Genomic DNA, 144,179 nt, shown 5'->3' on the forward strand with positions numbered 1-144,179 from the left:
GCGGCGATCTCAGGGAAGCCCGGGTCCGGGGACGGAGGAGGCCGGAGGGTGGTGAAAAAGCCGGGTCGGGTCGAGCTCGACCCGCCGGGTCTGAGGGGAAAACAGAGAGAGAGAATCGGGGCTGGGGGTCATTTTGCAAAAAAAAATAATTTTTCGTCCTTAATGAAAAATCAGATATTTTTCCTATTTATAGAAAATTCCCAATTTTCAAATATTCATAACTTAATCATACGAACTCCAAATAATGCGTTCCACATGTCCACGAACTCGTATCGACGAGCTCTACAACTTTCATGAAGGAAGTTTTCCCAATTTTTGAACGTATAAAAAGTCAACTTTGTTGACCCCCTAAAAAACGTTCGTTTTCGAAAATAAAATCGTTCGAACTAATTCCACACTTCTCCAAGCTTCGTACTCGCTCCTACTATCGTGAAATCATTTCTAAAAATCAACGGAATTTAATTTGGATTTTCCGGGGTATTACAGTCTACCCTCCTTAAAGAAATTTCGTCCCGAAATTTGAGCGTAAGTCAATTCCTCTCGATTAAGGTTGACCTAACCATCGAATATCCATCTTTCCCAAAGCTGTAGTAATCTACAAAGCCTCAACCCTTGTATAAAAATACATTCCTATGGCCACTAAATCCTTTCATCACAAACGTAAACGCACACAACAACTGCTCAACAACACTCCACATCACATACACAAGATCGTCACATGGATCATCTCATAGATCCTCACATAGATCTTCACATAGATCATCACATAGATCATCACTCTGTACTGGCATACAAGCACAGTAAACACTCCCACAAAGTGTTTCGCTACTCAATTAGCATCACGGTAAATCTCCATAGTAAAACTTAAGCATGCACCACTCTTCACAACCATAGAGATGCATCACTCAAAACAAATCATCCCCAAAAGCACGCCAATAAATTATGTCATCCAATGATGATGACTTGGGCTTGCTCAATCCTTGGGCTAAGCACTAGGGCTGGCCAATTGGGCCTGAAGAAATCGGACCATCCACATTTCGAACCGGCCCAAACCACTTTGGGTTTAACATTTGGGCCTACTATTCGGGCCGAACAATTGGGCTTACCATTTGGGCCTACCATTTGGGCCTACCATTCGGGCTTACTATTTGGGCTTACTATTTGGGCCTACCAATCGGCCCACCAACTTCCAGCTCGGCTACGGTATGAAATTGTACATACCGTATATACGTATGCATACCGTACAGATCGTATATACGTATGCATACCGTACAACTGTATATTCGTATGCATACCGTACAGACCGTATATACGTATGCATACTGTACAACTGTATATAAGTATACATACCGTACAGACCGTATATACGTATGTATACCGTACATACCGTATATACGTCCGTATATCAAGCATATACGAGATCCAAAAATATTTGTAAGAGGTAAGGTTCGAACTCCCGACCTCAAACACGAAGGTTTTGCTCCCAACCACTGAAGCAAGAGCTGCCTTCATTAATATATGCTCACGTGTTATATTTATTATGTCATAAGCGACATAAATAAAATAACGGGGGAGGCAAGGTTCGAAACCTTAACCTGCTGCACAAGGGCTTTGCCCACCAACCACTGGAGCACAAGCTGTGCTTAATATAATGTGTACAAATGTTTTACTTATTATGTCATAAGCGAACATAATAAAAATAAACGAGAGGCAAGGTTCGAACCTCTGACCTCTTGTACATGAGCCTTGCTCTTCAACCACTAGAGCACCAGCTGCTCTCGTTACTATCCATGCAACTTCTTTTATTTATTCTATCATAAGCGATAGAATAACAACAAACTGTCGGTACACTCCACGTGCCACGACACGTCTCTTCCGTGATTTACGGAAAGCAAATCACTTTCGGCTAAAGCTGTCTGCCACAGCATCTCGAGGTTCGGCCTGTCCCCTTACACGCTCTCCACGCGCCAACAACTTTTCCGGGTTTTCGGATGACTTTAATCCAACGCGTGGATTCAAATTCTGAGATCGTTCATCCAACGGTGGAGATCTGCTCACCTTGTTCTATAAATAGGTGCATTCTGGGGAAAAACTGTTCACTCCAAAAGAAAAGAAATTTTCTTCCGAGCTCAAGCCTTTCTCTCTCAACTCTTCAGCCTTTCTCTTCTCAAATCCTTTCTTCATCAATTTCAATCCTTCTCTTCTGATCTTCTCTCCCATCTAGTTGATTCAATCCCATCTTTCCTCTGAACTTTCAGATCTTCAATCTTTTCCTCCAAATCTTCAATCCTTCTTTCTCAGATCTTTTCTTCCATTTGAAGATTCGATCTCATCTTTCCTCTGAGAATCTCAGATCTCCAATCACCAGTTCAACAACTCCAATCCTTCTAACAAAATCTCCCTCAAACACTAAACCATGTATTCCTCGATTTCCACATCCTCTCACCCCATGACCCAAGAGCCACGAACTCTGCAACTAATGGAGCTCCAAACTCCGCAACAAATGGAACCACAACAACAGCAACCAACAGAGGAGGGAGGAAACACCCAAGCAGCTGGAAGTAGTGCCAACATGGATTTCTGGCGAAGCCGTACCAGGTGGATTCCTACTCCAGAACAAATAAGAATCCTCAAGGATCTTTACTATGTCAAGGGATTTAAGTGCCCAACTACAGAGCAGATTCACGAGATCTGTCTCCAGCTGAACCAGTATGGGCATGTTGAGGGTAAGAACATTTACTTTTGGTTCCAGAACGTCAGGGCTCGAGAGAAGCAGATGAATAGGTGTAATCAGGCTGCTCCAGTGCCCATGAGAACTAGTTCTCTTGGTACTGGTAGATCCATTGATCTCAATTTTGGGTCCACTGGTTCTACTGGTGCTGGTGGATCCATCGACATCAATTTTGGGCCAGCTGGTGGATCCATTGACATCAATTTTGGGTCCACTAGTTCTACTGATGATGGTAGATCCATTGATCTCAACTTTGGTTCCACCTATTCTACTGGTAATGAAGGATTTCTTGATTTAAATTCTGTTTCATATTCTTCCTCACACTTCAACACTAATACTAGTACAACTCTTTTGGCACAACAGGAGGACAAACATCCCTGCAACAACGAGGAGGAGATCACCAGGAGGTTCAAACTCTTCCTCTGTTCCCCGTGCACGGCGAGGACGTCTTTGGTAACCTGAAGGCTACTTCCGAGGAAGGTAGCGCTTTTGGTTACTATTCTGGTGGCTCAGGCGGTTACCACAGTGGCTCAAACGTTTCTCTTGAGCTCAGCCTCAACCCATCCGGAGCTGCTGACTAGGCTTAGTATAGCATAGTCCTCGTTTCCCTTTTTGTAATATAAAATCAATAAGATTGTGTGCATGTTTTCTTTTTCTTTTTTTTTTTTTAACCACAACAACACCAAGGATCGAACCTTGGTCACTTAATACTCTTTTCAAAACCATCGAGACTCTGCTGCACACATCTTTCAAAATGATTTATCACAAACAATCATTCAAAACCTAGCAATCAATTAAGTCACACAGAGGTCAAGCTAGTATCCTCTGAGTCAAACCAAACACAATAATTTCGTCGCTAGAATTAGGGATTAATAAAGCTAAACACTTCCTGAGTTAGCTAGGAAAAACCCACATCTTTAGAGTCACACTTACAACTCTAAAAAAAATCTCGATCACTCCATCTATCAATTGCTTCAACAAGCAATATGTACCATCTTAGCATCCACTAATCGATACTGGTACCACACTCAGTATCTCACCCACGAATCACCTCACTGCTCATTTGGTGGTAAGTCAACATCTAGTGGGTCAAAATTCTGTGATTATAGCACTTCACACTAACCACGTCATAATCCATAATCTGTCCTCACAACAGTATCTGGCCTCATAAATTAGTTATACAACCCTAGCACTCCTAGAGTTGAAAACAACGTTATTACCTAAGCTCATACATCAACACAATGTCTCTTCACAGTCAATCCTATCACGAGGTCATATCAATCTTTCCATAAGTCAACCATACACAAAATCCATCATAGTAACAACGAATTATGCATTACTACTCAACAATAGTCAGTGAACCAGCACTCCACAATAATTTCCAATACCATCCGCAGATCTCAAACCACACCCCGACATTTAGCTAATATATAGTAGCTATCCTAAACACCAAACAACTGTGCATGAATGAATGCTCCATTATAACACAATTCCATCACTAAGCAACCAATAACTGCTAAGTATTCTTCAACTCAAAACATCTGCATATCCAACTAATGGAAAGTATCACAACTACTAGTCAAATACTCGTAACGACTTTAGATACAAGCATTGGTCAAACACCATGACCCCAACAACCAACGACTACAATGCACATAAGGATACTGTTTTTCGTGAAAACCATCCTCAATAACTCCACCAGAGTTTAATCCAAAGGTTCCCATTCCTCAAAGGTGATAACTCAAAGAAGCTACACAAGCTCCACCACTTCACTTACAAAGTCAACCTATGCCATGATCACTTGACATACTACCCTTATTAAAGGTAACATAAGTATCTCCCAAATTACATCACTACACTCGAACACCAATATAGTCTTGAGAATTCTGTCTCATAATCTCTCACACTCCTATCATCTTGAGTTGGTGAGATCAATTCTCTTTTCAACTATTCCTAGGGTCTCAATCTCTTTCACCATTTCAACCCAAGAATAACATCCATCACATCAACTACAGGTAGACTAGGCAACTCAACCTCTAATGCCTCCACCTCATCCTCAACTGTCTCCATAGAAAGGTCCTGTCCCTACATCAGACTCGACCTCTACCTCACCGACTCATCAGAGTTAAATCCAGAGGTTCCTATTCCTCGAAGATCACAACTCGCGGAAACTAAACTTATTCTAATACGAACTTAGTAGACAACTCTACCGTCCTACGGACTTACACGTTGTCTAGACCCCATACTAAGACATACCCAATGATTTTACCAGTACCGAAGAGTATATGATGGGGATCCGCTGCAGACGGGCCATCACTCGGGAGGTACTGATTATCACCAAATATGTACCTTACGCTCTGATACCAAACTGTCACGCCCCGAATTTTGAATAATAAATTCAAATCCGAAACCTGAATAATTACAATTACAAAAAACCAAATCTCGAAACTTCGAGTTCATTATTACAATTCACTCTCACAATATATTATAAAGCTCAAATGAGCATAACACACCTCACAACTTACAATTGTTGTAAAACTCTAACAATTGCTCTAACCGCACGATCACCGTCCTGGTTCTCCTGTCCTGTAGGATTACCCGCTACACAATTTGAATAGTGTACCGGGAGTTGCAACAACACAAAACCCGGTAAGCTTTTTACAGCCAGTATGAGTAAACAAGAAAGAACTGTTGATTTATTAGATTTCAAGACTACCACAAACCCACGTTACTTTCTCACTCTCATATATATATATAGCCACTTATGAGTTACTCTCAATTTAGCTCATAAGATCACTCACTCTCATATATATATATAGACACTTATGAGTTACTCTCAATTTAGCTCATAAGATCACTCACTCTCATATATATATATAGACACTTATGAGTTACTCTCAAATTCGCTCATAAGATTTCCCAACATTTGGTAGACAGACTCATATATATATATAGACCCTTATGAGTTACTCTCAATTTCCCTCATAAGGTTACCATATATATATTGACACTTATGAGTTACTCTCAATTTCACTCATAAGTTCACTCCACATTTGGCAGACAGACTAGAGCTCTAACTGAACGTAACCACTCGTCCGGCCACAGACGTGATTACGATTTAATACTATTAATAACCACCAGCCCGGTACGAGAGCGTGATTCACTAATAGATGCCATGGTCACCTCGTGACCTAGTGATCTCCACAGATCACAACAATTTATTGTTCCTCAACAATAAAACTCAACACCTCTCACAATATATTGTTTCTCAACAATAAACTCAATATCTCTCACAATATATTGTTTCTCAACAATAACTCAACACAACTCCAACAATACATATTATTTCACGTAATAATATATATACAGACATTCACACAGGAATGTCTAGTAACACCAACAATAGTTCATATGATTGCAACAAAATAAAGCAATTAATTGTATTGGGTTCGTAATATGAACCACGTGAGGTTTACTCACCTCTAATCCAGCTGCGTCTTCTTCACAGCTCCATTAACAATCTCACGAATCGTCCGCCAAATAAATCCATCGATCACCTAATCCAATAATGATCTTAACTTAGCCAACAACTCAAAAGCACACATATACGGAAATCCACGGTTGGATTCTAATTTAATGATGATCCAACGGTCAGATCGAAATTATACGATGATCCAACGGTCGGATCCTCACGGATCGCCCTTAGGATCATCCTCCAAAATTATCATAAAGACTCAGATCTTCTTGAATCACTCTAACAAACATCTCCATAAAATTATATGAAAATCCGACGGTCAGATTCTCACGAATCGCCTTCCGAATCACTATTTCTCAATTATACGAAGATCCAACGGTCGGATCTTCGCCCGTGACCTCACAAGGTCACCGGGACAGTCATACGATCAACATATCCAAAATTGAAGCAAAACCGATGGTCAGATCTTCACAGATCGTAAACCGAAGATAAACGTAAAAACGTTAAATAGTAACGTCAAAACGTAAATCCACTATTTATCAACTTTTTCTAACATGACCATGTTATATAACAAAACGCTCGTATGGATGCATAGATCATCGCTTAGATAATGAAAACTCGAAATATGGTCTGATGCGCCGCCACAAGCGGTGGTCAGTGGGCGGTCAACGCGGCGGTCAACGCCGGTCAACCACCTCAGATGGCAAAGTGACCAACTACAAACTGGTTCAAAATGAAAGGGTGGTCGACTTCCATACCTGGAGCTAAGTCTGGTTTGGCCTAGATCGTCCTAGATCAAGCGTTGAAGTTGGATTAATCTCGTGCGTCTGATCAGATTCCAGATTTAATCAGGGACGTCGAAATCTTCAACTCGTGATCTTTCACTCCACACTCCAAATCGTCAAGCAAGGAGGATATGAGGATGATTAGGGGAAGGAGGAGATCACAAAAATGGGGAGGATCGGCCTCGGAGACGCCGGCAAACTGGAGTTCCGTCCGGGTCACCGATTGGAGGTTGGGTGGCTTCGATCCAGGTCTGGGAGCAGCGACGGGGCGAGGCGACACCGGAGGGAGGCTCAACGTGGGGCGGCGATCTCAGGGAAGCCCGGGTCCGGGGACGGAGGAGGCCGGAGGGTGGTGAAAAAGCCGGGTCGGGTCGAGCTAGACCCGCCGGGTCTGAGGGGAAAACAGAGAGAGAGAATCGGGGCTGGGGGTCATTTTGCAAAAAAAAATAATTTTTCGTCCTTAATGAAAAATCAGATATTTTTCCTATTTATAGAAAATTCCCAATTTTCAAATATTCATAACTTAATCATACGAACTCCAAATAATGCGTTCCACATGTCCACGAACTCGTATCGACGAGCTCTACAACTTTCATGAAGGAAGTTTTCCCAATTTTTGAACGTATAAAAAGTCAACTTTGTTGACCCCCTAAAAAACGTTCGTTTTCGAAAATAAAATCGTTCGAACTAATTCCACACTTCTCCAAGCTTCGTACTCGCTCCTACTATCGTGAAATCATTTCTAAAAATCAACGGAATTTAATTTGGATTTTCCGGGGTATTACATTAAAATTCCCTGATCTAGAAAGGCTACTATTGTCTGCTCTTTCTTCCCTTAATTTTGGGGCTACCTGCCCAACCATTGGCGGGCAAAAGCCAATAAGAAAAGGTCTCACAAGCTATGTATGATGCATCCCATTCTTATGTTAACATTTGTTTTGATTTACTTTCTGTGTTGGTTTAATTGTGTGAGTTACTTTATTCAATGGAAATTTCATTTTGATTAAAAACATTCATTAATTACTATCATCGTATGAGAAAGTTTGCAACTTTATTTCCTTTTTCATCATTTTGAACATCGTTTTATTTATTTATTTTTCTTATGAGAGACATGATTGAAGAGATGTTCCAAGAGATCGTAATAGGAAACAAAGAATTATATATTTTCTTCCAAAAGGTCGACCAATTTGTTTGCCTTTTCAGATGTTATAAACATGTAGGGAGAGGCTCTAATGAGACCATAAAAATGAGAACTTCATGAGAGCTTTCAAATCAATGATTTTGAGACCTATGTTTCGATCACATCTCAACAAATCCTCTATTAAATATTTAGGTCTCCATGAGTATATCATTGCTGCAAGTTTTCTTCCATATTGCTAATCGTAAAGGTGACGAACTATATCAAATCAACAGACAAACCAAATATGTCCACTTTGAACCTTCTGTATTCATAAATGATAAATCACGATTATGAACGTTTTTAAGATTTTTTATTTGGCTGAAAATTTACAAAAATTATATATTCATGAAGATCTAAACATCTAAAGGTCGATTTGCTAAAAAAGATTGAGATTTAAAGATAAGAACTTATGAGAACTCCTAAAGTGCATAGACGACAGGGTCGGTTTTGGGAATAACAACCGGGAGCCTCTCGAACAACATGAACGTGACGATTTTCTTTGGTGACAAGTTTGTGCTAAGCCTTCAGCTTTTCACGACAAGCCCACCTAGATTCAGTGTTTTGAATCTACTCATGTGAGAATTGACTGAAATTTGTTTTGGCAAAAAAGCCCTCGTTAAACCCTAAATCACTCATAGTCTACTCTTGGTGTCGTGAGAAGTAAATGCGTTTTTGAAAATGTAAAATTGTTTCAAGGCCCTTGTTTATTATTATTTTTTTTGTACATTTAATTAAGCTCTTGGTTTCTTCTTTTGGTATTTTAAAGTCCCTAATTTATTTTACTATTTCATTTCTTGATCATCTGGCCTCTATTCGGTATCTCACATGTCTTTAGGTCAATCGGGTTTTGTATAAATATAATTTACTCTAAGCGGTTTAGCTCTTGAGCTGTTTCAAACATTTCACTAGTCATGTCTGGTTATTGGTTATTTCTGGACTTATTTCCAAGGTGATGTTGCATTTTAGGTTGCTTTAGAATGACTCAATCTTGTCGTAGCCTAAGGATTGGGTGAACTGTTTCTCTATAATGTTACCTACATATTCATTATTAATGGATTGACAACCCATTCTCTCTAAAAAAAAAAAAAAACTTATTTTAAGTGATGATAGATTTTCTTTATAAATTCATCATATATCACGAATCATAATATACATAAATTTAATAAGTATATAACGCGACTATCTAATTATAACAAAATAATTGTAAATTTATAGGTGTGTATATGTGTGTGACATTATGATAACCTAGTCAAACAAACTCAAGGGACCTTTGTTTGGGTTTGGGGTTTGAGAACAAGCACCAAGCGGCAACATCACCATTGCCGTCAAAATACAAGCTTTTGAATGCCTATCAACTTCTAAAAAAGTCAAACAACTAAACCATTTAGTATTTTAGCACATCAACTTTCAAAAAGGAGGGACTTAAAAGAAGTTGAGTTTCGTAAAAAGAATACTTATAAAACTAATGAGTAATAAGATACAAATCCAGAACGAATCAAAACATACAAATCTAGTCGTATTCACTCAGTAAATATATAATGCGTGTGATTATCGATTTATCAGTATGCTGTAGTTGTGTAAACATGCACATGTTTGTGAATTAGAACTGTCTTATCAAGCAAAAACAATAGACCTTTGTTTGGGTCTTGAATTTGAGAGCAAACCCAAAAAGACAACATAAGCATCACCACCATGGTCAGACCTAAAAAAAAAAGCATCACCACCATGATACGAGCTTTCGAACACCCTTCATTCCCTGGGGAAAAAAAAGAGATGGAGGCTAAACTAATAAACATATCAAACTTCTAATGATAATAAAATCTATGAACTAAAAGAGCGTGAGTTTCAAAAATGAAAACCTCATAAAACTAGTGACTCCGGCCAGTAAGATTAATGAACTGAAACTGAAAAATAGAAACAACAAGCTCGAAATTGCTAACTTTTCTTAAATAATATCATCCAAAAAATGACTTCAAACAAAAAAAAAGGCAAAATAAGAACACATATTTTTCAACGTTCGACACGTGTCCCTAATGAGACAAATCTTTCCCCCGCCTTTAAACCACGCCAGTATTCTCCTTCACCACCAAAACGTACTGTAGAGACTCTGCAAAACCAACAACCCTGCTTCACTGTCCTCCAAAACCCCTCACCTCTCTCCCTGCGTTTTACCCAAAATGCCCTTCCCTCAGGACCGCCTGGACCTCCCTCTCGACGCCCTCATCGCTGAATCCAAGCAACAACGCCTTCACAACAGCCACGCTCACCAGCCACGAGGGCATAACGGTCATTTCGACGGTGGAGGCTCCACCTCAGGCCCCTCTCGTCGGCCGATGAACCGCAACGCCTACAGAACGGCGCCGTATCCCACTCTGCCGGTGAGCCACCGTTTACGCTTCCCCACATTCTCAACTTTTTTGGGTTTTAAGTTGTTTTCCGAGCTTTTTTGATTTTTTCACTCCCTTCTGCTATGAGGAACCACAAAGGCGTAGGCTTTAGGGTCTAGGGTTTGCATGTATGAGGTTTTGGTTTAGTGTTTGATGTGTGTTAGTGATTTTGATGCAGGAAATGCATGGACAGCCTGGACCCAGAAGGCTTGAGATGCCATTGGCTTTGAGCCAAGCGATGAACAGAGAGGTAAGCACCAAGCTTTATATATCTAACTTGGACTATGATGTTACCAATCGAGATATAGAGGTAGGTATTTATTATTTTTTGACATGATTTTGATTATTTTGTGCCCTTTCTCTGTTTGTGTTGTGGTGTATAAATGTATAATCCATGTGGGAAAAGAGGGGGCCTTTTTAGTCCCAGAGCTGTCAAAGAGGGTTATATGATTCAGTGAAGTAAAGCGGAATTGGGGTTTTAACTAAAGGGTGCCAAAGATCCCAACTTTAAGTTTTGGTTTGCAATCTTTTATGAACTCTATTTGTCATGGTAGGAGTTTTACCGGACGACCCTCTATCCCCTGTTTCAAAAGAAATGGTGTCTTGCTTTTGATATGGGTCACTGTAATCTGTGACCCTGAATCACCTGTCTGGGTTTTAAAAAGGAAATAGTGTTATTCTTTTGATATGGGCACTGTAATCTATGTAGGGGTGTGTATATGTAAACATGTTTGTGGGGCAAATGAATGTGCATGTGTTCATAAGGTCAAGTTGTACATATAGGATGCTGCTCAATCTGCCAGTTTGTATGAGTGATTGTTCTTATTCTTCTTTATGTTGTTTGGTCAGTTTTAGACTAAAAAAATGTGCCTCGTAATTGTTTGAACTTTCTGGTTTCACAACTCTTTTGGCATTTAAGTTGAAAAGGTTATAACTACAATGCAATCTGCAGTTGCTCTTCTCTGAGGTTGGTGAATTGGAAAGGCACTCAATCCATTATGATAAAAGTGGAAGATCTAAGGTATCTTCACAGCTTGACATCCATGGAATTCTTTAAAGAATGTTTTTCTTTTCTTTGGTTTAGAAGGTTTGCGTTGCTTCTGTTCAGGGAACAGCTGAAGTTGTCTATAAGCACCATTCAGATGCTCTAGCAGCAATCGAGAGATACAACAATCAATATCTTGATGGAAAGAAAGTGGAAATTAAGCTTGTGGGACTCAATGTTGTTTCTCCTGTTCCTCTGCTTTTGCCTCCAAATACAAATTTCATGCAAGAACATCCAACTCCCGTCTTCCAGAGGTATAGTGTTTCTTTCTTTCTGCTTCTGTGTTGGGAATCGGTATTATGATCTCTCTGTATGTTGTGTCTTTGCAATTAAATATAGGACTTTCCATTGAGTTGAGTTACATGAAGTCATATTTATTTGGTCTGAAATGGTTATCTTGATCTCCCTATGCATTTGGAAAATAAGCTAATGAGGAAAATATCAGTCCCGCTTCACTTTGGTCTGAGCTTTCATTGATGTTCTGTTCACAGTTACATCATAAAGATTTGTTTTTATGTTGCCTACTAATTTATTTTGTATCAACTTAAGCCAGTGATTTCAAGCCACAAGGAGCATCTGTGTATCTATGATATTTTTATTTCAGACTTTATCCAGTTTTCACTGGTAGTCAAACATGTTTATACCAATACATTGGCTAAAGTATTTCTAACCAAGGCAGCATACTGAAAACATTTTTAATAACTTGAGCTATAGTTGTTCTCTTTTATGAAATTTTTCTATTAAGCACCTGTGTGATGAAATAGCAGTCTGAAACTATTGAAGGAACCTGCTAAAGAGAGGGAGAACATTATTCATGGAAGTGAAAGAAATGTGATGACTGATGAGTGTATGTATAATGTATAGGCTGTTACATATTGTGTGTGTGAAAGTTTACATGTGAATGTGCGAACACTTTCACACAGATGAAAAATGTACTGATATTAGCATTTGCCAAATGCAGTATATGTTGTTTGCAGACAATTATTTGGATTTGGAGAAGTGGGAAAGAAAAGACATGTTAAGTAGAACTTTGCTAGCTGATGTCTTCCTGATGTTGCCGTTTACTTGTGTTCACTATTTTTTTTTTTGCGGCTTAACTTCACTGGGAAAAGCCATTACTGAGGAAAGGCATAGTCATGAACATGATCTTTTTCTTGTTTTGTTGGGGAACAGGCTAGGAAGAGCTGGTTCAAGGGGATCGTTTCATGGTCATGGTCGTGTTGGACTTGAAAGAGGCTGTGGACAGGTGAGAATTGGTGGTCCGAAGGTTACTACAGAATCTCAGCAATGGAAGAATGTGACTGCAGAAAATCAGCAAAGGAAGAATGTGATTACAGAATCTGTTAAAAGGAAGAAAACATTTTATGGAGATACAACTGTGACTTTTGATGATCTGGATGCTGATTTGGAAAAATACCGCCTAAAATGTAGGCCGGTAAACTGAAATCACAGTTAGATGACAGACATGGTAGTTTAGGGGAAGGCAAACTGGTAATATATAACATATAGATGGATATGGAGCACTACCTATTAGCATTTCTTGCTCCCTTGAATTATATCTTACAGTTTGTCTGGTATTTAGTACCACTTTTGTGCTGGGATGCAAAAGAAGTTTGTTACAAAGTCACCCCTTCAATTAGTAACAAGGACACCGCAGATACCTCAGTGCCATCTGCTATCAAACATATATATCCAAGGGGATTTTCTACCTCTGCTATTATTTTTGGCTGGTCACTTCTGTTATGATTGATCATTTTTATTAGTTTAAGCATACATACAGTGTGTTAATTGTTGGAAATTACATTTCTTGGTCTATGTGTTCTGAGTCTTTATCTATTTTGGTTTGTGTTTTCAACTTGGTCAATTTGATCTATGTGTTATCTCGGTTAATCAATGGAGTCATTTCCGTTCATTTGGTGTTGAAGTCGGCACCTATTTCCTCCGCATTGATTAGTAGAGCTAAAGCTATAGATCAATTTGACAAAAGTAAAACGGAGAAACCTATACACCAAGTTAACTAAACAGGTGAAGCACATGGACAAAGAATGTATGTAATTAACTCCATTTTCTTCAATATTTTTCATGCTATGCAATTGCGCATGCGTGATGACCACAAATTAACAACACAATTTGGAGTTGAGTTTGGGCCTTGGGCTTCCAAACCCAAGACTTAATGGGACTCTTAAATAGAAGTGAACTAGAAATACTACCAGCGCTTTGCTGCGGAATTTGTTCTCATGAGTAATTTAGAAAAATAACATACAAAAGGAAAATCATCACATTTCATTCAAATAGTGAAAACAGTTTTCATACATCTTAGATTTTAGCTGCAGTCTATTTGAAAGGAGATGATGCAAACATGCTAGCTGCACAAAAAGGCTAGCTATTCTAGTTGCAGCTTTACAAAAAGGATATAAGAGATAGGTTAATCTATCAAAAGGAGCTTGATAGAAGCATTTTAATGTGGTATTTTAATAGTTAATTCCTCACATTTTGCTTAGTTAATTCCTTAACGGATCGATTTTTAACTCAATTTCTATTTTCTTAGGTACATTGGAGTAAATGATGGTGAAATGAGCATTAGGTCCACACTTACCTATAAATGGTGGAGAAAAATGGAAATGTACTAAAATGTCAATTTTACACATTTTCCTACTCCGGCTAGGAGAAACCAAGCCAAGCTGAAACTTTCCAGATCCATTCTAGACACCCAAAGGAACATTTCATATGAAGAGTGCAAGATCCAGATAGAAGTGGAAGGCCTTCAAAAGATCGGTCCAAAGTTCTGACTAAAAGACGAAAACTGAAAGTCGGACCTGAACGCATTCTGGAAGCATTTCCGGCCAAAATACCTTTCTAAAAGATCTGAAATTTTACCAGGGTAATCTACATTCATGGAGGAATATTTGTTATGAAGAAGTCACGGGCAGAATCTAAACTTTCGGTGGAGATAAAATTGAAGTAAGAAATGAGCAGAAAATCCACCATCATCATCACCCAAAAACCTAATTCCATGTTTTAGGGTGTAATCATCATGTTTTCTTCATCATTTCTCACCCTAATTTACTCCATCTTTCCATCATCATGTTTTCTTCATCATTACTCACCCTAATTTACTCCATATTTCCATCATCATGTTTTCTCCATCATTATTTACCCTAATTTACTCCATCTTTTCCAATTTCACTCTCCTTTCTCTTCCCTATATAAACACCTTCTCCTCTCACTCTCAAAAACACATTCCTTCATCCATCTCATCTTCTTTGTCTCTCCATTTCCTTTCCATTTTCCTTTTCCATTCTCTAGTTCTTAGTTTTGCATTTTCAAGTAAAGAGAAGAAGAAGAAGCCGTGAGGACATAGCCTCCATCGTCCACCTTGAAGACTTGCTTCCAAGATTCAAGATTCCAACGTTCAAGCTCTCCATCTCCATCTCCCCTCACGGTGTAATTCATTCTTTTTCCTTGTAATGATCTTTTGTTTTCCTTGTTTGAATTCATATGAACTTGTTTCTAGTTAACAATAATGTTTAGGGTAAAGTTTAAACCCAACTTCTATGTTTAAATAAAGTTTTCGAATTCCATAATTGTGATTCTAAGTTGCTTATGTGAGTTTGTTCGATTGAATTTGCTTGATAGAAAACTTTTATATGTTTATCTTATTTGGGTCAACACTTATAGGATTTGCATGTAATTGGTGCTAGATTTAGGTAAACGATTCACCTAATAGTTTTGTGAACCTAAATCACAAGTAGTAAAGGCTTTGGACAAAGGTCGAATTCAATTGAAGAGGATTGCAAATAGGTGAACTTATTCATAACTAGGTTGTGCACTTAAGTTGATAACCTTTCTCTATGCTTCTTGCATTGAACATGTTTTGATTAGCTAGCTTTCTAGACTATGATTGCATGTTTAATAGGATTAATCTAGGTGCTTTCACTTAGGTTAATTAGTAAAGGAAAGTAAAATATGGGAAATCATTTGCTTCAAATGTTTCACATGATCGACTTCTTTCTCATGACATAGATGATCAATTATAGGATTTGAATTGAGTTTAATCATATGGATGTGGTTTTGATCTTTGTTCCTTGCGTTCCACCCCTGTATATATGTTTTTATATTTTCTTTATTTTATTTATTTTAATTTTCAATTCTATAATTCTTAAACCCCCCCCCCCTTTTATTTCGTTACTTGTATATATTTCTATTCTTTATTTTATTTTTGTAAATAATACTTTATTATTTTAATTCTTTATTTGTTTATACAATTGTATATATTTATATTCTTTATTTTATTTTTGTAAATAATACTTTTCTTTATTTGTTTCACAATTACAAGTGTACCCTCAATCCCCGGATAGAACGATCCCTATTTACCATATACTAACGATGACATTTTACAGGGTTAAATTGCGTGCTGCTTTAAGCGCGTCAATTTTTGGCGCCGTTGCCGGGGATTGAAAAATCACTTGTTTTTGTTTATAATTGTTGTATATAAATTGTTTGAAACTTAGTTTAAATTAACTAGGATGTTATTTATATTATTGAACACGGATTTTAATTGTAGGTTGTAAATTGAGAGGAATAGGTGAAGTCTCTTTTGTTAATATTGGCCTAAACCCCTTATTGGTACCTAGCTCAGGTCCCTTAAGGTTGAGGGCGGCTTTTATTAACACTTGTTGAACTGTCTTCACACTTATGAACTTTTTCATCTTAGTAAGTATAGCCTATGTGGAATGGTGTCTAGGAAGGGGACAACGTTCATGACGGGTTTTTGAATCCAGAAGTGCTTGCAAATGGGGCTAAACCACTATGTGGGAGTAGCTCATGCCAAAATGGATTTTTCCTCTCGTGTTCGTCCTCCCCCACCTGGCCATTTCAGTAAGGTTGCCCAAACGATTTGAAAGGGAGTTTGTGTCTAGGCGACTATACTTGGGCCGCACGTCCACTTGATTTACCGCTTGGAATTTGATTCGATATCAATAATGTTTATAACAAAAGAAATACTTGTGAATACTCTATACGTGTAAATTATTTTGTTGTTTCACACATTATACTTGTAAAAATGTTTTTCACGTTTTACACTCACTTGTGTACTTAACTTGTGTCTTATGTACAATATACTTGTTAATTATACTTGTAGTTTGTAATTAATAGTTATACTTGTTTTTATTTTGTATTTCTTTGTTAATTATAGTTACTAACTTTATTTAATGTAGGTACCGTCTGGCTGCAAGACGTAAAATACAAGCGCTACTTGGGAGGCAACCCAATTCAGAATATAATCAGATTTGCTTTCTCTTTCCCTATTTCTTTTTATTTTTCAATTTTTCTCTATTGTTTTTATTTTAGGATTTGTTTTCGTAAATGTCTTCTATCTATGCTTACTTATTTCATTGCATGCTTTTAATTGATTACATTGAAGATAATGCAATATTTAAGTGTGGGGGAAGAGATTTATATATTTGTCTTTCATTTTGAGTCCTATAAATATTTTTGTCTTTCATTTTGAGTCCTATATATATATTTGTCTTTTATTTTTGAGTCCTATATATTAAAAAAAAAAAAAACTGCATTCATCCAGTCTTATTAAATTCAGCTATTTACAAAAAAAAAAAATAATAATAATAATAATAATAATAATAATAATACTCTATACTAAGCCATGTCTGCATCTCCGTAGGAGTTGAGGCTGAGCTCAAGGGAAATACGAGAGCCACCGCCATAGCCGCTACCACCTTCGAAAGTACTCTTCATGTTGCCAAAGATGTCCTCACTATGCATGGGGAACAGTGGAAGGGTTTCAATCTCCTGGTGATCTTCTCCTCGTTGTTCCATGATGGATCCACCAACACCAGCAGAACAAGTTGACCCAAAATTGAGATTAATGGATCCATCAACACCAGTAGAACTAATTGACCCAAAATTGAGATTAATGGATCCACCAACAAGCCCAGATCTTTGCATGGGCACATGAACATCCGAAGTTAACTTCTTCTTCTGCCTCTCCCGAGACTTGTGGTTCTGGAACCAATAAAAGACGTTCTTGTTCTCAACCTGTCCGTACCGTTTCAGCTGGAGAGTGATCCTCTGAATCTGCTCTGGAGTTGGGTTCTTACCTCCATTATCATAAAACTCCTTGAGGATTCTTATCTGATCTGTAGTAGGAGCCCACCTGGTACTGCTCCGCCTGCAATGCATGTTAGCACTGCTCCCGACTGCTTTGTTGCTTCCTCCATCCTCGGTTGGTTGCTGGGTTTGTGGTTCCATTACTGAAGATTAGAGAGGGAGATCTGAAGCTTTGAGAAAAGAAGAACTGAAGATCAGAGGGAGAACTAAAGATCTGAGAGGGAAGGACTAAGGAGAAGAACTGAAGATCTGAGAGGGAAGGACTGAGGAGAAGAACTGAAGATCTGAGAGGGAAGGACCGAGGAGAAGAACTGAAGATCTGAGAGAGAAGATCTGAGAGAGAAGAACTGAGAGAGAATGACTGAAGCTCTGAGAGAGGTTTTTGGCGTGAACAGTCTCCTCTCCAGAATGCACTTATTTAAAGGAACAAAGCATGCAATCTCCACCGTTGGATGAACAATGAAGAGTCAAACCAGCGTCAGAAAAGAAGATTAAAGTTGCCCTAAAACACGGATTATTATTGGCGCGTGGGGAGCGCGTGGGGGAATCAAACGGTTCTCGAGGATCTGTGACAGATAAGCAATAGCCGAAAGCAGATTAATTGCCGTAAATCACGGAAAAGAAAGGAATATTTACGCGTGGGGGAGTTTTTCATGTGCATACGTGTTTCTTGGGCCGTGAACTGTCATAACTCTTCTCCTTCCCGGAGAAGCTTTGTTAAAACTGTGTGCCTGTTGAGATTTCTACCCTATTTTGTGCTTTATAATATACCTCCTTTTTTGTCTCCTCCAGATTTCACTAAGGTTTGTCTAAGCGTGCAGTTTCAAATTCCTTCTCTTTCCTCATGGTTCGAACCAAGGTTACTGCTCGCATGGGCGTCAATCAACGCCGTGTTCTCTCTTTGGAGGAAGAAGGTCGTCAAGCGGCCGCTAGAGCTGGCCTCACTCGTCCTGGGGACCATCGTCCTATACGTGAGCGTAGCCGCAGTCCCCGTCCTCTGCTCGTCGCTCTCCCAGACTGCATCCCGGAGAGTCCTCTTCCTCACCAGCTGCTCGTGCTCCTCGGCCTGTGGCCACCCTGGAAAGCTTGTCGGATTCGATTGATGATTTGCGTTCCTCTCTCCGCGATGGTATTATGGTGACAGATTGGAGAGTCACATGCATGATCGATTACATCTCTGAGATGAACTTCTCTTTGATCCGCTGTCACACTGCAATAAACAAGCTTGCTCAGGAAGTCAATAACTTGCAGAGTTATCCTCCTGGGTTTCCTCGCAAGGACGCTACTGCATCACACCATGAGGACCCTCCTCCGGAGGCTGAAACCAGCAAGAGGGCTGCCACTCGCCCGCATACCGCTCCTCCAAAGGAGTAAATGGAGGTATAAGTCTAGGCTGAAAGACTTTAAACATTAAGCGCTGCATGGGAGGCAACCCATTTCAACTGTAGCTGTGGAGGAGCCATCAAACGCAGATTTGCTTTCTTGAACTCTTCCTTTTATTTTATTTTCATGAATTTTAAGTTGTTTTAGGTTTCATTGCGTTAACTTTCTCTTCTATGCTTGATTTATGCTTTGCATGCTTTATATTTGTTTATACATTGAGGACAATGCATGAATTAAGTATGGGGGAAGGATTATTGTTTTATTGTGTTTTTAGTAGTTAGTATATAATAAAAAAAAAACAAAAATAGTTGATGTTGGATTGTGTTTTTATTGTGTTTTTAATTGATGTTGTGATACACTAAGGTATATTGGATTAAACATAGTCTTGAAAAAGGGTAGCTGTTTCAGTCCCATTGCACATCGAGACTCCCTGTTCCCGTACCTAGGTGTTGAAATTAAATTAAAATGTAAAAAAAAAAAAAATGTTGGTTTTAGAGTGTTTTTGTGTGTTTGAGTCTTAGGATGCTCCTAACGTCTAGGATGAACATGTCTACGAATTCATGGCAGAAGGTTTTCACAATCAAAATAGGACTTAATTGAATTCTGTGGTTAATCGACATTGTAATACTTGTATGAAGATTTGAGATAGGATTGTAACTTGGTTCATTAAGCATGCTAGGATTAAGTCTAATTCATTTGACCCTAAGTGAGCTGTTGAGCTAAAATACTTTCTTTTCGAGTGCTTAATTGATAATTCCAGAATTTCGTGGCTGTATTTGCAAAACCTCATCATTCTTTGAAAATCCAATGATCATGTGCCATAGATTCTAATGGACTAGAGAATACTAGAACTCGACTTTTGTGACTGTCAAAACTTGTATGCCATAAACTTGTATTCCACCCCTGTATATATGTTTTTATATTTTCTTTATTTTATTTATTTTAATTTTCAATTCTATAATTCTTAAACCCCCCCCTTTTATTTCGTTACTTGTATATATTTCTATTCTTTATTTTATTTTTGTAAATAATACTTTATTATTTTAATTCTTTATTTGTTTATACAATTGTATATATTTATATTCTTTATTTTATTTTTGTAAATAATACTTTTCTTTATTTGTTTCACAATTACAAGTGTACCCTCAATCCCCGGATAGAACGATCCCTATTTACCATATACTAACGATGACATTTTACAGGGTTAAATTGCGTGCTGCTTTAAGCGCGTCAGAGCTGCTGGAGTGTATTTAAGGAGTCAGTTTGTACAAAGTACTCCAATTGGTTGTTTCAGTTGCAGCTTTGTAAAATGCTGGTGTTGGTTCAAAAAAGTGACGGCTCCGATTGGAGTTGTAGTTGCAGCTGCACGAAATTGATTAGTCTAGCAAAAGCTATATAACATAGCTATTTTAATTCAATTGTTTTTCTGTTTAGCAGCTGACAATGGTGCTGATGATGATGATGTAGTTCCATGTTTTTCTGCTTGCCTGTCACTTTAAAACAAAGAAAATACAGTCATCTCATCAAAATTGATAAGAGTTGATTCTTCAAGTGAGCTAAACAGTAGATGAACCATAACTTCAATTAATTCTGGATACAAAAACAGTCGGTCTAAATTTGTAACCAGTAGTGCAGATTCAAAGAGACTATTAATGTATATTCGTTTTAATGTTTAATCAAATTGATCATTTCACTGAAACATGCTACATAGAGTTCACAGACTATTAATATGGATTAGTTTCACTCTGTTCTTCTCTTTTGAAGGAGAGATCATGTTATGGGAAACCGCTTTAAAGCAACAAATGCAAAGCTCACCAGCAACGGATGCCAAAGTGCATGAAGGCAGCAGCAAGGAAAGTAAATAGAGAGAAAGTTGAGAAACCAAAAATTGCTAGGCAAGGAAGAAGGCAGCTAAATGTAAAAAGAAAATGAAGAAATAGTTAGATGATTGCTTGTTGACCTCAGGCATGGGACAAAACTACGTAAAGGTCAGGACACATATGAAGAATGCCTAGCTAGTTAAGGTTTATTCTAGAATCATATGCATATTCTTTTCTAAGTCTATTAATCAGCTAAACTTGGGCTATATGCATGTAGTCATAAGTGAAACATATTAGATCGACATTCCCATTCCCATTAAACAAAAAGTTCAACAATTGCAAACATTTAAAAGAAGCTTGCCAAAAAAAAATTATAACAACTTATAAATTTGGAAGATACTGAACAAATAATTTCCTCAATCCTAAGTAAACCAAATTATCAGACATATGTCTAAAACTGTTTGGAGTAGATAATGTACTACAGGAAATATTGACAACAGAAACTGCACATGTTTTCTTAATTGTTTGGATTAAATGACACTAAACATGATTTTTAAAAGCCAATTTCCTACTATTCCATTTATCTTATACAGTTTTTTTTTTTTGGGTACAATTATACAGTTTTACTTTGAGGCAGAAATATAGTAAAAAGATATACCAGTACTGATGGTATGCCATGAGAAATAAAACATATAGTTTTATTTATATTAGAAACCGAATGAAGCAGTAAGTACCATATCATTTCGAATAGATAAAGTAAACTTCAGATTATTATACCAGTCCTTATTGTGGTGTAGTATGCTTCTAGAAAAGATCCTTGGATTGCCTCATTCTGTGTACGAGAAACGGGACATAAAAAGTATCTGTTAGCTGAATGATGGTAATTCAGCTATCACAGTGGCACAAACAAATCAAATAAACACTATGATCATACTCACAATACTTGGTTTAACACCATATAAACAAATTGAGAGTGTAATACCTTCAATGTTTCGGCGCAGACCAGCGTTGATTTCTTCACGGCTTCTTCCTCCCTTCCAAAGAAGAAAACAGACCTATATAATTGGCATGAATAATAGGAAATCTGTCCAATATAAACAAATTCAGAATGTCAGAACAAATTGAGAATTTTAGACACAGACCCACTATACTTGATTTCTGTCCAACTTAATTTACTATTACTTTATTCAAATCAGCCAATTATCTTACACATGAATCTAGAAAATGTATACTTCGATATATAATTGGCATTGTATACCTTTAAGGAGGTTTCTTTCAAGTGAGACCAGGGATAGCTCCATCTCTGCAATCATAAATAGAGAAGTTACAAAACCAAATTCCACACATGAACAATTGAATCAGATGAGCTTCAATTAACGAAAGAAAGAAATAACAAAAACTCTCACCTACCCAGATAAGTGCATCAACTAACCCAAATTGGTACATAAATTGAAAACTATAACATTTTGACATCATAAATGGAATTGAAAGACTAAAACTTTGTTACATTTTTCACCAAAAAAAAAAAAAAAACCGAAGCAATTACAGCAACCTATCCTTTCCTAGGTTTATCCATTTGAACATTTTCACACTAACTCAAGAAACCAAAGCAATTACAGCATTCTATAATTCATCCCATGATTAGATTCATACCTTGAAGCTGTCGCAGTCAATTACCTAAATTTGAAACTATAGAACATAAAAATTAATATCATTTCAAAACTAACAACAGTAAATCATCCAATTGAAAGAACAATAGTAGTGAAAGTACAGTTAGTTTTGAAATATATATTATATATTATGTATTATTTGTCACGCCCCGGATTTTGAATGATAAATTCAAATCCGAAACCTGAATAATTACAATTACAAAAAAACCAAATCTCGAAACTTCGAGTTCATTATTACAATTCACTCTCACAATATATTATAAAGCTCAAATGAGCATAACACACCTCACAACTTACAATTGTTGTAAAACTCTAACAATTGCTCTAACCGCACGATCACCGTCCTGGTTCTCCTGTCCTGTAGGATTACCCGCTACACAATTTGAATAGTGTACCGGGAGTTGCAACAACACAAAACCCGGTAAGCTTTTTACAGCCAGTATGAGTAAACAAGAAAGAACTGTTGATTTATTAGATTTCAAGACTACCACAAACCCACGTTACTTTCTCACTCTCATATATATATATAGACACTTATGAGTTACTCTCAATTTAGCTCATAAGATCACTCACTCTCATATATATATGTAGACACTTATGAGTTACTCTCAATTTAGCTCATAAGATCCCTCACTCTCATATATATATATAGACACTTATGAGTTACTCTCAAATTCGCTCATAAGATTTCCCAACATTTGGTAGACAGACTCATATATATATATAGACCCTTATGAGTTACTCTCAATTTCCCTCATAAGGTTACCATATATATATTGACACTTATGAGTTACTCTCAATTTCACTCATAAGGTCACTCCACATTTGGCAGACAGACTAGAGCTCTAACTGAACGTAACCACTCGTCCGGCCACAGACGTGATTACGATTTAATACTATTAATAACCACCAGCCCGGTACGAGAGCGTGATTCACTAATAGATGCCATGGTCACCTCGTGACCTAGTGATCTCCACAGATCACAACAATTTATTGTTCCTCAACAATAAAACTCAACACCTCTCACAATATATTGTTTCTCAACAATAAACTCAATATCTCTCACAATATATTGTTTCTCAACAATAACTCAACACAACTCCAACAATACATATTATTTCACGTAATAATATATATACAGACATTCACACAGGAATGTCTAGTAACACCAACAATAGTTCATATGATTGCAACAAAATAAAGCAATTAATTGTATTGGGTTCGTAATATGAACCACGTGAGGTTTACTCACCTCGATAATCCCGCTGCGTCTTCAATTCAGCTCAAAATACGATCCACAATCGTCCACCAACTCAAACCGTCAATCACCTAGTCAGATACGATCTTAACTTAGCAATCATTCATAAACCACACATATACGGAAATCCAACGGTCGGATTCTAATTTAATGATGATCCAACGGTCAGATCGAATTTATATGATGATCCAACGGTCGGATCCTCACGGATCGCCCTTAGGATCATCCTCCAAAATTATCACGAAGATCCAACGGTCGGATCTTCCTGAATCGTCCTTACAAACATCTCCACAAATTTTTATGGAAATCCGACGGTCGGATTCTCACGAATCGCCTTCCGAAACACTATTTCACAATTATACGAAGATCCAACGGTCGGATCTTCGTCCGTGACCTCTCAAAGTCATCAGAACAGTCATACGATCAACATATCAAAACTACAAGTCCATCGGACTGTCCGATCTTCAAGAAACATTAATCGAACGATCGAAATTAATCGAAATCATAAAATTCATAACTAAATCATACGATATCCAAAAATTGCGTATAATATATCGAAATGATCGTATCGACATGTAGAACACAAAAATGGACAGAAACTGTCCTTGGGGTGGCCGGAGGTCGCCGGAAACCACCATCACAGTGGCGGCACCGCCACCCATTCAAAGTCAAAATTAGCCAAAACTTCCAACATGAAAGTTCTTTATTTTTACATGCTGGTCAATATTCATAACTAGCACAAGATCAGAAATTAATGGGAAGAGGTTGAAAAATACCAAAACAGTCGAGTTGGCCGGAAAATCTGCAGAAACCGGCGAGCTCCAGTTTGACGTAAAAAGGTCCTCCAATGGCTTCGATCCCTTCTGGATATTTGTTCAGAAGTTCAAGGTGAGCTCTCCAGTTCAAGAATCACTCAAAACGAACCTCCACAACTCGAGATATCGAGCTCCACAGTCCGGTTTCGATCTAGGTCGGGTTGAGCTTCCAGTCGCCACCACAAGCCACGCCGCCGTGCAAGGTTACTTCTGGGAGCTTCAGGAAGTTGAGGTGAGCTCGTGGGTGAAGTTTGATGAGCTTTGGTGGCTTGTAGCTCGAGATATCAAGCTTCGAACCAAAACTGGGCTGAATCGGACTCGTGCCTCCGCCGTCGTTTCCGGTCGTACCGCCGCGCAAGGCTGCCTCCAGCATCTGCGCAAGGTTGAGGCGAAACTAATGGCGGTGGTCCGACGCCGTTTGGTGGACTAAGGGAGGAGCTATTGATCGAAGAGCTGCTGCTCTGTTTTTTTTTCTTCGTTTCGGATGCGAGGGAGAACGAGAGAGAGAGAAAGAAGAAGAAAAAAGAGAAAAAGAAAAAGAAGGAAGGAGACCCGGAGGAAAGGAAAAGGAAAAGGAAAAGGAAGAAAAAGAAAAGAAAAAAAAAGAGAATCCGAGGAAAAGAGATTATAAAAAAGAATCTCATATTTCCAAAATTCGTAACATAATCGTACGAACTCCAAAAATTTCGTTCGACATATGCACGCGATCATATCGACGAGCTCTACAACTTTTATGAAGGAAGTTTTCCCAAATTTTGAACGTATAAAAAGTCAACTTTGTTGACCCCCTAAAAACGTTCGTTTTCGAAAATAAAATCGTTCGAACTAATTCCACAACTTCTCCGAGCCTCGTACTCGCTCCCACTATCGTGAAATCATTTCTAAAAATCCACGGAATTTAATTTGGATTTTCCGGGGTATTACAGTCTACCCTCCTTAAAGAAATTTCGTCCCGAAATTTGAGCGTAAGTCAATTCCTCTCGATTAAGGTTGACCTAACCATAGAATCTCCATCTCTTCCAAATCTGTAGTAATCTACAGAGCCACAATCCTTTGTATAAAAATACATTCCTATGGCCACTAAATCCTTTCATCACAAACGTAAACTCACACAACAACTGCTCAACAACACTCCACATCACATACACAAAATCGTCACATGGATCATCTCATAGATCCTCACATAGATCTTCACATAGATCATCACATAGATCTTCACATAGATCATCACTCTGTACTGGCATACAAGCACAGTAAACACTCCCACAAAGTGTTTCGCTACTCAATTAGCATCACGGTAAATCTCCATAGTAAAACTTAAGCATGCACCACTCTTCACAACCATAGAGATGCATCACTCAAAACAAATCATCCCCAAAAGCACGCCAATAAATTATGTCACCCAATGATGATGACTTGGGCTTGCTCAATCCTTGGACTAAGCACTAGGGCTGGCCAATTGGGCCTGAAGAAATCGGACCATCCACATTTCGAACCGGCCCAAACCACTTTGGGTTTAACATTTGGGCCTACTATTCGGGCCGAACAATTGGGCTTACCATTTGGGCCTACCATTTGGGCTTACTATTTGGGCTTACTATTTGGGCCTACCAATCGGCCCACCAACTTCCAGCTCGGCTACGGTATGAAATTGTACATACCGTATATACGTATGCATACCGTACAGATCGTATATACGTATGCATACCGTACAACTGTATATTCGTATGCATACCGTACAGACCGTATATACGTATGCATACTGTACAACTGTATATAAGTATACATACCGTACAGACCGTATATACGTATGTATACCGTACATACCGTATATACGTCCGTATATCAAGCATATACGAGATCCAAAAATATTTGTAAGAGGTAAGGTTCGAACTCCCGACCTCAAACACGAAGGTTTTGCTCCCAACCACTGAAGCAAGAGCTGCCTTCATTAATATATGCTCACGTGTTATATTTATTATGTCATAAGCGACATAAATAAAATAACGGGGGAGGCAAGGTTCGAAACCTTAACCTGCTGCACAAGGGCTTTGCCCACCAACCACTGGAGCACAAGCTGTGCTTAATATAATGTGTACAAATGTTTTACTTATTATGTCATAAGCGAACATAATAAAAATAAACGAGAGGCAAGGTTCGAACCTCTGACCTCTTGTACATGAGCCTTGCTCTTCAACCACTAGAGCACCAGCTGCTCTCGTTACTATCCATGCAACTTCTTTTATTTATTCTATCATAAGCGATAGAATAACAACAAACTGTCGGTACACTCCACGTGCCACGACACGTCTCTTCCGTGATTTACGGAAAGCAAATCACTTTCGGCTAAAGCTGTCTGCCACAGCGTCTCGAGGTTCGGCCTGTCCCCTTACACGCTCAACACGCGCCAACAGCTTTTCCGGGTTTCGGGGCGACTTTAATCCAACGCGTGGATTCAAATTCTGAGATCGTTCATCCAACGGTGGAGATCTGCTCACCTTGTTCTATAAATAGGTGCATTCTGGAGAAAAACTGTTCACTCCAAAAGAAAAGAAATTTTTCTTCCGAGCTCAAGTCTTTCTCTCTCAACTCTTCAGCCTTTCTCTTCTCAAATCCTTTCTTCATCAATTTCAATCCTTCTCTTCTGATCTTCTCTCCCATCTAGTTGATTCAATCCCATCTTTCCTCTGAAAATCTCAGATCTCCAATCACCAGTTCAACAACTCCAATCCTTCTAACAAAATCTCCCTCAAACACTAAACCATGTATTCCTCGATTTCCACATCCTCTCACCCCATGACCCAAGAGCCACGAACTCTGCAACTAATGGAGCTCCAAACCCCGCAACAAATGGAACCACAACAACAGCAACCAACAGAGGAGGGAGGAAACACCCAAGCAGCTGGAAGTAGTGCCAACATGGATTTCTGGCGAAGCCGTACCAGGTGGATTCCTACTCCAGAACAAATAAGAATCCTCAAGGATCTTTACTATGTCAAGGGATTTAAGTGCCCAACTACAGAGCAGATTCACGAGATCTGTCTCCAGCTGAACCAGTATGGGCATGTTGAGGGTAAGAACATTTACTTTTGGTTCCAGAACGTCAGGGCTCGAGAGAAGCAGATGAATAGGTGTAATCAGGCTGCTCCAGTGCCCATGAGAACTAGTTCTCTTGGTACTGGTAGATCCATTGATCTCAATTTTGGGTCCACTGGTTCTACTGGTGCTGGTGGATCCATCGACATCAATTTTGGGCCAGCTGGTGGATCCATTGACATCAATTTTGGGTCCACTAGTTCTACTGATGATGGTAGATCCATTGATCTCAACTTTGGTTCCACCTATTCTACTGGTAATGAAGGATTTCTTGATTTAAATTCTGTTTCATATTCTTCCTCACACTTCAACACTAATACTAGTACAACTCTTTTGGCACAACAGGAGGACAAACATCCCTGCAACAACGAGGAGGAGATCACCAGGAGGTTCAAACTCTTCCTCTGTTCCCCGTGCACGGCGAGGACGTCTTTGGTAACCTGAAGGCTACTTCCGAGGAAGGTAGCGCTTTTGGTTACTATTCTGGTGGCTCAGGCGGTTACCACAGTGGCTCAAACGTTTCTCTTGAGCTCAGCCTCAACCCATCCGGAGCTGCTGACTAGGCTTAGTATAGCATAGTCCTCGCCTTTTTTTTTTTTTTTTTTTTTTTTTTTTTTTTTTTTGTAATATAAACTCAATAAGATGGTGTGCATGTTTTCTTTCCTGTTTGTTTAACCAACAACAACACCAAGGATCGAACCTTGGTCACCCAATACTGTTTTCAAAACCATAAACAACTCTACTGCACACATCTTTCATAATGATGCAATAAAAACAATCACTCAAAAAGAATCCAACAATCAATTAAGTCGCATCGAGGTCTAGCTAGTATCCTCTGAGTCAAACCAAACACAACAATTTCATCGATAGGATTAGGGATTTATAAAGCTAAACACATCCTGAGTTAGCTAGGAAAAACCCACGTTTTTAGAGTTACTCTTACAACTCTTATAGAATCTCGATAATTCCATCTATCAATTGTTTCAACAAAAACTCACCACAATTCAATCCCTAACATTTAGCGATTCAGAAATCAAATCAAACTCCATATCACATAGTAATTCACTTGAACCACTATGGATACCTAACAAAATCACTAAAATCAATATCCGAAATTGCGTTTAACTATAACACCTAAAATCAATCACCAAAGGCACACACTCTCATCCAACATCATTCACAAGAACTGATTCTAACTCTCCCAATTAATTACACCAAAATCAACTCCATTGCAAAACTTTAAGTGTCCCGCCTACTTAAACTTAAAACACACAACAACTTCAAATTCACTGCAGCCCATCTCCATACTACGATCCAAAACTTAAGAAAACTAGTTCACCACACAAAGGCCACAAAATTCAATTTCATTCACTTGAACAAAACTATATTCACAAGTCACGGTCAGGTCATCAACCCATGGTGTTCAAATGAATAAATTTCAAATCCAGTTTTCCTTGTGAATCGTAACGTATCGTTCCAAAATGATGCAAGTAACATCAACCACGTATATAAGACACATCTCGCGAACTCAATTCAAATTCAGAATCACCAAAACTACTACTAATTCCAATTCTACCAACAATCCTGATTCTGAAGGAATTATAGTACTCAACGACAACCCAAAACAATGGTCTCTCCTCTCTAACCATCGAGCACAAAATAAAATTCTTGTCTCGCACCTTAAACCCTGCTTAACAACTTACAAGCACAAGGAAGAAGTAACCGCAATAATTCCTTCCCTAACCGCAACACTACTCACAACTCCACATGAGTCAAGAATCTATTCAAAAACATTAGTATATCCAACTTAAAAAGGCAAAATTACTATCGATTAATACTCGTATCCACATTACAGACGAGCATAGGTCCACACCATGCCTTCAACCAAACACTTCAACAATCAAAAGAACCTCATTTCCATAAAACAATCCTCGTTGACTTAACAGAGTTGAATCAAGAGGTTTCTATTCCTCAAGGATTGTAACTCGCAGCCACTGAACTTATTCCAATACGAACCTACAAGACAACTGTAAGGTTCTAAGTACAACCCCTTCGAATCTCCATCACCTAAGGAGTATAGTATGCTTGGCTAATACATGTATAACACTTAAAACACAGTATAAGTCAAATACAAATTCATATTAACCAAGTCAATACTATAGGGAATGTATTCACGTTCCCTAAACGACCTAGCGGCCTAAACAACTCCCAACACTCACGCATACCCAATGACTTAGCCAATACCAAAGAGCACACGATGGGGATCCGCTGCAGACGGGCCATCACTCGGAAGGTATTGACACATCACCAAATATGCACCTTACGCTCTGATACCAAACTGTCACGCCCCGGATTGTGAATGATAAATTCAAATCCGAAACCTGAATAATTACAATTACAAAAAAACCAAATCTCGAAACTTCGAGTTCATTATTACAATTCACTCTCACAATATATTATAAAGCTCAAATGAGCATAACACACCTCACAACTTACAATTGTTGTAAAACTCTAACAATTGCTCTAACCGCACGATCACCGTCCTGGTTCTCCTGTCCTGTAGGATTACCCGCTACACAATTTGAATAGTGTACCGGGAGTTGCAACAACACAAAACCCGGTAAGCTTTTTACAGCCAGTATGAGTAAACAAGAAAGAACTGTTGATTTATTAGATTTCAAGACTACCACAAACCCACGTTACTTTCTCACTCTCATATATATATATATAGACACTTATGAGTTACTCTCAATTTAGCTCATAAGATCACTCACTCTCATATATATATGTAGACACTTATGAGTTACTCTCAATTTAGCTCATAAGATCCCTCACTCTCATATATATATATAGACACTTATGAGTTACTCTCAAATTCGCTCATAAGATTTCCCAACATTTGGTAGACAGACTCATATATATATATAGACCCTTATGAGTTACTCTCAATTTCCCTCATAAGGTTACCATATATATATTGACACTTATGAGTTACTCTCAATTTCACTCATAAGGTCACTCCACATTTGGCAGACAGACTAGAGCTCTAACTGAACGTAACCACTCGTCCGGCCACAGACGTGATTACGATTTAATACTATTAATAACCACCAGCCCGGTACGAGAGCGTGATTCACTAATAGATGCCATGGTCACCTCGTGACCTAGTGATCTCCACAGATCACAACAATTTATTGTTCCTCAACAATAAAACTCAACACCTCTCACAATATATTGTTTCTCAACAATAAACTCAATATCTCTCACAATATATTGTTTCTCAACAATAACTCAACACAACTCCAACAATACATATTATTTCACGTAATAATATATATACAGACATTCACACAGGAATGTCTAGTAACACCAACAATAGTTCATATGATTGCAACAAAATAAAGCAATTAATTGTATTGGGTTCGTAATATGAACCACGTGAGGTTTACTCACCTCGATAATCCCGCTGCGTCTTCAATTCAGCTCAAAATACGATCCACAATCGTCCACCAACTCAAACCGTCAATCACCTAGTCAGATACGATCTTAACTTAGCAATCATTCATAAACCACACATATACGGAAATCCAACGGTCGGATTCTAATTTAATGATGATCCAACGGTCAGATCGAATTTATATGATGATCCAACGGTCGGATCCTCACGGATCGCCCTTAGGATCATCCTCCAAAATTATCACGAAGATCCAACGGTCGGATCTTCCTGAATCGTCCTTACAAACATCTCCACAAATTTTTATGGAAATCCGACGGTCGGATTCTCACGAATCGCCTTCCGAAACACTATTTCACAATTATACGAAGATCCAACGGTCGGATCTTCGTCCGTGACCTCTCAAAGTCATCAGAACAGTCATACGATCAACATATCAAAACTACAAGTCCATCGGACTGTCCGATCTTCAAGAAACATTAATCGAACGATCGAAATTAATCGAAATCATAAAATTCATAACTAAATCATACGATATCCAAAAATTGCGTATAATATATCGAAATGATCGTATCGACATGTAGAACACAAAAATGGACAGAAACTGTCCTTGGGGTGGCCGGAGGTCGCCGGAAACCACCATCACAGTGGCGGCACCGCCACCCATTCAAAGTCAAAATTAGCCAAAACTTCCAACATGAAAGTTCTTTATTTTTACATGCTGGTCAATATTCATAACTAGCACAAGATCAGAAATTAATGGGAAGAGGTTGAAAAATACCAAAACAGTCGAGTTGGCCGGAAAATCTGCAGAAACCGGCGAGCTCCAGTTTGACGTAAAAAGGTCCTCCAATGGCTTCGATCCCTTCTGGATATTTGTTCAGAAGTTCAAGGTGAGCTCTCCAGTTCAAGAATCACTCAAAACGAACCTCCACAACTCGAGATATCGAGCTCCACAGTCCGGTTTCGATCTAGGTCGGGTTGAGCTTCCAGTCGCCACCACAAGCCACGCCGCCGTGCAAGGTTACTTCTGGGAGCTTCAGGAAGTTGAGGTGAGCTCGTGGGTGAAGTTTGATGAGCTTTGGTGGCTTGTAGCTCGAGATATCAAGCTTCGAACCAAAACTGGGCTGAATCGGACTCGTGCCTCCGCCGTCGTTTCCGGTCGTACCGCCGCGCAAGGCTGCCTCCAGCATCTGCGCAAGGTTGAGGCGAAACTAATGGCGGTGGTCCGACGCCGTTTGGTGGACTAAGGGAGGAGCTATTGATCGAAGAGCTGCTGCTCTGTTTTTTTTTCTTCGTTTCGGATGCGAGGGAGAACGAGAGAGAGAGAAAGAAGAAGAAAAAAGAGAAAAAGAAAAAGAAGGAAGGAGACCCGGAGGAAAGGAAAAGGAAAAGGAAAAGGAAGAAAAAGAAAAGAAAAAAAAAGAGAATCCGAGGAAAAGAGATTATAAAAAAGAATCTCATATTTCCAAAATTCGTAACATAATCGTACGAACTCCAAAAATTTCGTTCGACATATGCACGCGATCATATCGACGAGCTCTACAACTTTTATGAAGGAAGTTTTCCCAAATTTTGAACGTATAAAAAGTCAACTTTGTTGACCCCCTAAAAACGTTCGTTTTCGAAAATAAAATCGTTCGAACTAATTCCACAACTTCTCCGAGCCTCGTACTCGCTCCCACTATCGTGAAATCATTTCTAAAAATCCACGGAATTTAATTTGGATTTTCCGGGGTATTACATTATTACTGATACTCAAGTACATCATTCAAATAATTAAGCTTGTCTTCGAGTAATGGAAACAACTTCATTCCTATTAGTGGTCAGAACCCGCATATTGTATGACCAATATTTTTTCCCTTTGATCACTTTGATGCTAATCGTTTATGTCTTTTTTCTCAGTCTCTCCCCCCAAGTCATTACTAATGCAAGAAAAACTGAATAACAATGGATGAATATAGCAGTTCTATACTTAAGGTTCAAATTTCAGAAGGAAAGAGTTTTGGATGTATTTGAGTATCAGTAATAGTACATAGGGCACTATTACTGTATTACATATTTGAATATAAATAGACAGAGGCTCACCTTCTCAACAGAAATGACTCCCAAAGCAATTGAACTGTAATAGTAGTGAAATACTTTCATTAGAGATCAAACCTGTTTTACTTGTTTTTGGCAGAACTCTGTTTTCAGATTACAACCAAGATCCAAACTTCAACCTGTTTTCAGATTACTCTGTTTTCAGGTAATAATGAGAATTTCTCTCTTTTCAGTTGTTCTGAAATGACCCAAAATCAAAAACTCACCTTCAACGTCCTCAAATCAATCACTCAAACCCCAAACTGCAGCAGGAACAATACCCCTACAAAACCCAAACCCAGGTAAATTGAAAACTACGTAGATTGGTTCTTGAATAGGAAAGACCAAAACGGTGATGTATGATGATGGAAAAGCTGAGAGACCGACAAAAAAAATAAATCAAACAAATTCGAACCCATCATAGAATACCTGGGATGATTTGTTCGAATCGAGCGACAACTTCTTCCCGTCTACCTCTTCTTCTTCTTCTTCCTCCTCCTCCTCTTCTTCTGTTTCAACAAAATCGGAAAGCAAAAACAGGTTTTGTTAAGTGTAATCAAACAGAAACCCAACATAGACTGAAAATTGAACCGAAAACCACCTTGACAGTCTGCAAGAACCGATGTAGGTGTGGAGATAGTGAAAACAGATACTTCCAAAAAGAAGAAGAACCCAGAATTATAGCTGAAAGCAAAAACAGGTTTTGTTAAGTGTAATCAAACAGAAACCCAACATAGACTGAAAATTGAACCGAAAACCACCTTGACAGTCTGCAAGAACCGATGTAGGTGTGGAGATAGTGAAAACAGATACTTCCAAAAAGAAGAAGAACCCAGAATTATAGCCGAACTTCTCAGGCAACACTGTCATTCATCAAAATAATAAGGGCAAAACCGTCACTCCACTTTGTCTACAGTGATGAACCGGGAATGGGGCAACTGAGCTTTAGTATATTTAAAATTTGCGCGCCATAACTCGTACAGCAACTCTAACCCCAAGTCACTAGTACCTAAATATGAAAGATGTAACCCCAAGGTAGTCTGAGATATCATCCTTCAAGTTCAGGCACTCGGACTCCTCCATCAGTGATGATGATATATCCCTCCCGTTAACCCGGTCGTTGTTGGTGTAATGGTGTCACCCTCGACTTCCCTTCCTCCAATCTCACATTCCTTCTCGTCCGGGGAAGCCCATATCTCACATACTCTGTTTCGAACCAGACCTCAATATCATTCTCAACCATCCACGCCATTCTATCTCTCTCTTCGAGCCAAGATCACACCAAGCACACCATCCAGCTCAGTAACGATCAGACATGGCTGGTCTACACCTCTTCGCCGATCCATTTGACTGACCACAACTTGTCTGTGATCACTTCTTCTGGGTTTTCCAGCATTGTGAGGGTTGCCGTGCTGCCGGACCCAGAATCCGAGGCTCGATCTAGGTACCCGATATCGGGTGAGGCTGTGTCCAGAGATGGGTTTAATTTGGAGTATAAGTGGGAAGCAAAAAGGTCTGGGGATTTGCTTATGCTGCCTCATCCTCTACATGTGAAGCTTCTTAAGAATGATGACTATGTGGCTGTTTTGGAGGGTGTTAAGTATAGGAACATTGATGGTGAGCTTGTTGGTGTTGTAGGGGACTCGTGGCTGCTGAGGCCAGAGCCTGTTTCGGTTACTTGCCATTCGATTAAGGGTGTTAAGGAAGAGTCGAAAAGTGAGATCATGGCTGCATTATGCCAAGATGTGGAGGGTTTGAGTTTGACACCAGTTGTGACAGAGTCTTCGTATTTCTAGGGAAGTTGGTTGCCAGGGCGGCGAGGCTGGCTTTGATTGCTGAGGAGATGGGTTATGTTGATGTGATTCTGGCGATTGAGAAGTACTTGAGGGATGCAATTGAGCCATGGTTTTGGATGGGACTTTTGGTGGGAATGGGTTTTTGTATGAGAGTGAATGGGGTGGCATTGTTACTAAACAAGGATCATTGGATTCTGGTGCAGATGTCGGGTTTGGAGTTTACAATTGAAAGTACTAGAATGGCCGGGGTGAGGGCGGGCTGTGAATAGGCAACACTCTGGGATGTACACTCAAAACTGATCTCAAGGATTATAATAAGATTGTTATCCCAAGACAATGAAAATAGAACAAGTAGAAATCAACGTGTCAAGCAACCAATAAAAGTAAATTGACACCTAATAGGAAACAAATTTCCCTAAAAGATAATATGCAATAAAAACTGATTTTAACCTAATATGTGCTCTAAACAAAACACGTCCAAATAAGAGAATTAAACATTGACAGAAACACTTGATATGACAACCCTTTTAAAAACCCAGACACGTAAGTAAGAATACTAAATAGATCGACCACCTCAGGATTGAACCACAGCTAACAATCCTGGAACTCAATCATGCACAATGTAATGAATGAATCTTACCAAGAACTTCCATACGAATCAGTAGGGTCTTGTCTTGCGTTACATGCCTTGAACTTCAATTCCAATTGCTAATTAAGAACATTCATCTCACACACTCTCTTAATTAAGCTAGAACTCTCTAGTTTTGTATAAAGGGAATGCCAACATACAAGTTCCTATACTAACAATCTCCCCCTTTGGCATTCCTATACAAAACTACACTCTACTCATCATAGACTCAAAGTAACCGTCTTCCATCATATCAGACACTTCCATTGTACCTGAAACACTCAATCAACATACCAAGTGAAAAACAACTGATATTGCATTAATCAAAAGTTCAAAGCAGTCGACAGTCACATGATCAACTTCAAACCAATAGTTCAGGTAAACACAAACATCTAGCAACAAGGAAACCAAAACAGAAAAGTAAGAACAAGCTAGCAAGAATCATTCTCCCCCTTTTGTCTAGGAATGACAAGGGGACCTAATCAATATACTCAATGCGAACACCAGCCGGGAGAGCAAAGTGATAACCTCCCATGTCAACAGAAAATGGAGCGAGGGGATCCGGAACATCCTCAACAGCATCCTCAGTAAGAGTAGTAGCCTCAACCGCTGCAACCACTGCAGCCTCGTCAGCGGCAAGATCAGTATCGGCAGGGACAGTAGCAGAACTAGCGCCAGGCGGAGGATCAGAATGACCAACAGCAGTGGGTGGATGAGAAGCACGAATGTAATCCAGAAACAAGTGCTCAAGCCCACCAACTCGGGTAACCAGTGTTGGAAATTTAATTAATTTAAATTAGATTAAATTCATTTGAATGAAAATTCAAATTAACAATTTTGATATATATGAAAGAAGTAACTGATCATCTTATCCAAAGGTTATAACCTTTCAAACTAAACACAACGTGGAAGTTGTTGTGTAGAAATGTATGACCTTTCAAATAGATGCTTCAGACTCCTATATCTACAGAACCAATCCCACCACTTTGCATCCAACTTTTGCATCAGAAAATTCATCTAGTATTCAAAGAATTTCTGCATTTCATATTAGAGTTAAAAACAGAGAAGGTTCAAACACTACATTGGTTCGCCGTTTCTTGCTGATTAAAGTGCTTTCTCTGCAAGAAGAAAGATCGTTGTATCCTGGGAGGCATTCGCCAATTCAAACCTTCAAGCACCTGTGAGGGGCGATTTGTCTTAAGGCTATAGAATCAAATTCTAGCCTCGTTCTGTCAAAGGTTTTTCTAAGATTTCATACTTTAGTTTTCTTATATCGTATTTGATTTGAATTACAGTGATTTCTTATAGACATACTGATTCACAATATAGCAATTTCCTAATTATTTTTCTAACAACCAGTGTGTCAAGCTGAGCATTAACCCCAACAATGAGGGTGCGAAGGCCTAGAACATGATCCTCAAGAACCTTCAATTCCAATTGCTAAGAACATTCTTCTCACACACCCTCTTAAGCCAGAACTCTCTAGTTTTGTATAAAGGGAATGCCAACATACAAGTTCCTATACTAACAACAATGATCACCATTATCACTTGGGTTACTTTCCGTATGGCATTTCAGTGCTCGCTAAGATTGACTTGGAATGGGGGATGAAGTATAAGCCTCAAGCTTATTCATTTGCCGCGGATTTTATGAACTTAATTAGAGAGGAGGTCAGGTTCGAGTTATCCAAGGCTGAGGTGCTTTGATTTGTATAAACAGCATTCTTGGGCAGGATGGGTGACTGAATTTGGAGAGAGCAGGAATCAGGAGAGCACTAGCGAGGTGGTGGTGAATGCTAACTACTCAGCTGCATTGTTGGGATTAGCATATGGAGACACTGATCTTGTGGCCACAGGGTCAATGCTTGCAGCATTGGAAATCCAGGCAGCTCAAATGTGGTGCCATGTAAGAGAGGGAGATAACATTTATGCACCAGATTACACAAAGGAAAGTCGGGTAGTTGGAGTACTGCTGTGGGCTAATAAGAGAAACAGTAATCTTTGGTTTGCGCCTGCACAGCGGAGAGAGTGCCTACTTGGTATCCAGCTGCTGCCTATTGTACCTATTACTGAGGAATTGTTCTCTGATGTTGGCTATGTTAGGGAACTTGTGAAGTGGACTGAACCGGCTCTTATTAGAGAGGGTGTTGGGGAAGCATGGAAAGGGTTTGTGTACTCTTTGCAAGGGATTTATGACAAGAATGGTGCTTTGAGTGGTCACGATGATGGCAACTCGCTTATGAATCTGTTATGGTGGATCGACAGCAGAGGTGAGGAAAGAGATGGATGCCAAGTCGGAGAGAAGATTTGCTCAGTTTAGGCAGTCTCAATCTGGTAACTAGTTGCATTATGATTGTAGTGAGACTCGACATAGTTGTGATCACCTACTGATTTACTGTCATTTTAATAGACTCTCGTTATATATAAATTTGATGTGATGTTTGACTCGGTATACGGTATTTACTTGCCTACCTTTTGCATGAAATTACCTACTCGTCCCAACCTTGAGCACTTTAGAGAATAGGAATTATAATTATGAAGTAATCTTTTGTTCAAGTAATGATGGTAACTGAATAACACAGTAGTTACAATTTCAATTTTTTTCTAAACTTCTGATGATAATTTCTCACAGCGTGAATGCATAACCTTTTTTGCAGAAGAAAACCACTAACAAAGGAAGTCTTTCTCGCAGAAGAAGAAACTTTGAACAATCATAAAAAAAAAAAACCTAAAAGATGTTAGCATTCCCAGCTGATACTCTTACAATTCATGTTAAATATTGCAAGAAAGTTACTAAAACCAATACTTTTCTCAGAAAATCAATCGCTTCGATGTCACTAGAGGAGCAAAATCTCTCAACAGCCATTTTACAACAATCAACAACTACCTGAAGAATAACGTATTTACAGTAAAAAATAAACCATGCAGGTCCAAAAATCATAGCAGGCACACTTTGAGATGCCCTGAAAACGGACAATCTGTAACTCCCACAACAAATAATGGAATTAGAGAGCAGAGGTGAGGAAAGAGATGGAGAAGATTTTCTCGGTTTAGGTAGGCAGTCTCTGAGTTTGGTAATTAACTAGTTGCATTATGATTGTAGTGAGTACTTGTAATTAATCACCTATTGATTTACTGTCATAACTGGTGCGTTGCTGCATTGAGGTAGTGGAAGAGTGCTGTTACTTGTGACTCAAGTTGCAACTGCATGCAGCTGTATTTTCTGAGAAATGTCTACTCGCTTTTTATTTATATTCAATTACTAGAGAGCATTTGTTTTGTCTATTATTATTGACTTTGAACATTGTTCTGTTAGATTATGAGTAGCACTAAATCGAGCATCAGAGGTTGCTTTGAACTTATTTTGGTAGTTCGGTTGTACCTAGCTAGGTGGAGGATGGGAATAATGATCAGCCAATACTTGATTGTAATTCCAGCTCGATAAACTTCCAAACAGTTGTGACAGAGTGATACACTAACATCAAATGACCAGCATCTTTGAACCTGCCTTGGAAATTCTCTACTTTTGCAGAGAGTATAAGCACTATCCTTGATCAACAGAATCTTCCTTACAGTTTGTCCACCAACAGTTCTTCTCTCATTTCAGCTCGTTGGTACAGATACATTAAGGAAGAATTGTTGACTAGCTTGTTGTCGAAGCCAGAATATTAACTGCCACAGAACCAGTGACTGTTCCAGGAATGAAGGTACAAATCACAAATTTCTTAATTACATTGTTCTTGCACCTTCTGGATCCCACTTCCTCACGCTGAAAATTGTCTGCTCAATATTGTGTCATTCCAATTGAAAAAAAAAAAAAGAAAAAAAAAAAGTGATGGACGGCAGGGAAACTTCTTTACATGGAACTGTCGATTACTTTCAGAAGTCTTGACAGGAAGATAAGAAGAACGTACCTTCATATGGAACTTTTAAGACAATTTCATATGCAAGATGGTATGCATCTGCTAAACATAATTACTAGTCAGCATTTAGCAAGTATTTATACATTAATAAGTATTTGTACATTACATTATTCATCAGCCTATTAAAAGTCTATTGGCAGACTGCACTTTTAGGAGATGCTCATACACGATTCCATTCTTATGACCTATTTCCTTCTATGACTTCTTCAACAGACCTTTCTCTATCTAGGGCAGCATTTGTTTCATGCATCAAGCATAATTCATGTATCTACTCCAGAGGACAGGCCACATCGAGGTCATTTGCTTCTTCCGGACTGCATACAACCATTATACATTTAACAGGACGCATTATTGCATCAGATGGTTTTCTTGAAACATTAATATCGATCAAGTCTATCAGTGAATTAAGGTCACAAACAGCATCAGGCAGAGCCATATTCTTGAAGCAGAATCGAAAATCTTCCTGGTTGATTGTGATACTTTTTTTTTTCAGATGCTTCAACTGAACTCCTTATCAAGTAGCCCCACATCCTGACATTCTTGGTCAGATTAGTCATCCATCCACACTATATGGCCATGAAATTTGTAAAAAGATTGCAACAACACTTCTGTAGGCTAGGGAATTGGAATGTTAGGCCTCAAATTCGTGATGGCTAGACTCCCCAAGACAAGATGATTACCGTTAGGTACTCTTAATTTTGTGTGCATGCAAATTTCCAGATTATGTAATATGTAATTTGAAAGAAATCTTTAGGCAAGTAGTAGAAGAAAACCTTTATGTTTCTGTAGAATTGATTATTTAATTAATTGTATTCCAGGATAGTCAAAACCCTCTAACTTTGTATCTATTGCAGAATAAAATCACCTTATGTACAGCTAATATTGAAGCTCAAAGTATTGAGAATGGCATTGGAGTTGTAAGGGATGGATGGGAGTGGAACTGCATGCATGTCACATGTGAGTTAACTAAGTTGCAACTGCAAGCGGCTGTATTTTCTGAAGAAGAAACACATTTTCATGTCTAAATCCTTTTTGTCATTATCTTTTACCAATTTCTAGACAAAGGGCAGCTTGCTATTATTTGTATTCTTGACTTTCATCATTGTTCAACATAGTCGAGCATTATTACAGATGGTTTCTAAGTGATTTTTTCGGTTATTTGGATGGCTGAGTCAAGCAGCTGAGGCACCAATCTTGGCATTAAGACCCCCCCCCCCCCCGGTCCTTTCTTTTCTGGTATGGTACAGGTCACTCAAAAACAATATTGAAAGAGCAGAATCGACCCTTCCTTTCTTTTTTTTCCATTATTCGAGTCCTCATCCCAAAAGCAGAATAGTAAATGTTCATTTGGGTCCATGAAAGATCTAAAGCAGATCTATTCAAGTGCATAGATGTTGATGCTAGACAGGGCCGGCCAACTTCTACCAAAATTTTGAGCGTGTTAGAACATCTTCAGGGAAAAGGCAAAACAAAATTCTAGACCTTCATGTTACTCAAAGAATTCTGACCAAAGCAAAACATGAAAGAAAAAGCATTATTCTTTATCATTTCTTTTGGCCAACTGAAAGAAAAAAGAGAACGGATTTTTGGTGTTTTATCGATACCCTCTCCATTTTATAAGATCGCTGTACGGTCTAAGAGCGTTCACAATGAATCCAACCAAAAATAAACGACATAAACGAGTATTAGAGAAACTTATGTGTCGCTCTAGTGGGTTGTATGCAACCACTATCTGAGTTATTGAATCCAACCATGTCATGAGAGATGACTTATGGGATTTTGGCACATATAGGCTTTGACATGATGATCCGTGTATTAAAGACTTTACACGGACATCCATTTTCAGAACGAAGCAAAGTAAGAACCACGAATTGGTTTGAGGAGATTCACATGCGCCTCATGGCGCCATGATTGTGCAAAGACCGGCCATACATGGTCGGCGCCGCCTACCCCCTGCAGCAAATACATGGCATTGACGCCATAAACTCCTCTCTCTACTTCTCAAGTCTATTGTGACATTATGGCTTCACCAAAACCTTCATTGGTTGATTATAAAGCCCATGTTTCGTTCTGTAAAGCCTGTTATTTAGGATTGAGACCATCCTATGCAAAGGAGATTGAGGAAATAATTCCATTCTTACAAAGAATCTAAGGGAATTCTATGGATTTGATCAACCAACTTGCAGACCGTATAGATGTTTTATGGTGTTGGTTGATACTCAAACACACTGGTCACGTGTTGTGCCATTATCCACTCGTAATGCTGCTTATACTACATTCCTAGCACATAACATATGGCTACGGGCTCACTACCGAGATCATCCCATTCAGTCAATTTGACTTGATAATGCTAGAGAGTTTACATCGACAATTTTCGATGACTATTGCATATCATTGGGTATTGATATCAAGTATCATATTCCCATGTACACACCTAATTGGTCTCGCGGAAAAGCCACCATTAAACGACTACAATGGTAGCCCGGACATTGGTAATGCACACCAATATTTCCGCTTGGGTTATGCAATATCGCATGCAGCTATGCTAATTCATCTACCACTCATAGCAGCCACTCAACTTTTATTTGAGTTACAGCTAGTGACTGGGTTCGAGTCTAATATCTCGTATTTATGCATATTTGAGTGTGCGGTTCATGTGCCAATTGCGCCGCCACAGCGCATCAACATGAGTCATTGCAACGAATGAATATATATATATATATATATATATATATATATATATATATATATATATATATATATATATATATTTGTTGGACATGAGTCTCCAACTATAAGTCCGCTATGTAGAACCCTTGACAGGCGATCTCTATTTCGCTGGATTTGTGAATTGTCACTTTGATGAGACAGTCTTCCCGTCGTTAGGGGGAGATTAGAACGTCAATGTTCAACAGGAACGACATGAATTGTCGTGGTCTGTCCCCACTATGTCTCATCTTGATCCCCTAAAAGTGACGAGATCACATATACCTGCTGCAAACATGCCTGCAAGGATTGATGTCCCCACAAGAGGACATGGTGCCACCCAGAGAAGATGGGAACTGCACCACTACCATGGATGGTAGTATGGTGACGCCACAAAGGTGGCATAATGGCGTCATAGGCCATGGGTTCCGCTAGAGAGAGTAGGAGACCCATAGGTTTGATGGATTCTCGCCCTAAGAAGAGAGCCAGTTTGGCACAACTTGATCCATTGATCATTGATACTCAAAATCAGTCTCATGAGAATATTTTGGATTGTGGTTATGTCCAAGAGACATCGTTGGGGGACACCTCAATGTTAGAACCAATTCATGAGAATATAGAGATCTCTACGAACTACACTAGTGTACATGAGGACGTGGAATTATTGAGACCAATGACATCGACCCTTACTCTGTTGAAGAATGCCAACGTAGAGAAAATTGGCTTAAATGGAAAGATGCGATCCATGTTGAATTGGATTCACTAACTTAAAGGGATTCTACCTCAACGACAAAAAACTACTTCTCTTCCCAATATTAAAACATTTGGTCGAGATAAGGAGAAAAACCTCATAGTTAGCAAGTTGATAAGTGAGAGTAGTCAAGAAAAGGAAGTTCCTCTTATCATCCCTATTGTAGGGATGGGGGGAATGGGGAAAACAACTCTTGCTCAACTTGTTTATAATGATGAAAATGTCAAATCTCATTTTGACAAGAGAATATGGGTCTGTGTCTCGGACCCTTTTGAAGAGATCAAGATTGCTCAAGCTATCATTGAAGAAATAGATAAAGATAATAGTTCAAAAAGCTCAAATGTGTTGCAAACCCTGACGCAATGTATAGATAAATTGATTGAGGGTAAAAAGTTTCTCCTAGTTTTAGATGATGTTTGGAGCCCAAACTCTTATCAATGGGAAGAATTGATCAAACCTTTACGTAATGGTGGTATAGGAAGTAGGATATTGGTGACCACTAGAAAGGAGGAGGTTGTTACTTTAATGAAAGCAACAACTCAATTGATCCATTTGAAGGAGTTGGGTGAAGCATTTTGTTTGTCATTGTTCTATTACAGTGCAGACATGGATGAGAGTAGTGTGTCCACCGAGTTTAAAAATATTGGATCAGAGATTGTGAAAAGGTGCAATGGGTTGCCTCTTGCTGCAAAGACATTAGGAAGCCTCATGCGTAATAAGAAAAAGATTCATGAATGGCAAGCTGTTTTAAAGAGTAAGACATGGGAATTGAAAGAGATTCAACAAGATGTTTTTCGACCACTACTATTAAGTTATCATGATTTGAGTCCAGCAACCAAACGTTGTCTTTTGTATTGTGTTACATTTCCAAAAGATTATGTGTACAATAGGAATTGTTTGATTGAGTTGTGGATGTCGCAAGATTATTTGAATGTCAAAGAAAGTAAAGAAAAGATAGTGGTTGGTCAAAATTATTTTGATGACTTAGCAATGCGGTCATTTTTTCAAGATATTGAGGATGTTCAGTTTGAGTATGGAAACATAAAATGCAAAATTCATGATATTGTACATGACTTTCTACGATATTTGACAGAAAATGAATGTTTGATTTTGGATTTTGAGTTGGATGCTAGTAAGAGAAGAGATGTGTCAAAGGATAAAGTTCATCATTTGACCTTAGTGCATGCAACCGAGGGTGATTCTCTGCAAACTTTTCTCCCTAATTATAAAAAATTACGTACCTTGATAGCTATACAATCATCCGAATATTCCATTGGCCCAATATTTGAGTTGATAGTACAATTGAAATGCCTTAGAACATTAGACTTGCGTGGTTGGCGGGGGAAGGGTTGTCTCAAAGAAATTCCCGAGACAATAGGTGGATTGATACATTTGAGGTATCTCGATTTATCCGAGAATTTGGGGTTGGAGGAATTACCCAGTGCCCTGGGCAGCTTATACAACCTGCAAACCTTGTGACTTGTTCGTTGCGTGAATCTGAAAAAAGTAGATGTCCGAAGGCTGATTAACTTGAGGCATCTTTATGTTGAAGGCTGTTGGGAGCTAAAGTTAACTGAAGGGATTGAGAAATTAACAGATCTGCAAGGCTAGATCAGTTTGTTGTCCCAATTATCGGTGGTGATGAAGGAAACAAGTTGGAACATCTGAAAGACTTGAACCAGCTTCAAGGGACTCTTGCTATTCATATTCTGGGAAATCCAAATATGGCGGAGAATGCAGCAGCAATCATGGTGAATAAGGCTCACCTCCTGGAATTGAGACTAGAGTTTTACTCGATTGATGAAGGAAAGCATGGAGAAATTATGAATGGCTTAGAGCCCCATCCAGATTTGGAATCTTTATACATCTAGTTTTATAAAGGTGGCGCCTTCTCCCATTGGTTGTCGTATTTACACAGCTTGAGAATGCTCATCCTTGAGACTTGCACGGAATGTGGGGTTTTGCCTCCTTTAGGGAAACTGGCGTCCCTTGAATCATTGCATATTGTGCAACTCCATGGAGTCTCAAAGGTAGGAGTTGAGTTTTTGGGAATAGATGATGGGCAAACCTCCTCCTCCTCGTCTTCCATTTTCATATCATTCCCCAAGCTAAAACAACTCGGCTTCTACAACATGGGGGCATGGGAAGAGTGGGTAGGAGTGGAAACTAATAATATTACAATCATGCCATACCTCTCTCAATTGACAATTGGGTACTGCTACAAGCTAAAAGCACTGCCGGACTTCCTGTGGGAGACACCACTACAGAAATTGCACATCTTTAGATCTCCAATTCTCCAAGACCTTTACAGACAAGGAATAAGTGAGAAGTGGGCCAAGATCCCAACCATCGTGATAGAAGACTAATCTGGATGACGCATCTCAAAGGTACATTTGATTCAATGTTTAGAGTGACAGTTGCTTCATTTAATTAATGGGATATTTCTTATTTGGATGTGTAATTTCTCCATCATTCGACACATTCCAGGCTTCAGCTTCTCTTGAAACAAGCACAGTTCTCTATCATTCGTCATATTTCAACCTGGTGAGCTTAATATGTGCACTTATCTGTTATTATTTTGATCACATGCATGGGACTCCTAGTTATATAATTGAATCATTTCTTTTACCATTATGTATTCTAGGGATGCATGTCCAATGGAAGTCAATATTGGAGCTAGGGGACAAGGGAACATCAATTGAGCATCAGGCATTGTCTTCCCCCCTACCCTTCAGATACATCAGTGATTAGTTGAGCATGAGCTAGCAGAGTTATAGCATAGACCAAACCTAGGAGGGTACGAAAGAGGTCAAACACTTGAGGTGGTCATACATGTGCTTCCTCAGATCGATGCTCAACTTTCTATCAATTTTAGCCGTATTCACCTTGATTTTTTCAGGATACAGGTAACTTCAATGCTCTGATTTTTATGCCCAGTCTCTGTATTTATTAGCAAAACTAAGTAGCTTTTATACAGCAGATGATCATTCATGCCCACGTGAATAGCTAAAGGGATTCTTGGACTTCCAATTCCAATACTAGATGATCTTCACCACTAAGGTTTGTTTTTCTTTTGTGCTGACGTTCCAGATAGGGAATTCCCCTTAAATCTTTTGACAGTTGGTAGTTTATTGATTTTCTTCTGTAAACCAAGTTATAGATAAGTCCTCTAATTATGTATCTATTGTAGATGTGAACCGCACCAGGCTGCTTGTACTGCTCGTATTGAAGCTGCATGCATAAGCATTCATCATGGCATCTGAATTTGGGAAACTGCATAAGTACCAACTTGTAGATTATATTATAACTTGAAGTTCTTGGTTTTCAAGTTGGACTATTAGCAAGTCTCGTAAAACCTTTTGATTAATTACATGGACCGAGGACGGTCTAGTCAAGAATATCGATCTCTTCCATTGTCTGGACTTTATTAGACTTACTGGGAAGCTATGCAAGGTTATGACAATGAGCTGTCATTGGAGAAGTTAAACTTGGGATTGTTCCTTTGGTCTAAGTAGGTTATGCTAGCTTGTGTATCCTTCTGCTCGTCTAAGTTATATCGTCATTGTTTATATAGGTACATAACTCCTGCCATAGAATTCTAAATTTGCATGTTTAGTATATTTGGTGTTTATCAGTAATTAGCAAGGAAAAAGAAGTGAGAATATTGATGCATTATATAGACATGAGAATGATGCATCAGATGGTTTTCTTGAGAGATTAATGTTTGAGTGTGATATAGGTGATCATGACTGTCAGGAGCTTAAGAGGTTACAAACAGCACCAGTTAGAGACATGTTCTTAAAGCATTGAAAGAAGGCATGAGGTTACTGAAGGCTGCCAGTTTGAAGACCTTCCTGTTTGGTTATGATACTCTTCTTCCTCTAATGCTGGAACTTGGGTCCCTATCAAGTACATTTTAGAAAGATTGCAAGCACCCTTCTGTGTATGGAATTGGGAGGTTCGGCTTCAAAGTTCTGTTGGTTAGACTCCTGAAGATGAGATGACCCTCAGGTACTCTTCATGTTGTGTGGAAAGTTCCAGAATAATTCAAAAGAAATCTTTAGGTAGCATAACAAAACCTTATGTTACCTAGAATTATCATTTTCTTTTGATTCAAGATATAGTCAAGTCTAACTAATGTTAGTATTGCAGAAGAAAATCGCACCAACGTACATGTACAGCTCACACTGAGGCTTCATTTAGAATGGCCTTGGAGTTGCAAAGCTGATGGGATGCTAATATGATAAGCTGTCTATGTCATAACCTAAAGTTCTCAGTTCATGTGTGTTTGTGGCACATATATGGCTCTGTAAGACTGTGACTGTGAGACTGAGTTAAGGATCATAGATTGCTTTAACTTTTTGGTTATTTGGGTGCACCTAGGTTGGACTGTTGGAGCAATGCATCTGAGGCACCAATCAGACCTACATTTGACAAGCTGTGGGGTGGCCATGATAGATGAAAGAAGGGTAATTTGCTTGTAGACACAAAGCCTGCTTCATTTACTTTTGTTTCCCCTCGTCACTAGGAGATTAATTCCTTTTTGCAGAGGATTGGGCAAGTACTCATGCATCCAATATTTGATTGGGAGCCCAGCCCAGGTCTCCGTTCCCTATTCCTTTTTGCTGATACGAATTTGCCTGTATGCTGATCTCTACTTGTGCAGAGAGGATAATCAAGGTATGAGTAACAGATTTTTTTATTATTTTACATTTAGATAAGTTGATTTTAAGGAAAATATATAGATAGAGAATTATAGGGTGCAAGATTGTTATATGTGCTGTCATTCCAACTGAAAAACAGTGATGAGCAGAGAAAATTCCTATAGAAATCTGTAAAGTAACATGACTATCAAAACTTCTACTGATATCAAAAAACTTTTATGGACTTTCTAGTACTAATTATTTACAGTATCATAGGCCTGTTACAAGTATACTATCAAAACAGCTACATGCCTGTATATACTTGCTTGAAGTTCTTGAGTTTTGAGTGTCTCTGGCATTGGCTTGAAATTCTTGCAACCAGCTTTATTTGATTCATATCTGTTTCTTTCAAAATCATCTCTTACTATTTAAGACAAGTGTGTCTTCATATTCACATTATTTTAAGCAAGTTTCTTACCGTAATCCAATTAATATATTGCAGGTGCAGTCAAACCACCATTCCTTGCGGTAGAATGTCAAGCAACAATATTACAACATGCAATTACAAACTTATTTTGTATCACCTATTTGACTGATGGATGAGGCAGGCTATCTTACCTAAACTAGGTAATTTTTCATAACCATCTTAAGTAAGCCTATGTTACAAACTAGACTGATCCCATGGCATGAAATAGTTGTGCTATTGGCTTAAGATATTCGAGGTGTGGAAGAAAAGAGTGGATATGACCACGAGGTCCATTCCATGAAAATTCACTTTTGCCATGTTTTGAAGACTGAGATTAGCATTTAGCCCATTGCTGCAACAATGTTGTTCCACATAGATTTATGAGTTCAACTTATTATCTATTGGGTTCGGTATCACAGATTGCTTTTAACCTTTTGGTTAATTCGATGTATTATGGATGGAGCCTAGCCAAGCAGCTGAGGCATCTCTTCGAGTGTTTCAACTTTATTAGGAAGCTGTGCATGGTTTTGAGGTGTGAGGTGTGACTATGAGCCATCATAGAAGATTGTTCAACTTGGGATTGTTTCTTTGGTCTACCTAGGTTGTGCCTGTGTCTTTACTGCTGATTATAACTTATATCTTCATATACTGTTAATAATATTCCGCTTCCTCTGACGCAAGTTGTTTAGAATTTATTATTTTCTTTTGATTCAGGTTACTAAGTCCTCTGATTTTGTATCTAATGTAGAAGAAAATCGTACCAAGATACATGTAAAGCTAATATTTACCGATGCTGGAAGCATTTAGAATCGCCTTGGAGTTGAGAGCCTGATCGAATTGTACTTTGGTAAGCTAATATGTTTGTCTGCAATGTCTGATTTGTGTATGAAGTCTCTGGGCTTATTAGCCAATTTAAGTTGCTTATATACAGGAAATGATGATTCTCGGTCATGTATAGAGCTGAAAGGATTCTGGACTTCTCAAGGACAAGATGATCCTCACCTCCTCAGGTTTGTCTTTCTCTTGCACTGACATTTCAGATACAAAATTTTCAATAAATACTCGGATAGTTTATAAATTGTAATTGATTATCCTCTTCAAATTCAGGTTATACAATTCTTCTATTTACATAATTTGGCATATATAGTGTAGATGCTACTACATTGAAACTTGAAGCATTAAGAATGGCATTGGAGTTTATGGGATGCTAATTTGGTACGCTGCATATAATTATAATAATAGCATAACTTGAAGTTCTTCGTTTTCATGCTGGAGTGATTAGCTATGTTACTAATTTCTTTTTACCTTTTTCATTAATCAGATACCGAGGTTGGAGTAGCTTAGTCAGGCAGCTGAGCATCTTATCTAATTATGTATATATTGTAGATGAGAATCGCACCAGGCTACTTGTACTGCTCATATTGAAGCTTGATGCATTCAGAATGGCATCAGACTATCAGAGTTTGGAAAGCTACGTGCATACCTTTTTGTATATTATATCATAACTTGAAGTTTTTGGTTTTCAAGTTGGACTGATTAGCTATGTCACAGAAAATCTTTTGGTTAATCACATGGGCCGATGATGGAGCTGAGTCAAGAGCATCTCTTCCAAGCATCTGGACTTTATTAGAGTTATTGGGAAGGTATGCAAGGTTGTAACAATGACCTGCCATCGGACAATTTAGACTTGAGATTGTTCCTTTGGTCTATACTAGATCCTACTAGCTTGTGTGTCCTTCTGCTGATTTAACTTCTAATAGGAGATTCTCTTTTGCAGAGGATGGGGCAAATGAGCATGCATCCAATACTTGATCGGAAGTCAAACTGCTATTCGTCAAGTTCCCCAACTCTGAAATTCACCCTCTCAGTCTACTTCACAAGTTTCCTGAACCAGCTCTGAGTAGAGAGGGTCTTGGGGAAGGATGGAAAGGGTTTGTGTACTCTTTGCAAGAGGTTTATGACAAGAATGGTGCTTTGGAGAAGATTCGGAGCTTGAATGGTCACGATGATGGCAACTCGATTTACGAATCTGTTGTGTTGTTCCACAGCAGAGGTGAGGAAAGAGACGGATGCCTAGTCGGAGAGAAGATTTGCTCAGTTTAGGTAGGCAGTCTGAGTTTGGTAACTAGTTGCATTATGACTAGTGAGTAGTTGTAATCACCTATTGATTTACTGTCATTTTGATCGACATTTTATGTAATTACTCAGTATTCAGTATTCTACTTATCAGGCTTTTGCATGAAATTACGTACTCATCCCAACCTCGAGCAGTTTTGAGAATGAGAATGAAGTAATCTTCTGTTCAATTGATGATGATAACTGAATAGAAAATACTTGCAATTTTGACTTTGTTCTGAACTGATGCGCATCTCTCGAGTGCATCAATACACAATCTTTTTTCCAGCAGAAAACCACATAAAAAAAAAGAGAGGTGTTGTAGTATAAATGTCTATATCATGTATAAGATAGGTATTTGAGTAGGTGCTTGAGTGTATAATGTAGGTATAGTGACTTGTGTGACAAGCTTTATGCCAAAGGGGAACAAGTATGGCAATCATCATCATCACAGCCACAATGTGAAGCTGCAAATGAAGATGCCACAATGTGAAGCTGCAAATGAAGATGCCATCAAGTTGCATTATTATTTAAGCACTCACACCTCAAATGTATCCCTATAAATACCTCTTTTGTATGAGATGAAAACACACTTGAATCTCCATTCTCTCTGCAACATTACTCTCTCTCTCTCTCTCTGTTAATTTACGTTTTTCCTTAAACACGTTATCAGCACGAGCTCCTAGCCCTTGCTAGCCATACCGTGCGCTGCCCCTGCGCTAGTTCCTGTGCAGATCAGCCTGTTTGCACACCCCGAAACATCTTGTTCAGAACCTCTGATCAAAATACTTTCTGCATAAAAGTTGTTCATCTATGTCTCTTCTATCTGATCTCCAAATTTCAGCCTTATTGGGGTGGTTTTGAGACCTGTACATCATTTGAAGTCGGAGTTGTTCAGCATGCTGGTTCCTGTGCAGATCAGCCTGCTTGCATGCCCCGAAAAATCTTGATTGGGACCTCAGATCAAAATCTTTCCTTCACCAAAGTTGTTCGTCTCTGTCTCTTCTATCTGATCTCCAAATTTCAGCCTTATCGGAGTTGTTTTGGGACCTTCACTATTCCGCCAAAAGCAAGCAGCACCTCCTGCCGAGTCCCTGCGCAGCAGCTGCCGAGCCACCTGCCAAACACTTTTCCGGCGACTTTCCAGACACTTTTCCGACAACTTTTCGGACACTTTTCCGGCGACTTTCCGACAACTTTTCGGACACTTTTCCGGCGACTTTTTGGCAACTTTTCGGTCATTTCCGACAACACTATTTCAAGGTATTCTTTACTAAAAGTTCCTGCTTTTGAGTTTTTATTTATTTTTCTCCTCCTTTTTCTTTTTTCGGGAACTTACAATTAAATAGCGGAATTATAGAAATTCACGCTAAACGAACTAAGAGCGTTTGTAATCAATGAACTAAGAGCGTTCATAATATTCGGACTAAGAGCGTCCGCAAACATCAATTTATGAAATAAAAGCGGAATCGTGGGATTCACGCTAAATGAACTAAGAACATTCGTAATCTATGAACTAAGAGTGTTCATAATATTCGGACTAAGAGAGTCCGCAAGTATCAATTTATCAACTAAAAGCGGAATCGTGGGGATTCAACCTAAACAAACTAAGAGCGTTCGTAATCAATGAACTAAGAGTGTTCATAATATTCGGACTAAGAGCGTCCGCAAACATCATTGTTTTGGTCTAATCCAAATATTCTTGAAAATTGATTTCTTGGTAGCATAGCTCGGAAATCTTATTATTTTAGTTTTCGTGGAAGTTTAAACTCCGAAACTAATATATCTTCTCTTCCTATTTTTCAGGATGTCGAATGAACCTAGACTCGATTTTCAAATCCTTGACTCAACAGGTTTGGATTACCATAGTTGGAAAACCGACGTTGAGAACCATCTCACATCGAAAGGGATATTTCCCATAATCCAGGCACCAAACGCGGGCCTTGTGTTCCAACGAACACCCATAAAGCATGCACAAGCAATTATCTTGATGCGACGCCATATGGACAAAGCACTCAGATTAGAGTATATGTCCATTAAAGATGCAAGGGACCTATGGGTAGCGCTAGAAGAGCGCTTTGATAATATCCAAGATTCCCTCCTCCCTGACTTGAAGGTTCAGTGGAACAATATACGCTTCTCCGACTTCAAGTCTGTTGCTGAATACAATTCAGAAGCTCTTTGGCTAAAAGCCATGTTGAAGTTCTGTGAAAAACCTCTCACAGAAGAAGAGCTAATTGAGAAGACTCTCCACCTTTCCCGTCGTAGCAATTATACTATCAAAGCAATATCGCATTGAATTCAATGCTGAACGACTTACGAGGTTCAATGAGCTCATCAATATTTTGTCGGTAGCTGAGAAGCATGACAACATCCTCGTAAAGAATTATAATTCAAGGCCCGTTGGAACCAAAAACGTTCGTGAGGCGAATTATAATGCACCCAAGAGAGGGCACAAGGAGCGGTACCCTAATAACAGGGGACAAGAAGGACGAATGGGTCCATATAACCGCCCCAATAAAGAAGGAAACCGCAACTTTAGAGCGGACACACGTGGTGGAAACTACACACGTGGGAGAGGTGGATACAGTAGCAACATGGGCCGAGGATACGGTAACAATATGGGCCGTGGAGGTCGCACCATGAGACGTGGTAGTAGCAGCAACCCTCCGAGGGAATATCCACAACGTGGACAACCTGCACCTCAAATGAAGGGAGGTAACCACAATGACATGTGTTATCGATGTGGATCAATTGAGCATTGGCTCAAGCAATGCCATGCAAGTACCTAACTAGCTGAAAGCTACAAGGAGTATAGGCAATTGAGAGAGCAAGAAACCAATCTTGCTGAAGATGAAGATATCAATCTTGCTGAAGATGAAGATGGTGATGATATCACTCTCACCACTGAGGACTTCAAAGCTGCAAATAAAGAGTACGAGGATGCCGCAGACTTTGATTAGAATAGTCTTTTCTATTTTCCAATAAACGGCAAATGTGCCTTAGTCAATAAATAACAATTGTATTGACTCTTTCTCATGTGGCGTACCCAATGAAGTATGATGTCTAGGAAAGTAATTGAGATCTGGGTATTTAAGCGAGCCTCGCTCCACCAACATCTCTCTACTTCCCTGGTCATATTTCAATGGAATTACCAAACGGATTGAGCAATTACAATTTGTATAAATTTGATTTTATTTTGGAATAGACTTTGGAAACTTTGATGTAATCATTGGCTATTAATAAAGTGTCGCATTATTATTCAATGTCATGGACATGTGTTAAATTTCGAACTTTATTACTTGAAAGATATAAGAGCCAATGATTTTTATGTGGAAACACATTGTAAGAATGGACAAGAGTTCCTTTGCATCGCCTCTAATGACTACGGACATAAACGAGTATTAGAGAAACTTATGTGTCGCTAAGAGATGACTTATGGGATTCTGACACATATAGGCTTTGGCAAGACCGTTTGGGATATCCAGGTCGTGATATGATGTTCCGTATATTAAAGACTTCACGGACATCCATTCCTCAAAACGAAAAGAAGTACGAACCAAAGATTGGTCCAAAGAGTTACTTCGTTTTGCAAAGCTTGCTCTTTAACAAAGATAGGATCGAGACCATCCTATGCAAAGGACACTAAAGAAAATACCATTCTTACAAAGAATCCAAGGTGAAATTTATGGACCTATTCAACTAACTTGCGGACGTTTAAATATCTCATGATGTTGGTTGACACGCAAACACACTGATCACGTGTTGTGCCATTATCCACATGTAAAAGCTACGTATGCTATACTCCTAGCACAAATCATATAACAACGGGCTCACTCCCCGGATCATCCATTCAGTCAATTGGGTTTTGACTATGCTAGTGAGTATACATCGAAGATTTTCGATGGTTATTGCAAAGGGACTGATGTTGGACATCACATTCCCATATACACACCTAAATGGTTTCGCAGAAATAACTGCGATGGTAGTTCAGACATTGGCAATGCGCACCAATCTCCTTATATCCACTTGGGGTGATGCAATATCGCATACAACTATGCTAATTCCTCTACGACCTACTGCCACTCAATGTATCCCTACGTTACAGCTAGTGACTGGGTACAAATATTTTGTACTTACGCACATTCGAGTGAGCCATTTATGTGCCAATGTGAGCCATTTATGTGCCAATTGCGCTGCCACAGCGCCTCTGGTAGGTCCTTAAAAACAAGTGAGCAACTTGGTTGGATTTGAGACTCCAACAATCGTCCGCCACTTAATGCCCTTGCCAGGCGATCTCCTTACCGTTTGATTTACGGATGTCACTTTGATGAGACAGTCTTCCCGTCGTTAGGGGGAGATAAGAACATGAATGTTCAGCAGGAACGACAGGAAAAGTCGTAGCTTGTCCCCACTATGTCTCATCTCGATCCCTACCTATTGAAGTGACGAGATCACACACATTTGCTGCAAAAATGCCTGCAAGGAAGGACATCCCTACAAGAGGACGTAGCGCCACCCTACACAGAGGTAGGCAAGGCGCCAACGCCATAGAAAGTGGCACTTTGGCGTTATAGGCCATGGCCCCAGCTAGAATGCGTGGGAAGCCCGTGGATTCGAAGGAGACTTTGGCATCCTTGGATCATCGACACTCAACATCCGTCTCATGAGTATCTTCCAGATTATGGTTATCGTTGGGGGACACCTCAACGTCAGAACCTATTCCTGAGAATATAGAGCTCTATGAAATTACACTAGTATACATGAGACATGGAAAAGAAACTCCATCATAATTGATGATGTAGTTGCGCATGAGTTTGTTGAAACCAATGATATCGAACCACACTCCATTGAAGTATGAATACCAACGTAGAGAAATTGAGCCTAAATGGAAAGATGCAATCCAGATTAAACGAAGAGGAAGATTTTTGAGCCAGTGATGCCAACACCTCCTTACATAAAACCTATTGATTAATGGGTCTTCGTTAGAAAGCGTGTTGAGAAAACGAGATGGCAATCTCGCCTTATGGCGCAAGGCTTCTCACAAAACGCACTGGAATTAACTACGATGAAACATATTCTCTCGTAATGGATGACATTACATCCACTACCCTGTCAGTTTGGTAGTTTCCAAATAACTGAACATGCAGCTTATAAATGTGGTCACTACGTATCTCTATGGGGATCTAGATACGAAATATACATGAAAGTTCATAGTGAAACTTTATTTACCCAAATCAAGTGGCTCTAGGCCACGGAGCGCGTTTGCAATAGAGTTGAAACGCTCACTAAAGTGACTACTTGATTGAGAAGGGATATGCCCGCGCGTTTCCATAACAAGTTTCGGATTCTATTGCTATTTTCATGTTGTACATGATCTTTATTAGAAGCCCTTAAAGAGTTAAGGGAAACCGCTGAACACTTGAAATCCGAGTTTGAGATGAAGGATTCTTGGGGAACACGATTAAGCCTCGGTTTTTGAATTTGAGCACCGTGTTGATAGATGCTTAGGCATTTTGACGAGGTCAAGCCTTCAAGCACCTCATGATCATTCGTAGTCTTGATCCTGAAAAGGATCCTCTTCGTCTAAATGGATGATCGGACGAAGATGTGTTAGAGAGGCTGAAGTGCCTTACTCAAGTACAATAAAGCGCATTATTGTACTTAGCTCAATGCACAAGACTGGACATCTCACTTTGCCATGAACTTGTTATCTAAAGGTATAGCTCTGCGCTAACGCGACGCCATTAGATTGGTGTAAAAGATATCTTTCGATAACTTGAGATGTACGATCGATATGGGCTTATTCTATCCCTATAGAAAGATGATGGATTCGGACCCATCACACACTAGAAACGCCGCCAAACGCTGGCCTGCGTTTTCTATCTCTACCCCAAAATGACATCAGTGTTTTGGAAGGTTTTGCTGATGTTGGGTATTTCTTGACCCATACAAAGGTCTTCCCAAACTGGTAAAGTGTTCACCATGGGTAAGATCGCGATATCTTGGAGGTCTACAGAATAGACCTTAGTCGCTATATCTTCGAACAATGCAGAGATTATTGCTCTTCACGAAGAAGATCATGAATGTATATGGATTGAATCCATAGTTACGCATGTACGAACAGTTGTGGTTAATTTAAAGTCTACCACAGATGAGCCTACAAGCATTTAGGATAATGCTGCTTATTATTGAACGAATGAAGCAAGGCTACATCAAAAGCGACAACACCAAGCATAAATCAGCAACAACTGACTCTCCTCAAAAGATCAATCAGAGGGGGAGATGTCTACACATATGGTCTCGAAACGTGAAGAGTGTGTTGTGCTTTTTTTCCCTTTCGACCGAGGTAATTTTTGTCCCACTGGGTTTTTGTTACTCGACAAGGTTTTTAATGAGGCAACAAGAGAAGCACCACGTTTGGGAGACACAAGAAAGAGTCTAAATCAGGGGGAGTATCCAGAAACATACTCCACACTCAATGCGCGTTGTGCTCTTTTTTTCCTTTGACCAAGGTTGTTTTTTCCCACAGGGTTTTATTACTTGGTAAGGTTTTTAACTAGGCAACTTCGAAGCGCACGGTCTACACAATACTATTGACATGAAATATCCAAGGGGGAGTGTTGTAGTATAAATGTCTATATCATGTATAAGATAGGTATTTGAGTAGGTGCTTGAGTGTATAATGTAGGTATAGTGACTTGTGTGACAAGCTTTATGCCAAAGGGGAACAAGTATGACAATCATCATCATCACAGCCACAATGTGAAGCTGCAAATGAAGATGCCACAATGTGAAGCTGCAAATGAAGATGCCATCAAGTTGCATTATTATTTAAGCACTCACACCTCAAATGTATCCCTATAAATACCTCTTTTGTATGAGATGAAAACACACTTGAATCTCCATTCTCTCTGCAACATTACTCTCTCTCTCTGTTAATTTACGTTTTTCCTTAAACAAGAGGAAGTTTTTCTCGCAAAAGACAAAACCTTGAACCTATATATATATATATAAAGTTGAACAATTATACTGCATTTTATATACACACACTCATTCACTTAATACACATCCCTTCTTTAAAATATTAAACATGTTAAACAATAATCTAATTTGATTTTCTGCGGAAATTTGAGTTAAAATATCGAGAACTTTTTGAAACTAGGGTTGCCGCCTCTGTTTCTAGGGTTTTCTGCAGTGCCGATCTCCGGCTTCAGTAGGTGCTCGACACCTTGCCTCCACACCATGAATTGTTTGATTTGGAATTGCCAAGGTATTGTGAACAGAGAAACTCGGCATGCCCTCAAGTTATTGATTCAGAAGCATAAGTCGTGCTTGGTGTTTCTTAGTGAAACCCATTGCACCAAACAGCAGCATAAGACACTCCTTCGATCGGTGGGACTCCCTCACATCGCTCATTTTGATCGGGTGGATAGAGCAGGAGGTCTGGCATTGATGTGGGATGATTCGATCTCTGTCCAGGTAAGAGATGTGAACAGGTATTTCATTGATGCGATGGTGAAAGGGCCAGACAACATGGAATGGCGTTTCACCGGCTTCTACGGGCACCCAGAAACTGGTCAACGCCATGTCTCTTAGGATTTAATGGGATCCTTGGCCCGTGATCCGGCGGAGAAATGGATTGTTGTTGGAGATTTTAACGTTGGACCTGGGGGAAAAGTCAGGCGGTCGGCTTCGAAGTCAAGGCCAGATGCAGGCGTTCCGGCAAGCTTTGTCGGACTGTAACTTGGAGGACATGGGAGCTGCTGGTGGTATCTACATGTGGAGCAGTCCCAGCATCAAAGAGCATTTGGACAGAGGCACTTGTTCACTAGCATGAAGGACAGAGTTTAGTTTCTCTAGGGTGGTGAACTTGCACCCTAGTCGTTCTGATCATGTTCCCATTCTTCTGGAGGTGCGTCGTGAGCCGCCGCAGCTGGAGAGAAGGAGAAGGCGGTTCCGCTTTGAGGAAATGTGGTGTGCTCATGAAGGTTTTACACAGAAGGTGGAGGAAGTATGGAGTGAGTCTTATAATGGGAACCCTATGCTTCAGTTATGTCGGAAAATAAGAGGAGTTGGAAACCAGTTGTTGACTTGGGATCGCACTGTTTTCCGAAGCCGGAGGGAGGAGGTGGAGGTAGTTCGCTCACAGCTTAACACCCTATTACAGAAGCCCTTTGATCAAGATGACCAGGAAGCTAAGTAACAACTTTCCAGAAGATTGAACGAATTGATGTCGATAGATGAGACTTACTGGCGTCAACGTTCACGTGCAATATGGCTCAAAGATGGAGATAGGAACTCCAAATTTTTCCATAAGAGAGCCTCTAATCGACAACAAAAAAATTAAGTCAAGGGTCTCTTTGATGACAATGGTGTCTAGCAGGATTCACAGAATGGGATCGATAAAGTTGTTTTGGATTATTTCCAATCCATTTTTAGTTCTCAGCCTTCAGATTTGGAAGCTCAGGAGATGGTACTACAAACCATTGCGCCAAGGGTTACGGATTCAATGAATGAGACCTTATTGGCTCCGTATAGCATGGAGGAGATCCGAGACGCTCTTTTTCAAATGCACCCGTCCAAAGCTCCGGGGCCTGATGGTATGTCTCCTTTCTTTTTTCAGAAATATTGGGACTTGGTGGGTCATGAAGTGAGTAATGCTGTTATGTCTATGTTGACTAAATTGGAGATGTCCCCGGATTTGAACTTTACTCATGTGGTTTTGATTCCAAAAATTAAGGAAGTGGTGAATATGTCACACTTGAGACCCATAGCTTTGTGCAATATCATTTATAAGATTGCTTCCAAAGTTGTTGCTAACAGGTTGAAGAGCTTTCTACCAGCTCTTATTTCCTCTCAACAGAGTGCTTTTGTACCAGATCGCCTAATCTTTGATAATACACTTGTGGCTTCAGAGGTGGCTCACTACATGCATAAATTGAAGCGAGGTCATGAGGGCTTTTTGGCTCTTAAGTTGGACATTAGCAAAGCCTATAATAGGCTGGAATGGAGTTTTTTGCAGAAAATTATGCTCAAGATGGGTTTTGCTAGTCAATGGGTGGAACTGATTATGTTTTTTCTGTCCACGGTACATTATTCCTTTCTCATTAATGGCAATGCTAAGGGTTTCATTGCTCCGCAGCGAGGTCTGAGGCAAGGTGACCCTATCTCACCCTACTTGTTCCTTCTATGTGCTGAAGGTCTATCGGCTCTTATTTGTCATGCTGTTTCTAGTGGTCAATGGCAGGGGTTATGCATTTGTGATGGGGCTCCTGTTATTAGTCACTTGCTCTTTGCTGATGATAGCATGTTATATTCCTATGCTAGTCCTCAGGACTGTTATCTTATTCGTCAGTTACTTAATATTTATGAGAAAGCGTCGGGGCAACAAGTTAACTTGCAGAAAAGTAATGTGGTGTTCAGTAGGAGTGTGCTTCCCCACTTGCGCGAAAATATGGCGAATATTCTGGGAGTTCAGATGGTAGACAAGCATGAGAAATTTATCTTTTGCTAGTCCTCGAGCAAAACAAAAGAAACTAACTGCTATAACAAAAGACACGGACCTAATGTCTTCCAAACATCTCAGAGAACTTATAATGCCCACTAGTATGATCAACAAAATTCAAGCAGTCACATATCAGAATTCACAATTTCACTTCAGAGCTAATTTATTTTGATAACCATAGTGCTAAATTTATAATACATGAACAATCAAACTAGTGCAACAAAGGAGAACCAACTTATTCATGGGTCAAACACGCGTCAACTCAATTTCTCACAAAGATGCTCTCAATTTCTTTTCACTCATGATTTTCTGACTTGATGTATAAGCATATATTTCGCTCAAGTTATATGTGAGAGGAATGATGTAATAAGACAAACAAATAGCTCACATATAATAATAAGAAAGAAAGGTTTTTTCTGAATTTTTTTTACATATGATCCCATGATTGGAACGCCAAGACTCGGATGAAATGCCAGTGACACCATATGCTCACCCCTCTACACAAGTCTCCACAAATCAAATGCACAACTTCAAAGATCAACAAGGTCTTTATTCAGGGTTGTAATGGGGCCAAGGATTAAGGTTAAAAGAAAGAAAAGGAAGGAAAATTCAAAGATCCTAAAGAACCTAGTGGAGCACCAGAAAAACATAAGAGATAAAAGAATCTTGGAACTCCTCAAGGTAATCAATCTTCAAACATGAAGCAAGTAATTTTTCAAGGCCAGATGTCATCTTCTTGGGCCTTTGCTTCATTCTAAACCTTTCTTCTAACACTTGTGAAATAGGACAAAGGCCAAATTTTCTTGAACAGGCCTTCAATTAAAAATAAGCTCCTTATTCACAAAAGGGGGACTAAAATCCATACACTTTTTTTTCCCTCTCTTTTGCCGTATACTTTTTTTTTCTTCATATTTTTTTTCTGTTTCGGCATACATATATTGTTTTTTTTTTTTTTTTTATGGACAAGTCTTACCCCCACACTTGCTTACAAAAGTACCTTGAACATACATATATCTCTAAAAATATTTGCTCCACTAATTCCTTAGAATAGGGTAAGGATAAATCTATACTAAGCTTAGGGTTAAGGAATTCGTGGGTAATGAAACAAAAAGGCTTAATGTAGGCTCTAGGGGGTTAACTAGGGGATTGCACATCTTGTGTGCATAAAAGGGACACAGGTTAATTTTGCTATGGTGGTAATCCTAGTGCTTTTATCCCTTCCCATCCATCATGCAATTCAACCATACGCTTCAAGAGGCTTTGGGGCAAGTTCTAGCATTTGTCCTTATAAAATATGCAAGTCGAATCCGAGTCTCAACCAAGATGAATAAGAGATGAGATCATGCAAAATCCTCGTCAAAAAAATAAGATGATTCTACACTAAGCACTCAGAAAAGAAATAGCACATATACAGGATCAAAAGCTCACAAGGGTTTAAATCAAGTTTAACATGGCATAGCATGCATCCATCAATTCTCAAGTGTTACATTAATCCAACCATCAATGTATATAAATCAAGCACAATAATCATCAAAATCTATTAACAATTATTTGAAATCAAGAATCTAACACATGCTTGCATTCCTTTTGTGACCAAAATATAAATCCGTAAACAGTTCATGCTCATCATAGAGTTTGGAAGAACCCTAAAGACTCAACAGAAAATAAACCTAAGAACTAGACTCTTTTTTTCTTCTTCTTTTTTTTCATTTTTTTTTGATTGAAAAATAACAAAAAGTTCAAATTCCTTCCCCCCACACTTAAACTAAACATTGTCCTCAATGTTTGATCTAGATATAATCATGCAATGATATAGTTAAGTATAGAAGGAAAGAGAAAACACATCACAAACAAATGTAGTTAAGAAGAGTAGAGAATGCTCCCTCTTGTAGACCTCCCAATGCTAATGATCTTTGGATATCAACCTCAAGGCTATAAGTCTAGGGCAAGCTCTATGCCAAATGCACCAAAGATACTCCAATAATGCTCAAAGTCATTAGGAAACATCACTTTTCACAAACTAATTTCAGCTAAAACCTTGCAGCATCCCTGTTTCCGAGGTTCATAGCTTATCCAGTAAGAACCGGAATCCAAAGGTTCCACTTGGAGATGAAAGTTTATATTTAGGGATTTCCATACATATGTGGCACGCATTCCAACTCCAAGGGATGTAGAAAATAGAGACCTGCAAAGTTAGCAAAAAAAATTACAGAAAACTGGCAAAATGCTGACAGAATAACCTTCGTCCATTCAAACCTGAATACAAGAAGCTACAGGGGTCACATTCAGAAACCCTTTGGTAGAAATGAAGTAGAAATCCGGGGCTTCAAACCCATATAACTTTGTCTCATTTGGACCCCCGGAAGTATCCCCTGTTTTGCACTTTATGTGGCTCTGATGCCCAGTTTTCTGCTTTTCTGTTCCAACCCTCCTGTACTCAACTGGAAACTACAGATGGTGTGAAACTTGAAATTTGGATCTGCCAAAGCCATTAGAAAATAGACATCTGGGGATTTTGATCCATATATATTACGTCTATTGGTTCCAAAGGAGCTGTGAACGACAGCTGTTCAAAGTAGACTGAAATCTGGGCGTCAGAAAAACTGGTTTGATAAAAAGTGACTCCTGTAAATCTTTCTCAACTATGACACCTGCACACACACACACAAAAACATAAAACCAAACAAAACAAGAAGAAAAGAAAGAGAAGAAAAGAATAAAGAAAACATCCCTTAGAAAAATACCGCAATTTTCCTCCTTCATTCATTGGGTTGCCTCCCAAGAAGCGCTTGGTTTAACGTCCTCAGCCTGACAGCCGGGCCAATTCTTTAAGAGTAATCAGGAGGTTTTGGTCTTGGTTCCATGAGATGCTTGACCTTTTTCAAAGATGCTAGGTGATCCCTTGTAAGCAACTTGTGCTCCTTGGTAACAATGGAAAGATAGGATTTCAACTTTCTCGTTTTCTTTCTCTTCTTCCATTGTCTCGTTCTCTTCTTATGTCCCACAAGCATGGCCAAAAGAATCTTCTTATCAGAATTGGGATATTCACCTATCACCATCTCCACATGATCAACAAACTCAAGAGTTTCTTGTATGGAGGGAACAAATGTAAAGCTCGAATGTGGCAAGTAATGGTCAGGTGGTCGGGCATGTGATAGAATTAGAAGCCCGTCTATAGGAGATTTGCTGGACTCCTCTTCTAAGCAATCCTCCATGTCATCCTTGCATTCTTGATCTTTATGAGCTATGATGATTGCTTTCGGCACTTGGTACTCATTCGCATGAAGTTGAACCTTGCTTTCTTTAATGTAAAATTCCTCGTCTGTCAAGGACTCTTCAATATCACTATCTTCATATGCTTCAAGCTCGGTTGTATAGTGTAACACATAATCCTCACATGTCCCAGCCTCAAGTTTCTTTTCATAGGGCTCATCCAAATCTGTATCCTCATCCTCATCCAAAATTGACTCATGGAATACATTATGAGGCTGAGGTAAGGCTGTGACTTCAAGGGACTTCCCTAAAGTTGTAGTAGGTGTAGGAGGGCACTCCATAAGTACCTTGGCCTCCAAAGGCTCATTAGCTTCTGCCCAATCTTCTTCCTCACTGGTCAATACCTCATGATATGACTCTTGAACCCAAGATTGTGTTTCCCGCTCCTCTGTTTCTTGGTTCAAGAATTAATAATTTGTTGGATATGTCGCTCAATATTCTCCACAGCTTTGTCCATATTCCTTGATGATTCTTCCGCACTTTTCGCAACTTTTTGTACAATTGCCTCAAGGGAGGGCTTCATTAGATCAACCAAGAGGACTAGTGCTTGCTCTTGGTATGACGGCCACATGAATGAATCAATATCATGATGATAATGATTATACATAGGGACTTGATAAGGCTGCCATGAGTTGAACGCTTCCGGATTCCATGAAGAGTTAGCATTAGTCCAACCATTGTTGTAAATGCTTGAGTTGGGATCCTCCCACATTATAGTAGCATGCTCGAAATAACCTTGGTATTGCAGTCCGAAAACAAAACAAAACAAAAACTAAGTTAGTATATTACAAAATTGAAAAACACAAAAACAAAACAGATTAGCAATTAAGGAAAACAATCCCCGGCAACGGCGCCAAAAATTGGTACATCTAAAAGATGCACAACTTAAACCTTGCACTCAAATATCATCGTTGGTAATATAGTGATCAAGCAAGGGTCATTACCCGCTGAAGATTGTTCCTAAACTGCTAATCAAATGTCACAAGCTACTCTAAACTATGCTACTGAACAGTTAACAAAAATAAATTAATTAACTAACCTATACTCGATGGAATTTTCTGAAAATTTTACATGACACTAAACACACATTGAATAACACATATACAAAATTTCAAAACAATCGGAGTTGATTTGTGATTATACGCATTTATATGCGTGTAATTATATCTAAAACACTATAAATAAGCAAATCCCCATGTCAATTAATATGTAATTAATATATTTTTATTTATTTTGTAGAAAATATGCGGAATTGCGGAAACGTGAGAAAATGGTGCAAAATTGGAGCAAATTAGAGTTTCCGACAAAATGACGAAATTGTCAATGCGGGTCAACCGTGGTCAACGCCATCAAGAGAGTGGAATTCAATTACCTCCGATAGTATTTGCGGAAATGCATTGAGAAGAGAGAAGAAGAGGAACAAGAAGAAGAAAAAAATAGAATAGAAAAGGAAAGGAAATTAATATATATATATATATATATATATATATATATATGACGTCATGCTGATGTCAGCATGTTTAATTGTATAATTGTGGCCGGTGGCTTTCCCTTTCCTGTTTCTTTCCTTTCACCTTTCCTCTCAGATGCTGACACGTCAGCCTACCCTATCCCTTCTTGTATCTTGACCAAAAACGACAGCCCCATATTTAATCCTCCTCCTCACAATTAAAAGGGAGAGGGTTCATACCCCGGAGAGAGGGCCGCACCACCAAGGCACCAAACAGAGCAGCAGCCCTTTGGGCTGCTCTCTTTCCCTTCCTTCCCCATTTTTTCTCTCCTCACCAAGAATCACAACATACCTCATCAAAATTCCACCTCCTCACCAAGATTTCTTCTCCTCACTAAGATCCACCTCACTAAGATTCATTCTTTTCATCTTTTATTCTCCTCACAAAGATCCACACTTCCTCATTAAGATCCACCTCACCAAAATCCATCTTCTCATCAATTTCACAAGATTCAAAGGGGAAGCACTTAAAGCATAAGGGGTTTAATCACCACTTGGGTAAAAGGGAGAAATTATAATTCCAAGGCTTGTTATGTTTGCTTTTTAGCATTTGTAACTTGTCTTGGTTGTTCTCCCTCTTCTATACATTTTCCTCTTTTATTTATATGAAATTGATGGAATTGATGATGTATATATTTATGGGTAGTGAGTAGAAATTTTGTTGGGGGTTAGGGTTGTGTGCCCTAGCCCAAATTTGATGTAATGGATGCTTAATTTAATTTATATATGGAATTTGTTGATTATTGGATGCTTGTGTTTTGTGATAATCGATTAGAATGCATGCTTAGGAATTGTCAACTCTTGGGTATGTGTTTTAATAAGTCTAGATTAAAATTTAGGGGATGACATCCTTAGATTTTAGAGCTAGAACCCCGATTTAATATTCGTGGGAAGTACAAGCATGGTTCATTACATGATTAGCTTGATCGCAATTATGGTGAGCTTGGTTGCCTAATTCCTCGAACTCTAGGCCTCTTGATGTGAGTTAGTGACCCTTGAACCGGCTCTAATTCATGTCAAGTGAGTTCCTACGGCCCTTGAACCGGAGTAGGAATACCATGAAAGGGAATTTTGGCCCTTGAGCCTTGAAAAGCCTTGGGTACGGCTTCTACCATCTTTAATAAATTGCATATAAATTAAATTAGCATCTAGAGCATTGAATTAGGGTTAGGAATCATCCCTAACTACCAATCCCATATTTATATCATTTCTTACTTTTCTTTGCTTTATTTAATTTAGTTGTTAATTAAAGTCTCCATTTAAATTCTTGCACTTTAGTTGTTAGAAATGCAAATTACATTTTCGGTGACATTTCCTACTTCATTGTAAATAGTCATCACTAGGTCTTAGTTTTGATTAGGCTTTGGTGCAAACCAAAGCCGAGCATTGCTAAGGTTTGGTGCCTTAGAGTAGCATTTTTATTTATTTTATTTTATTTTTCTTTTTCTTTTGTTTGCTAAGTGTCTTTATTTCCGATTACCCAAGGATTGTGGGTTAGCCACTAATCCCCGTGGTACGATAACTTTGGGCATAATACTTCCCTATCTTGACAATGATACGTACGCTTGCGTAAATGTGTATCCAAGTCAATTTGGTATATTAAATAATTCACGTAAAACTGAACACAGAAAGATAACAAAGCAGAAACAGATTTTATAACTTTAAACTATTGATAGAAACAAAGCTAAGGACTCATTCTCCACCACCAAACACACTCAATCATATCAAAGCTCAGTTATGGAATCCTAAATCTCAATTGAATTTACCCGAAGTTAACTCATAAGCTCGAATTAACCCATTACCCTTTCTTAGTTCCTCATTAAGTGAATACAAGCTCACCACTTAATCTATTTCCGATTATGCAACCTAGACACAAGCTCGCTAAGTTTAACATATCAAAATCATTAAGCACTAAAAGGGTTTGGATAAATCTAAGGTCACAAGTACGTTGGTAGTCTTGCTAAACCTAGGGTTTGAGTCACATGTAATTCAAGAAGACATTTTGCTACTCAATTGGAATCAACACACGACATATACGAATCTAGTGTTACTCCTAGCATTAGAACCCTAACCTCTTCATTTAGTTGCGCACCTAAACAAACAAGTAAAGATTCATCTTGTAGACACAGTGAAACATAAACACTCAATTGATAATATAGAAAACCAAAAACTGAATTGTCATCAATATGAATTGAACATGTTTGGGGCTTTGAAATTGCCCCTAGCTACAAAAGTATTTAGCTAGACATAGTCATGAATTCGCTGAATGCATACATCAAGAGAATTGAAAAGAAAAATAGAGATGAAAGAAGGAGATGAGATCACGGCTAGATGATGGCAGAAGATGTCGTTCTCTCCTTTCTCTTGTGCGGCCGAACCTCTACTCAACTGAACGTCTCCCTTCTTTATTGCTTAGGTCAGCAAATTTTCACTTCTTTTCCTTTTAGGATTCAAGTAGCTTCTCCTCTAAGATTTCTAATAATTTTCACCCATAAAAATATGTCATATATCTCTAATAAACAGAGATATTCAGTTAATAGTCGTCGGTGGGCTTCTAAAAGGAATTCGGGCCTCAAATCATGGATTTCCGTCAAAGTGTCAGATTCCCGGACTGCTCGACCTTGCTGTACTAAATCGGCCATAACTTCTTGTAGAAAAATGATATGAATGAACCGTTAAAAGTTCTGGAAACTAGACATCCAAGGCTTTCCAAGAATATAAAGTTCAGTATCTAGTTAGTTCTGAGCTGCTCTCAGTTTCATGTCGAAGTTGACTGATCTGCACAGGCAGATTTACTGATTTAGCTTCCTTTCTTCTACTTTGCTCCATAACACCTACAAAACATAAAAATAGAGTAAATGACTCAAATAGATAGAAAACTAGCTGAGAAAACATGAAGAAATCAACACAAAATCATGTACATTTATGAGCTTATCAGAAATACCTAGGTATCCCAACTCTAGTAGGCCGGTCCAAGACAGATACATTTGCCTATATTAAAGACAACTTGTCAAAGAAACTGACAGGATGGCTGTCTAAATTATTAAGCAGCGCTGGTAGAGAGATCTTAATCAAGGTAGTAGCTCAGGCTATGCCTCTATATACGATGAATTGTTATCTGCTACCTCAGTCTCTTATTCAGGAACTTCACCAATTATGTGCTCAGTTTTGGTGGGGTAGTACGGAGGAGAAGCGGTCTATGCATTGGCGTGCTTGGGATGCTTTATGTAAACCTAAGAGCATGGGAGGTATGGGCTTTGGACATTTATTTGCTTTTAATCTTGCCATGTTAGCAAAGCAAGGGTGGAGGTTAATCCAAAACCCGGATTCTTTAATTGGCCAGCTTTTAAAAGCTTTGTATTTTCCCCATTGTAATTTTTGGGAAGCAACTTTGGGGGCGCAACCCTCTTATGCTTGGAGGAGTATCGTGCAAGGTAGAGATATTCTACGGGAAGGTATCCGAAGACATATTGGCAATGGGACAACCACTAATATCTGGGCAGATCCTTGGCTAATGGGGGAGGACTTGAGTTTGTATAGGTCCGATCGAGCTACTGTGGTTGCGGATCTGTTTCTTGCTCCAGGTGTGTGGGACACTACTCTTTTATCTCATTTATTCCCTACACATATTGTTCAGAAGATACAGGCACTCCCACTTAGCCCTCAGAACCATGCAGACAGATGGATTTGGGATGCTGACAGAAAAGGCAGATTTACAGTGAAGTCTGCTTATCATATTGCTAGGTGCAGGATTCTTGAAGAGGAGCCTTCTAATCCTAACCCTAGTGCAGTTCTTTGGAAACAATTATGGAATGCCCCCGTGCCAGGTAATGTGAAGGTTTGTGCTTGGAAGGTGGCCTTTAATATTCTTCCTACACGAAGCAGGCTTAGTGAAAGAGGTATTGATATTGATACCCAATGTCCGTTTTGTGATGAAGAAGTTGAGTCCCCAATTCATGTCCTACTTGATTGTCCCCATGCAGTTAGTATGCTCCAGGTAGCTCATATTCCTAATCTCCCAGGTGCCTCTTGTGTTGCGGATTGGTTGGTATCCATTTACTCACAGGCCCCTGCAGTTTTTGCTCCTTCATTGATGACCATCTGGGCTACTTGGCGTAACAGAAATTCCCGGATTTGGGATGAGGAGTGCAAGTTGGCTACTGATATTGTGCCAAAAACATTGGGTTGGTGGGAGGATTATAAGGCTGCTCGCACTCCCTCACCTTCTGTTCATAGATCAGGGTCTTTAACCCAATGGAAAAAGCCTCCTATTGGTTTTATTAAATTGAACGTTGATGCGGCCTTTTGTTTGGATTCGGGTATCACAGGATTGGGAGGTGTTTTCAGGGACCACGAAGGAGTTGTGTTGGGGGGCTTTTGACACACAGTAATGGTGTCTAGTTCTGCCCGCCATGCGGAGTTGTTGGCTTTGCTTCTAGGAGTGCAGTTGGCTATTGATCAGCATTTAACACCAGTGATAGTGGAAACAGATTGTATGGATTTGGTTCAAGCTATTTCTGGCTCTTCCCTTGATCAATTGGAGTTGGGGTTCTTAATTGATGACTTGCGAAACTTGTTGCATGCTGCTTTAGATGCTAAAGTAGTTTTTGGTAATAGGTAGGTTAATCTAGTAGCGCATACTTTGGCGCAGGAGGCCAAAGCTGGTCAATTTGGTATTGATTTCTTTACCAACATCCCTCCAAGTGTGGAGGTTCTAATTTTCTCTGATTGTAATGACGTTTCGTCAATGAATTAGTCTTCCATTTCCCTCAAAAAAAAAAATACACCTCCCTTCTTTTTTTAATTTATTTAATGACCACATTAACCTTCAATTGAAAAAAAAAAAAAAAAATGAAAGACTCCGTCGAGATTGGAGGACGACAACAACATCGCAGTCCCTGAGACGTAGTATAGATGTTGATGGGCAACTATGGTTAATAAGTTTATAAAGCCTATATGGTATAATTGGTATTGGCACTTCTATATTGATTTGTATCATTACATCTCCATATAATTAGATAAGTATGATTAGCTGTGGCTTCCATGCATGGTGTTTGACGAGACAAGACGAGAGAAGGACGCGAGGTTAACCATGTGAAGGAGTGTGGCAGTGGAAGGCTGCGAGCGTTGTCGATGGGAGGTAGGTGGTGAACTGGTGAATGATTTGAAACAATTGTTATAATTAATTCTTTTAATAAAATGAAGAGGGTATATAAGGAAGCTTAAAGAAAAAGTTGGACAAAAAATTGAAGGGGTGTGTATTAAAAAATTATGGTTGCGTATATATAATGGGGAGTGAAATTTGCACTCCCCTTTTTGTAAACCACACACTCTTTGCTGTTTATTCCAAAAATACCCCTTGTTAGTCATTCATCTCTATTTTTATCGTTTCTTTTCTTTGGTACCCTGTTTCTGGTTTTGTTGAGTGGAATGTGAAGGCTCCATTAGAAGGCATATATGAAGATTATGAAGGTGAAGAAGATGAAGTGGATCTGAATGAGAATGATTTCAATATGGCGGATCCGGAGCTTTAGCACTAGCACTGACCACTTTCCTCGATCTTCTCCTTGAATCCTCAATGCTATCATCACCTTCCTCACCACTGGCCACTTTCCTCTTATTCCTCCCAAAGCTCCTCAACTTGCTCTTCTTCTCCCTCACTTTCTACACACTCTACCTCCTAAACATGCCTTATCCATCTTCCAAACCTCGCAACTCGTGTCGATCATAGTCACTTCGTTTTTTGAACACCCTTTCAGGTTTCTCTCCCCTTTGTCTGCCAACTCTTCCACCTCATTCAATTCCTTGTTGTTGTCCAAATTCAAGGAAGGGATCGTGGTAAGGTCATGCACGTCATTTCTGGTGCTCCTCCATCTCTTGTCTTTACTATTGGAGTGGGTGGTGTAGGTGACACAAACTCAGGGGTCGGTTTGTTTTATGAGGACTCTTTTGTTGGAAAGTTCGGAGCTTTCTTCGAAGCCATCGATAAAGAACAACTCGGAGATGGCGGCATTCATTAGGCCCAGCTCCTTTTCCGTCGTCTCGGGTCGGATTGGAAGATTCGGGTCGATTTGAGACTGATCAAATTGACTCAGTTGACTAGGCATTGGGACTCGGGTTTGTCGAGGAGGAGTTGGGGTTTCGGCTAAGGAAGGGTTCGAGTTCAAGGTTGTCGCCGGCTGGGAAGCCCTTGTTGGACTGGAGGCGGTCTAGCAAGTTAGGACCAAACTTGGTAGCGCGAACCAGAGCATTGTCGAGCTAGATGGATCTGATTGGTTGGCTGGACAGAGTTTTGATTTAGGATTGAACAAGTGATGATCGGGGTCAGAGATCTCTCCGTGGCCTTGTTTGGTTTTCTCGACTTCTAGGAAGACATAGAGAAGCTCTGATTGTTTTGTGAAACTCATTTAGTGAAGATGAAAATATAAGAAGACAGTAAGGGTAATTTGGAAAATTTAATGCACAAAAGAGAAAAAGGGTGTGTGGTTTATAAAAAAGAGAGTGCAAATTTCACTCCCCTTCAAATATTGCAATAAATTACAAAAACCAATACTTTTCCATACATGAGCAAATGCGGGTCCAAAAATCATAGCAAGCACACTTTGAGATGCCCTGAAAAAACGGACACACTGTGATGCCCACAACATAAAATGGAATTAGAGATAATAGCATTCAGTCTACCCTCCAAAACCCTCTCGTATAGTCCCCACTGAACATACAGGACAAGAGACAAGATTCAATTACGTCCTCGTTCTCGTCGCTGTCAGGATAATGAAACTCTATGCGAAAAAATATTATAATCGAGTATGTTATAATCGCTCTCTGTTCACTATATTTTTGTTGCCGGAATTGAAATTTCCAGCTCGAGATCCTTGCTCAACTGATGAAGGCACAGAATCTCTAGAATTAACTCCACGGATATTCGCCATTGATGTCATAAATGTGCCATTCATAGACAACTTTTTGGGCATTACTTTGTTCACATTTCTAGCAGGCTGTCCCAACTTGTTTGGTTTTGCAAGTGAAGAAATGGGTGGTTTTCCATTAGCATTCCCTCAAGCCATATTACTTTTAGTTTGTAAAGCTTTTAGTTTCCCACGCTCTTTTTCTTCAGAATCACTCTGACTGTCATCGTCTGAGAAGCTTATCACAAGATTATTGTTGGGCCCCGAGTGGGCACGTGGAGGACGCCATCCAGGTGTTGGTACTCTGTTCGCATCATTGCTCTTCTGGGAAGTAGGTTGCTTGGAGGTTTGGCACTGAATATCAGCAGAGCTTGCAGGAGATACAGCCTTCCCTGTGAGATAAACATAAGTCCATCAGACAAATCTAGTACACGATGCTGAATCATGAGGGACCATGAAATTTAATGCGACAAAAGAAAGTCACCAATAAGTGCACTAGTCTGCTACATACATGATTTGTTGACATCTGCACATTTTCATTTCACCCACATGCCTAAGACCAACTTAAAATTTGTCAAAAAAATTTATTTTGGGAACCATCAGCCTCAGATGTATTGCCAATTTGGCAGGAGTGGGAGCTCGACAAGATGATATATATGAAATATTCCATCTTAATGTTTCAAACAAAACAAAATAGAAATCTTTCCCTGTGATGAAAAGCAAGACTTACCCACTTGATTCCCATGGGTGAATTTGTTCACCAGCATGGGCCCTGTAGTACCAGTGGAACGTGCAACCGAGAGAACAGGATTTTCCTGTGGATATTGGATAAAGAGTACCCATTAAAGACAATTATGTATCTTCCTTAACTGACTATAATCACAACAAACAATCATTAGCAAAATAGAAACGGTGGAAAGGCATTATCAGGTAAGAACCGTTTTAATACAGAAGCTCGGAAGCAGAGTCAATCAGGTGAAGAACCTTATGATCTTACCAACCAATACCTCTATATTATCACTCATTCCAACATAACTTCTAACCATAACCCCTCATTGAATCCAGAACTTTCCGGTAGCGTAACGGAGAAATTAAAACTCAAAACAGTGCAAACCCCAATTTCATGTACACAGAGACTAATTTCAACACTCTTACTCGAATCTAATCCTATAAGTTACCCAAGCTAAAGTAAACTCCAATATCCAGGAACTGAAACAATCTAACATCAAAAATCCGATTCTAATTTCCAGAATTTCCCCAAATCTATACACAATACTCATGCACTGAAACAACAAGCTCAAACAGATAATAATCAAGAACCAAAAATCAACACACAAGTTGCAGATGGGGCTAGGGTTTGGGGAGAGTAATAATCTTACGTCATTATCATCCGAAGAGAGCTCGCCTTCTTCTCTGGATTTGGGAGGGAGCTCCGAGTTAGGGTTTTTGTCCGCCGCGGACTCGACTTGCATCGGCGCTGCGCCGTCGGGCTCCATTTCAGGCAGCGATTACGGGTATGTCAAGGTTTGGGTGACTGTGAGATTTGGAGAGTAAGAGAGGGAAGACCTTTATTGCTGTGAGATGTGAATTGCGAACCGATCAAGGGGATCCAGAAAAGTTACGGTCCGGAATTGGGCCAGCACACCCTTTAAAATATATGATATTTTCAATAATTAAAAGAAATTATAAATGTGAGAAATAATATGGAGGTATTTTTTCTTTTTCTCTTTTTGTTGTTTCCCTCTCGACTCTAATTTCATTTTTCTGTTAGATTCATCTAATCTCTTATTCCCGTTAACTTTTTTTTTTTTTTTTTTCTGTAAAGTGGGCCGGTGCGGCTGGCCTCAAGTTTTGATTAATGAAACCATAGACTACAAGGGGAGGACATATGTGAGCCCCCGAAATTTTCGTTTAATTTTTGAAGGTAATTTTTCGCCAATAAGATTTTCTCAAGGTGATTTAAGTGAAGGAATCGATTTTGGAAATTGTTTTGGTGTCAAGACCACCTATTGGGCCTTATGATTTAAGTTTGGGCCCGAGTCCTTCGTTTTGGGCCCAGAAGGTTACAAAAGTTTAGTGAGGCGACAGTTTGTTAAATTTTCGAAGACGATAAATTTAGTTGTAACAAAGTTTTGGATTTTGGATTTTTACGAAATCGAGTTTTAGGCCTAGGATGAAGTCGAGAAATAACTTAGGAAGTTTCCGACGAAAAGCGAATAAAAGAAAAGTCTCGAGCCCAAAACCCGAAAGAAATTAGCTAGAGGAGTTTCGTAATTCGTAGCGAGGGTAAAACGGGCATTTCACGCAGATGGGTATAAATAGAAACCCTTGAGTGTGAAAACCCTAAAATCCCATTCTCTTCCTCTCTCCCTCTCGGCCGCATCTCTCTCCCCCGAGCTCTTGCACTCTCTCTCTCTTCTTCCCTCTGCAAACGCCGGAAAACCCTATCTCCGGCCACCACCTTGCAAAACCGCCACCACCCATCAACGCAGCACCAAAATCCGACCCAAACCCAAGAAAAATATAAACCATGCATCAATCTCTCTTTCTCCTTCTTTCCTCTGCCACCACCGGAGACTCCAGCTCCGGCCACCATCTCAACACACCACCTCCTCCAATCGACCCAGAATAGAAATCCGACCAAAGCCTAACCGAAATCACCACCAAGCATCTTCGTTCGCCTCCACAGACGACCTCCACAGTCCCGCCGTGTTGCCCGGTCAGAGCTCCCATTTTCGACCATCATTTCAATACACCTCCGACACCAATGTGCTCAGGCGAAGCCAAACATTGAAGCCCCAAAGCTTCGCTGACGATCGACGCCGGAAAACGCTGCACGAGCTCGCCGGAAACCGTAGCTCTGCATGTCTTCGTCTTTCGACCTCCCGTTTGAAACGAACGAAGTTACCTCTAAGGATAAAATCAGTACCTCAAAAACCTCCAACCCTCAAAACCCCAAAATCCGGCGCTGCTCCAAAACGTCACACGCGCCGCACGCGCCGCCGTCTGCGCGTGAAAGTTTGTAACTCCGCTGCCCACGACCGCCGGACTCTCAGATTGATTTAACTAGGTAATTTTCGACACCTCTCTTTGGTTGAGGCCTTTATTCCATTATGAACCGGAAGCCCTAATTGTGTGTTATTCGATTTGGAGGAATTTGGAGGAATTGAGGTTTGTGGAATCTGCGTTTCTGGAGTTTTGGAGAAGAGAAGTGTAGGGTCAGTTTCCATTGAGAATGGACTGAGGTAAGGGTTACGAACTCCATGTTTGGATGTGAATTTGGTTAAGAATTGGACTGCTGATTTTGTTATGCTCGTTAGGTGTTTCAAGACGGTTGTCGATGGTGGAATGCAGCTACAATGGATTGCTAATTTGGAAAGGAGAATGGTAAGGTTCTGGATTTTGGTTTTACCGGTGGTGAAATTATCTTGGATGTATTCTGCTGTAGTTTGGGTTTGTGAAAATGTGCAAAGTTAGTAAAGTGATGGGTGTTGTGACAAATGAAATGTTGTACAAGAATGTAATCGGTGCTTTAGCGTTATGACTTAAGGATTGATAAATGAGAATGGAAAGAAAGTTGGATGCTAAATTTGGTAATTGGTGTAGGTTTTTGGTTGAGGAATAATTTGGTTAAGTAACCAAAAAGGGAAATCCATTTAGTAAATACTTTGATGATTAAAAAGGGGAATTAAGGAAACTAAGGTGTATCAATGAAAATAGAAGGTCTAATGAGTTGACCTAAAATTCAATCATGGACCATGGATTTCTTAAATTCTCCATGTCCCGAAAATTGAGAGAAATTTATTTAATGAATTTTTCGGGAATGGAAATTGTCATTTTTTTTCTTAAAATAAAAAGGGGTAAAGAAATAAAGGTCAAAGTGCTAAGCATAATCACCATATCTCAAATGGTTCAAATGCCATGTCACTTGGATCATTCGGGAATGGTGAGTGTATTTGTTACTTAAGAAAGGAATGCTAGTGAATGGCATCAAATATTTAACTAGAACTATATTATCGAAAGAAGCATGATCACCAATCACCATATCCCAAATGAGCTTACTATTCTAAGTGAATTATTCGGGAATGGTTTCTACTAATTATTGATCATGGGTTATTTGGTGAATTTTAAAGTGAGATATGAATTAATAACTTATCGGATACAATTTTTGGTTAAAGGACTCGTGCGTGTGCATTTGGAAGTGGACAAAGTGTTGAAAGTCGAGAACGAATCTAATTGTGGATGGGCACTCCAATTCCAGGTAGGGTGAGCTGTCCCTTCCTTGTTAGAGGCTTTTCGTTATATGTGGAATGCTCTAGTATAATATTATGTTGCCTGCAAGTACGTTTTTGGTTGTTCATTAGTCGATGCCTCGTGATACATGTGTTTTCAGAACTGATAATTGCAAATTGTGAAAACCGAGGCTAGACTTGCATGTTGAGATACTGTACCCTTGTATGTGTGTACTTGTGACCTGAAAGTGAATGGGACCTAGACGCGTAGATTCCTAGGGATCCCACGGTGTCGATAACCGTGAACCTCCAGAGGGGGCCGTGCTCCTATGTTTGTCGAGAAAAAGTGAGTATAGACAGTGAACCAGTCATAGGAGACTCAGGGCCAAGAAATGGACACTTTCGCTACTTGTAGTCACAAAGACTACAGAGTAGTTGGCTGGTTCTCGTACTCAGGACGAACCAGGTCGGTCACTGATTTATTTTATTTTAGCCGGCAGGTAAGTATCTCGGAGCTCCAAGTGTGTGAAGCATACTGCACATGTTTTATGAAAGAAAACAAATGTTTGTGGTTGCCACTTTTCTTAAAGCATTTTTCGATAAACGTGCACAATATTATGTAGTAAATATTTTCAAGTATATTATTTTTCAAACCTAGCATGGTTGGGTCGGCCCCTACTGGGCATGCGAGGACGAAAGCTCACCCCTACTATAGTGTGCAGGTTTCGAGCAGGTGGTCGGGAAGCGTACAGGGGAGGCACATGGCACAGCTTGGCGCATTTCTCTTTAGTTTTATCAAAAGAAGGTTTTGGTCCTTAATCGGATTTTGTGGTAGCTTGTTTATTTACTTTTTATTTATTTCCTACTCGTTTACAAAAATTCCGGGAGACCCGTAACCCTGGGGCGCGTCTCCCATACTTGTCGTTACTTAGAGATCAGTTTTATTTTCCAAATTGGGCTCCGATCGCAAGCCCAAAACTCTTAGCCCATTTCGAATTCCGCTTTTGAAAATGTGTTGTTAGGTTGCTAGAATGATTTGTCCAAGAAAGTGTTTTGTAAACCAACAACCTAAACTCAAAAGGCCTTGCGGTTTCGGGTTGATGAGCTATCGAGATGCAATTCATGACATGTCGATTCCTCATTGGCTCGGAGTCGCGGCGCTGTGGGACCCCCTCTCGGGTCACCACAGTAAAGTGGTATCAGAGCTCTAGGATCCGAAATACTTTCGAAATCGTTTTTGCAAAACTAGCAACCCTTCTCATATTTTTTTTTTCAAGTGTCGAATTTGGTTGGGCAAAACGCTCGAATTTCTTGGACATTTTAAAGTATGTTGGTAAAAATATGTTTTGACGTCCCTCCTTTATTTTATTCTTCCCGGAGGATACCCTATTGCCTTATTTCACTTGCAAATATTTTTCATTGAGGCTACTTCCGAGTCATTCAAAGAATTTCCAACGGATTTAAAAAGTAAAGATACATTTGAGGTTCCTTGAAAAAGAATTTTGTTTGTTTCCTTATGGTGCTTTAAAGTTTGGTTTAAATTTTAAATTGCCAATGCCGTCATGATGCCACTCGACCACAAACGCTCCAAAGGTAGTAAGTATGAAATTGGATAAAGTGTTTGGTAAATTATTAGGGGATTGAGCATTAAGGAGTTAACGAAGTTATATTGGGTGAGTTGATACTCGGAAAAGTAGATTAGAGATGAAGTTGAAAGGAATATTTGTGTACCCCCATGCTAGTGTTATAAAGTAAATTTTATTGACGGATTAAAGTTGTTGTACTACATATATTGTTGCACGTATTGAAAAATATAGAGTGTTGTATGGAGCAAAGTGAAAAATTGAGTAAAAAGTGAGATAATGACCCCTATATAGTCATTTGGATAAGTGGTGTTCGTATTTTCACTCGATTTCCTCTTCTTCCTTCCGAGCGATGGCCCGACTGCAGCGGTTCCCCATCAATGCTCTACGGAAAGAAGGTGTGATTTTCGAGTAAGGTAGACACCACTCAAGTGTTTCCCAAGTGGTGGATTGATAGGGAAACTTGTAAGGGCAACACAAACATGAAATTGATTATTGCTTGAGCTTGGCATCTCCCCAATCTTGTTGTTAATTGGTGGAACGATATGAAGCTTTGTTGCTTTGGAAACTCTAATGTTGTATTTTTGTGCTGACAAGATTACTTTGTGGGGAAGCACAAGAAATTGAGGAAAGACCAGTGGAGTCACATAAACTATTCTTGAGTTGCCATTGGTCTGCATAGAGTTGAGAAATTATGTTCCCTATAATCAGGGAAATTGTTGGGAAAATAAATGATTGCGGAACCAGCAACGTACTTGGAAATGTTAGTATGCTTTGAGACCACAAGGTCACGACCTTGTACTGGTATTTAGTAGGATCACTAGCAACGTTTCTAAGAGTGGTCATGAAAAGATCCTTAAAGTATTATAACTTTAGCAGCCAGTTTTCTGTACTTCAAGGAATCTTTGATCGCTTTGAAGTCAATAATGCTACAAATTTCGGAACGTGGACAAGATGGTAGCACACTCTTGAAAGACAACTTTGATTACGTGGTTAGAATGAAGCTGAAATGGTGACGTCAAGGAGTATTTGAAAATTCGAAAGTTGAATTAAGGCCTCATTCTCCAAGGATGTGGAGAAAGGCGATCAGTGTGCCATGTAGAAGTACATGTTGTGGCTTCGCTATCATGACAAGGTAAAAGACGAGTACGAGTACGAGCTCGAGAATCGAGGGGACAAATTACGCATTTACCCCATGCGTTCACTTTTGAGACAAAGTATTCGTAACATTTCTTCCACACCAGGAGTTTACATTAGCTGTTTTACATTCTTGCCTCTTACTACAAAAGTTGATTTTCGTCTCTTGCATTACTCAAAATGTTTTCCTCATAAGTCAAGAGACTACACCTTAAACAATCGAGTTTTCCTTACTGAAGTGTTTTGTTTTACGAAGCTCGAACAATTTTAGGTTCTTTAGAAGTTTTACAACCTAGACTTTGAAAACAAACTCAAAACTATCTTCAACGCTGTTTCAGCAAAATGCAATTGAAATTATTCCCTTACCTACCAAAAAGTTCTTGCCAACAAATCTTGTTCGAAAAGTAGGAGAGTTTAAAATTTCCCTATTCTGTTTTCAAGCAAAAAAAAAAAAAAAAAAAAAAAAAATTGGAATTCCAAGAATTTTACTATTTTGTCTCCGCAACTACTTGAAATTTAGTTTTATCCGACCTCTACTACTTTTAAATTTCTGAAATTTTGACGACGGTCTCAGTCAGCATCTCTACATTGAATTTACGGATTTTGTTTGGGTTGAAATTGCATATCCAAAAATTTTAGTCATTAACTCATTCGAAATTATTTTCCAACTTCTTGGAAACTTGAAATGATAATCTTGTTGTGGTTTTCTTTTCTCATTAGTTATCTTCTATGTAAACTGGTGGTTGGAAGAATGTTAGTTCACCTCTGAATTTACTCAGGACACCCATTTTGAAAGTAAAGGATTACTTTAGAGGAAAATATTTAGAAATTACTTTTTCTTGTTGTCGGACGAGGACACAAGAAAATAAAGAGCTTGTAACCGATTCAACTGTTTTGGCTTGACCAAAAAAACTGAAGGAGCGCTTATGACTTGATTTCTGAGTTTTTACATCAAACAAGTTCGTAGGGTGAAAATGATAGTTCAAGGTCGAAACCGTTAATGGAAATGTTACGAACTTTACAAATCTCGAGGAGTCAACTTCGATTGGTGATCCTTGAATTTCGTTGAAACTTAGCGAAAAGTGTTGTTGCAACTCGATGCCTTGAGCATTGGACGGTTGGTTTGGTCATTGCCAAGTGACCTATTGATTGATGTCTCATGACGTGTAGTAGATACCTGGGTGTTGCGATTTTACAATGTGACATCAAGTCTATTGAGTTATGTGCTTTGTTTCGACGTCATATGGACAAGCTGTCATGATTGTTTGTTCATGGAGTAAACAGTATCCGCTAAGCTACGAATTAGGGTGTATGAGGTTTGACAACCAATATCGTTGATAACTAAGAGGTTGACGTCAGTGATGACATCGTTGACGTGTCATTCGTAGTGGCGTTCTACGAAACTTATTTATGTTGACCAACGGAGAAAGCTCGGTTTCTCTCCTTGGTTGCTACTTATATTTAAGGCTCAAATTCCCGAGTAATTTTCTACCATCGTGAAATGGGAATTGAGTGTAGACGTCAATTTGTTTTCAGTGATTTTGAAAAGTAAGCTATTATTGCATGGTTGCAACGAAGTTACTATTTAGCAAGTTGCTAATCGAAAGGAAGCATGATTCACGGAATAAAGTGTATCCTATGGAATGTATAATAGGAACACCTAGTGAAGTGGTAAAGATGGCTCCGGAATGGGGATGTGAAGTTAATGGGAGTACAAATTGTGAAAGTTTTACGAATGTTATTATGTTGCGTAACTTGATGCGTGATGGAGTAATCCACGTGAATTGTTTACAAGTAATGCTTGAGAAATTCTTACACTAGTGTGTTGGTCATCTAGTTGTGCAAACAAGGTTGATAAGTGGATTTACCACTGCTTTGCAGTATGTGGTTATTGAGATTAGTGGGTGACTAAGTGTTAGTCCCCGATTTGTTTTAAGGCTCATTGAATTTTTCAAAAACGCTGAAGCGATAATGTCTTTGTCTATGGCATTGAGCTCAGAGGAGTTGGGTGTGGATGTATGCGTACACACACACAATGTGATTGAGGAAAATTGCAATTTGTGAAAAATAAATGGTTAGAGAGTTTGACAAGGTCGTCCCCATAAGTGAAGTAAGATGAACCATGTGAATGGTAAAGGTTCAAAAAGTATCAGAGGAAGGTAAAACCATGTCTTGTGTATACTCGAGTCTGAGGTGAAAAGAAGTAACCTCTCTTATTCATGCGTTGGGCAAATTTCGAGGACGAAATTTATTTTAAGGAGGGTAGAGTGTGAGCCCCCGAAATTTTCGTTTAATTTTTGAAGGTAATTTTTCGCCAATAAGATTTTCTCAAGGTGATTTAAGTGAAGGAATCGATTTTGGAAATTGTTTTGGTGTCAAGACCACCTATTGGGCCTTATGATTTAAGTTTGGGCCCGAGTCCTTCGTTTTGGGCCCAGAAGGTTACAAAAGTTTAGTGAGGCGACAGTTTGTTAAATTTTCGAAGACGATAAATTCAGTTGTAACAAAGTTTTGGATTTTGGATTTTTACGAAATCGAGTTTTAGGCCTAGGATGAAGTCGAGAAATAACTTAGGAAGTTTCCGACGAAAAGCGAATAAAAGAAAAGTCTCGAGCCCAAAACCCGAAAGAAATTAGCTAGAGGAGTTTCGTAATTCGTAGCGAGGGTAAAACGAGCATTTCACGCAGATGGGTATAAATAGAAACCCTTGAGTGTGAAAACCCTAAAATCCCATTCTCTTCCTCTCTCCCTCTCGGCCGCATCTCTCTCCCCCGAGCTCTTGCACTCTCTCTCTCTTCTTCCCTCTGCAAACGCCGGAAAACCCTATCTCCGGCCACCACCTTGCAAAACCGCCACCACCCATCAACGCAGCACCAAAATCCGACCCAAACCCAAGAAAAATATAAACCATGCATCAATCTCTCTTTCTCCTTCTTTCCTCTGCCACCACCGGAGACTCCAGCTCCGGCCACCATCTCAACACACCACCTCCTCCAATCGACCCAGAATAGAAATCCGACCAAAGCCTAACCGAAATCACCACCAAGCATCTTCGTTCGCCTCCACAGACGACCTCCACAGTCCCGCCGTGTTGCTCGGTCAGAGCTCCCATTTTCGACCATCATTTCAATACACCTCCGACACCAATGTGCTCAGGCGAAGCCAAACATTGAAGCCCCAAAGCTTCGCTGACGATCGACGCCGGAAAACGCTGCACGAGCTCGCCGGAAACCGTAGCTCTGCATGTCTTCGTCTTTCGACCTCCCGTTTGAAACGAACGAAGTTACCTCTAAGGATAGAATCAGTACCTCAAAAACCTCCAACCCTCAAAACCCCAAAATCCGGCGCTGCTCCGAAACGTCACACGCGCCGCACGCGCCGCCGTCTGCGCGTGAAAGTTTGTAACTCCGCTGCCCACGACCGCCGGACTCTCAGATTGATTTAACTAGGTAATTTTCGACACCTCTCTTTGGTTGAGGCCTTTATTCCATTATGAACCGGAAGTCCTAATTGTGTGTTATTCGATTTGGAGGAATTTGGAGGAATTGAGGTTTGTGGAATCTGCGTTTCTGGAGTTTTGGAGAAGAGAAGTGTAGGGTCAGTTTCCATTGAGAATGGACTGAGGTAAGGGTTACGAACTCCATGTTTGGATGTGAATTTGGTTAAGAATTGGACTGCTGATTTTGTTATGCTCGTTAGGTGTTTCAAGACGGTTGTCGATGGTGGAATGCAGCTACAATGGATTGCTAATTTGGAAAGGAGAATGGTAAGGTTCTGGATTTTGGTTTTACCGGTGGTGAAATTATCTTGGATGTATTCTGCTGTAGTTTGGGTTTGTGAAAATGTGCAAAGTTAGTAAAGTGATGGGTGTTGTGACAAATGAAATGTTGTACAAGAATGTAATCGGTGCTTTAGCGTTATGACTTAAGGATTGATAAATGAGAATGGAAAGAAAGTTGGATGCTAAATTTGGTAATTGGTGTAGGTTTTTGGTTGAGGAATAATTTGGTTAAGTAACCAAAAAGGGAAATCCATTTAGTAAATACTTTGATGATTAAAAAGGGGAATTAAGGAAACTAAGGTGTATCAATGAAAATAGAAGGTCTAATGAGTTGACCTAAAATTCAATCATGGACCATGGATTTCTTAAATTCTCCATGTCCCGAAAATTGAGAGAAATTTATTTAATGAATTTTTCGGGAATGGAAATTGTCATTTTTTTTCTTAAAATAAAAAGGGGTAAAGAAATAAAGGTCAAAGTGCTAAGCATAATCACCATATCTCAAATGGTTCAAATGCCATGTCACTTGGATCATTCGGGAATGGTGAGTGTATTTGTTACTTAAGAAAGGAATGCTAGTGAATGGCATCAAATATTTAACTAGAACTATATTATCGAAAGAAGCATGATCACCAATCACCATATCCCAAATGAGCTTACTATTCTAAGTGAATTATTCGGGAATGGTTTCTACTAATTATTGATCATGGGTTATTTGGTGAATTTTAAAGTGAGATATGAATTAATAACTTATCGGATACAATTTTTGGTTAAAGGACTCGTGCGTGTGCATTTGGAAGTGGACAAAGTGTTGAAAGTCGAGAACGAATCTAATTGTGGATGGGCACTCCAATTCCAGGTAGGGTGAGCTGTCCCTTCCTTGTTAGAGGCTTTTCGTTATATGTGGAATGCTCTAGTATAATATTATGTTGCCTGCAAGTACGTTTTTGGTTGTTCATTAGTCGATGCCTCGTGATACATGTGTTTTCAGAACTGATAATTGCAAATTGTGAAAACCGAGGCTAGACTTGCATGTTGAGATACTGTACCCTTGTATGTGTGTACTTGTGACCTGAAAGTGAATGGGACCTAGACGCGTAGATTCCTAGGGATCCCACGGTGTCGATAACCGTGAACCTCCGGAGGGGGCCGTGCTCCTATGTTTGTCGAGAAAAAGTGAGTATAGACAGTGAACCAGTCATAGGAGACTCAGGGCCAAGAAATGGACACTTTCGCTACTTGTAGTCACAAAGACTACAGAGTAGTTGGCTGGTTCTCGTACTCAGGACGAACCAGGTCGGTCACTGATTTATTTTATTTTAGCCGGCAGGTAAGTATCTCGGAGCTCCAAGTGTGTGAAGCATACTGCACATGTTTTATGAAAGAAAACAAATGTTTGTGGTTGCCACTTTTCTTAAAGCATTTTTCGATAAACGTGCACAATATTATGTAGTAAATATTTTCAAGTATATTATTTTTCAAACCTAGCATGGTTGGGTCGGCCCCTACTGGGCATGTGAGGACGAAAGCTCACCCCTACTATAGTGTGCAAGTTTCGAGCAGGTGGTCGGGAAGCGTACAGGGGAGGCACATGGCACAGCTTGGCGCATTTCTCTTTAGTTTTATCAAAAGAAGGTTTTGGTCCTTAATCGGATTTTGTAGTAGCTTGTTTATTTACTTTTTATTTATTTCCTACTCGTTTACAAAAATTCCGGGAGACCCGTAACCCTGGGGCGCGTCTCCCATACTTGTCGTTACTTAGAGATCAGTTTTATTTTCCAAATTGGGCTCCGATCGCAAGCCCAAAACTCTTAGCCCATTTCGAATTCCGCTTTTGAAAATGTGTTGTTAGGTTGCTAGAATGATTTGTCCAAGAAAGTGTTTTGTAAACCAACAACCTAAACTCAAAAGGCCTTGCGGTTTCGGGTTGATGAGCTATCGAGATGCAATTCGTGACATGTCGATTCCTCATTGGCTCGGAGTCGCGGCGCTGTGGGACCCCCTCTCGGGTCACCGCAACATAGAGCCTAAACCCCATATTACAAAATGTAAGGTATTCTAACATGCACTAATTGGTAAATAGTGCACATTTGACAACTCTATTTGCTTTGACAAATATGTGCATAACGGAAAGATAACTCTACAAAGGAGAAGCACCATAACAAATAGCATAGTTTTCCTACTATGTTGCCGCACGGAATCTAATCCGGCGACACTCTGCTACTAGGAGGTTGTGACCATTTGACAAAGCAAGGAACTCGCCGCTTAACTAGGACAATCAAGGCACGCAAGGTGCCCATATCTGGACAACGCCTACCTCTTCTTATTGAAAACAGTAAATAAGTAACAACTAACAAAGCATAAAGTAAATGAAAGCTAAAAACATAGCTGCCCAAATTGGACCCAATTCCTAAACCCTATCCCAATAGTCGTTTAAGATTTGGAGAAGACCATGACCGGCCCATGAATGTTGCTGTCTCAGCCCTAACGTCGCACCACCATCCAAACAGAACCACAACCGCCGTCGAGACCTCCCCACCATTGCTGCAACACCGTCGAGCCCAAGCCATCTACCTGAACTGAGCTGATCCCGATTTGCCACATGCCGGACCAGAACAATCTCCAGTCCCCACCTGCAAACCACCGATCCACACAGAGAAGATCGATCTCCGGTACCACCTGGAATCAATCCCAGCTAAGACGATCCCCGATCCCACCTGCAAACAACCAAGCTTAGATCGATCTCTGATCTCCGCCTCAACCCTATGAGCCCAATACCCAAACCTCGAGCCCCGGCGATGCTAACCGGTGTGATCAAACCCTTCGCATCCTTCTTCCACCAAAGATCCCGCCGCCATCGATCCCGGAAACACACACGCTCCGCCGAATAGATTTTCTTCCCCATTCTTAAACAACTTTCAGGCCAAAAATTCCCACTAGAGACCAAACAGAGCAGCCAAGAGGGTTCTGACGAACGTGTCCCGTCCGACGACAACGTTGCTAAGATGTGCCGCCGGACAGAGGAGGGAATAGAGTTAAGGCTACAGGAGGCGTAGGTTTAGGAGCTTTTTTCCTATTCCCGTTAACTTAAAGTACTGAAAATAAAAGAGTTATTTAATTTTAAGGTTCGTTTTGAAAAGTTTTTGAGAAGAACATGAGGCAAAAGATCGAAATTTCTCAATAAACTTAATTCAAAAAAATTATAAAATAGTTTTGGACCACCATTCGAGACAATTTTATTGACCAATATGGAATTATGTTGATGTTGACTTGTCCAATTGTGTCTTCTTCTTCTTTTTTAGGCTAAATACTGTTTACTCTATGAACTTTCACGGAAAAAACAGTTCAGTCCCTCGCCTTTTAATTTGACACGTTTACTCTCTGTTCTTTCAATGTTACACCCAATAGGTCCATTCCATCACTCTCCATCCAAATCCTTCGTTAACTCCACATTTTTAAGGATAAAATTACTATAATACCCTGACTTTCTCATTCTTTAATTTTTTTTAATTGATTCTCTCTTTTTTTTCTTCTGTTCGACATCATACCAGATTGCCTCTTCATCACAAGAACCCTGATCTATCTTTTCCAAACCCTCTCTTCCACCACCATCATGCCTCCAAAATCAAAACCCCAGCAATGCAAAACCCCAAAACTAGTCATAATTCCCACACCGGAAAACCCAAACCCGTCGGAGTTCTCTACCGCCATATCTAGAACAGTCGTCGCCCAGATCTCCGCCCTCGAAACCCTAACCCACTTCGCCATCAACTACCTCGTGGCTATAGCCAAGTCCTCGGTCTCCTACAGCTTACTGAATTTGGTTTCTCCGAAGGACGAAAGAAGGAGTTAAATCAAATGAGAGAAGCTCTCGGTTTTCCGATGCCTTTTCCGGTGTCTCCGATGGCGGTTTTGGATGCATGAGTTATGGAAACAATCCTCTCGTCGTACTCTATGTCGGGCTATAATTAATTTTTGAAGTCAATTATGTTTTGGAGAAATTGCATTTTGGGTGCACACGGCCACAGCCGTGGCCACTATGTTCAGTGGTGGTTTTGTCTCTTCTTCGGCCAATTCTAACTCGAATTCTGATTTCTATGATGATGACTGCATTTCGGTTACAAGATTGGTAAATTTGTTGAGACGTGAGCAAAGGGAGAATTTTTCCCAGCTACTGTGTTCTTCGTCAAGGGACAACTTCATCTGTTCTGATGTTGTTTGGCATCAAGGTTAGTTAATTAGGTTCTTCCTTGGAGGCTTTGGATGATATTGTGTATATGTATAGTTGGTATTCAATTACCTGAGTATGCGTATTGATCATAGGATGATTTGAAGTTCATGTTGGCACAAGGAAGGATTCGGTGAATTCACTGGTTCCTGGAAGTGGGGGAGCCAAAACTGGTTAAGAGGAAGAATGGGGAGGAGCTATGGGAGGATTTGGTAGTTGAGAATGGGAATGGGAATAGGGAATAGGGAATTTGGGTTAAGAGTAAGGGGAGAGTGAAAAGGGTGTGTTTTGGAGGTGAAGTGTAACACCAGAGATGGGGAAATGGCTTGAAATGCAGAGAGGTTGGTCTTGTGGGATTTCAATGAGTTTTGATCGAAGACTGATAGTCTGATACTGGGTTTTACAGGGTGATGAGGGGGTTGATTTTTGTGTCGAATTACGAGTGGATTTCCTGCTTGGCTGAGAGTGATTTTGTGATGCCATGGCTGGAAGAAGGATTAATAATGTCAGGTCTGGGGTTCAATATGGTAGATACTGGTTTGATGTCGAACAGAAGAATAAAAAATTTAAAAAAAAATTAAAGAATGAGAAAGTCAGGGGTATTAGAGTAATTTTATCATTAAAAATGTGGAGTTAACGGAGGATTTGGATGGAGAATTACGGAATGGACCTATTGGGTGTAAAATTGAAAGAACAAGGAGTAAAAGTGTCAAATTAAAAGGCGAGAGACTGAATTGTTTTTTCCGTGAAAATTCAAGGAGTAAACAGTATGTAGCCTTTTTTTTTTTTCCTTCTTTTCTCAACTCTGATTTAGTGTCAAAAAAGGTAATACCAACATTGATGACACGTGGTACTCTTGGACCACAAATATTTGCATGCGAATAACTTTGGTGCCTTAATAGGACATAAAGAGCATATTTTATTATACAGGGGCGAAGCCACGTTGGGACTCGTGGAACTCGTGCCCCACTGGATTTAAAAAATAAAAAAAAAATTTCTCTACGGATTACTGAATAAGTAGTGTTTGAGTATTCATTAAATGAATGCCAATTTGGTGTAGTGGCACCGCCTTATTTTTCCGCTACTTATGCAACTGCAGGTCTCAGGTTCAAGACCTTTTGCAGCATTAGACTAAGTATTGTTTTTAATCTCTTGCCTTTTTAACATTAACACTATTATTTCTTATAATTTTTTTTTGGTAAAATTATTTCTTATAATTTTAAAAATCAAAGATAAAATATGTTACCATCATAAAGAAAACTATTGAATTAATTAAAAAATATATAACTGTCTTTAAAAAATAATTGATATTTCCGTAACTTTATTTTAATTTATTAGTTTTTATTAAAATTTGATATATTTTAAGTTTCAATTTTTGTTTTAAATATTTGGGTGACCCACTTGAAATTAATTTATGGCTCAGCCACTGGTACCACCGTACCAGTAAAAGAAAAACATTGTTTCGCTCATTAAAACATTGTTCATATTGACAATCAAGATTCCAATTTCGCAGTTCATAGCAAATGTAACCTAAAAATCCTTAATCTTTTGCATAATGAAAAATTGAAACAACTATTCTTTTTTTTTCTTTTAAGCGTAAGGTAGTCAATAGGTACGACTATAAACCCAGATCACATAAAAGAATGAGTCAATAGCCACCATTAGCAAAATAGAGATATACCCAGTAAAGCAAAATTAAAAACAACAACATAGAGAGCAAAAATCGCCCCAAGCTTAAGGGTAAATGTAATGTTCTAAATGCTGCTCTTATTTGCACGAACTCAGCACAACAAAGCAACTTTAAATTAATGCAACATGCAATTCCAATTCTACACTGACTTCACCACATGTTTTGTTGTATTTTATAGGACTAAATTCAGTCTGCCCCCTTAAACTTTGGGGCAAACATCAATTTGGTTCCGGACCTTTTTTTTTTAATCATGATGGTCCTCACACTTCTATTTTTCATCACGCACGTTCAAAATTCAAATTTGTCTCCAAAAATGACGTCAGATGGCTGAGCTGGACCCGACAGCATGGCCAACTTTTCAGACTTCGAAGGGCATAATGGACATTTAAACCCAATAATCTCAAAAAATAAAATTAATAAATAATAAATCCCATAATTCTTTCAAAAAAAAAAAAAAACCAGAATATATGGGCCTTGCTCAAATCGACATTTTCTGTCCCTTGGATCAAATCCAGTTCCTCTGTCCTCACTTCTCTTCTCCCCAGCCGACGATGCCTCTTCTCTTCTCTCCTACACTTGAAAATTGCAGAAATCTTGTTCTCTTATCCGGGAGAAGGACCGTCCAATCTGGGTAGTTGGAGTCGTTGTCGACGAAGACGACTTGCCGGAGCTAGGTTCCGGCGAGTTAGGCCTATGCTTGGCTCTGTTCGGTGAGTGGAATTTTGTAGTCCGAGGTGGTGGTGTAGGTAGACATAGTTGTAAAGAACAAGAAGACAAAGATGAAGAATATGAAGGTCTCCCGCCTCCCATGCATCTTTCTAATCTGATCGTGTTCCTCACTTTCTTGAATTTCACTATGAGTGTGCAAATGTGAAATGTGTAGCGGTGGTGCTCTGTTTGTTTTGGTCTCATATCCATCCTCGTCTTCATCTCCTCCAATCTCGTTGACTTCTTCATCCTCATAAAACTCAAATTCGAGTCAACTCCAATTGACACCCACCAACGATGACACCCACCTCAAAAATCTCAAAAACTCCCCCAATCGATTTTCAAGGTAACCCATTTCTAAAGCTTTCATCTTTCTCTTTTGGGTTTCTTTCATTTTGGCTAAAGTTTCAATCTTTGGTTCAGTTTTTTTTTTTTTTTTTTTTTGTGCGCAGGTTAGCTCAGTTATGGAATCTGGGTTCTGGACCTTTGTGGACTTTGCCAGTGGCTGAGTTGACTTGCCGGCGTGTTACTTGTTGGAGGTAGAGGAAAAATCTAGTTTTAATGGTAAAGGCAAATTGAATTTTGGGTTTGATGATTTGGGTGGCGCAGGTGAAGTGAAATTTGGTTTTGACGGTTTGGATGGTGGTGGGGATGCCTCTGGAGCGTACAGAGAGAGTGGGTTTGGGGAGATTCAGAGATGAGGGAGAGGAGAGAGAGTGTGTAGTCAGAGACTAGTTTTGATGGTGAAGAGGATTGAGTGTGGGAAGTGAAGTACGAGAGGAGGGTTGGGTTGCATTCATGGTGGGGGTTGAGCGGAGCTGTGAAGAAATCTAGATTTTTGGGGTTAGAGAGAGGGTTGTGGGATTTAGGAGGTGAGGAGAGATGAGAGGAGGGTAGTTTGGACATTTCATCTAAAATTAGGGAACAAGTCTGAAAAGTGGGTCATGCTGTAGGGTCCAGCTCAGCATCTGACGTCATGTTTGGATACAAATTTAAATTTTAGACGTGCGTAATGAAAAATAGAAGTGTAAGGACTATCGTGATTAAAAAAAAAAGTCATGGACCAAACTAATGTTTGTCCTAAAGTTTGAGGGAGCAAACTAAATTTAGTCCTATTTTATATCTCTTAATACCTTGAAGTCTTGAACCACCGCAAACTTGAAACTCAGTTTCCTAATAAACAGAAGTAAATAAATGTGAGTAATCGGATCTAGGAAGTGATATTTGAAATAAACAAAAGTTGGGAACTTGTTAAAACAACCTTTGTAAGAAATTGTAACTGAAATAAACTGAGTAAAAAAATAACCAAATTGTGGCTACAATATCAGACCCTCATAGTCCATTCATCAAGCACATGTAAGTCTAGCTAAAGCAGGCTCGATCTCAAAGTTCCAAATCCAATGCCAATGGTAGGACCTAAAGTCACAAACTTTAATCACTAAAGCTTAAAATACTAAAACCCCTAACTAAAAGCAACAAAAGAAACCATTTTGCAAAGATGGGTATCTCAGATGAAGATGCAGTCAAACTATTCATGAAGATTAGTTCTTTACAATAAAGTAAAGGTCAAAGAAGCAAAATTCAGGGACTCACTCAAAAGGGGGAAGGCTCAACAAACAGAGCAATGCAGCGGGGCCTAGAGTTGATCTTCGGTTCTACATAAGGGGGAGGTCTCTCTTCCTCTTCTTCATGCCCAACTTCTGTAATCATCATATTGCTTGCTCTAACCCCAAATTTTCTACTTTCTGAGTCGTCCGAGCAAGCTTTATGGGCAATACGCAATCAACTGTGGAGCTTAACTAAAACACGTTATAGAAGAAGTCAGACAAAGCAATTTGCTTAAGCTGACAGATGGACGAATAGTTTTCGTCAAACACATGGCAAGCAACTATCAGCCTACTCCTGAACAACAGAAGCAGGCAAAAGACTATGGCCACAGATGTTACTCAGTTGGACATCCCATTGATGATGGCAACAGAGATTGAAGAAATCTCATATTTACTGTGCCAATAAGAAGTTAATTCCACCTCAAACCCGAGTTTAGGATTATACGACATGGATTATCAAAATCTAGAAAAAGTTATGGAAGCGTATGGACCCACACGACACTTCTAGCAGAAACGACAACAGATAAAAAGTCTTTGGTCGCTTCGAAGGCGGTAGAAGTTTGTAGATAACGTTAGGTGTCACTTTGACCTAACCATGGTTGGTGACTTGATAATTTGTAATCCTAGTTAGGACAATTTTGTAATCATAGTTAGTTAACTAGAGCTCATTTTCAATTGTATACGTAGGACTCATTGTTGTGAGAAGAGGATCATCGATCCCTTCACCTCTTTAGCTTCCTTGTAGTTATAAAAACTTTCCTTCTTTGTCTATACCTCTGTAAGAAATTTCTAGCTACATCAATAAAAAAGTTCCTTTGTGTAATTGGTATCAGAGCTAGCTTACCAAGTTTTTATCCTTTTTGTATATATCCTACGAAGCTTGAAGGCTTGAGCAAACTCAAGTACAAGTTTCATCCTTGTGCATATCCATGTAGCTTACCAAGTTTCATCCTTGTTCACACACACATATCTGCTCTAAAGTCCTAATCCTATAATGCAACCCTCCAAGCGCATGAAGTGGTGAATTATTTCGAGCTTGCTACTTGCAAATTCAGTTCCAAGAACAAGCATCTTATTGCTTCAAGTTTACTGCATCATGTATATTTTTTCCAATCCATTCAAGTAGAGACGGACACAGTATAGGATGATTGGGGGCTGTGACCCCAGTGCAATTTTGGCTTTTATCAGTTGGGGTTCACCATTTTTGTTCAACGTCGCCCCCATAACTAGAAAATCATGCAATCAAGTCAAAGCAAACAAACAACACAAAAATGCAAAGGACAACAAACAAAGTGTAAGTCACAGTGAGATTGGACAGAGAAGAACCAATACTCAATTGGCAGGATCAATGCAGTACCACAAAGATTGCCCACATTAAAAGACCCATGACAATTTGCCAAACAAATATGTAGAACCAAAAGAAAGAAAGCACTGAGAAAGATCGCAATTGGAATTCCAAAAATATGATAATTGCATGGCATCTATGTGAAAAAAGATCGGAATAGTTCAACATCAAATTGAAAAATGGAACAAGGATGATAGACAAATTTTTGGTTGTGATCAGAGGTAAAGGCGGTGGGTTGGGTGGCGGTTTATGGTGGGGAAGAGACGAGAGAGAGAGAGAGAGAGAGAGATTGTTTTTTTTGATTGAAAAGAAAAGTTTTATTAAATCAACTGATAATACAGCAATTGGGAAAAGCTGTTCTCAAAGAGAACCCCCAGAAACTAAAACAATAGCTTTCATCAAACGATTAATTCAAGAAGCCAAGGAGGCCCAACTTCTTGGCAAAACATAGTGTGCACCATCTTCAGACTTCTTTGAGCAATGGCATGAGCAATTTCATTGTTCCTCTTACGTACATGCTTCCAGGTAACTACCTCAAACTCTAGCATCAATCGTCGAACTGCATCAAGTACTCCTCCAATGTCACTTAAATCAAGTCCCTAGTGCCCTAGTGCATTAATCACATTTGCAGCATCACCAATAATTACCAACCTGCTTACACCTAAATGCTTACACAATTTAAGGCCATGCCATAACGCTAAAGCCTTAATCATGGGTATTGCAGTTGCCCCCTTCAAGCACCTTCCTTCATCAATCACTACTGCTCCCAACCCCACACGTCCTGCATCCATGTCAGAAGCCCCATCAAAATACAATTTTACGCCCTGTGCATTAGCCCCCTCTCCAATAGACTCATCCTGAGCATCCAAACCTAAGCTGCTACCTGCCAGTCCTCCATTTTTCTTCAAGGCTACCCTAACAAATTCATGCTGCCACTCTACACTTCTATCCACAATCTGCTACAGTTCTAATCCCTTTTTACCATGAAACACCTCATTCCTATCCTTCCATATCCACCAACAAATTAAAGTAAACAATTCCAGTTCTCGTGGCTCACCACAATCAGCCACAAGGGAAAACAAGTCTGTAAAGCATGCCACTCTCCAGGTCTTAACAACCCCCTTTAACCAACTAACCTTCCATACCTTCCTAACTACAGGACAATCCCACAGACAATGAATAATGGATTCCTCCACACCGCCGACAACCTCTATGAGGGCTAATCTTGCGTTTAAACAAACGCTCAGCACAAGGTAGAAAAGCATGGGAAGCCCTCCACAAGAAAAGCTTGACCTTGTTCGGAATCGAAAGATTCCACATGAGACTCCAAATATTAATGGAGTTTGAATTAGCATGCCCACTACCACTAGTCGATCCCCTCTCCATCCTTCTTAACTCCATCCCAAACCAATATCCAGATTTAACGGAGTACCGCCCATCATCATTAAAATGCCACACAGCCACATCTCCCTCAGTCCTTTCACATAACGGAATTGATAAAATTTTATCCACATCCACAGGTAAGAAATGTTGCTTTAAGAAATCTACATTCCACATACCTGGCTCCAACATGAGCTGATTGACCTTTGCATTGGCCACCATGAAACGCAGTGTGATAACTTTAAACGTTCAGGGAGCCCGGCAGCCATTTTATCCTCCCATATTCTGATTGTTTCCCCCGTACCAATCCTCCATCTAATACCAGCACACAATAACTCCTTGCCCCATACTAAGCTCCACCACATAAAAGAAGGCTTAGCACCCAAACCCGCAGCAGCCCAGTCTCCCCCATATACATACTTAGAGAGAGAGAGAGATTTTAATATGTATGATCTCACCTTTTTTTACGTATAAATTCAAGTAAAAAAAAAAAAAGACAAACACACGCATCACGCGGTCTATTACCTAGTGTTCATCTATTTACTTAGTGATGCTTGGCTCTTTAGCACAACATCAAAAGACCAACCAAAGACTAAAGACCTTATTTCTAACGCCATCTTTTGAACATTTCTTTGCTTGTTGATTGAATCATATAACTATCAATCTGCATTAACTAAACAAGCATCAGGAATCAACAGGGAATATGAAAACAATATACCAACACAATGGGCGATAATGAACAGGGAATCAACAAGTGCCAACACAAGTTACTTGGTCCACTGATCAGGGTTTAGATATATAAATTGACCTACTACTAGACAAAATATGAACACATCGGGAAATATCCTGATCATTACACACGCTAGTGTGAAATTTAGTTAAATTGGCAAAGACACCCCAACAATAAATTTTATATGCGAATGCACCTTTACGATTCAGGATTAGATTGAGGGGAACATCCAATGTGCCTGGTAAAAAATAGAATTGAAAGAAGCACCATTGCAGAGTATGCAATGCAATTGTGATCAAGTAGCGACATAAATTACAATAAGCAATCGACTTTTAAATCAAACATCAACTAGCATTGGAACTATCTAAAGTCGCCACTGAAACTTAAAATTCCAACTACAATCATCTCATAAATAACTAGTTTTGAACTATAATATTAAATTGGGCACATAAATCACGGATTTCTTGCCTTTCAAGCTCAGAGGTCATGGGGGTGTCATGGATCCTAATCTGACCACCAAAGCCTAATGGTCGGATTTCATTCACAATAACCACCATTTGCTTTAGTGTTGCCACTGTAATTACTGGAAGAGTTGCTAAACCATGCCCATACACCTCCACTCGTTCCAAGGCTCCATCACGAAGGGCCGCAAGGTCTTGTACTCTACCATTCAACTCGGCTATTTGTTGATCAGATTGCTGAACTCGGTGGTTGTAGTGGTCAACGCGACCTGCGTGAAAATCACGTTGCGTTCGCAGAGGTAAGAGTTGGTTATTGATAGCTGCTCTATTAGCTAGGAGTATATGCCTTTGTTCCTCTAGTTGTACTCGAGTTTGTTCGTGGTCTGCCGCTGCCTGTTGATGTTCGCCAATCCTTGACCTTGCGGCAAGCAAGCCCGTTAAGGAAACTAATGATTGTGGGGCATTGTGAACATGATTGCCCTCAAGAATGTTGTGTTGAGCCATATATAATATCCTGAAAACTCAGTAAAGAACAGCAGGCATTTCACAACTAGTGTAATAATTCATTACATATATATATGCTTCTGAAAACCCAGTAGGAAACACCAGCCATATCCTTCTAACCACCAATCACATAAATTAAACACGAAGGATTTGATTATGCAACTGCGAATTGAAAAAAAAAAAAAACAAAACAAAAACGAATTGAAAACAGAAGAGGAGCAAAAAGTCATACCCAAGAGGACAAACATTTCTATGAAGAGGGAAAACTGCAGAAGAACCAAAATAAATTTGGGATCTGCTCATTTCATTTTAGAAAAAAAAAATTTAACCCAAAATTTGAGTAGACAGAACTCAGATCTTGATTTCTTGACCAACAATAAAACCCAAAAACTTTGAGAGAGAGAGAAAGAACCCAGATTTGTTCATTATCAACGAAAAAATTACCAAAATTTAATCAAGGAAATTGAGAGAGAATCTGCAGTTACCTGAGACTCGGTGATTTGATTTCCACCACCGAAAGAAAAAAAAAGAGTAGAAGTCTCAATACTAATGGTTAATGGAGCAGGGGGTGTCCATCTTACAATTCAGCCGCCGTAGTGGCTATGGGTGAATAGTTAATGGAGCTTAACTTCTAAAGGCACAGGGAAGGGATGATTGGAATGGGTTAGGGTTTTCTTTTGGGCTTTAGGTTTCTTTAAGTTTTTTTTTTAAATTCCAATAACTCCCTAGTTTGTTTGGGGAAAATAGTGCGTTTTGGCCCAGGCTAGGCCTGTTTTATTAGTGGGTTTTAGTCTATATTGCTATGGTTTCTTCTTACACCAAGTTAATGAATCTCCTAAAGTACCACAATTGAGTGCATTGACGAAAGGAGATTCGAAATAGTTTTCTTAGTGTACTATGAGATTTGTAGTTGTGTAGGCTCGTAAAATTCAAATAAACATCATTGTACTAGTGAATGGTACCCGTATTCCCTTACCTGCTTAACCACCGATTTAGTAGGGTACAAGCATATAGGGTTTATTTGTACTAGCCTCTTAACACACGCTCACGCGTGTGTCAATTGGCCTTTTTTATTTTTTCATACTTTATTTGTGTCTATAACATTTTGTTTGAGTTTTTATTAGTATTTCTAAAAAAAGAGTTTGTTTTAGTAATTTATCTAAAAAATATTTTTTTTTAAATTATGAATAATTTTTTTTTTCTTCAAAAAAAAAAATAACTTTTTGTTTAATAAGTAATTTTTTTTATTTAAACTGCCAACTCCCAAAAAAAAAGATAAAAAAAAGAAACTGCCATTGCAGTTAACAAAACGTTTAAGATCTTTTTTTTTTGTAATTTCTTCAATTCAGTTTGCTATTATATTTACTATTTTATCCTTCCTTTGTTAAATTATAGATTTTTAGACCAAGAAGGGTAAATTGTGGATTTTTAAAAATTTAACCATAAGCCTTATTGGCTTAATTAATACTGATGTGCCGTTCTGGCTTTGGGATTAAATGAAATCTCTATTACTCTGTCCAAAAAAAAAAAATCAATAATGATTTGTTAATTGATATGATCACTATTGGGGATTTGTATTGAACCAACATAATAAAGGAGCCAAGGAGGAGAATCGCTCGCTGGAGTGAGGGAGGGAGAGAGAGAGTTTAAGTAAAAAGAAGAAAAATAATAAAGCTGTTAATAAGCAATAATTAGAGGTATATTTGGAAGAAATGAAATTCAGCTTTGACAAAATTAATATTATGGTTTTGAGTGACAAAAGAGGACACATAGCGGTTAATAAATGGGGAAGGTTACTAACATTTCTCATTCTGAAATCTCACCAACGGGTAGTCCAGGACAAAGCCATTGGGTGCCCTCATCATTCAGCTTTGTGAATTCTATCAAAAATGTTGTTTTGTTCCTCATGACTAATACCAGCACCACTCGACTTGACTTAGAATCAATGGACAAACTTTGCTTTATCCAATAACAAGATGGGAGCAATGTGTATGTACGTCAACCTTATATGGAGGTTAATTCCCAACTTGAGTCGAAGCATGGTAAAATACCCCATGTTTAATCCAATTAGCCTAACTAATCCATATTGCAGCTTATTACCATTTGATCTAGTAACATAAGTCTCTCATTTTTAAGTGGAAGGTTGTGAGATTGCTTCACGAAATGCTAGTTGTAATTATCATAGATATAAAAACTAGAAAATGGGTGGAGAATGTACAAGGAGGGCAAAACGATTTCATCCATGTTTCTTCAACATATGTTGCAGGTTTTTTTTCCTAGTTTGATTAGGTTTTCTATTTTTATTTTGATTAGAACTTCTTTTTTTGACTTATAGTTGTTACGTTAGCAAGTTGATAACACACCCACCCAGTCAAGATTCGGACTGAGGTTCACGAGAGTATCTCAGTAAAGTCAGACTAATCTCCCACTGTAGGCACACGAACTTGAAGGCCCCTCAAACGTTGCTGGTCACAAACTGGTGGGAGTTGAGACTCAAACTCCAAATATGAGGAGTTCCATACTAGGTAGCTCGACCAACTTTACTACATGCGCCAAGTGGTTTTGATTAGGACTTCTATTCCACATAGATTATGTTTAGTCATAATATCGTCTATAAATACCTACCTTCAAGATAGAAGAGAAGAAGAAACAAGATTTTGATTTCCGATTGCACCAACGAAAACCAGAAGCCGATTTCTACCGAGAAGACCAAATCACAGACAGACCAATACCGAGAGAAAGAGGTGTTCTGTGATGGAGATGCTATGGACATGGCTTTTTTGAGTATCTCCTTCATCTTAACTCTCTTATGCCTTGTGGGTTATCAGCTTTTGTGCCTAATGGACCTCGAGGACGATTACATCAACTCATATGATTCATCATCTCGGATAAACCGTACTGTTTTGCCAGAGTTTATCGTTCAAGGAGTTTTCTGCGTCATTCTTTTTATAACGAGACATTGATTTATGCTTCCATTGGCTCTCCCACATCTATATTATAACGTCAATTCGTACATGAAGGGGCGGCACTTGGCAGATGTGACTGAGATCTACAACCTACTGAGCTGGGAGAAAAAACAACGCATCTTCAAGATTGCCTATCTGTTCATCCTGGCCATCCTCTCTCTATTCGGGTTGTTTTGGAGCATTGCAGATGAATAAGATTAATCATGCACTGTTGCTCCCACTTAGCTCTATCATTGTTTTTATGAAGGAGCCATAGAAGAAATGGTCTCGTGTGGATTTGAATCAGTACTTGTGCAAACTCAGCCTGATTTTGACACAACTAGCTTGCTGATTTCTCATTTGATTTTGTGTTGGTAGGTAGATGCTCCACCTATTGTATGTAAATTACTTGCACTCGTTCACTTTATATACGGACAACTTCTTTCCATCATTTACAATGTCAAGCATTATAATCTTTTAATGGTTGCAAATGGGCGAATGGCAAAGCCTCATAGTGATTCTGAAGTTCGTGACATAATAAAATTATGGGATTTTCAATTTATTTATTTTATTATTATTATTATTTTTCTATAAAAGGAGAGAAGAACATTGTACGTCGTGACTACTCGATCTCATTCACCCCAGTATAATTTAGGAAGAGATCATAAATCAAAGTTGTTGTCAACTGCTGCAAGATAATAACATAATATTCATGTCTCTACGATTGATGCATGTGCTGCATAATGTACTATAATGCATGTGCATTTATCTGCCCTAACGATAAAGCATGAGTTAAGCTGTTAAGATATGCGGATCCCATTTCTAGGAATAAAAACAATTCCGTTAAAAAAATAAAAACAATGGATATAAAACTAGAAAATGGGTGTAGAATGTACTACGGAGGAAAAACTATTTCATGCATTCTCAGCTTGAGGGAGGTAAATTGCAATATACATGTTTCCTAGTTTAAGACGTGTTATACTAGTTTGATTAAGATTTCTATTCCTAATAGGATAGGATTATGTTTTGTCTATAAATACCTACCTTCAAGATAGACTAGAAGAAGTTTGTACATCCGTGACCACTTGATCTCATTCACCCCAGCACCAAAATAACCCTAGATATGGATGCTTCTGGAATCACAGTGAGACCAGCAGTGGGCAAGGAGAAGGAGAAGTACTCTGAAGAAGATCTAAAGGCTGCCGCCAGAGTCATCAAAAAAGAAGGATGGCAGATTTGTGGTGATGATCACCAACACATTATTAGTTGCCCGTACTTGGAGTGTGTTCCACCTGGTGCAACTGTTGGCCCTGACTATCTAGTAATATGTGACTTGTGTGGTTATGAGTTATTGCAGCCTACAGCGGCTCACTGTTGGATGTGCGGTAAGTGGGGAGTACGTGCGGTGGAGGCGTCTACCTTTGATGAGAGCTATCGTAACCACCTAGAAGAAGATTACATAGCAGAACCAATTGTGTATGCAGGGTACATAGACCTAGACAAAACTAAAAGTCAGACTCTGAAGATCACATAAAGAAACATCATATAAAAACTAAAAGTCAGACTCTGAAGAAAATCAAAACTAAAAGTCGGACACTGCAGAAAAAGAAATGATTTTATGCCAGAGCCGGAGACCTTGGCACAGAAGATCTTTGTTATTGTTTATATGTTTGCGTGGGTTCTATACTTGTATGCATACTTGTCTACAATAGCAAGTGGGATGTTAAAGAGAATAAGCAAAACTATCATCTCCTATTTCTAGTAGCCTGGGTTTAGGGAATGAGCGCCTGGTTCCTGATTGATTTCTACCTTAACATGACAAATGACACTGGTATTCTTATTCCTGAAGATGTAAAAAAAAAAAAAAAATAAACAAACCAAGCACATTCAAAAAATGGAGCTTCAGGAGAGGGACTTTGCGAACATAATGTACAATCAAAGATCAACAGTACCATTGCAGTAAGTAGATTTATTACCAGGGGAAAAAAAGGGAGGGAAAATACATGAAAAATCCAGAAGGGGCAGCATTGATGCAACAACTATCCAAAAATTCCAGTACTGAGCCAGACTTCAGCCAGTAAACAGCAAGCCCCACAACAAACTTTAATTGCAGCATTCTACAGCCTAAGATTCACTATGTCAGGTTTCACTCTTTAATCAACAGTCGATATAAATTCCTAGTCTGAATTGCAAAGATTTTATGCAAAAAGAGATTACATATGGCAGATCAGCTAATGATCATCTTGCTGAGGAACTCAGCTTTCTCAGGAAAATATTCCATCAATTCATCCTTGGTCACCCAAACAAAATCCTCACACTTCCCAATTTTTAACTTGTTTGTTGCAATCACTTGAGACTTGAAAAAGAATTGCTGAAAGAAAGGGAAGAAAAAGATGTAATTGTCAGTACACATATAAAATTATTATCACTATCAGCACAAGCCAGTGTAAAACAGAAAATGTTGCCAAAAGCCAACCCTGAAAGATGGAGAGTCGGTCACATTCACTGATGACTCCATTGCAATATGTCCCATAGGAGCATTTCCAACAAAATATGTGTGGGACAGATCACCTAGGACAGACAGTAATGCAGATTCTGCACACTGAAGAAAAATGGTATTTATTTAGCAAACACAAATGTGATTTATATGGAAGAACAGGAAAAATAATATATATCATGTAACAGCCATCACCTTCCGCAATGTCTCCTCAGACTCGTACACTTTTTCTGGAAAATGCCAGACTGGCTTTCCATTAGGAGATCCATGTGTGTTACCATAGATAAGAAGATAAAGTCTTCTGTCAAGTGCTCTCTGCAATGACCTAAAGAACAAGACAACTAACTTCAATACTAGGAACTTTTTGTTTTTGTGTTCTGACATCAAAATCATTCACATAAGTTTTATGTATAAAAGATCTAATGAGTTATCAATTCTTCTAATTTTTCTCTCAGCAATTAAGTTTCACCCACTACAATAGTTTTTTAACCATATCATAACTCCAAGGCACAGACACACATGATCTACTAATATGATATTACATACAGACCTCTGAAACACTACAATTGCAATAAAACTTAACTCACATTACATTTAACCCATAAAGAACAGCCAACTAAGAAGTAACCACTAAAACAAATTATCAATAGTAATCACTCAATATCCAACCATTACCAGTGCAAAACATTTATCCACCTTAAATCCAAGACGACTGTAGAATAGGTTTTTTAAGAAATTCATAGGCAATATTTAGGAGCTCTTTTACTTCAAATAAAGTGAAAAGTTGAGATGGAAAAATAGATTCTTATAGATAGACCAAAATTATACTCCATACTTTCTATCATTTTGTTTGTCAGCTTCAGTGATCCGTGGAGCTGGTACATAATCAATTTGGTAGTCTCCTTTTCCCCTGTTCACCAAAACAAAGTGTCAGACTAGAGTTGTACATTTTATTTGCACCATTTTTGTGCTTGAATCATGTAAGGTTAATGCAATAAGTGGAACAATTGCATATGAGCTTTATCAATTAGATTTTACAAATAAACATCAACTTCAACTACCTTTAAGGTGTGGCAGCCACTGAAACCAGAAAATAGACTAATCTAATACTGGACACAATATGAACATATCGGGAATCAAAAATTTCCTGATCATCATGCACGACAGTATGAAATTTAGTTAAAATGGCAAATACGCCCGAGAATATTTTTTACTGGGAAATGCACCTTTACGATTCAGCAATTAGAACAGAAGGCAAAAGCCACAAATGTGCTTGATAAATTAGAAATAGAAGGAGGGCCATCATTCATATGCAATGCAGTTGTGATCAAGTAACAAATCCAATAAAGTAATCAGCCTCTAAACCTCACCTAGCATTAGACTTGTCTAAAAGTTCATCTGGATATCTGCGTCGATATTGCTGTCGCCACCGAAACCTACAATCCCAAAGGCCAAAACAACAAAGTAACATGAGCTCCACTAAACAAAAAAAGCACATCACTCACAGAAATTGAATCAAAATTCTACCAATTCAGGTATCACCATAGTACACACTTATTAAAGCAAAACACTGAATTGGCATTCTTCAATCTTCTGAAACTGTAAAACTGAGCTTAGCCCAGCTCAAATCAGCTACTCCATACACTCTTCTACCATATAAACCAATCAAATTTTCAAACTTTTCTTTCACTTCTCTTCCAAAACAATCAAAATTTCACTTTTTTCTTTCACTAATCAAATTCCGGAGCAAAACACAATCATCAAATCGCATCTGAATTCAATTTCTGAGATTAAAGATAAGAACTTACGAGAACTCCTGAAATGCATAGACGATGGGGTCGATTTTGGGAATAACAACCGGGAGCCTCTCGAAGAGTACGGACGCGACGATTTTCTCTGGCGACTAGCTCGTGCTAAACCCTCGGCTTTTGACGAGGGACCCACCCAGACTCGCAATCGACCTCCGCATTCTGAATCTAACTCCGGCGAGGATCGACTGAAATTTTCTTTCTGGCAAAAAGCCCTCGTTAAACCCTAAATCACTCTCACACTGCTACGCTGAGAAGTAAATGAGTTTTTGAAATTGTAAAATTGTTTTGAGGCCCTTGTTGTTTTGTGAATTTTATTTTGGCTCTTGGTTTAAAGTCCCTAAATTCTCTTACTATTTCATTTCTTGATTGTCGGAGCTCCGTTTGACGTGTCTTTATTTTCTGCAGTAAAGTGCGGGCGCGTTTTCTAGTATAATGTAATTGTCGATTATAACATAATAATCGTAAATTTGTAGTTGTGTAAATGTGTGTGATATTAGGACTACCTCGTCAAACAAAAACAAGAGACATAAATTGGGTTTCCAAAAGAAAATGTCATTATTGCCGTCATCATACAAGATTTTGAATGCCTTTAAACTTACAAAAAGATTAAACAACTAACCATTTAATTGGCACATTAGCTTTCGCAAAAGAAGGGACCTAAAAGTACTTGTGTTCCGTAAAAAGAAGACTCACAAAACTAAGATTAATAAGATACAAGTCCAGAACGAATCAAAACATATACTATTAACTCAGTACGTATATAGTGCGATTACCAATTATACTGCAATAAGTGGAACAATTGCATATGAGCTTTATCAATTAGATTTTACAAATAAACATCAACTACCTTTAAGGTGTGGCAGCCACTGAAACCAGAAAATAGACTAATCTAATACTGGACACAATATGAACATATCGGGAATCAAAAATTTCCTGATCATCATGCACGACAGTATGAAATTTAGTTAAAATGGCAAATACGCCCGAGAATATTTTTTACTGGGAAATGCACCTTTACGATTCAGCAATTAGAACAGAAGGCAAAAGCCACAAATGTGCTTGATAAATTAGAAATAGAAGGAGGGCCATCATTCATATGCAATGCAGTTGTGATCAAGTAACAAATCCAATAAAGTAATCAGCCTCTAAACCTCACCTAGCATTAGACTTGTCTAAAAGTTCATCTGGATATCTGCGTCGATATTGCTGTCGCCACCGAAACCTACAATCCCAAAGGCCAAAACAACAAAGTAACATGAGCTCCACTAAACAAAAAAAGCACATCACTCACAGAAATTGAATCAAAATTCTACCAATTCAGGTATCACCATAGTACACACTTATTAAAGCAAAACACTGAATTGGCATTCTTCAATCTTCTGAAACTGTAAAACTGAGCTTAGCCCAGCTCAAATCAGCTACTCCATACACTCTTCTACCATATAAACCAATCAAATTTTCAAACTTTTCTTTCACTTCTCTTCCAAAACAATCAAAATTTCACTTTTTTCTTTCATTAATCAAATTCCGGAGCAAAACACAATCATCAAATCGCATCTGAATTCAATTTCTGAGATTAAAGATAAGAACTTACGAGAACTCCTGAAATGCATAGACGATGGGGTCGATTTTGGGAATAACAACCGGGAGCCTCTCGAAGAGTACGGACGCGACGATTTTCTCTGGCGACTAGCTCGTGCTAAACCCTCGGCTTTTGACGAGGGACCCACCCAGACTCGCAATCGACCTCCGCATTCTGAATCTAACTCCGGCGAGGATCGACTGAAATTTTCTTTCTGGCAAAAAGCCCTCGTTAAACCCTAAATCACTCTCACACTGCTACGCTGAGAAGTAAATGAGTTTTTGAAATTGTAAAATTGTTTTGAGGCCCTTGTTGTTTTGTGAATTTTATTTTGGCTCTTGGTTTAAAGTCCCTAAATTCTCTTACTATTTCATTTCTTGATTGTCGGAGCTCCGTTTGACGTGTCTTTATTTTCTGCAGTAAAGTGCGGGCGCGTTTTCTAGTATAATGTAATTGTCGATTATAACATAATAATCGTAAATTTGTAGTTGTGTAAATGTGTGTGATATTAGGACTACCTCGTCAAACAAAAACAAGAGACATAAATTGGGTTTCCAAAAGAAAATGTCATTATTGCCGTCATCATACAAGATTTTGAATGCCTTTAAACTTACAAAAAGATTAAACAACTAACCATTTAATTGGCACATTAGCTTTCGCAAAAGAAGGGACCTAAAAGTACTTGTGTTCCGTAAAAAGAAGACTCACAAAACTAAGATTAATAAGATACAAGTCCAGAACGAATCAAAACATATACTATTAACTCAGTACGTATATAGTGCGATTACCAATTATACTGCAATAAGTGGAACAATTGCATATGAGCTTTATCAATTAGATTTTACAAATAAACATCAACTACCTTTAAGGTGTGGCAGCCACTGAAACCAGAAAATAGACTAATCTAATACTGGACACAATATGAACATATCGGGAATCAAAAATTTCCTGATCATCATGCACGACAGTATGAAATTTAGTTAAAATGGCAAATACGCCCGAGAATATTTTTTACTGGGAAATGCACCTTTACGATTCAGCAATTAGAACAGAAGGCAAAAGCCACAAATGTGCTTGATAAATTAGAAATAGAAGGAGGGCCATCATTCATATGCAATGCAGTTGTGATCAAGTAACAAATCCAATAAAGTAATCAGCCTCTAAACCTCACCTAGCATTAGACTTGTCTAAAAGTTCATCTGGATATCTGCGTCGATATTGCTGTCGCCACCGAAACCTACAATCCCAAAGGCCAAAACAACAAAGTAACATGAGCTCCACTAAACAAAAAAAGCACATCACTCACAGAAATTGAATCAAAATTCTACCAATTCAGGTATCACCATAGTACACACTTATTAAAGCAAAACACTGAATTGCCATTCTTCAATCTTCTGAAACTGTAAAACTGAGCTTAGCCCAGCTCAAATCAGCTACTCCATACACTCTTCTACCATATAAACCAATCAAATTTTCAAACTTTTCTTTCACTTCTCTTCCAAAACAATCAAAATTTCACTTTTTTCTTTCATTAATCAAATTCCGGAGCAAAACACAATCATCAAATCGCATCTGAATTCAATTTCTGAGATTAAAGATAAGAACTTACGAGAACTCCTGAAATGCATAGACGATGGGGTCGATTTTGGGAATAACAACCGGGAGCCTCTCGAAGAGTACGGACGCGACGATTTTCTCTGGCGACGAGCTCGTGCTAAACCCTCGGCTTTTGACGAGGGACCCACCCAGACTCGCAATCGACCTCCGCATTCTGAATCTAACTCCGGCGAGGATCGACTGAAATTTTCTTTCTGGCAAAAAGCCCTCGTTAAACCCTAAATCACTCTCACACTGCTACGCTGAGAAGTAAATGAGTTTTTGAAATTGTAAAATTGTTTTGAGGCCCTTGTTGTTTTGTGAATTTTATTTTGGCTCTTGGTTTAAAGTCCCTAAATTCTCTTACTATTTCATTTCTTGATTGTCGGAGCTCCGTTTGACGTGTCTTTATTTTCTGCAGTAAAGTGCGGGCGCGTTTTCTAGTATAATGTAATTGTCGATTATAACATAATAATCGTAAATTTGTAGTTGTGTAAATGTGTGTGATATTAGGACTACCTCGTCAAACAAAAACAAGAGACATAAATTGGGTTTCCAAAAGAAAATGTCATTATTGCCGTCATCATACAAGATTTTGAATGCCTTTAAACTTACAAAAAGATTAAACAACTAACCATTTAATTGGCACATTAGCTTTCGCAAAAGAAGGGACCTAAAAGTACTTGTGTTCCGTAAAAAGAAGACTCACAAAACTAAGATTAATAAGATACAAGTCCAGAACGAATCAAAACATATACTATTAACTCAGTACGTATATAGTGCGATTACCAATTATACTGCAATAAGTGGAACAATTGCATATGAGCTTTATCAATTAGATTTTACAAATAAACATCAACTACCTTTAAGGTGTGGCAGCCACTGAAACCAGAAAATAGACTAATCTAATACTGGACACAATATGAACATATCGGGAATCAAAAATTTCCTGATCATCATGCACGACAGTATGAAATTTAGTTAAAATGGCAAATACGCCCGAGAATATTTTTTACTGGGAAATGCACCTTTACGATTCAGCAATTAGAACAGAAGGCAAAAGCCACAAATGTGCTTGATAAATTAGAAATAGAAGGAGGGCCATCATTCATATGCAATGCAGTTGTGATCAAGTAACAAATCCAATAAAGTAATCAGCCTCTAAACCTCACCTAGCATTAGACTTGTCTAAAAGTTCATCTGGATATCTGCGTCGATATTGCTGTCGCCACCGAAACCTACAATCCCAAAGGCCAAAACAACAAAGTAACATGAGCTCCACTAAACAAAAAAAGCACATCACTCACAGAAATTGAATCAAAATTCTACCAATTCAGGTATCACCATAGTACACACTTATTAAAGCAAAACACTGAATTGGCATTCTTCAATCTTCTGAAACTGTAAAACTGAGCTTAGCCCAGCTCAAATCAGCTACTCCATACACTCTTCTACCATATAAACCAATCAAATTTTCAAACTTTTCTTTCACTTCTCTTCCAAAACAATCAAAATTTCACTTTTTTCTTTCATTAATCAAATTCCGGAGCAAAACACAATCATCAAATCGCATCTGAATTCAATTTCTGAGATTAAAGATAAGAACTTACGAGAACTCCTGAAATGCATAGACGATGGGGTCGATTTTGGGAATAACAACCGGGAGCCTCTCGAAGAGTACGGACGCGACGATTTTCTCTGGCGACTAGCTCGTGCTAAACCCTCGGCTTTTGACGAGGGACCCACCCAGACTCGCAATCGACCTCCGCATTCTGAATCTAACTCCGGCGAGGATCGACTGAAATTTTCTTTCTGGCAAAAAGCCCTCGTTAAACCCTAAATCACTCTCACACTGCTACGCTGAGAAGTAAATGAGTTTTTGAAATTGTAAAATTGTTTTGAGGCCCTTGTTGTTTTGTGAATTTTATTTTGGCTCTTGGTTTAAAGTCCCTAAATTCTCTTACTATTTCATTTCTTGATTGTCGGAGCTCCGTTTGACGTGTCTTTATTTTCTGCAGTAAAGTGCGGGCGCGTTTTCTAGTATAATGTAATTGTCGATTATAACATAATAATCGTAAATTTGTAGTTGTGTAAATGTGTGTGATATTAGGACTACCTCGTCAAACAAAAACAAGAGACATAAATTGGGTTTCCAAAAGAAAATGTCATTATTGCCGTCATCATACAAGATTTTGAATGCCTTTAAACTTACAAAAAGATTAAACAACTAACCATTTAATTGGCACATTAGCTTTCGCAAAAGAAGGGACCTAAAAGTACTTGTGTTCCGTAAAAAGAAGACTCACAAAACTAAGATTAATAAGATACAAGTCCAGAACGAATCAAAACATATACTATTAACTCAGTACGTATATAGTGCGATTACCAATTATACTGCAATAAGTGGAACAATTGCATATGAGCTTTATCAATTAGATTTTACAAATAAACATCAACTACCTTTAAGGTGTGGCAGCCACTGAAACCAGAAAATAGACTAATCTAATACTGGACACAATATGAACATATCGGGAATCAAAAATTTCCTGATCATCATGCACGACAGTATGAAATTTAGTTAAAATGGCAAATACGCCCGAGAATATTTTTTACTGGGAAATGCACCTTTACGATTCAGCAATTAGAACAGAAGGCAAAAGCCACAAATGTGCTTGATAAATTAGAAATAGAAGGAGGGCCATCATTCATATGCAATGCAGTTGTGATCAAGTAACAAATCCAATAAAGTAATCAGCCTCTAAACCTCACCTAGCATTAGACTTGTCTAAAAGTTCATCTGGATATCTGCGTCGATATTGCTGTCGCCACCGAAACCTACAATCCCAAAGGCCAAAACAACAAAGTAACATGAGCTCCACTAAACAAAAAAAGCACATCACTCACAGAAATTGAATCAAAATTCTACCAATTCAGGTATCACCATAGTACACACTTATTAAAGCAAAACACTGAATTGCCATTCTTCAATCTTCTGAAACTGTAAAACTGAGCTTAGCCCAGCTCAAATCAGCTACTCCATACACTCTTCTACCATATAAACCAATCAAATTTTCAAACTTTTCTTTCACTTCTCTTCCAAAACAATCAAAATTTCACTTTTTTCTTTCATTAATCAAATTCCGGAGCAAAACACAATCATCAAATCGCATCTGAATTCAATTTCTGAGATTAAAGATAAGAACTTACGAGAACTCCTGAAATGCATAGACGATGGGGTCGATTTTGGGAATAACAACCGGGAGCCTCTCGAAGAGTACGGACGCGACGATTTTCTCTGGCGACGAGCTCGTGCTAAACCCTCGGCTTTTGACGAGGGACCCACCCAGACTCGCAATCGACCTCCGCATTCTGAATCTAACTCCGGCGAGGATCGACTGAAATTTTTTTTCTGGCAAAAAGCCCTCGTTAAACCCTAAATCACTCTCACACTGCTACGCTGAGAAGTAAATGAGTTTTTGAAATTGTAAAATTGTTTTGAGGCCCTTGTTGTTTTGTGAATTTTATTTTGGCTCTTGGTTTAAAGTCCCTAAATTCTCTTACTATTTCATTTCTTGATTGTCGGAGCTCCGTTTGACGTGTCTTTATTTTCTGCAGTAAAGTGCGGGCGCGTTTTCTAGTATAATGTAATTGTCGATTATAACATAATAATCGTAAATTTGTAGTTGTGTAAATGTGTGTGATATTAGGACTACCTCGTCAAACAAAAACAAGAGACATAAATTGGGTTTCCAAAAGAAAATGTCATTATTGCCGTCATCATACAAGATTTTGAATGCCTTTAAACTTACAAAAAGATTAAACAACTAACCATTTAATTGGCACATTAGCTTTCGCAAAAGAAGGGACCTAAAAGTACTTGTGTTCCGTAAAAAGAAGACTCACAAAACTAAGATTAATAAGATACAAGTCCAGAACGAATCAAAACATATACTATTAACTCAGTACGTATATAGTGCGATTACCAATTATACTGCAATAAGTGGAACAATTGCATATGAGCTTTATCAATTAGATTTTACAAATAAACATCAACTACCTTTAAGGTGTGGCAGCCACTGAAACCAGAAAATAGACTAATCTAATACTGGACACAATATGAACATATCGGGAATCAAAAATTTCCTGATCATCATGCACGACAGTATGAAATTTAGTTAAAATGGCAAATACGCCCGAGAATATTTTTTACTGGGAAATGCACCTTTACGATTCAGCAATTAGAACAGAAGGCAAAAGCCACAAATGTGCTTGATAAATTAGAAATAGAAGGAGGGCCATCATTCATATGCAATGCAGTTGTGATCAAGTAACAAATCCAATAAAGTAATCAGCCTCTAAACCTCACCTAGCATTAGACTTGTCTAAAAGTTCATCTGGATATCTGCGTCGATATTGCTGTCGCCACCGAAACCTACAATCCCAAAGGCCAAAACAACAAAGTAACATGAGCTCCACTAAACAAAAAAAGCACATCACTCACAGAAATTGAATCAAAATTCTACCAATTCAGGTATCACCATAGTACACACTTATTAAAGCAAAACACTGAATTGCCATTCTTCAATCTTCTGAAACTGTAAAACTGAGCTTAGCCCAGCTCAAATCAGCTACTCCATACACTCTTCTACCATATAAACCAATCAAATTTTCAAACTTTTCTTTCACTTCTCTTCCAAAACAATCAAAATTTCACTTTTTTCTTTCATTAATCAAATTCCGGAGCAAAACACAATCATCAAATCGCATCTGAATTCAATTTCTGAGATTAAAGATAAGAACTTACGAGAACTCCTGAAATGCATAGACGATGGGGTCGATTTTGGGAATAACAACCGGGAGCCTCTCGAAGAGTACGGACGCGACGATTTTCTCTGGCGACGAGCTCGTGCTAAACCCTCGGCTTTTGACGAGGGACCCACCCAGACTCGCAATCGACCTCCGCATTCTGAATCTAACTCCGGCGAGGATCGACTGAAATTTTCTTTCTGGCAAAAAGCCCTCGTTAAACCCTAAATCACTCTCACACTGCTACGCTGAGAAGTAAATGAGTTTTTGAAATTGTAAAATTGTTTTGAGGCCCTTGTTGTTTTGTGAATTTTATTTTGGCTCTTGGTTTAAAGTCCCTAAATTCTCTTACTATTTCATTTCTTGATTGTCGGAGCTCCGTTTGACGTGTCTTTATTTTCTGCAGTAAAGTGCTGGCGCGTTTTCTAGTATAATGTAATTGTCGATTATAACATAATAATCGTAAATTTGTAGTTGTGTAAATGTGTGTGATATTAGGACTACCTCGTCAAACAAAAACAAGAGACATAAATTGGGTTTCCAAAAGAAAATGTCATTATTGCCGTCATCATACAAGATTTTGAATGCCTTTAAACTTACAAAAAGATTAAACAACTAACCATTTAATTGGCACATTAGCTTTCGCAAAAGAAGGGACCTAAAAGTACTTGTGTTCCGTAAAAAGAAGACTCACAAAACTAAGATTAATAAGATACAAGTCCAGAACGAATCAAAACATATACTATTAACTCAGTACGTATATAGTGCGATTACCAATTATACTGCAATAAGTGGAACAATTGCATATGAGCTTTATCAATTAGATTTTACAAATAAACATCAACTACCTTTAAGGTGTGGCAGCCACTGAAACCAGAAAATAGACTAATCTAATACTGGACACAATATGAACATATCGGGAATCAAAAATTTCCTGATCATCATGCACGACAGTATGAAATTTAGTTAAAATGGCAAATACGCCCGAGAATACTTTTTACTGGGAAATGCACCTTTACGATTCAGCAATTAGAACAGAAGGCAAAAGCCACAAATGTGCTTGATAAATTAGAAATAGAAGGAGGGCCATCATTCATATGCAATGCAGTTGTGATCAAGTAACAAATCCAATAAAGTAATCAGCCTCGAAACCTCACCTAGCATTAGACTTGTCTAAAAGTTCATCTGGATATCTGCGTCGATATTGCTGTCGCCACCGAAACCTACAATCCCAAAGGCCAAAACAACAAAGTAACATGAGCTCCACTAAACAAAAAAAGCACATCACTCACAGAAATTGAATCAAAATTCTACCAATTCAGGTATCACCATAGTACACACTTATTAAAGCAAAACACTGAATTGCCATTCTTCAATCTTCTGAAACTGTAAAACTGAGCTTAGCCCAGCTCAAATCAGCTACTCCATACACTCTTCTACCATATAAACCAATCAAATTTTCAAACTTTTCTTTCACTTCTCTTCCAAAACAATCAAAATTTCACTTTTTTCTTTCATTAATCAAATTCCGGAGCAAAACACAATCATCAAATCGCATCTGAATTCAATTTCTGAGATTAAAGATAAGAACTTACGAGAACTCCTGAAATGCATAGACGATGGGGTCGATTTTGGGAATAACAACCGGGAGCCTCACGAAGAGTACGGACGCGACGATTTTCTCCGGCGACGAGCTCGTGCTAAACCCTCGGCTTTTGACGAGGGACCCACCCAGACTCGCAATCGACCTCTGCATTCTGAATCTAACTCCGGCGAGGATCGACTGAAATTTTCTTTCTGGCAAAAAGCCCCTAAATCACTCTCACACTGCTACGCTGAGAAGTAAATGCGTTTTTTGAAATTGTAAAATTATTTTGAGGCCCTTGTTGTTTTGTGAATTTTATTTTGGCTCTTGGTTTAAAGTCCCTAAATTCTCTTACTATTTCATTTCTTGATTGTCTGAGCTCCGTTTGACGTGTCTTTATTTTCTGCAGTAAAGTGCGGGCACGTTTTCTAGTATAATGTAATTGTCGATTATAACATAATAATCGTAAATTTGTAGTTGTGTAAATGTGTGTGATATTAGGACTACCTCGTCAAACAAAAACAAGAGACATAAATTGGGTTTCCAAAAGAAAATGTCATTATTGCCGTCATCATACAAGATTTTGAATGCCTTTAAACTTACAAAAAGATTAAACAACTAACCATTTAATTGGCACATTAGCTTTCGCAAAAGAAGGGACCTAAAAGTACTTGTGTTCCGTAAAAAGAAGACTCACAAAACTAAGATTAATAAGATACAAGTCCAGAACGAATCAAAACATATACTCTTAACTCAGTACGTATATAGTGCGATTACCAATTATACTGCAATAAGTGGAACAATTGCATATGAGCTTTATCAATTAGATTTTACAAATAAACATCAACTACCTTTAAGGTGTGGCAGCCACTGAAACCAGAAAATAGACTAATCTAATACTGGACACAATATGAACATATCGGGAATCAAAAATTTCCTGATCATCATGCACGACAGTATGAAATTTAGTTAAAATGGCAAATACGCCCGAGAATATTTTTTACTGGGAAATGCACCTTTACGATTCAGCAATTAGAACAGAAGGCAAAAGCCACAAATGTGCTTGATAAATTAGAAATAGAAGGAGGGCCATCATTCATATGCAATGCAGTTGTGATCAAGTAACAAATCCAATAAAGTAATCAGCCTCTAAACCTCACCTAGCATTAGACTTGTCTAAAAGTTCATCTGGATATCTGCGTCGATATTGCTGTCGCCACCGAAACCTACAATCCCAAAGGCCAAAACAACAAAGTAACATGAGCTCCACTAAACAAAAAAAGCACATCACTCACAGAAATTGAATCAAAATTCTACCAATTCAGGTATCACCATAGTACACACTTATTAAAGCAAAACACTGAATTGGCATTCTTCAATCTTCTGAAACTGTAAAACTGAGCTTAGCCCAGCTCAAATCAGCTACTCCATACACTCTTCTACCATATAAACCAATCAAATTTTCAAACTTTTCTTTCACTTCTCTTCCAAAACAATCAAAATTTCACTTTTTTCTTTCATTAATCAAATTCCGGAGCAAAACACAATCATCAAATCGCATCTGAATTCAATTTCTGAGATTAAAGATAAGAACTTACGAGAACTCCTGAAATGCATAGACGATGGGGTCGATTTTGGGAATAACAACCGGGAGCCTCACGAAGAGTACGGACGCGACGATTTTCTCCGGCGACGAGCTCGTGCTAAACCCTCGGCTTTTGACGAGGGACCCACCCAGACTCGCAATCGACCTCTGCATTCTGAATCTAACTCCGGCGAGGATCGACTGAAATTTTCTTTCTGGCAAAAAGCCCTCGTTAAACCCTATATCACTCTCACACTGCTACGCTGAGAAGTAAATGCGTTTTTTGAAATTGTAAAATTATTTTGAGGCCCTTGTTGTTTTGTGAATTTTATTTTGGCTCTTGGTTTAAAGTCCCTAAATTCTCTTACTATTTCATTTCTTGATTGTCTGAGCTCCGTTTGACGTGTCTTTATTTTCTGCAGTAAAGTGCGGGCACGTTTTCTAGTATAATGTAATTGTCGATTATAACATAATAATCGTAAATTTGTAGTTCTGTAAATGTGTGTGATATTAGGACTACCTCGTCAAACAAAAACAAGAGACATAAATTGGGTTTCCAAAAGAAAATGTCATTATTGCCGTCATCATACAAGATTTTGAATGCCTTTAAACTTACAAAAAGATTAAACAACTAACCATTTAATTGGCACATTAGCTTTCGCAAAAGAAGGGACCTAAAAGTACTTGTGTTCCGTAAAAAGAAGACTCACAAAACTAAGATTAATAAGATACAAGTCCAGAACGAATCAAAACATATACTATTAACTCAGTACGTATATAGTGCGATTACCAATTATACTGCAATAAGTGGAACAATTGCATATGAGCTTTATCAATTAGATTTTACAAATAAACATCAACTACCTTTAAGGTGTGGCAGCCACTGAAACCAGAAAATAGACTAATCTAATACTGGACACAATATGAACATATCGGGAATCAAAAATTTCCTGATCATCATGCACGACAGTATGAAATTTAGTTAAAATGGCAAATACGCCCGAGAATATTTTTTACTGGGAAATGCACCTTTACGATTCAGCAATTAGAACAGAAGGCAAAAGCCACAAATGTGCTTGATAAATTAGAAATAGAAGGAGGGCCATCATTCATATGCAATGCAGTTGTGATCAAGTAACAAATCCAATAAAGTAATCAGCCTCTAAACCTCACCTAGCATTAGACTTGTCTAAAAGTGCATCTGGATATCTGCGTCGATATTGCTGTCGCCACCGAAACCTACAATCCCAAAGGCCAAAACAACAAAGTAACATGAGCTCCACTAAACAAAAAAAGCACATCACTCACAGAAATTGAATCAAAATTCTATCAATTCAGGTATCACCATAGTACACACTTATTAAAGCAAAACACTGAATTGGCATTCTTCAATCTTCTGAAACTGTAAAACTGAGCTTAGCCCAGCTCAAATCAGCTACTCCATACACTCTTCTACCATATAAACCAATCAAATTTTCAAACTTTTCTTTCACTTCTCTTCCAAAACAATCAAAATTTCACTTTTTTCTTTCATTAATCAAATTCCGGAGCAAAACACAATCATCAAATCGCATCTGAATTCAATTTCTGAGATTAAAGATAAGAACTTACGAGAACTCCTGAAATGCATAGACGATGGGGTCGATTTTGGGAATAACAACCGGGAGCCTCACGAAGAGTACGGACGCGACGATTTTCTCCGGCGACGAGCTCGTGCTAAACCCTCGGCTTTTGACGAGGGACCCACCCAGACTCGCAATCGACCTCTGCATTCTGAATCTAACTCCGGCGAGGATCGACTGAAATTTTCTTTCTGGCAAAAAGCCCTCGTTAAACCCTAAATCACTCTCACACTGCTACGCTGAGAAGTAAACGCGTTTTTTGAAATTGTAAAATTATTTTGAGGCCCTTGTTGTTTTGTGAATTTTATTTTGGCTCTTGGTTTAAAGTCCCTAAATTCTCTTACTATTTCATTTCTTGATTGTCTGAGCTCCGTTTGACGTGTCTTTATTTTCTGCAGTAAAGTGCGGGCACGTTTTCTAGTATAATGTAATTGTCGATTATAACATAATAATCGTAAATTTGTAGTTGTGTAAATGTGTGTGATATTAGGACTACCTCGTCAAACAAAAACAAGAGACATAAATTGGGTTTCCAAAAGAAAATGTCATTATTGCCGTCATCATACAAGATTTTGAATGCCTTTAAACTTACAAAAAGATTAAACAACTAACCATTTAATTGGCACATTAGCTTTCGCAAAAGAAGGGACCTAAAAGTACTTGTGTTCCGTAAAAAGAAGACTCACAAAACTAAGATTAATAAGATACAAGTCCAGAACGAATCAAAACATATACTATTAACTCAGTACGTATGATTCACATGCAATGTACGTGTGTTTCTAGCCCTAATTACCTTGAAATTAGCGAATACTCAAGCATTATTTCGTAGTATTACTTTGTTTTCTTCATTTGTAGGAAATTATGGTCAAGAGAGGGAAAAGATGAAACAAAGAGCGAATTTGAGCAAAAAGTCAACTCCGACTAAATGATGAAAAGTCAACTGGTTGACCATCGGGTCAACCAACAACTTGGCCCAATAGCAATAAGTTCAAGGCCCAAGACCAAAGAAGCACACAAGTGAAGACCCAAGCCCATTTGTATTACATCTTTGTATTTAAATTTCAAATTCAAAATTGATGTAATGACAATAATAATTAGTGGACCACACCTCACACACATCACACATGTGGATGGATGAAGATATTTATTTGTGTTCACACTAGGCACACACTCACTTACATTTTTACCCTCCGGTTTTCTTTTTATTTTCCAAAATGTTTTCTAATCTCCTAATTCTCTACATTTTTATTAGGTTGTTTTAGTCTTTTCATTTTACCCTTTTTCTACTTGTTTTTGAGCCCTTGGATCTAGGGTACAAGTCTAATCTTGACCCTTGAACCCAAGGGGGTATTTAAGCACCTTTGCACACACATTTCAGAAGCTAAAGACCCATTTTTCTACACCCTAGGCCTTTTGGCCGAATTTGGGACTTCTCTCTCTTCTCACCTCTTCTTCTCTTCTTCATCCCCCATTCTTCACATGTAAGCTTGCACAAGGAGGAGGCACACACATTTCCGGTATCTAGGCCACCATCTCTACACCATGGCTTCATAAGGGTAGCAAGAGAAGCCATGAAGTTATGGCAATAGCTAGTGACAAGCTTTGCCTTAAATTTCATGGATTTCTCCTCTCTTTCCCTCTTCTTTCTCTCTCTTATTTCTTGCTTATGGTGTTGTTTGATGTGTATTGATATATACTTGTGTGTGACCTCTCATGGTTTTAGGGTTTTGAAACCCAAGTTTAGTTTTGTATGGTTTTGTTGAGGAATTAATAAAATTGATGTTTATTCATATGATTTGTGTACTCTTGCTTTAATTTCTTCACTCTAGATGTATGGTTTAGGTTTTCCCCTCCTTAATCTATGTTTGGTGTGTTGGAATTGGAATATTAAATTGGGGAATTTATATTTCAATTTAAATTATGGCATGAGTATGGTGGAATTAATTTGCCCATTGCATATCTCTATTTCCATTTGGATTTCTTAGATTGTGGTTCTCAAGTCACCCAATTTTGAGTATTATTACCCTTGATTGTCGGAATAGTATTCGAAATTGTTGGGTAGGGTAATGGTTATCACAAGTACTCTTTTCGACCTTATTATTTGTGGTGATAGTTGCTAGAGTGTGTTACAATCGATTGTCGAAACCTAAAGCATTTAGTTTTGAGCACTTATGGCCCTAACAAGGCATAAGGTTTGAGACTAGTATAGGGTAGCCAAAAACTAAGTATTCTTTCTTCTTCTTGTTTTTGCTTAGGGTTTGACTACTATTTTATGACAATCAATTTAGCTTTCTTTTCGACCTCTTAATGCTAAATGGAAATCCGACAAAACATTTGAAGCATCATTTGAATTAATCATCATCATTCCATGTGATTTTAGATTTGTGTGGAGAACCTTGAATTCCATGGTGACCCTTGATGCGATGCATCCCATCCTTCTATCTATCTTATTTTTATGTCGTAGTTAGTTAGTTTATTTATCATTTATGAAAATCCAAAAACATTGTGACTTTCCCACTACCATTCATTTGTAAATCCATGTGGGCGTGATCATTACAAGCACTTTTGTGTGTTTCACGGCCCTATCTAGGCCTTGCTTGGTGCAAGGCCGTCTATGTGACTTTGTGTGATGCAAAGTCATGCTTGAATGAGGCTCGGTGCCTTGTTTAGCATTTTTTTTTAGTTTTATTTGTTTGTGCAAGTGATTGTCGGTGACCTAGAACCATAGGATTCTTAGCTAGCTCGTAATCCCCGAGGTACGATAAACCGGGACGTAAATACTTCCCATCTTTGATGACCGTGTTGATTGTTACGCGATAGGTGAATGAAAAACGCTCAAATCAAATGGCGCCGTTGCCGGGGATTGGAGTTTAATTGCTCTAATCCCTTGGTTTATGGTCATTTAGTCACTTGTTTATTTTTCTAAGTTTTTTTTGTTTAGTGATTGCTGGTTATGTTTTCTGTTTTTGAGTTGTGCACAACCTGTTTTTGTGTTCTCATTTCTCTCCTCACCCTTTCATACATGTTTGAGGTGCTTGATGTGTATATATGTTTGTCTCTCTTGTTCAAAAAAAAAAAAAAAATTATATTTATGTTGTTCTCTTGTTTTCCTCACAAAGATTAGATACTCATTGCTCTGCTTTCCCACCTGCAGATCAGTTGATTTCTGAGGCTATAGTTTTCAACTTATTTCAAACTGGAGGTGCTAATTTATATCAACCTCGAGCCCCACATATCTTCTGTCATTCTGTGAAAGGCCTACTTTTTCTAAGCTCTGGAACACTGATTATTCGTATTTGAAGACACAGAGGTCAATCTGCCAAAACTGTGCACCGTTTCTGCAAGTCAGACGACTTTGAAAGACCACAGTTCTTAAACTACTGGGATTTTGGGGAATTCTTGCATATGGACAGAAAGCCCTGAGTGCCTAGTTTCATATCCAAGTGACAGAGCCTGATTTCAGTTCTTGGTTTTTGACTTATGAGCATTTGAGCTACTGAAGGTCGAGCTGTCAGTTTTACTGGCGAGTTTCTGTTTTGCTTAGAAACTTCTTCACGGTGCATAAGTCCAGCTACATCCCCTAAAGAGTATAGGGCTACCAAAAGGAGAGTAAGGCAACCAAGAGTATATGATTGTGCACCCTCAACTACTTGTTCACCGGTTTGAGAGGAAAGGGATCCGTGCATTCAAGTAGTCACCATGGGAGATCAAGACCACCACTCACCTATTGAGGCAAGCTGCACTTTTCCTTGCACCAATTCCCAGTCAGTACAATCAAAGAAGGGTAGGAAGAAGCAAGGAGTTGCTAAAGAGATAGCAGAAATCTTTGGGAAGGTCCACTTGAATATTCCTTTTCTAGATATTATCCAGGAAGTTCCCCCCTATGCTAAGTTCTTAAGGGACTTGTGTTCAACCAGAAAAAGATTCAATGAGTACAAAATGGTGGAACTTCGAGAGGAAATGAGCTCAATCATCACTCAAGGAAAAGTCCCTTCGGAAAGCTTTAGGATGGCATGCACTATTGGTGGAGTAACTTTTGATGGGGCTCTGATGGATCTAGGTGTAATCATTAACTTTATGCCTCTTTCTATTTGTAGGAAATTGGGTATGGATCACCTACAGCCAACATCTATCTCTTTGCAACTAGCTGATAGCAGTACCCAGAAACCCAAAGGCATTGTGGAAGATGTGTTATTAAAGATTGATAAATTTATATTGCCAGCAGATTTTGTGGTCGTGGACATGGAGGAAGACCCCTACAACAAGAAAGAGCCACCTATCATTCTAGGCCGACCTTTCCTTGCTACGGCTGGAGCAAAAATAAATGTTCAAAAGGGTACTCTTAGCATGAAGGTAATGAGTGAAAAAAGGGTTTTTCAAATGTTCACCCCCTCTCATACACCTGAGCAAATGCATGAAGTCTTTGTGTTGAACAAGGTGAAGTGCAAAGGTAATGAGGCAAAGAGAGAGCGAGTATTTGGACTCATTGACTCACTCTCCACTTCTCCTTCTAGTCAGAAGCAAGATCTTTACATTCCTCTAATTCCTAAGAAAGAGCATGCTAGCTGCTATCCTCCTTGGGAGAGTGATTCTGAAGATGATAGGATATGGGACGAACCGAATATAGAAGTAGCCAATGCAATGCTCAATGCTAAGATTGAAAGGTTGAGAATAAAGGATGAGGAAAGAAAAAGGAAAGGCCTATTACCTACTCCTGCGCCTCTTCTTCTTTCTGGGTTCCAAGAGGAGGAGAAGAAAAATGAGAAAGTAATGAGCTTGAAGGGAACAACAGGTAAGAGAAAGATGAAGAAAGCATCAAAATCTCTTGAGTGGAAGCCTAGCTCAAGTCCTGGGGGCAGTGGCATGAAGACCCCACACTAGTTGGAGGAACAAGAGAAAGACCGGCTTGAAGTCTTTAATCTCAAGCGCTACTAGGAGGCAGCCTAGGTGCATTTTCTTTGATTTAATAACTAGTTCAGCTGAGAATAAGGTCCTTTGACCATTGTTGGGTGGTAGGGAGGTGTGTGAAGTGAAGAAATCAAAGAGCATTCACGTTTGTGTGAAGTACAGTTTCTGCCCAGTTTTCTACAGTGAATTTGGGAGCCTATAGCTTACAGCTCAGGAAGACTGTGATCATGAAAATTTCCAGAAATGTAGTCCCAAATGTTGAATATATTCCTCCAAAACAGTTTTCAGTTTGAAGCCATGGAACTCTATTTATTCAATAGTTACTGCATGAAGGTCAGAATCAGAGCAGCTTCTGTACAATGATTTTGGGAAGCTACAACTCCTACATCTGAATGAATTTTGAGCTGAAATTTTTAGGAGTTGTGCCTTGTCATGTCTATTGTATCCCAGAAAAACAGTTTTCATGTTGGTACTTCCTAGCTTCATATTTGGTGTTCCAAGTAGGCAAGGGTCAGATCCAGAGTAGGCAGAAACTGGCAGTGCAGAACAGTCAAATTTGAAGGAGAACTATTCCCAGATGTGGAAGAGTTTAAAAGTGAAATTTTATGGGAAAACATTAGTATGTGTTAGCTTTCATTTCCAAGTGGTCTCACCCCCTTTGCATCTCTGGAGCTTCAGTTATTGCAGTTTTGGTGACTGGGGGTCAGCAGCAATTGTCAGAAACAGTGTGTCAACTTTACCTAGCTGCTGTGAGCAATCTACAATGAATATTGGGGACTTTCATACATGGAACTTCAAGCTCCAGATCTCTACGTTTTTATCATTTAATCAGATTTCCAAATAGAGAAAGGGTGAAGTTTCAGTTCCCATTCAAAGAGGCAAGGATCAGAACCATAGAATGCAAAACTGGGACTGCAGCTCAGTCATATTTGAAGATCCATATCTCTTGACTCTTAATGACTCCAAAGGAGAAATTTACATGAATTTAAAGCTCAGGGAGTCTGGTTTCTGTTAAAATTGGCCACACTTGATTTGAAGCAACATTGAGCCCTAGAGAGCAGTTTTGATTTCAAGAGGTCAAGCTGCAAGTTACTGTTTTCATGGTGTTTTGTGAGGTGCACTTTTATGGTGGTATTTGGGCTATTTGCACAACCTTGGAGCATAATTGGAGTATCTTGATGAAGTACTTATACCTTGGAGCATAATAGGAAGTCAAGGCTTCAGGTTGGTGTCTATAGTATCTTCACCGAAGGTCGTGTGCATTGGGAGATCTACAAAGGGAGTACTCTTTAACTTTCTTGACCATAGTTGTTAGTTGTTTTGGGCCTTCGCCAAACCTTTCTTCACACTTGAATTTTTCATTGCTGTGATTACAAAATTTTATCATTTTAACATTGAGGACAATGTTGGTTTTAAGTGTGGGGGTGAGGACTCGAGCGCCCTTTAAAAAAAAAAAAAAAAAAAAATTAGATTAGCTTTATGTAATTATATTTTAGTGGTTAATGCCTTTTTCCAACCCCAATGACGAGACATGGACTTAACTTGTGTGATTGTGAATAGACTAAGCATGATCTAGGACTTTGAATTTGTTTTGTAATTGAGCGTATATGTGATCTATGCTTGACTATATGTGTGCACATAGCCTATGGTTAGGTTGGTTCATCATAATTAGAGAAGCATATAGAGGATTTGATTGACTTGCATGCCCTTATTTGTGAGCTTTTGTGCCAATATCTATAGTGTATGCATCGTTCATTCACTTATTCTTTCATGTGTGTACAATTTCATAACATTGCGTATCTAGAACTTGCTTGAGACCTCTCGAGACTACTTGTTAGCTTGCGATGGGATAGAAAGGATTGAGGCAATTAGGTATAATACCACCATGGCCAAAGAAGCATGTGCCCAAAGATATTTACCACTAGATTGCCACTTTGAGCCTATTTATACATTTAGCCTTTTATTCATTTGCACCACAAATTCCTACCTAACCTATACACTTTTATCCTACCATTCCATGGTAGTTGCTGAAGCGATTCGAGAGAATGACTTTATATTTGAGTGCTTCAAAAGAAAACAAAAGTCAAAAGTGTGAGGTTACAAAAGAATAAGTGTGGGGGTGAGTGATTTGTATAGAAAAGAAAGTTCTCAAAAAAAAAAAAAAAAAAAAAAAAAAAGTAGAAGAAGTTGTGAAAATAAAAAGAAAGTTCAAGGAAAAGGAAAGTAGAAAAGGAGAGAAAAGAAAAAAAAAAAAAAAAAAAAAAAAGGTGTTGAAAAAAAAAAAAAATAGCTAGTATTATTTTTGTTTATAGTATAGTGTAGTGTGGGTTGTACATGAGTTAGCATTCGAAAGCAAAAGTCTTATATCTCTACAAGAGAGAGTTGCTTCACGGACTTCTATGGACTTTGTATTTTCCTATCCTTCATTTCTTATAGCCACTTGCCCTTAGCCCCATTACAACCAAATAAAAGACCTCTTAATCTTAAATGTTGTGAGCTACCTAGCGGAGATGAGATCGAAGAGCAAGCATATGGCGGCGCGTGTTGTGAAATTGCTTTTGAGTGAAACACATATAGCCCCTAAACACTTGAGCGGTAATATTTAGTGAACCTATGTGAGTTTAGTGGGTTATATCGGGTCTTTTATATGCCTATTTGATTATGGTGGATTGATTTGACACATGGTCAACACATGCATATACTTGAGCATTTCTCACATGTGCTACTTAATTGCCTTAGAAATTCGTAAATCCTATGTTGTGCTTTGTCAATCTCATGATCAAATACATAATTAGTTCTCCGAGGGTTATGGTTGGAAATGCTAATACCACACTTTCTCTAGGTTGAGCATATGTGTTTTAATTAATAGATTTTTCGATATTATTTTACATTTAGTTTGCTTGAGGACAAGCAAAGTTCAAGTGTGGGGGTGTGATTCACATGCAATGTACGTGTGTTTCTAGCCCTAATTACCTTGAAATTAGCGAATACTCAAGCATTATTTCGTAGTATTACTTTGTTTTCTTCATTTGTAGGAAATTATGGTCAAGAGAGGGAAAAGATGAAACAAAGAGCGAATTTGAGCAAAAAGTCAACTCCGACTAAATGATGAAAAGTCAACTGGTTGACCATCGGGTCAACCAACAACTTGGCCCAATAGCAATAAGTTCAAGGCCCAAGACCAAAGAAGCACACAAGTGAAGACCCAAGCCCATTTGTATTACATCTTTGTATTTAAATTTCAAATTCAAAATTGATGTAATGACAATAATAATTAGTGGACCACACCTCACACACATCACACATGTGGATGGATGAAGATATTTATTTGTGTTCACACTAGGCACACACTCACTTACATTTTTACCCTCCGGTTTTCTTTTTATTTTCCAAAATGTTTTCTAATCTCCTAATTCTCTACATTTTTATTAGGTTGTTTTAGTCTTTTCATTTTACCCTTTTTCTACTTGTTTTTGAGCCCTTGGATCTAGGGTACAAGTCTAATCTTGACCCTTGAACCCAAGGGGGTATTTAAGCACCTTTGCACACACATTTCAGAAGCTAAAGACCCATTTTTCTACACCCTAGGCCTTTTGGCCGAATTTGGGACTTCTCTCTCTTCTCACCTCTTCTTCTCTTCTTCATCCCCCATTCTTCACATGTAAGCTTGCACAAGGAGGAGGCACACACATTTCCGGTATCTAGGCCACCATCTCTACACCATGGCTTCATAAGGGTAGCAAGAGAAGCCATGAAGTTATGGCAATAGCTAGTGACAAGCTTTGCCTTAAATTTCATGGATTTCTCCTCTCTTTCCCTCTTCTTTCTCTCTCTTATTTCTTGCTTATGGTGTTGTTTGATGTGTATTGATATATACTTGTGTGTGACCTCTCATGGTTTTAGGGTTTTGAAACCCAAGTTTAGTTTTGTATGGTTTTGTTGAGGAATTAATAAAATTGATGTTTATTCATATGATTTGTGTACTCTTGCTTTAATTTCTTCACTCTAGATGTATGGTTTAGGTTTTCCCCTCCTTAATCTATGTTTGGTGTGTTGGAATTGGAATATTAAATTGGGGAATTTATATTTCAATTTAAATTATGGCATGAGTATGGTGGAATTAATTTGCCCATTGCATATCTCTATTTCCATTTGGATTTCTTAGATTGTGGTTCTCAAGTCACCCAATTTTGAGTATTATTACCCTTGATTGTCGGAATAGTATTCGAAATTGTTGGGTAGGGTAATGGTTATCACAAGTACTCTTTTCGACCTTATTATTTGTGGTGATAGTTGCTAGAGTGTGTTACAATCGATTGTCGAAACCTAAAGCATTTAGTTTTGAGCACTTATGGCCCTAACAAGGCATAAGGTTTGAGACTAGTATAGGGTAGCCAAAAACTAAGTATTCTTTCTTCTTCTTGTTTTTGCTTAGGGTTTGACTACTATTTTATGACAATCAATTTAGCTTTCTTTTCGACCTCTTAATGCTAAATGGAAATCCGACAAAACATTTGAAGCATCATTTGAATTAATCATCATCATTCCATGTGATTTTAGATTTGTGTGGAGAACCTTGAATTCCATGGTGACCCTTGATGCGATGCATCCCATCCTTCTATCTATCTTATTTTTATGTCGTAGTTAGTTAGTTTATTTATCATTTATGAAAATCCAAAAACATTGTGACTTTCCCACTACCATTCATTTGTAAATCCATGTGGGCGTGATCATTACAAGCACTTTTGTGTGTTTCACGGCCCTATCTAGGCCTTGCTTGGTGCAAGGCCGTCTATGTGACTTTGTGTGATGCAAAGTCATGCTTGAATGAGGCTCGGTGCCTTGTTTAGCATTTTTTTTTAGTTTTATTTGTTTGTGCAAGTGATTGTCGGTGACCTAGAACCATAGGATTCTTAGCTAGCTCGTAATCCCCGAGGTACGATAAACCGGGACGTAAATACTTCCCATCTTTGATGACCGTGTTGATTGTTACGCGATAGGTGAATGAAAAACGCTCAAATCAACGTATATAGTGCGATTACCAATTATACTGCAATAAGTGGAACAATTGCATATGAGCTTTATCAATTAGATTTTACAAATAAACATCAACTACCTTTAAGGTGTGGCAGCCACTGAAACCAGAAAATAGACTAATCTAATACTGGACACAATATGAACATATCGGGAATCAAAAATTTCCTGATCATCATGCACGACAGTATGAAATTTAGTTAAAATGGCAAATACGCCCGAGAATATTTTTTACTGGGAAATGCGCCTTTACGATTCAGCAATTAGAACAGAAGGCAAAAGCCACAAATGTGCTTGATAAATTAGAAATAGAAGGAGGGCCATCATTCATATGCAATGCAGTTGTGATCAAGTAACAAATCCAATAAAGTAATCAGCCTCTAAACCTCACCTAGCATTAGACTTGTCTAAAAGTTCATCTGGATATCTGCGTCGATATTGCTGTCGCCACCGAAACCTACAATCCCAAAGGCCAAAACAACAAAGTAACATGAGCTCCACTAAACAAAAAAAGCACATCACTCACAGAAATTGAATCAAAATTCTACCAATTCAGGTATCACCATAGTACACACTTATTAAAGCAAAACACTGAATTGGCATTCTTCAATCTTCTGAAACTGTAAAACTGAGCTTAGCCCAGCTCAAATCAGCTACTCCATACACTCTTCTACCATATAAACCAATCAAATTTTCAAACTTTTCTTTCACTTCTCTTCCAAAACAATCAAAATTTCACTTTTTTCTTTCATTAATCAAATTCCGGAGCAAAACACAATCATCAAATCGCATCTGAATTCAATTTCTGAGATTAAAGATAAGAACTTACGAGAACTCCTGAAATGCATAGACGATGGGGTCGATTTTGGGAATAACAACCGGGAGCCTCACGAAGAGTACGGACGCGACGATTTTCTCCGGCGACGAGCTCGTGCTAAACCCTCGGCTTTTGACGAGGGACCCACCCAGACTCGCAATCGACCTCTGCATTCTGAATCTAACTCCGGCGAGGATCGACTGAAATTTTCTTTCTGGCAAAAAGCCCCTAAATCACTCTCACACTGCTACGCTGAGAAGTAAATGCGTTTTTTGAAATTGTAAAATTATTTTGAGGCCCTTGTTGTTTTGTGAATTTTATTTTGGCTCTTGGTTTAAAGTCCCTAAATTCTCTTACTATTTCATTTCTTGATTGTCTGAGCTCCGTTTGACGTGTCTTTATTTTCTGCCGTAAAGTGCGGGCACGTTTTCTAGTATAATGTAATTGTCGATTATAACATAATAATCGTAAATTTGTAGTTGTGTAAATGTGTGTGATATTAGGACTACCTCGTCAAACAAAAACAAGAGACATAAATTGGGTTTCCAAAAGAAAATGTCATTATTGCCGTCATCATACAAGATTTTGAATGCCTTTAAACTTACAAAAAGATTAAACAACTAACCATTTAATTGGCACATTAGCTTTCGCAAAAGAAGGGACCTAAAAGTACTTGTGTTCCGTAAAAAGAAGACTCACAAAACTAAGATTAATAAGATACAAGTCCAGAACGAATCAAAACATATACTATTAACTCAGTACGTATATAGTGCGATTACCAATTATACTGCAATAAGTGGAACAATTGCATATGAGCTTTATCAATTAGATTTTACAAATAAACATCAACTACCTTTAAGGTGTGGCAGCCACTGAAACCAGAAAATAGACTAATCTAATACTGGACACAATATGAACATATCGGGAATCAAAAATTTCCTGATCATCATGCACGACAGTATGAAATTTAGTTAAAATGGCAAATACGCCCGAGAATATTTTTTACTGGGAAATGCACCTTTACGATTCAGCAATTAGAACAGAAGGCAAAAGCCACAAATGTGCTTGATAAATTAGAAATAGAAGGAGGGCCATCATTCATATGCAATGCAGTTGTGATCAAGTAACAAATCCAATAAAGTAATCAGCCTCTAAACCTCACCTAGCATTAGACTTGTCTAAAAGTTCATCTGGATATCTGCGTCGATATTGCTGTCGCCACCGAAACCTACAATCCCAAAGGCCAAAACAACAAAGTAACATGAGCTCCACTAAACAAAAAAAGCACATCACTCACAGAAATTGAATCAAAATTCTACCAATTCAGGTATCACCATAGTACACACTTATTAAAGCAAAACACTGAATTGGCATTCTTCAATCTTCTGAAACTGTAAAACTGAGCTTAGCCCAGCTCAAATCAGCTACTCCATACACTCTTCTACCATATAAACCAATCAAATTTTCAAACTTTTCTTTCACTTCTCTTCCAAAACAATCAAAATTTCACTTTTTTCTTTCATTAATCAAATTCCGGAGCAAAACACAATCATCAAATCGCATCTGAATTCAATTTCTGAGATTAAAGATAAGAACTTACGAGAACTCCTGAAATGCATAGATGATGGGGTCGATTTTGGGAATAACAACCGGGAGCCTCACGAAGAGTATGGACGCGACGATTTTCTCCGGCGACGAGCTCGTGCTAAACCCTCGGCTTTTGACGAGGGACCCACCCAGACTCGCAATCGACCTCTGCATTCTGAATCTAACTCCGGCGAGGATCGACTGAAATTTTCTTTCTGGCAAAAAGCCCCTAAATCACTCTCACACTGCTACGCTGAGAAGTAAATGCGTTTTTTGAAATTGTAAAATTATTTTGAGGCCCTTGTTGTTTTGTGAATTTTATTTTGGCTCTTGGTTTAAAGTCCCTAAATTCTCTTATTATTTCATTTCTTGATTGTCTGAGCTCCGTTTGACGTGTCTTTATTTTCTGCAGTAAAGTGCGGGCACGTTTTCTAGTATAATGTAATTGTCGATTATAACATAATAATCGTAAATTTGTAGTTGTGTAAATGTGTGTGATATGAGGACTACCTCGTCAAACAAAAACAAGAGACATAAATTGGGTTTCCAAAAGAAAATGTCATTATTGCCGTCATCATACAAGATTTTGAATGCCTTTAAACTTACAAAAAGATTAAACAACTAACCATTTAATTGGCACATTAGCTTTCGCAAAAGAAGGGACCTAAAAGTACTTGTGTTCCGTAAAAAGAAGACTCACAAAACTAAGATTAATAAGATACAAGTCCAGAACGAATCAAAACATATACTATTAACTCAGTACGTATATAGTGCGATTACCAATTATACTGCAATAAGTGGAACAATTGCATATGAGCTTTATCAATTAGATTTTACAAATAAACATCAACTACCTTTAAGGTGTGGCAGCCACTGAAACCAGAAAATAGACTAATCTAATACTGGACACAATATGAACATATCGGGAATCAAAAATTTCCTGATCATCATGCACGACAGTATGAAATTGAGTTAAAATGGCAAATACGCCCGAGAATATTTTTTACTGGGAAATGCACCTTTACGATTCAACAATTAGAACAGAAGGCAAAAGCCACAAATGTGCTTGATAAATTAGAAATAGAAGGAGGGCCATCATTCATATGCAAAGCAGTTGTGATCAAGTAACAAATCCAATAAAGTAATCAGCCTCTAAACCTCACCTAGCATTAGACTTGTCTAAAAGTTCATCTGGATATCTGCGTCGATATTGCTGTCGCCACCGAAACCTACAATCCCAAAGGCCAAAACAACAAAGTAACATGAGCTCCACTAAACAAAAAAAGCACATCACTCACAGAAATTGAATCAAAATTCTACCAATTCAGGTATCACCATAGTACACACTTATTAAAGCAAAACACTGAATTGGCATTCTTCAATCTTCTGAAACTGTAAAACTGAGCTTAGCCCAGCTCAAATCAGCTACTCCATACACTCTTCTACCATATAAACCAATCAAATTTTCAAACTTTTCTTTCACTTCTCTTCCAAAACAATCAAAATTTCACTTTTTTCTTTCATTAATCAAATTCCGGAGCAAAACACAATCATCAATTCGCATCTGAATTCAATTTCTGAGATTAAAGATAAGAACTTACGAGAACTCCTGAAATGCATAGACGATGGGGTCGATTTTGGGAATAACAACCGGGAGCCTCACGAAGAGTATGGACGCGACGATTTTCTCCGGCGACGAGCTCGTGCTAAACCCTCGGCTTTTGACGAGGGACCCACCCAGACTCGCAATCGACCTCTGCATTCTGAATCTAACTCCGGCGAGGATCGACTGAAATTTTCTTTCTGGCAAAAAGCCCCTAAATCACTCTCACACTGCTACGCTGAGAAGTAAATGCGTTTTTTGAAATTGTAAAATTATTTTGAGGCCCTTGTTGTTTTGTGAATTTTATTTTGGCTCTTGGTTTAAAGTCCCTAAATTCTCTTACTATTTCATTTCTTGATTGTCTGAGCTCCGTTTGACGTGTCTTTATTTTCTGCAGTAAAGTGCGGGCACGTTTTCTAGTATAATGTAATTGTCGATTATAACATAATAATCGTAAATTTGTAGTTGTGTAAATGTGTGTGATATTAGGACTACCTCGTCAAACAAAAACAAGAGACATAAATTGGGTTTCCAAAAGAAAATGTCATTATTGCCGTCATCATACAAGATTTTGAATGCCTTTAAACTTACAAAAAGATTAAACAACTAACCATTTAATTGGCACATTAGCTTTCGCAAAAGAAGGGACCTAAAAGTACTTGTGTTCCGTAAAAAGAAGACTCACAAAACTAAGATTAATAAGATACAAGTCCAGAACGAATCAAAACATATACTATTAACTCAGTACGTATATAGTGCGATTACCAATTATACTGCAATAAGTGGAACAATTGCATATGAGCTTTATCAATTAGATTTTACAAATAAACATCAACTACCTTTAAGGTGTGGCAGCCACTGAAACCAGAAAATAGACTAATCTAATACTGGACACAATATGAACATATCGGGAATCAAAAATTTCCTGATCATCATGCACGACAGTATGAAATTTAGTTAAAATGGCAAATACGCCCGAGAATATTTTTTACTGGGAAATGCACCTTTACGATTCAGCAATTAGAACAGAAGGCAAAAGCCACAAATGTGCTTGATAAATTAGAAATAGAAGGAGGGCCATCATTCATATGCAATGCAGTTGTGATCAAGTAACAAATCCAATAAAGTAATCAGCCTCTAAACCTCACCTAGCATTAGACTTGTCTAAAAGTTCATCTGGATATCTGCGTCGATATTGCTGTCGCCACCGAAACCTACAATCCCAAAGGCCAAAACAACAAAGTAACATGAGCTCCACTAAACAAAAAAAGCACATCACTCACAGAAATTGAATCAAAATTCTACCAATTCAGGTATCACCATAGTACACACTTATTAAAGCAAAACACTGAATTGGCATTCTTCAATCTTCTGAAACTGTAAAACTGAGCTTAGCCCAGCTCAAATCAGCTACTCCATACACTCTTCTACCATATAAACCAATCAAATTTTCAAACTTTTCTTTCACTTCTCTTCCAAAACAATCAAAATTTCACTTTTTTCTTTCATTAATCAAATTCCGGAGCAAAACACAATCATCAAATCGCATCTGAATTCAATTTCTGAGATTAAAGATAAGAACTTACGAGAACTCCTGAAATGCATAGACGATGGGGTCGATTTTGGGAATAACAACCGGGAGCCTCACGAAGAGTACGGACGCGACGATTTTCTCCGGCGACGAGCTCGTGCTAAACCCTCGGCTTTTGACGAGGGACCCACCCAGACTCGCAATCGACCTCTGCATTCTGAATCTAACTCCGGCGAGGATCGACTGAAATTTTCTTTCTGGCAAAAAGCCCCTAAATCACTCTCACACTGCTACGCTGAGAAGTAAATGCGTTTTTTGAAATTGTAAAATTATTTTGAGGCCCTTGTTGTTTTGTGAATTTTATTTTGGCTCTTGGTTTAAAGTCCCTAAATTCTCTTACTATTTCATTTCTTGATTGTCTGAGCTCCGTTTGACGTGTCTTTATTTTCTGCAGTAAAGTGCGGGCACGTTTTCTAGTATAATGTAATTGTCGATTATAACATAATAATCGTAAATTTGTAGTTGTGTAAATGTGTGTGATATTAGGACTACCTCGTCAAACAAAAACAAGAGACATAAATTGGGTTTCCAAAAGAAAATGTCATTATTGCCGTCATCATACAAGATTTTGAATGCCTTTAAACTTACAAAAAGATTAAACAACTAACCATTTAATTGGCACATTAGCTTTCGCAAAAGAAGGGACCTAAAAGTACTTGTGTTCCGTAAAAAGAAGACTCACAAAACTAAGATTAATAAGATACAAGTCCAGAACGAATCAAAACATATACTATTAACTCAGTACGTATATAGTGCGATTACCAATTATACTGCAATAAGTGGAACAATTGCATATGAGCTTTATCAATTAGATTTTACAAATAAACATCAACTACCTTTAAGGTGTGGCAGCCACTGAAACCAGAAAATAGACTAATCTAATACTGGACACAATATGAACATATCGGGAATCAAAAATTTCCTGATCATCATGCACGACAGTATGAAATTTAGTTAAAATGGCAAATACGCCCGAGAATATTTTTTACTGGGAAATGCACCTTTACGATTCAGCAATTAGAACAGAAGGCAAAAGCCACAAATGTGCTTGATAAATTAGAAATAGAAGGAGGGCCATCATTCATATGCAATGCAGTTGTGATCAAGTAACAAATCCAATAAAGTAATCAGCCTCTAAACCTCACCTAGCATTAGACTTGTCTAAAAGTTCATCTGGATATCTGCGTCGATATTGCTGTCGCCACCGAAACCTACAATCCCAAAGGCCAAAACAACAAAGTAACATGAGCTCCACTAAACAAAAAAAGCACATCACTCACAGAAATTGAATCAAAATTCTACCAATTCAGGTATCACCATAGTACACACTTATTAAAGCAAAACACTGAATTGGCATTCTTCAATCTTCTGAAACTGTAAAACTGAGCTTAGCCCAGCTCAAATCAGCTACTCCATACACTCTTCTACCATATAAACCAATCAAATTTTCAAACTTTTCTTTCACTTCTCTTCCAAAACAATCAAAATTTCACTTTTTTCTTTCATTAATCAAATTCCGGAGCAAAACACAATCATCAAATCGCATCTGAATTCAATTTCTGAGATTAAAGATAAGAACTTACGAGAACTCCTGAAATGCATAGACGATGGGGTCGATTTTGGGAATAACAACCGGGAGCCTCACGAAGAGTACGGACGCGACGATTTTCTCCGGCGACGAGCTCGTGCTAAACCCTCGGCTTTTGACGAGGGACCCACCCAGACTCGCAATCGACCTCTGCATTCTGAATCTAACTCCGGCGAGGATCGACTGAAATTTTCTTTCTGGCAAAAAGCCCTCGTTAAACCCTAAATCACTCTCACACTGCTACGCTGAGAAGTAAATGCGTTTTTTGAAATTGTAAAATTATTTTGAGGCCCTTGTTGTTTTGTGAATTTTATTTTGGCTCTTGGTTTAAAGTCCCTAAATTCTCTTACTATTTCATTTCTTGATTGTCTGAGCTCCGTTTGACGTGTCTTTATTTTCTGCAGTAAAGTGCGGGCACGTTTTCTAGTATAATGTAATTGTCGATTATAACATAATAATCGTAAATTTGTAGTTGTGTAAATGTGTGTGATATTAGGACTACCTCGTCAAACAAAAACAAGAGACATAAATTGGGTTTCCAAAAGAAAATGTCATTATTGCCGTCATCATACAAGATTTTGAATGCCTTTAAACTTACAAAAAGATTAAACAACTAACCATTTAATTGGCACATTAGCTTTCGCAAAAGAAGGGACCTAAAAGTACTTGTGTTCCGTAAAAAGAAGACTCACAAAACTAAGATTAATAAGATACAAGTCCAGAACGAATCAAAACATATACTATTAACTCAGTACGTATATAGTGCGATTACCAATTATACTGCAATAAGTGGAACAATTGCATATGAGCTTTATCAATTAGATTTTACAAATAAACATCAACTACCTTTAAGGTGTGGCAGCCACTGAAACCAGAAAATAGACTAATCTAATACTGGACACAATATGAACATATCGGGAATCAAAAATTTCCTGATCATCATGCACGACAGTATGAAATTTAGTTAAAATGGCAAATACGCCCGAGAATATTTTTTACTGGGAAATGCACCTTTACGATTCAGCAATTAGAACAGAAGGCAAAAGCCACAAATGTGCTTGATAAATTAGAAATAGAAGGAGGGCCATCATTCATATGCAATGCAGTTGTGATCAAGTAACAAATCCAATAAAGTAATCAGCCTCTAAACCTCACCTAGCATTAGACTTGTCTAAAAGTTCATCTGGATATCTGCGTCGTTATTGCTGTCGCCACCGAAACCTACAATCCCAAAGGCCAAAACAACAAAGTAACATGAGCTCCACTAAACAAAAAAAGCACATCACTCACAGAAATTGAATCAAAATTCTACCAATTCAGGTATCACCATAGTACACACTTATTAAAGCAAAACACTGAATTGGCATTCTTCAATCTTCTGAAACTGTAAAACTGAGCTTAGCCCAGCTCAAATCAGCTACTCCATACACTCTTCTACCATATAAACCAATCAAATTTTCAAACTTTTCTTTCACTTCTCTTCCAAAACAATCAAAATTTCACTTTTTTCTTTCATTAATCAAATTCCGGAGCAAAACACAATCATCAAATCGCATCTGAATTCAATTTCTGAGATTAAAGATAAGAACTTACGAGAACTCCTGAAATGCATAGACGATGGGGTCGATTTTGGGAATAACAACCGGGAGCCTCACGAAGAGTACGGACGCGACGATTTTCTCCGGCGACGAGCTCGTGCTAAACCCTCGGCTTTTGACGGGGGACCCACCCAGACTCGCAATCGACCTCTGCATTCTGAATCTAACTCCGGCGAGGATCGACTGAAATTTTCTTTCTGGCAAAAAGCCCTCGTTAAACCCTAAATCACTCTCACACTGCTACGCTGAGAAGTAAATGCGTTTTTTGAAATTGTAAAATTATTTTGAGGCCCTTGTTGTTTTGTGAATTTTATTTTGGCTCTTGGTTTAAAGTCCCTAAATTCTCTTACTATTTCATTTCTTGATTGTCTGAGCTCCGTTTGACGTGTCTTTATTTTCTGCAGTAAAGTGCGGGCACGTTTTCTAGTATAATGTAATTGTCGATTATAACATAATAATCGTAAATTTGTAGTTGTGTAAATGTGTGTGATATTAGGACTACCTCGTCAAACAAAAACAAGAGACATAAATTGGGTTTCCAAAAGAAAATGTCATTATTGCCGTCATCATACAAGATTTTGAATGCCTTTAAACTTACAAAAAGATTAAACAACTAACCATTTAATTGGCACATTAGCTTTCGCAAAAGAAGGGACCTAAAAGTACTTGTGTTCCGTAAAAAGAAGACTCACAAAACTAAGATTAATAAGATACAAGTCCAGAACGAATCAAAACATATACTATTAACTCAGTACGTATATAGTGCGATTACCAATTATACTGCAATAAGTGGAACAATTGCATATGAGCTTTATCAATTAGATTTTACAAATAAACATCAACTACCTTTAAGGTGTGGCAGCCACTGAAACCAGAAAATAGACTAATCTAATACTGGACACAATATGAACATATCGGGAATCAAAAATTTCCTGATCATCATGCACGACAGTATGAAATTTAGTTAAAATGGCAAATACGCCCGAGAATATTTTTTACTGGGAAATGCACCTTTACGATTCAGCAATTAGAACAGAAGGCAAAAGCCACAAATGTGCTTGATAAATTAGAAATAGAAGGAGGGCCATCATTCATATGCAATGCAGTTGTGATCAAGTAACAAATCCAATAAAGTAATCAGCCTCTAAACCTCACCTAGCATTAGACTTGTCTAAAAGTTCATCTGGATATCTGCGTCGATATTGCTGTCGCCACCGAAACCTACAATCCCAAAGGCCAAAACAACAAAGTAACATGAGCTCCACTAAACAAAAAAAGCACATCACTCACAGAAATTGAATCAAAATTCTACCAATTCAGGTATCACCATAGTACACACTTATTAAAGCAAAACACTGAATTGGCATTCTTCAATCTTCTGAAACTGTAAAACTGAGCTTAGCCCAGCTCAAATCAGCTACTCCATACACTCTTCTACCATATAAACCAATCAAATTTTCAAACTTTTCTTTCACTTCTCTTCCAAAACAATCAAAATTTCACTTTTTTCTTTCATTAATCAAATTCCGGAGCAAAACACAATCATCAAATCGCATCTGAATTCAATTTCTGAGATTAAAGATAAGAACTTACGAGAACTCCTGAAATGCATAGACGATGGGGTCGATTTTGGGAATAACAACCGGGAGCCTCACGAAGAGTACGGACGCGACGATTTTCTCCGGCGACGAGCTCGTGCTAAACCCTCGGCTTTTGACGGGGGACCCACCCAGACTCGCAATCGACCTCTGCATTCTGAATCTAACTCCGGCGAGGATCGACTGAAATTTTCTTTCTGGCAAAAAGCCCTCGTTAAACCCTAAATCACTCTCACACTGCTACGCTGAGAAGTAAATGCGTTTTTTGAAATTGTAAAATTATTTTGAGGCCCTTGTTGTTTTGTGAATTTTATTTTGGCTCTTGGTTTAAAGTCCCTAAATTCTCTTACTATTTCATTTCTTGATTGTCTGAGCTCCGTTTGACGTGTCTTTATTTTCTGCAGTAAAGTGCGGGCACGTTTTCTAGTATAATGTAATTGTCGATTATAACATAATAATCGTAAATTTGTAGTTGTGTAAATGTGTGTGATATTAGGACTACCTCGTCAAACAAAAACAAGAGACATAAATTGGGTTTCCAAAAGAAAATGTCATTATTGCCGTCATCATACAAGATTTTGAATGCCTTTAAACTTACAAAAAGATTAAACAACTAACCATTTAATTGGCACATTAGCTTTCGCAAAAGAAGGGACCTAAAAGTACTTGTGTTCCGTAAAAAGAAGACTCACAAAACTAAGATTAATAAGATACAAGTCCAGAACGAATCAAAACATATACTATTAACTCAGTACGTATATAGTGCGATTACCAATTATACTGCAATAAGTGGAACAATTGCATATGAGCTTTATCAATTAGATTTTACAAATAAACATCAACTACCTTTAAGGTGTGGCAGCCACTGAAACCAGAAAATAGACTAATCTAATACTGGACACAATATGAACATATCGGGAATCAAAAATTTCCTGATCATCATGCACGACAGTATGAAATTTAGTTAAAATGGCAAATACGCCCGAGAATATTTTTTACTGGGAAATGCACCTTTACGATTCAGCAATTAGAACAGAAGGCAAAAGCCACAAATGTGCTTGATAAATTAGAAATAGAAGGAGGGCCATCATTCATATGCAATGCAGTTGTGATCAAGTAACAAATCCAATAAAGTAATCAGCCTCTAAACCTCACCTAGCATTAGACTTGTCTAAAAGTTCATCTGGATATCTGCGTCGATATTGCTGTCGCCACCGAAACCTACAATCCCAAAGGCCAAAACAACAAAGTAACATGAGCTCCACTAAACAAAAAAAGCACATCACTCACAGAAATTGAATCAAAATTCTACCAATTCAGGTATCACCATAGTACACACTTATTAAAGCAAAACACTGAATTGGCATTCTTCAATCTTCTGAAACTGTAAAACTGAGCTTAGCCCAGCTCAAATCAGCTACTCCATACACTCTTCTACCATATAAACCAATCAAATTTTCAAACTTTTCTTTCACTTCTCTTCCAAAACAATCAAAATTTCACTTTTTTCTTTCATTAATCAAATTCCGGAGCAAAACACAATCATCAAATCGCATCTGAATTCAATTTCTGAGATTAAAGATAAGAACTTACGAGAACTCCTGAAATGCATAGACGATGGGGTCGATTTTGGGAATAACAACCGGGAGCCTCACGAAGAGTACGGACGCGACGATTTTCTCCGGCGACGAGCTCGTGCTAAACCCTCGGCTTTTGACGGGGGACCCACCCAGACTCGCAATCGACCTCTGCATTCTGAATCTAACTCCGGCGAGGATCGACTGAAATTTTCTTTCTGGCAAAAAGCCCTCGTTAAACCCTAAATCACTCTCACACTGCTACGCTGAGAAGTAAATGCGTTTTTTGAAATTGTAAAATTATTTTGAGGCCCTTGTTGTTTTGTGAATTTTATTTTGGCTCTTGGTTTAAAGTCCCTAAATTCTCTTACTATTTCATTTCTTGATTGTCTGAGCTCCGTTTGACGTGTCTTTATTTTCTGCAGTAAAGTGCGGGCACGTTTTCTAGTATAATGTAATTGTCGATTGTAACATAATAATCGTAAATTTGTAGTTGTGTAAATGTGTGTGATATTAGGACTACCTCGTCAAACAAAAACAAGAGACATAAATTGGGTTTCCAAAAGAAAATGTCATTATTGCTGTCATCATACAAGATTTTGAATGCCTTTAAACTTACAAAAAGATTAAACAACTAACCATTTAATTGGCACATTAGCTTTCGCAAAAGAAGGGACCTAAAAGTACTTGTGTTCCGTAAAAAGAAGACTCACAAAACTAAGATTAATAAGATACAAGTCCAGAACGAATCAAAACATATACTATTAACTCAGTACGTATATAGTGCGATTACCAATTATACTGCAATAAGTGGAACAATTGCATATGAGCTTTATCAATTAGATTTTACAAATAAACATCAACTACCTTTAAGGTGTGGCAGCCACTGAAACCAGAAAATAGACTAATCTAATACTGGACACAATATGAACATATCGGGAATCAAAAATTTCCTGATCATCATGCACGACAGTATGAAATTTAGTTAAAATGGCAAATACGCCCGAGAATATTTTTTACTGGGAAATGCACCTTTACGATTCAGCAATTAGAACAGAAGGCAAAAGCCACAAATGTGCTTGATAAATTAGAAATAGAAGGAGGGCCATCATTCATATGCAATGCAGTTGTGATCAAGTAACAAATCCAATAAAGTAATCAGCCTCTAAACCTCACCTAGCATTAGACTTGTCTAAAAGTTCATCTGGATATCTGCGTCGATATTGCTGTCGCCACCGAAACCTACAATCTCAAAGGCCAAAACAACAAAGTAACATGAGCTCCACTAAACAAAAAAAGCACATCACTCACAGAAATTGAATCAAAATTCTACCAATTCAGGTATCACCATAGTACACACTTATTAAAGCAAAACACTGAATTGGCATTCTTCAATCTTCTGAAACTGTAAAACTGAGCTTAGCCCAGCTCAAATCAGCTACTCCATACACTCTTCTACCATATAAACCAATCAAATTTTCAAACTTTTCTTTCACTTCTCTTCCAAAACAATCAAAATTTCACTTTTTTCTTTCATTAATCAAATTCCGGAGCAAAACACAATCATCAAATCGCATCTGAATTCAATTTCTGAGATTAAAGATAAGAACTTACGAGAACTCCTGAAATGCATAGACGATGGGGTCGATTTTGGGAATAACAACCGGGAGCCTCACGAAGAGTACGGACGCGACGATTTTCTCCGGCGACGAGCTCGTGCTAAACCCTCGGCTTTTGACGGGGGACCCACCCAGACTCGCAATCGACCTCTGCATTCTGAATCTAACTCCGGCGAGGATCGACTGAAATTTTCTTTCTGGCAAAAAGCCCTCGTTAAACCCTAAATCACTCTCACACTGCTACGCTGAGAAGTAAATGCGTTTTTTGAAATTGTAAAATTATTTTGAGGCCCTTGTTGTTTTGTGAATTTTATTTTGGCTCTTGGTTTAAAGTCCCTAAATTCTCTTACTATTTCATTTCTTGATTGTCTGAGCTCCGTTTGACGTGTCTTTATTTTCTGCAGTAAAGTGCGGGCACGTTTTCTAGTATAATGTAATTGTCGATTATAACATAATAATCGTAAATTTGTAGTTGTGTAAATGTGTGTGATATTAGGACTACCTCGTCAAACAAAAACAAGAGACATAAATTGGGTTTCCAAAAGAAAATGTCATTATTGCCGTCATCATACAAGATTTTGAATGCCTTTAAACTTACAAAAAGATTAAACAACTAACCATTTAATTGGCACATTAGCTTTCGCAAAAGAAGGGACCTAAAAGTACTTGTGTTCCGTAAAAAGAAGACTCACAAAACTAAGATTAATAAGATACAAGTCCAGAACGAATCAAAACATATACTATTAACTCAGTACGTATATAGTGCGATTACCAATTATACTGCAATAAGTGGAACAATTGCATATGAGCTTTATCAATTAGATTTTACAAATAAACATCAACTACCTTTAAGGTGTGGCAGCCACTGAAACCAGAAAATAGACTAATCTAATACTGGACACAATATGAACATATCGGGAATCAAAAATTTCCTGATCATCATGCACGACAGTATGAAATTTAGTTAAAATGGCAAATACGCCCGAGAATATTTTTTACTAGGAAATGCACCTTTACGATTCAGCAATTAGAACAGAAGGCAAAAGCCACAAATGTGCTTGATAAATTAGAAATAGAAGGAGGGCCATCATTCATATGCAATGCAGTTGTGATCAAGTAACAAATCCAATAAAGTAATCAGCCTCTAAACCTCACCTAGCATTAGACTTGTCTAAAAGTTCATCTGGATATCTGCGTCGATATTGCTGTCGCCACCGAAACCTACAATCCCAAAGGCCAAAACAACAAAGTAACATGAGCTCCACTAAACAAAAAAAGCACATCACTCACAGAAATTGAATCAAAATTCTACCAATTCAGGTATCACCATAGTACACACTTATTAAAGAAAAACACTGAATTGGCATTCTTCAATCTTCTGAAACTGTAAAACTGAGCTTAGCCCAACTCAAATCAGCTACTCCATACACTCTTCTACCATATAAACCAATCAAATTTTCAAACTTTTCTTTCACTTCTCTTCCAAAACAATCAAAATTTCACTTTTTTCTTTCATTAATCAAATTCCGGAGCAAAACACAATCATCAAATCTTATCTGAATTCAATTTCTGAGATTAAAGATAAGAACTTACGAGAACTCCTGAAATGCATAGACGATGGGGTCGATTTTGGGAATAACAACCGGGAGCCTCACGAAGAGTACGGACGCGACGATTTTCTCCGGCGACGAGCTCGTGCTAAACCCTCGGCTTTTGACGAGGGACCCACCCAGACTCGCGATCGACCTCTGCATTCTGAATCTAACTCCGGCGAGGATCGACTGAAATTTTCTTTCTGGCAAAAAGCCCCTAAATCACTCTCACACTGCTACGCTGAGAAGTAAATGCGTTTTTTGAAATTGTAAAATTATTTTGAGGCCCTTGTTGTTTTGTGAATTTTATTTTGGCTCTTGGTTTAAAGTCCCTAAATTCTCTTACTATTTCATTTCTTGATTGTCTGAGCTCCGTTTGACGTGTCTTTATTTTCTGCAGTAAAGTGCGGGCACGTTTTCTAGTATAATGTAATTGTCGATTATAACATAATAATCGTAAATTTGTAGTTGTGTAAATGTGTGTGATATTAGGACTACCTCGTCAAACAAAAACAAGAGACATAAATTGGGTTTCCAAAAGAAAATGTCATTATTGCCGTCATCATACAAGATTTTGAATGCCTTTAAACTTACAAAAAGATTAAACAACTAACCATTTAATTGGCACATTAGCTTTCGCAAAAGAAGGGACCTAAAAGTACTTGTGTTCCGTAAAAAGAAGACTCACAAAACTAAGATTAATAAGATACAAGTCCAGAACGAATCAAAACATATACTATTAACTCAGTACGTATATAGTGCGATTACCAATTATACTGCAATAAGTGGAACAATTGCATATGAGCTTTATCAATTAGATTTTACAAATAAACATCAACTACCTTTAAGGTGTGGCAGCCACTGAAACCAGAAAATAGACTAATCTAATACTGGACACAATATGAACATATCGGGAATCAAAAATTTCCTGATCATCATGCACGACAGTATGAAATTTAGTTAAAATGGCAAATACGCCCGAGAATATTTTTTACTAGGAAATGCACCTTTACGATTCAGCAATTAGAACAGAAGGCAAAAGCCACAAATGTGCTTGATAAATTAGAAATAGAAGGAGGGCCATCATTCATATGCAATGCAGTTGTGATCAAGTAACAAATCCAATAAAGTAATCAGCCTCTAAACCTCACCTAGCATTAGACTTGTCTAAAAGTTCATCTGGATATCTGCGTCGATATTGCTGTCGCCACCGAAACCTACAATCCCAAAGGCCAAAACAACAAAGTAACATGAGCTCCACTAAACAAAAAAAGCACATCACTCACAGAAATTGAATCAAAATTCTACCAATTCAGGTATCACCATAGTACACACTTATTAAAGCAAAACACTGAATTGGCATTCTTCAATCTTCTGAAACTGTAAAACTGAGCTTAGCCCAGCTCAAATCAGCTACTCCATACACTCTTCTACCATATAAACCAATCAAATTTTCAAACTTTTCTTTCACTTCTCTTCCAAAACAATCAAAATTTCACTTTTTTCTTTCATTAATCAAATTCCGGAGCAAAACACAATCATCAAATCGCATCTGAATTCAATTTCTGAGATTAAAGATAAGAACTTACGAGAACTCCTGAAATGCATAGACGATGGGGTCGATTTTGGGAATAACAACCGGGAGCCTCACGAAGAGTACGGACGCGACGATTTTCTCCGGCGACGAGCTCGTGCTAAACCCTCGGCTTTTGACGGGGGACCCACCCAGACTCGCAATCGACCTCTGCATTCTGAATCTAACTCCGGCGAGGATCGACTGAAATTTTCTTTCTGGCAAAAAGCCCTCGTTAAACCCTAAATCACTCTCACACTGCTACGCTGAGAAGTAAATGCGTTTTTTGAAATTGTAAAATTATTTTGAGGCCCTTGTTGTTTTGTGAATTTTATTTTGGCTCTTGGTTTAAAGTCCCTAAATTCTCTTACTATTTCATTTCTTGATTGTCTGAGCTCCGTTTGACGTGTCTTTATTTTCTGCAGTAAAGTGCGGGCACGTTTTCTAGTATAATGTAATTGTCGATTATAACATAATAATCGTAAATTTGTAGTTGTGTAAATGTGTGTGATATTAGGACTACCTCGTCAAACAAAAACAAGAGACATAAATTGGGTTTCCAAAAGAAAATGTCATTATTGCCGTCATCATACAAGATTTTGAATGCCTTTAAACTTACAAAAAGATTAAACAACTAACCATTTAATTGGCACATTAGCTTTCGCAAAAGAAGGGACCTAAAAGTACTTGTGTTCCGTAAAAAGAAGACTCACAAAACTAAGATTAATAAGATACAAGTCCAGAACGAATCAAAACATATACTATTAACTCAGTACGTATATAGTGCGATTACCAATTATACTGCAATAAGTGGAACAATTGCATATGAGCTTTATCAATTAGATTTTACAAATAAACATCAACTACCTTTAAGGTGTGGCAGCCACTGAAACCAGAAAATAGACTAATCTAATACTGGACACAATATGAACATATCGGGAATCAAAAATTTCCTGATCATCATGCACGACAGTATGAAATTTAGTTAAAATGGCAAATACGCCCGAGAATATTTTTTACTAGGAAATGCACCTTTACGATTCAGCAATTAGAACAGAAGGCAAAAGCCACAAATGTGCTTGATAAATTAGAAATAGAAGGAGGGCCATCATTCATATGCAATGCAGTTGTGATCAAGTAACAAATCCAATAAAGTAATCAGCCTCTAAACCTCACCTAGCATTAGACTTGTCTAAAAGTTCATCTGGATATCTGCGTCGATATTGCTGTCGCCACCGAAACCTACAATCCCAAAGGCCAAAACAACAAAGTAACATGAGCTCCACTAAACAAAAAAAGCACATCACTCACAGAAATTGAATCAAAATTCTACCAATTCAGGTATCACCATAGTACACACTTATTAAAGCAAAACACTGAATTGGCATTCTTCAATCTTCTGAAACTGTAAAACTGAGCTTAGCCCAGCTCAAATCAGCTACTCCATACACTCTTCTACCATATAAACCAATCAAATTTTCAAACTTTTCTTTCACTTCTCTTCCAAAACAATCAAAATTTCACTTTTTTCTTTCATTAATCAAATTCCGGAGCAAAACACAATCATCAAATCGCATCTGAATTCAATTTCTGAGATTAAAGATAAGAACTTACGAGAACTCCTGAAATGCATAGACGATGGGGTCGATTTTGGGAATAACAACCGGGAGCCTCACGAAGAGTACGGACGCGACGATTTTCTCCGGCGACGAGCTCGTGCTAAACCCTCGGCTTTTGACGGGGGACCCACCCAGACTCGCAATCGACCTCTGCATTCTGAATCTAACTCCGGCGAGGATCGACTGAAATTTTCTTTCTGGCAAAAAGCCCTCGTTAAACCCTAAATCACTCTCACACTGCTACGCTGAGAAGTAAATGCGTTTTTTGAAATTGTAAAATTATTTTGAGGCCCTTGTTGTTTTGTGAATTTTATTTTGGCTCTTGGTTTAAAGTCCCTAAATTCTCTTACTATTTCATTTCTTGATTGTCTGAGCTCCGTTTGACGTGTCTTTATTTTCTGCAGTAAAGTGCGGGCACGTTTTCTAGTATAATGTAATTGTCGATTATAACATAATAATCGTAAATTTGTAGTTGTGTAAATGTGTGTGATATTAGGACTACCTCGTCAAACAAAAACAAGAGACATAAATTGGGTTTCCAAAAGAAAATGTCATTATTGCCGTCATCATACAAGATTTTGAATGCCTTTAAACTTACAAAAAGATTAAACAACTAACCATTTAATTGGCACATTAGCTTTCGCAAAAGAAGGGACCTAAAAGTACTTGTGTTCCGTAAAAAGAAGACTCACAAAACTAAGATTAATAAGATACAAGTCCAGAACGAATCAAAACATATACTATTAACTCAGTACGTATATAGTGCGATTACCAATTATACTGCAATAAGTGGAACAATTGCATATGAGCTTTATCAATTAGATTTTACAAATAAACATCAACTACCTTTAAGGTGTGGCAGCCACTGAAACCAGAAAATAGACTAATCTAATACTGGACACATTATGAACATATCGGGAATCAAAAATT

The 144,179-nt window shown here is 38.5% G+C and overlaps 6 protein-coding genes, 1 long non-coding RNA gene and 1 pseudogene across 7 annotated transcripts; 4 read left to right on the forward strand and 4 right to left on the reverse strand.

Moving 5' to 3' along the window:
- The first annotated feature begins 10,348 nt into the window (after positions 1-10,348).
- Positions 10,349-13,047, forward strand: LOC133727032 (THO complex subunit 4A-like). The gene is made up of 5 exons (XM_062154661.1): positions 10,349-10,549; positions 10,737-10,868; positions 11,511-11,579; positions 11,667-11,857; positions 12,777-13,047. The coding sequence occupies exons 1-5, from the start codon at positions 10,349-10,351 to the stop codon at positions 13,045-13,047; spliced, it is 864 nt and encodes a 287-aa protein (XP_062010645.1).
- A 1,847-nt stretch (positions 13,048-14,894) lies between these two features.
- Positions 14,895-19,949, reverse strand: LOC133724793 (protein WUSCHEL-like). Its single transcript, XM_062151640.1, has one exon. The coding sequence runs from the start codon at positions 17,868-17,870 to the stop codon at positions 17,259-17,261; it is 612 nt and encodes a 203-aa protein (XP_062007624.1). The 5' UTR covers positions 17,871-19,949; the 3' UTR covers positions 14,895-17,258.
- A 14,485-nt stretch (positions 19,950-34,434) lies between these two features.
- On the forward strand, positions 34,435-38,050 carry LOC133727037 (glucan endo-1,3-beta-D-glucosidase 1-like; annotated as a pseudogene).
- A 5,228-nt stretch (positions 38,051-43,278) lies between these two features.
- On the forward strand, positions 43,279-44,981 carry LOC133727047 (putative disease resistance protein RGA3). The gene is made up of 2 exons (XM_062154676.1): positions 43,279-44,507; positions 44,708-44,981. The coding sequence occupies exons 1-2, from the start codon at positions 43,279-43,281 to the stop codon at positions 44,979-44,981; spliced, it is 1,503 nt and encodes a 500-aa protein (XP_062010660.1).
- Positions 44,982-45,389: 408 nt separating this feature from the next.
- Positions 45,390-48,362, forward strand: LOC133736394 (uncharacterized). The gene is made up of 9 exons (XR_009859535.1): positions 45,390-45,497; positions 45,598-45,654; positions 45,755-46,016; positions 46,091-46,170; positions 46,301-46,684; positions 46,850-47,174; positions 47,263-47,579; positions 47,660-47,790; positions 48,256-48,362. It is a non-coding gene; the product is annotated as an uncharacterized LOC133736394 (long non-coding RNA).
- A 23,318-nt stretch (positions 48,363-71,680) lies between these two features.
- Positions 71,681-73,026, reverse strand: LOC133727065 (uncharacterized). Its single transcript, XM_062154695.1, has 3 exons — positions 72,910-73,026; positions 72,261-72,345; positions 71,681-71,922 (listed from the first exon to the last, which is right to left on the reverse strand). The coding sequence occupies exons 1-3, from the start codon at positions 73,024-73,026 to the stop codon at positions 71,681-71,683; spliced, it is 444 nt and encodes a 147-aa protein (XP_062010679.1).
- A 19,414-nt stretch (positions 73,027-92,440) lies between these two features.
- LOC133727073 (uncharacterized) lies at positions 92,441-93,443 on the reverse strand. The gene is made up of 3 exons (XM_062154703.1): positions 93,083-93,443; positions 92,824-92,994; positions 92,441-92,724 (listed from the first exon to the last, which is right to left on the reverse strand). The coding sequence occupies exons 1-3, from the start codon at positions 93,441-93,443 to the stop codon at positions 92,441-92,443; spliced, it is 816 nt and encodes a 271-aa protein (XP_062010687.1).
- Positions 93,444-99,803: 6,360 nt separating this feature from the next.
- On the reverse strand, positions 99,804-105,521 carry LOC133727083 (uncharacterized). The gene is made up of 6 exons (XM_062154714.1): positions 105,361-105,521; positions 104,923-104,988; positions 101,194-101,268; positions 100,554-100,683; positions 100,338-100,463; positions 99,804-100,232 (listed from the first exon to the last, which is right to left on the reverse strand). The coding sequence occupies exons 1-6, from the start codon at positions 105,519-105,521 to the stop codon at positions 100,089-100,091; spliced, it is 702 nt and encodes a 233-aa protein (XP_062010698.1). The 3' UTR covers positions 99,804-100,088.
- Between the last annotated feature and the right edge of the window lie 38,658 nt (positions 105,522-144,179).

This window comes from Rosa rugosa, chromosome 1, assembly GCF_958449725.1.
Source record: "Rosa rugosa chromosome 1, drRosRugo1.1, whole genome shotgun sequence".
Lineage (NCBI taxonomy): Eukaryota > Viridiplantae > Streptophyta > Magnoliopsida > Rosales > Rosaceae > Rosa > Rosa rugosa.

Bases quoted from the DNA above. Each gene is read 5' to 3' on its own strand.
- LOC133727073 (XM_062154703.1), bottom strand. From the start codon at position 93,443: ATGGTGGCCAATGCAAAGGTCAATCAGCTCATGTTGGAGCCAGGTATG. The intron at 92,995-93,082 runs GTTTGTTTAAAC...ATTGTCCTGTAG, and splicing joins TTTTCTACCTTGTGCTGAGC to TTAGGAAGGTATGGAAGGTT. The intron at 92,725-92,823 runs GTAAAAAGGGAT...GAGGACTGGCAG, and splicing joins TAGGAATGAGGTGTTTCATG to GTAGCAGCTTAGGTTTGGAT.
- LOC133727083 (XM_062154714.1), bottom strand. From the start codon at position 105,521: ATGCGGAGGTCGATTGCGAGTCTGGGTGGGTCCCTCGTCAAAAGCCGA. The intron at 104,989-105,360 runs GTAAGTTCTTAT...TTGGGATTGTAG, and splicing joins TATGCATTTCAGGAGTTCTC to GTTTCGGTGGCGACAGCAAT. The intron at 100,464-100,553 runs GTGATGGCTGTT...ATTTTTCTTCAG, and splicing joins CTGAGGAGACATTGCGGAAG to TGTGCAGAATCTGCATTACT.
- LOC133724793 (XM_062151640.1), bottom strand. From the start codon at position 17,870: ATGGAACCACAAACCCAGCAACCAACCGAGGATGGAGGAAGCAACAAA.
- LOC133727047 (XM_062154676.1), top strand. From the start codon at position 43,279: ATGGGGGGAATGGGGAAAACAACTCTTGCTCAACTTGTTTATAATGAT. The intron at 44,508-44,707 runs GTATCTCGATTT...AGAAATTAACAG, and splicing joins GGTGGATTGATACATTTGAG to ATCTGCAAGGCTAGATCAGT.
- LOC133727032 (XM_062154661.1), top strand. From the start codon at position 10,349: ATGCCCTTCCCTCAGGACCGCCTGGACCTCCCTCTCGACGCCCTCATC. The intron at 10,550-10,736 runs GTGAGCCACCGT...ATTTTGATGCAG, and splicing joins CGCCGTATCCCACTCTGCCG to GAAATGCATGGACAGCCTGG. The intron at 11,580-11,666 runs GTATCTTCACAG...GCTTCTGTTCAG, and splicing joins ATAAAAGTGGAAGATCTAAG to GGAACAGCTGAAGTTGTCTA.
- LOC133727065 (XM_062154695.1), bottom strand. From the start codon at position 73,026: ATGGAGCCCGACGGCGCAGCGCCGATGCAAGTCGAGTCCGCGGCGGAC. The intron at 72,346-72,909 runs GTAAGATTATTA...CAATATCCACAG, and splicing joins TCTCTTCGGATGATAATGAC to GAAAATCCTGTTCTCTCGGT. The intron at 71,923-72,260 runs GTAAGTCTTGCT...TTTATCTCACAG, and splicing joins CACCCATGGGAATCAAGTGG to GGAAGGCTGTATCTCCTGCA.